This window comes from Corvus hawaiiensis, chromosome 21, assembly GCF_020740725.1.
Source record: "Corvus hawaiiensis isolate bCorHaw1 chromosome 21, bCorHaw1.pri.cur, whole genome shotgun sequence".
NCBI lineage: Eukaryota > Metazoa > Chordata > Aves > Passeriformes > Corvidae > Corvus > Corvus hawaiiensis.
Window position 1 is genome coordinate 3,315,004 of NC_063233.1, and position 141,533 is coordinate 3,456,536.

Sequence of the window (141,533 nt, forward strand, 5' to 3'; positions counted from 1 at the left end):
AAGCCCTCAGCCACAGGCACCTTATTCTGGGCTCCCAGCACGGTGTATTTAGGACCATCCGTCCTGCCAAGGGGGGAAAACCCTCCCCAGCATCCCTCTCCACTCCCTCTGCTCTGTTCTTCCTCCAACTCGTGTTTTTGGTGGGGCACTGGAGACACCTGACGAGGGTGAAACAGGGAGGGGAAGGGGAATCGCTCCCTGGCTGGCCTCTGGCCACACGCTCCCTGGGGAATCCCATCCCATCCCATCCCATCCCATCCCATCCCATCCCATCCCATCCCATCCCACAGGGTGTGAACACATTCCTGGGACCCTAATCCCCAAAAACCTGCCCAGCTCCCCGCTGTCACACCGAGACTCAAGGAAAGGGTTGTGCAACAGCCAAGGTGCTTTTGGTGCTCCCAGGATCCCGGGCAGGACAGGGATGGTGCTGCCACATCCCCCACCCAGCTGGGCCCTCCCAGGCCTGCATCCAGGGGAGGGGGAGCCCTGTTCTTGCTTCACCACTAATTAACAGCTGCAATTAACCAGCCTGGCTGAGCACTCCCACTAATTGTTGCCTTGCAGTGTTGTGCAGAGCTGAAACAACAGGAGCGGCCTTGTGGGTGAGCCGAAACCCCGGAGTGGGGTCATGCTGGGATACACTGGGATATACTGGGGCAGTGCTGGGATATACTGGGATGCTGTGCTGAGAGCAGGGGTCCCAGCAAGCCCCCAGGAGCTGGGCAAGGGCAATGGGGAGTCCCTGGCAGCCTTAAAGCAAGCGCTGCAGCTGGCTCATGTCCACACGGGCACCTCTGGGGTGGGCAGCGATGCCCGGCCGCCCTCTGGGATGGCCACAAGGGCATTTCCTGTGCCACGGCCAGCGCGTTGTTCGGGGGGGATTCAGCTCAATCCCAAATCCTCAGCTCTGAAGGGGAAGGAGAAGGCTCTGTGCAGCCACGGGTGACTCACTCACGGGGCACGGCCGGGCCACCTCTCCCTCTGCAGAGTAACTACTGACACTACTAAGAATAGTTAGAAACCAAAAATAGAATTTTTTTCTTTTTTTTTTTTTTCTTTTTTTGGTTTTTTTTTTTTTTTTTTTTTTCTTCTTCTTCTCTTTTTCAAAAACTCCATCCTCTGAAAATAGCCCAGCTGCAATCCGAGTCCAACCACTCTCCTCGGCTCGGCCAAACCCCACTGCCCCGAGGGCCGGCACCGTCCTTATCCCCAGGGAAGCAGCGGGGACGGAGGGGGTGACGCCGTGGCTCATCCCAAACCTCATGGCACGGCGGGGGCAGGGGTTGGCAAAGCTCTCTCCGCTCCCACTTCTCTACAAGTAGCACAGGGAACCAGCGAGCAGGTCTGGAGATGCAGCAGTGACAGCGAACGGACAGGGGGTCAGGCGACGAGGAGGCCAGGACGGCGGGGTGTCCCCCGGATCAGACGGTGCCTCCGGCGCTGGGGGCAGCAGGGAGGGACGGGCTGGGGCGGAAGAAAGCGGAGGAAGGGCCCCGAGGGAGCCCGGCCGGGCGAGGGACTGACCCAGCAGAGTTCTCTCTAAGTCATTTGGTGCGGCGCTTCCAGCATTTCCATCAAGAAGGTGTCGATGGGCGTGTCGCCTATTAGCTTGAAGAAGAAGAGGTGCTCCAGGCATTTCAGGCCGATGGACCGAAGGGCTGGGAGGCGGAGCAGAAGCTTGGCAAACCTGGGGGATAAGAGAGGCGACAGGGTCAGACAGCCCCGGCTGCAGCCCTGCCTCTGTCCCCAGGGCTGGGGAGGGGTGGGAGGCAGACACAGCCTCTGCTACCAGCGAACCGTGGGGCTGCAGCCGCAGCTGTGCAGGGAAATCATTGATGATGGCCCAGCAAGAACGAGCTGGGAACTGAGCTGCAAGAGTGAAACGAGAAACGAAAGGTCAGCCCCGGACTGGGGAACACCCCGAGATGCTGGAGGGGTCCCCACGCTGCAGCCATCGAGAGGAGGCACCACGGGATCAGCCTTGGCACTGGCAGTGCTGCAAGCAGCTCCAGCAGCTCAAGTTTTGGTCAGGGAAAAGAGCAAACAGCCGGGAAGGGGCTGGAAGAGATGCTCAGTGGGGTGAGCTGGCACTTGGCTGGGCAATGCCCCTTTCCTGCAGGCTCTGTGCACCTCCTGAGCAGCTCCAGCAGCCCTCACTTGGGGTTCTGACCATCACCAGCTGAGCCCTGGGGCTGCTGGCGAGGCAGGAACCCGGCTGCCAGCCAGGGGTGAAGCCGAGGACTGTGACACAAGAGTTGGAAGGAGCACTGCAAACCACCTGGGACAGCGGGTGCTCCCTTCCCCTGGGCCCAGGGCTCTGAGGAGGGCAAACAAAACCCTTTCTCCACACCCTGCCCTGCCTGGAGTAGATGGTTTCAGGTCCTACAGGCAGGAGGGCTGGGGAGAGCTGGCAGCTCTGCAGGAGCCAGCCAGGATGGAGACAAGCCATCCACAGCTGGCTGTTGGGCTCCGAGGCTGGCAAGAGGCTGTGGAGCCAGGAGAAAGCCACCAGCTCCTGCAAGGCTGCTTTGGAACACCCCAGGTGCCAGTGGATGTCACCTCCTTGTGTGAGTGCTGCCAGCACAGGGAAAGAGCCCTGTAACAGCCACAGCAGGGTTATTTGCTTTTCCTGCTGCAAAATCAGGGCTTGAACATCATGAAAAGGGCCAGGCAGAAGGGGACCCTGCAGAAAACACACACACAGGCAGGCACAAGCACACAGATACTCTCTACATGCACACACAGTTCTCTCTCCCAATTTTTTTTTTAATTTTTTTTTTTTTTTTTCTGCTGAGCTGGCGAGAACGGCGGGAGCAGAGCCAGGAAAAACAAATCAGTCCTACCATCCCATTCAGGAAGTTTCACTTTAAACCGAACCAGATGATGGCTCCAGCCCTTGGATATGTTTAACTGTGAGATAACCAGCCTGGAGCACGCTGTGCCAGGGCTGGGAGGGGGGGGAAAAGAGCCCTGATCCCTGATTCCCTGTGGCTGCTGGGTGTCACGTAGGCACCCAGCCCTCCCTGCGGAGCAGCAGGGGCTGCACAGGGGGAGCAGGGCTGGGTTTTTCCTGGGAATGCCTCTCGGTGTGGAGAAATTCCCTTTTGGTGTTTGCAGGGTGCTCCCAAGCTCCTGCTGGATGGAGACTCAGAGGAAGCCCCGCACCCAAGGGCACCTGAAAAGGTGGGAATTCCAGAAATCCCACAGCACGGAGCAGGAAAAGGCACCAGGCTCCAGCAGGGCTTTGCTCAACCACAGGGAGAACTTGTTTGCAGCCCCAGCTGGTGATCACATCGTGCCACGAGGCCAGGGGGATGCAGAGAGTTTGGGAGAAGTTCGGGGAGCTCTTGTGCAACTCCCAGCCCACGAGTTCACCCTCCCGAGCCACCTGGGGTGGTGCCACCACTGCCCTGCACCACTGAGGGACGGAGGGAGGGCAGCAGGGCCCAGCCACGGCTCTCAGGACATCCCTGAGATGTCACCGAGTCACTCAGGTCACCAGGGATGGGTGTGAGCATCACACAAGAAGGTCCCCAGCCCACAGTCACTCAAAACCAGTGGGAGATTAAACTCCAGAGCCCCTGGCAGAGCTTTTGGACCTAAAACACTCCCTCAAACACCACTGAGCACTGAGGCAGAGCCCTGGGGAACTGGTGTGGACTGGTGGCTCAGACCGTGCTCAGGCATGGTGGTTTGGAGGGGGCTTGGGGCATGAAGAGAGGGAGGGACTTTCCCTGCGCCACCTCTTGCCCACTCCCAGTGTGTGCCAGGGCTGCAGATCCTGCACAATGTGCTCATCCCACCAAGGGAATAACCCAGGAGAGCTGCTGGTCACGATTCCCAAAGCAGCTCTCCTTGTGCCAGGAACAGCTCTGCTGCAACACCACGGCAGCCCAAATCCAGGCTCTGGCTCTGGATTTGCTCCAGAAATGCAATTTCTTAAAGCTTTCAGGAAGAGGAGGCAGCTTGAGAGCTGGCCTGGGGTGCACACAGACCCCCTGGGAGAGGAGAGGTGACAGGCCTGCTCCTTGCCCCGTGCTCATCCCTCAATTCCCCTGCTCCCCACAAACCAAGCACACCCCACAGCACCTCCACCCTCGCTCTCCCTGCCTCAAGCCAACCAGGAACATCCCAGGAACCCCTTAACAACACATCCTTCTTCATCTGCCAGCACTCTGGGACCCGAAGCGGGGGAAAAAACAAATCCAACTTCACTTCTGAGGGCACGCTCTGCGCTCACTGTTGTGAAAGCATCCTTGTCATTTACCATCTGCACACACGAGGCTGGGAACGCAGGTGAGATGCAAATCCCAGTTGCCTGGGCTGTTTTTGCCCAACATTCATGCACCAGTAGCAGCTTCCAGTGCTTTGCCTGGTTTCTCAAGAAGCTGTCAGGAACTGAAATGGCAGTTGCCAGCTCCAGGCTGTAACTGGGGAAATGCGCCCACTCAGCTCCGCAGCAGTCCAGGAACGCATTCCTAATTCCCCCTCCCATTCCCAGCTGGATTGGGGGAGGCAGGGAGGGGAGAAAAAGAGTATCAATTGAGGCTTTCACTTCCCAGCAGTGATGCTCCTCTGCCACCGAAAATTAACTCCATGTGAGTCCTGTTTTTGCTGCGGTTTCGCTCGCCGCGGTTTCCAGAAGGGAAATGATACCCCCTTCCCACATGGGCTCATCCCACTGCTGGGGCTGTGGGAGCTGGGCCTCCTCAGGTCTGCCCACCTGGCTGCATTTACTGGCAAGGGAATATCGAGCTCTGTGTGCTGCACAGGGGGGTGTTTTTAGGGATGCTCACAGCTGGGGCGGGTGGCAATGAGGGGTTTATCTGCAGGGAATGTCTGTGGGGATGGAGAGCCCAGAACAGAGGGACCCAAGGACACCCTGGGAGATGCAGCACCCATTGCAGGGGGTTTGCAGGGGGTGAGGGTACAGGAGGAGGGGCACAGGGAGCTCACCTGCCGGGCTGGTCGGGGTATTTGTGTTTGCAGTAAGCCTCTAGGGACGCGTACACCTTCTCCCGCAGCGCCTCCACCTCCGCCGGGTTCGAGAGGCCCTTCGAGTCTGAAAGGTCACACAAAAGCCATCAGCCAAACACCTCCAGGCTTTCCAGGCTGGCCAGAACCCCTCTGTGTGCTCCCTGCATCCCTCCCAGCCCCACCAAAGTGGGGATGCAGGCTCTGAGCTCTGGGGATTTGGGGAGCACTCAAAGGTTTGCCCTGTGACTACAGATTTTTCCCCACCTCACACCCCAACCCCAAATGTTTTGGCTCATTCCAGTGGTGCCAGACCCTCATTTAAAGGGTTTAATTCCTCCTCCAGCCCTGGGCTTGTGGGATTTCTCCCTCCAGCACTGTGGTGGGGCTGAGTGAGAAGCCCCTGCTCTGGCACAGCCCCCGGGACACAGCGAGGATCTGTTTTTAGTAGGGTGAAAGGGACAGTGCAGAAATCGATATCCCCAAGCACATGTGCCATGGGAACCTCTCCAGATTCCCCTTCTTTGACCATATACGGCTAATCCCAAATTACAGACAATAAATTACTGCTGATTACAAGGAGGGGGGGACTAAAAAAGAAGAAAAACAAACCCAAGAAAATGTAATAAACCCTGCTGGAACAGCCTGGCCAGGCTTTGGTGGGAAAACCCAGGGAAGGAGCTGTGCTTGGGCACAAACAGTGCTCTCTGAGGGCAGGGAGGGAAGGGGTTGGTGGTGGATGTGGAGGTTTGTTCTTGGCTGCCATCTGGTTTTGCTCTGGGCTGATCCACTTTAAAATAGAGATCCCCTCCAGAGAGCTGTGCAGGTATGAGCAGGCTGCCTCCTGCTGCACAGGGATTTGCTCCCTGGAATGCTGGAGAAAAGCCCTGGCACTGACCCTTCTTCTTCCCTCGAGCAGCTGGGGCCGAGGGGGAAAGGGGAGCAGCGTGAAGCCTCCCGGAGTCTGTGAAACCACAGTCAAAACCTGAAGTTTTTGTGTATTTTATGAGCACATTTCATGTCTTTCAGCCTCTCCAGGTCTGCAAAGGGCTATTCCAGAAATGCAGGTAATAAAAGCCCTCGGATGATGAGGTTGGGAAGCAGAGACAATCATATCCATGCTCTGGTGCTGCTCTAATCTGTATTTTTCTCTTTAAAAAAGATCTAGATTCCATTTTGTTCCAATTCAGGGACAACTCCCTCAAGCACCAGAACTTTCTCTTCACAGTCACTCTGAAAGGGGGAGAGCTGACAGGACAAGGGGGAATGGCTGTAAACTGAAAGAGCAGAGCGCAGGGTTAGATGGAATTTTGGGAAGAAATTCTTCCCTTTGAGGGTAGGGAGGTCCTGCACAGGTTGCCCAGAGAAGCTGTGGATGCCTGGCAGTGTCCAAGGCCAGGCTGGATGGGGCTTGGAGCAACCTGGAATAGGGGAAGGTGTCCCTGCCCATGGCAGGAGGTTTGGAACAAGATGAACTTTAAGATCCTTTCCAAACCAAACCATCTTCCACCCCTGACTCTCTTCTTTCCTGCCCTGCCCTCGGCATCTGGGTGCCCTCTGCTACTTCCAATGGGGCTCTTTAGGGAAGAAAAGGAGCCCAAAGGACAGAACAGCAGCCAAGAGGGGCCAGGAGGGCAGAGCCAGGCACGTACCGGGGTTGAAGAGGACAATGGCTCGCAGGCAGCCCAGCTCTGTCTTGTCCATCAGCATGTCCCTCATTTTGGACACCAGTTCTGTCAGTACTCTGCAAAAGGACACAGAAAGCACAGAGTCAGCACGAAAAAAAACCCCAGGAATGAAAAGCCCCAGGTGTCAGAGCTGGAGTGAGAAGCTCCGGTCACGTTTAACGAAGTCGGGGATGGCGCTGGCTTGTACCAGCTGAGGATGTGGCCTCATTTTCCTCCTCCATCGAAAATAGCTCATTAGGAACATCAATAGTTCCTGTGAGATACAACAGGGACCATAAAAACCGCCTCCATCCATTCACTGAGAGGCTCTGGCATCTGAGAAAGCTGCCTAAAAATAAAAAATAACAATAAAAATCCACCCCAACAGGTATCTAAAAGTAATTTCCTCTGCCGGTAATTTTTATTGCTCCCTTTGCTCTTACTGCAGGTGTCGGTCTTGAAATATTTTCCACTGATTGCCCAGTTTTTCATGTTAGATCCTGCAGCAAAGTCATGATCTTGCACTTATGACCTCACAGGAACAAATGATGTCACCCAGGTCCGAAGAACAATTTCCTCACAGAGCAGAGCAGCAAAGGTGATTTGGTTTCGACTCAAGATGAGTCTCGGGGAGAGAAATCAGCATTTCAGCAGCGTCTGGAGTCACGCTGTGGGTCAAACACCCGGCAAGCCTGGCTTTAAAACACTTTCCCAAAGCCTGAGATTAAAGAGCCCCCGGAACACGCCTGTGGAACCCGCTGAGTACTGCTGGGGCCTTTCCATTGTGCAAATAAAATCGCGTCTTGGTCCAATTAAAGATGAAAAGGAGCGAAGGAGTGGCCTCCTCGTAACATTAGAAGGCATCTGGACCCCATGAAAGGGGCTTTGATTTGCACCGGGCAGCCTCCTCCCCGTTTGGGGCTGTTGGGTTTTGCAGGTTTGAGAGGAGGGATTTGACGCTGTGTTTTCAGGGACATCACGGGGTGGGACACCCTCATCCCGGGCTCCTCCAGCAGGAATGGAGGCAGCTTGAGGTGCAGACAGGGATGGGGATGTCCAGGCAAGGCGGTTTAGGATGCAATCCCATCCCTCCATCCCTCCAGCCCAGCCCACCTGTCGAAGATGGCCCCGACGCCGGCGCTGTGGGCGCTGTTCCGGTGCACGTGCAGCCCCGTGGCCAGGAGGATCCCGTCCTTCACGGCTATGGAGCGGTGGGAGAAGGAGGCAATTAGGAGCTCGTTCCAGCCTGGGGAGGAGAAAAACGACCGAGGCTGCAGGTTAGAGCCATGGGATCCTCAGGAAGTTTGGGAATCGGCGACGTCACCGGAGGAGGAATCCGCCTCTGCTGAGGGAACGTGGCTGGATATGGGGAAGGAGGGGGGAGCCAGCTTTTCCTTGGCTGTCAGGGAAGGGAAAAACCATCTAGAACCCGATGCACTAAAAATAAAGCTAATAAGGGGAGCAGTTTCCTCTGTAAACCGCGCAGACACCGAGCAAACAGCTCTGCCTGAACACCCCGGGGGTGTGGAGCCCCGAGCTCCCCTCTGCCCTCAGCTGCTGCCTCCCAGCACTTCCAGCCCTATCAGCACGGGCTATCAGTTCACCAGGCCCCTCCTCAGGCCACGGAAGTTCCTTCACCATCCCTGAGCCCTGTGAAAGGGCCCGTGGAATCTCTGGCTTTGTGGGTTTGTTGCTTCTGCCATGAAAATACTGGGAGAGGTTGGGTCTGCTCTCTGCACAGTCCCACGTCCGTGACTGCTTCCACAGCTGCTTGGAAAACAGATTTTAGTCTTGTTAGCTGGACTGCTTTGGGATGTAGGAGGGACATCCTCTGAGCCCAGACCTACAGGGAAGGGAAGGGAGAGGCGACCTCCACGTCCTCCAGCTCCCCTTCCCAATCCAGCACCTTTTCAATTCCTAAATCCATCAAGGATTCCTGAAACAAAGCCCCAACGAGAGGAAACGCTGCCAAGTTTGAAGGGTGGAAATTCGGGTCACTTTCAACCAGGAGCAGCATCTTCAGTCAGGTAAGAAGGGTCTTCTGCAACACCCCTGTCCTGAACATGTTCTGGAGTTCTGCTCCAGAAACCTCAGGATATTTGGCTTTGGGGGTTTTTTCCCAGGCTGGAAAAGCAACACAACAATATCCTTCACCTCTCCTGCCACAGGAACACGTCTTGTCCCGCTGCCTGCAACAAACACAAGGCCCATGTGTGCTGTATTTACCTCCCGCTGCAGCCGTGGGCTGTGCCATTAGAAATGTTGACAAGGAATAAAGTTCACTCTTTCCTAAGTGGCCACAGGATGTTTCCACCCCAGCCACGGGAACATTTCTTTGGCTATTTACTGGGTGAGGCCTGGCACTTTCACAGGGATTGCAACACCATGAAACCCAAGGAGGATGGAGGAGAAGACGTGGGACTGCAGCAGGAGCCTGCAGAAACCCTGCTCCCAGCAGGAAGAGGAATTCCCAGAGCCAGATCCATGGGAAGCTGTCACACACAGCAGCTCCACCAACAGAAGCCCGAGCTGGCTCTCAACACCCACTCCAAGCTGGGCTTATTCCAGCGAAGGAGCGCTGGATCCATCAGCATCCTTCACCTGGATTATTCCCATGCAGAGCTGGGATGCTTCAGCTGAAATGGGGAAGATTTTCCTACCTTGGCTTTCACCAGAACATCCCCAAAGAGCCTCCAAGACAGAGGCAAGCAGGGAAAATTCAGTATAACCACAGGCAGCAAATGGGAATTAAGAGACCAAACAAGCCTGTCCCGAGAGTTCTGCATTTCAGCCCAAGCTCTGGGGTGGCAGAGCAGAATTCTGTGACTCCTGTGACTCCTTTCTCACCACACAGGGTGGCTCTGGCTCCTCTGGGATAGGGAAGGCACTCTGGCAGCACAGTGGCCCTCGTGTCAATCCACCTCCCTGCCAAGTTTCCCCAGCAGCCCTACAAAAGCAGCTGCAGGGATGTAACGCTCAGCATCCTCTGCCAAGCTGAGAAAACACCAGGTTATTCCTGTCTCAGCTTGGAAACCAGAAAACCCGTGGAAAACAGGCTTAAAAAGTCAGGTTTCCTTCCCTTCCAAACAGCTCAGAGAGGGAATATTTTTAAATGATTCAGGATTTGAGGAAAGCTGCGGCCAGCCCAGCCAGCACTGCTCCTCCAGAGCTGTGTGCTCCACTTGTTTTGCCTCCCAGGATGCCCGACTGAGGCTCTTAGCTGGATTTTAGTACTTCAATATTTCATGGGCAGCTGTTCTCAGCAGGCCACTCAATAATACATAGAGCCACTGGTTAGAGGACTTGGGGAAGGTTATCTGAGGCTCTGGCAGAGATGCTTGGAGTAGGGAGCTCCAGGGAGCTGCTCCAGGTGGCTCAGCAGTCTCAGGGTTGGAGCCACCGCGAAATTTGGGGTCTGCAGCCCCTCTCCTGCTGTCCATGGAGTGAGTCACAAGCAGGGAACACAGGTCAGGAAATCTCCAGGTCCAGTTTTAATCAGCTGCCTGCTAAATAGAGAGAGGAAAACCTGGAACTGCCGTGGTGGGTTTGGGTTCCACTTCCCGAAAGGAAAAGGCTTTGTCTGAATCCAGCTCTTTGCAGGAAGCCCTCAAAGATCCCTACAGAGAGGCTTCCCCTGCTCATCCACTCTCACAAGAGGCTCTAGAAATCCTCTTCAAATCCACACTTTGCATGCTCCAAAGGGCCCAGAGCCAGCTCTGGCAAAATCCACGGAAAAGGCAGAGGAGCCTCTTCACCAAAGCGCTGCAGGAAGGGCGCAGGACCTGGACAAAAGCGAATTTTGGGGAAACAAAAGAAACTTTACCAAGCACTTCAAAGTGCCTGGCTTACAAAGAGCTTCATGCCTCAAACACATCCTCCCCGAGCTCTGCTCTGATTTCTTGCCCTCCACGATCTTTGTACAGCAGCAGGAGCTTGAATTCACTCAACAGGGGAAGACCCTTCCTGCAGCCAAGGGCTTTCACCTCCCAAACCCTGCTCCTGCAGCCCCCCTGTGGCACAAGGAAATTTAAAATAAGCCCTGAGAGTTCTATTTTCATCTTGGTGGGTGGGAGAAGAAGTGAGATGTGTTTTTCTCCCCTTTCTGCTTTCAATTATGATCAAACATTTCAGTCTGATGAAATTTCACAGGGGCCTGAGCCCACTTGGTCTTTCACACCTCAGTTTGGGAGGAAGGCAGAGTTTAATTCCTTGGGTTTAAGTCACCCAGCACCCATCTCTGAGTTCCTCATGGATCAGAAACGAAGCCAGGCCATTTTTCAGCTGATTTGCCACATTCTGGATCCCATTCAGCAACACATCCCATGGGGCTTTTAAAATCCTATTTAAAAACGGAATGATCAGAGTCTGCTACTCAGAATCAAACATTTTCAAGCTGCCAGGACCTAAATCTGAGGGTACAACCCATCCCAGGGACTTGCAGATGGGGACAGATGCCACTCACCTGCTCTGAGCAAGATGACCTGGTCATCCAGAGGCAGCTCGGAGAAGTGGGGGATCCTCTTGGCCCACTCCACCAGGGTGAAGAGCTGTTTGTCTGCTGCCTGGCAGATGTTCGTCACCGGGTCATTGGGCTGCCAAAAAAAAGATGGAAAAGCTTGGAAAAGGCAAAGCAAGGGAAAGAGAGGCTGGAGGAGCAGCCTGCCTGCCACCCCCGAGGTGGATGTTACCAGTCACAGGCAGAGGAAGTGATTTGGCTGCTCCACCACGAGGGTTGTAATAGTTTTTAGCAAGCCCCAAAATGGGAACTGGGAGTTCTGAGACTCCAAATCCATCACCCTGACTGATGAATCCAAGCAGCTCCGGCCCGGGGAAGGGCAGACTCCAGCATCTCCCAGCTCGATAAACCAGCACCAGAGGGGGCATTACAGGAAAAAAAAAAAAGAGAAAACCCCTTTCCTTTGAAATATTATCCAGTAACAAAAACCATCTGCTCTCAAGGAGGACAGTCAGCCTAAACACACCAAATCCCTGTTTAAAGGACCTGCTCACAGCTCAAGTGGATTTGTGATTAGGAACTGGAAGAGCCAGTCTAAGCCTGGTCCAAGTGTGTTTGTAGGGTTTACCTCCCTGGACAGGGATGTAGGGGCCCTTCCCATCTCCTGCTGTAATCCCTGCTGATATCCAGCAGCTTGGATTGTACAATCAGCTTCTTTCCATGTCCTTAAAAGAGCAGTTTCCAAACTGGAGCAGGAGTGTTTACTTCACCCCTGGCTGGCAGGAGGAAGGGGGTTGAATTCAGAGGAAGAGCAGACACGAATGTCAGTGTAACCTGTGGCAAAGCCCCCTCCCAGGCTGGGCACACCAGGACCACGCTGCCAAGTCACCCTCGTGCCCCTCAGAGCTGTGCCCCACACCCCTGCCCAGTCCCCTGGCAGCAAACCCAAGGCTCTGTGCCTCAGTGGCCAACATCTCCCATTCTCCAGGCTTAAAATAACCGGGATTTGGCAAGCTCAGGGCACCTGCCTCAGAAGTATTTCCACCTGTCGCGTGCAGAGATGGATGGGCATGGGCTGGCACCGGGCACCGCCACAGGGATGTGCCCCCCTTGCCCAGCCCCTCTCCAGCAGCTCCCCCAGGGGTGCAAGGGCAGGGCAGTCTCACTCCCAGGGAGCTGGGGCTCTTCCCTGAGGAAGGAGATGTGAGCAGGGACTGGGCTTTTCTCCTGGGAGAAGAAGAACAGATGGGATTTCCCCCGGACAACGGGAAAGCCCCAAACCGTGTGTGAGGAGGAGCTTTGCAGGGTTCAGCGTTTCACTGGAAGCACAGGGAATGCTGGCACTCAGAGGCAGGAAGGGGGAGAAGGGACACCAGAGGCCCTGAACATCCCCATCCTCGAGTTATCCCAGTCTGCTCGGCCAGGTGGAGAATCCTGCCATCCCGGCGAGGTGGGATAGGGATGGAGCCCTCCAGGCCCCACCACGACTTATGGGAGACCCCCTGCTCCAGCAGAACCCAACCCTTGCAGCAACAAGAGCCTGCAGAGCCCCACAAAAGGCATAATTTAGGTAAATTAGATGTTTTTGGCAAAGCTTTCCTCAGGGCTGGCTCCTGGGAAGGTTGTCAGCACGTGCTGGGCTCCAGGCGCCCCAGCCCTGGCTGTCCCTGCGTGGGCAGCACAAGCTGTACCCAACCTCTGGTGCTCCAAAGCCTCAGTGAGGGGCCCAGCAGAAGCTAATCCTTGCAGCAACAAGAGCCTGCAGAGCCTCACAAAAGGCATAATTTAGGTAAATTAGATGTTTTTGGCAATGCTTTCATCAGGGCTGGCTCCTGGGAAGGTTGTCACCACATGCTGGGCTCCAGGTGCCCCAGCCCTGGCTGTCCCTGCGTGGGCAGCACAAGCTGTACCCAACCTCTGGTGCTCCAAAGCCTCAGCTCCAGTTCCACCTCAGATGGCAATTCCTGGAACCACCACGGCTCTTCCTGGCAGAACTTGATCACCAGAGCGTGAGAAGCAGCGGGAAGTGTCCAGAGGGCCCTGCCTGGCTGCGGGAGGGGGGTGGCAGGGCTGGAAACCCTCCCTGTGCAAGGAAAGCAAATCCCCTCCTGCAGTAAATAGCAAGGGCACAGTGCCGGGGTGTGACAGAGCCAAAGGGCACCCGATCCCCCTGGAAAAGGGGAGCTTGAAAGTATCTTTCAGAAAATGGTGACTTGAAACCAGACGTTCAAAGGCCAATTAAGAGCTACTGGGGAGGACAGCTCTCAGTTACACGCGCTGCCTTTCAGGGGCCAGGAGCCCATCCCAGGTGGTGCTTACAGGGCAGGAGCCCGAATTCCCAAGGTATGGGGCAGAGGCAAAGCCACCCCACTGCCCAGGGACAGGGACATGGCACAAGGTGACAGCCACAGACACGAGAGAGTGGAGTGACAGGACAAGGGGGAATGGATTTGAGCTAAAAGACAGTGGGGTTAGATCAGGTACTAGGGAGAAATTTTTCCTGTGAGGGTGGGGAGGCCCTGGCACAGGGTGCCCAGAGAAGCTGCGGCTGCTCCTGGATCCTTGGAAGTGTCCAAGGCCAGGTTGGATGGGGCTTGGAGCAACCTGGGACAGTGGAAAGTGCCCATGGAAGAGAGTTGGAATTCAATCATCTTTGGAGATCCCTTCCAAGCCAAACCATTCTGTGAGTCTCTGAATGTATGACTCTATTTCTCCACCCAGGCTGGGCCTGGAATGCCACCCCTTGGATCTTCTGAGCAACCTGGGCTAGTGGAAGGTGCCCCTGCCTGTGCAAGTAGATGGTTTTAAGGTCCCTCCCAACCCAACCCATTCTATGTGGGAGACAAGGGTGTTTATTCCTGAATCACCCTGCCACCTCCACCCCAGCCTGCCAAGGCCAGCTGGAAATGTCCCTGCAGGTCACCAGCAGTGCTCAGTGCAGCTGGACTGAGGTGCAGAGGCACAAATCAAAGCACACAGCACACGAGGCCAACAGCAAACAGCTCCTGTTATCCCTCCGTGTTTATCAGGGCCTCAATTTGCTGCCTTTCCATCACCTGGGCTCTGAGGGAGGGCCGGGAGGGCCGCAGCTCCTCCATCTCCCCTCTCCTCATCCGGTGGCCTCGTCACTGGGAGCTGCTGATCTCATCCATCTGCTAAACCTGCTACAAATGTCACCTCATTGTCGGCAGAAACCGCTTGACAATAACAGGGCATTCCAACAAGCCTCCTGCTTCTATTTAGATGCAACACACATCCTTGTTCACAGTAATGCGTGTTGAATTATGCAGGAACCGGCTTTCAATTTGCTACAAGAGGCTGAGGAGACACGGTGCCAGACGAAGCCATTTATTTCAGCTCGCTCTCTGGGGTTTGTTTTCAAGTCAGCACAACGCTGGCTCCAGCTCCCCTGAAGGATTTTTAATCCTGAGAGCAGGCAGAGCCTCTCTGAGCCCCTCACTAACTCCTCCAGAAAAGCCCTTTCCAGCCTCACGGTGATGGGATCCTCCTCTCAAATGCAGGTGAGCATCTGTACCTGTTTCTGTACCTGATTCTGGAGAGTTTCACTGAGGGATTGGCTCTGCCCATACCAGGAAGCCTTGAATGTCCCAGACCCACCTAAGGAATCCTGGGAAAAGCTGGTAAAGGCCAAAAAGAGCATCCGAAACCACCACTTAGACTTGTCCTGATCCCCAGATCGCTCACAGAACTTTGTTGGAAGTGACCCTAAAGATGATCTATTTCCAACCCCCTGACATGGGAAGGCACTTCTGACTCAAACCCTCCAAGGCTCATATAAAGAGAGAGATAAAGCATTGTTGTAACAGGAAATAAATACTGCAGAGCCCTCTCACTTGCTCGGAGCAGCTGCATTTCATCAGCTCAGCCTCATAGCTGCCCAGCAGGAATTGCACAGGGATATTTCAGTGGATGAGCCTGCTCTCCTGGAGCAGCCAGCCCAAACCTGGCAGAGCTCAACCTCAGTGTCCCTCAAAGGACTGTGTGGCCACCAGGAGATGCTCCCCACTCCAGCCTCAGCTGCTGTTTTTCTGAGGAATTCCTCTATTCCCACTGATTTCACGGGAAAAGGGGCTATTGAGGAGTGGGGACTGCACCCTAAATACTGCCTGAACTGCACCCTAAATACTGCCTAGGCTGCAGAGGGCCTGTCCTAGAAATGGAATTGCAGAGGATGGTTTGGCTGTCACATTAACTGCTTTGCAGGGAGATTCCTCCCTGTTGGTAAGGGAATCTCATAGCGAAGGGCCTGAAACACTTTCCCTCACTCTCCATAGAATCCCAGACTGGTTTGGGTTGGAAGGGACCTCAAGACCACCTCAGTCCAACGCCCTGCCACGGGCAGGGACACCTTCCACCAGCCCAGGTTGCTCCAAGCCCCGTCCCATTTCCCTGTCATGCCTCTCTTGTGCACACACCATCCTGGCACAGCCCAGATGCTCCAAGCAGGCCCAGTTGTAACACAAGTTTCTAAGTGGGAAAAGAACTTGAAAGCCAACTTCTAGGTAAATTTCTCCAAGTCTTCTCTCCTCAGAGGCAAGCAGCTGCATAATTCTCCATCTGAGAAGTCACACCCTCACTGCACAGCTCTTATCCCTCTGCACTTCAGCCACACAGGTCTGTCTATTGCCTCAGCTGGACTCCGAGCTCTTAAGAGCATGGAGTGTCTTCCTTCCCTTCAGCACCCAGGGCTGTTAATTACAATAAAATCTTCTCTGTGAGCCCTTTTCATTATTCCTTACAGCATCCCCTCCTTCCCTGTGGCTGTGGGACAGAAGACACCAAGCGCTGGTGGGTTGCTGGCTCTGCTTTCCTGGTGCTGAGCTGACACACGGAGCCAACAGCAGAGCCAGGAACTGCATTTCTGAGCTGGTTTTAATCACACAGAACAACCCCTCTCTGCCCCAGCTGTCCTCATGGTCACTCCTGATGTCCCACAGCCATCCCTTCTGTCCCAAACGCAGGGCTGGGGATGGGACAGAGCTGCCTCACCGAGCTGGGTGTCAGGCCCATGTTTGCCTCGATGTACGTCTCTGTCTTTGGCTCCACAGCGAGTTCAGCTTCCAGGATCTTTTCCACAGGCATGTCCTCATTGGCGCTGCTTGTGGACTCCACCTCGTTCTCGTTGCGGTCCTTCCCCCGCTGCCTCTCCTCCTGCACGGCTGCGAGTGACACAGAAGGGACAGTGTCAGTGTCAGTGCCACCCCCAGGCTCCACAGGTGGCCACAAAACCCCAAGGCATCCTGCAGGATCAGCCTGCTCCGGTGTCTGCTGTGGTCAGACTGGGATATCCCAGGGAATGGGAGGTCTGGGGAAGGCACCGAGCAGCCCCAGCCTGGGAGATGGGCTCTGTGTGTGCTCCCTCAGGAGCAGGGAGAGGGATGATCCTGCCTGGACAGGGCCTCTGCTGGGAAAGGCCCTTCTCTGCAGAGGCACAGATCCTGGAAACAAAAAGGCTACAGACAAATGATGAAAGGAAGCAACACTTTGGGTCACTGCGGGTGAGGGAAAGTGACGGGTGAAGTGAAAGAATCAGGGAATCGCAAAGAAAGAGAAACAGCTCAGTTTAAAGCAGAAATCCAGAGTTCAGCCACCTTTGAGGCTGGCAGGGCTGAATTTCCCTGGAGGCCATGTCGTGCCCCTCTCCAGTTCCCTGGCCCAGCTCCCGTGGGACAGCAGCTCCATGCAAACCTCCATCCTGCCTCGGGCTCGGGGCAAGCCCCAAACAGACAGGAGAGACCTGTCCCAAATCCTGTGGGGTGGGGATGATCTCGCCAGCAGCCTGTCACATGCTGCTGAGTTATGTCTGAGCAGCTCAGAGATGAAAAACACTTATTAGATGCTAATAACATTACTATTATTATTACTATTATTACTATTATTATTATTATTATTAACCTCCCTTGGAAACCTGCACACGCTTTTCCTACACCTGGAAAGCAGCTTTGTGCAGCTGCAGTAGGAACTCTCTCCATCACCTTGTCACAGACCCTAAATCCCACACTTTTCTGCACACCACTGTTTCCCCACAGCACATTTTAGCCCACTCTGCTTGAGAACAGCCCCAAGCATCTCTGGCCATGAGAGACAATGCTCTGAACTCACCCAGCTCTTTGCTGAGGACTGAATGAGGCACTCCAGTACTGTAAAAACCCTGCTACTTATTGCCAATTACCCCAGCACTCCCTCCCTGCTGCATTTGAAGCTGGTTATGGGATGTTCAGGCAGAGCAGCAGGGGCACAGGTTTGGGAGCTGCCTGTGGCACAAGGAGGCTTTTCAGACCATCAGTGGGACCAGCTCTATGCCAAGTGCAAAACCAAACCCTACAATATGAAACTCCAGGTAAACTCAGATTTGTGTCGTGGCTTTTGTCCATCTGGTGCGGATTCTTCCTCTTTTTCAAGCCATCATAAAAACCCCTGCTTTAATTTCACCCCCTAACCCCACTGCTGCTTTTCCAATCATCAGAAAAGGAGAAGTTTTTGCTTAATGCCAACCCTTCTTCAGCAGCACAGATGCACCAGGATTCCTCTGGGCACACTAGGAGAGATGAAACACCTACTAAATAACACGAAAGCCTGAGAGAAAGGCAAACCCTCAACAAACAGGATCTTATAAAAAGACTTAAATGCCAAAGTGCTGATGCAGAGCTGCAGCAGCTCTTGAGGACGAAGGCGCAAAGTTGGGATCACTGGGGTCACTCCACCAGGGTGTCAGCCCCAAAAACACATCCCCATGCTGGACACTGGGATTCGTGGAAAAGCACTGCAGAGGTCTGGGCAGGCAGGGGCTACTTAAAGCCTTCAATCTGCACATCTCAACCTCATCAGTGCCACACTCCTGGCCTGAAGAATCTGACACACTCCAGGGGTTGTAGGAGAGAGGATCCTACAGGGCACCTCGACAGCCCCTGCCTGTGATCAGGCTGAACTCAGCTGACACAAACCATACAAAAAGAGACAGCTGGGCAGAGATTACACACGTAAGGAGTTATTTCTATTGATCCGAGCTCGGAGCTGCAGCACCAGAAAATCGGTGCTGCAGCTCCCTGCAGAGCTGGTCAGGGGACAGCTGACTCATCCCAGCTCAGCCCCACGAACGCCTGGCCCTCGCCCCGGCCCAGCTGCTGCCGGCAGCAGTGACACCCCGGGCAGAGCAGATGGCACAGTCCCACCCAGCAGCCAAAGATAAACCAGCCCTCTCTGGGGAGTGTTATCTGCTCTGCTACACCCGTGCTCCCAAGCCCAGGCAGCCTCCTCCAATGGCAGGACAAGCATGGAATCCCTTTGCCATCACCCCCATCCATCCATCCCTCCATCCATCCCTCCATCCATCCCATTCCCTGCAGGAAAGCAGTTTCCCAGTGCTGAGCTGGAGACCCCATTTTCCTCCCTTCCCTCTGGGATGATGCCTCATGCACAGGTCTTCCCCAAGGAGTGCACCTGCAGGAGCAGGTGAAGCTCAGCTGCTCCTTGCTCTCTCCACACCACCAGGAGTTTGTGAACACAACCCATCCCTCCCTTGGGATGATGCAGGACACCTGCCCAGCCCTGGTGGATGGATGCAGCTTTTGGGGATGCCTGCCAGGCTGTTGACTCAGTTGCTGATCCTATTTTCTCTCCCTCCAGGCAGCTCCCGGAATGAGGTGGGAACAGCTTCACTCCTCATGTGCGCAACAGAACTGCTCCTGCAGCAGCTCTGGGCCTGGCCTGGGGCACACAAGAAATCCCCTCCCAAAATCATCTCGATGTCACCTCCTTCTTCCAGGTGTGGCACTCCCTAAGCCCCTCTTCAGGATCCAGAGGTTGAGTTCCAACCTTGTCTCTCCACTTTCCTAATTCCAGGTTCACCCTGAGAGCCCCAGGGCTGGAGAGCCCCACACGCTGTCCTGAAAGCTGCAGGGATTTGCAGCCAGCACTCCAGACTCATGGATCCTGTGGGCTCCAAGATTTGGAGTTCCCTGCAGGTGCTGCCATCCTGGCTTCAGAAGCTCAGCAGAGCTGAGAGGACATCCAAGGAGCAGCCGAAAGTGTCTCAGAGCTGTCACCCACAGTCACACGTTTTTAGGAGAGTCCTCCATGTCCCCAATCTCCACAGGCACAAGCCCAGTGGAAAATGTCTGGATTTCCTGCCACCAGCATAACCTTGGAGCTGCTGAGGACTGGCCAAGCTGCTGCTCCTTCTTAGCAGAGATGCTGAGGGACACACCACCATCCCAGGAAAAGAATGGGAACTGTGTTCCTTGAGATGTAGGAAAAAACAGCACGTGGGATAGAGGGAAGGAAGGAAGGACAAGTGGGTTTTTACCCATGAAATCTGGCCAAGTCTCCAGCAGTGAGCAGACCCCTCACCACACAGACCCAGGACCTCACCTCTGGAGTCCACTCCCCACTTCCACTGGGGATTAGTCAAATAAACCATGGTGGAGATGACAAAAATACATTTTTCAAGTGGATCTGGTCCGGGAACTGGGTTTCCTTTACAGGTTTGGTTTTTATTTATGTTTTTAAGAAGAGGAACACAAAGGTGGCAGCTGCACAGCAGCTCGTCTGGTGACACCAAAATGGGAATAACCTTGTTCTTCTCAGCTTCCCAACAACGCCAGTATTTCTGGTCCTGAGGGTGGCACAGCTTTTGATCAACCACGTGGGTCCATCCACCTCAAACGCAGCAGCTGAGCCAGGAATTCAGCTTGCTGCATCCCAGAAAAGCCTCTCCTGCCAGGCAGAGCACTCCCAAACCGTGGCCACCCCGTGTTTCCAGAGCTGAGCTTCCCAGCCCTCTCCTCCGTGCTGACAGCTGTGCCAATGCTTTTATTTTTCATCAAGGAGCTTTGGACGGCTGAGAGCTCTTCCAGGCTGATTTTTCTAAACATAAGGGAAGCATTTGAACCTTGCAGTCCACTTGAGGAGAAAAAAAGATGCAGTCAGGGAGCTTGGAGAGGCAGCCCCACCTCCTCCAGCTATGTCTGAGCCGAGCCAAGGACAGAAGCCTGTGTTTTCCATGGCACCTGATGAAGAGCCTCTCCTGTTATTCTGCCTGATTTGGTCTGTGCTTGCCTCAGGCCAGTTGCTGTCATGTTTCATCTTGAGCTTCTCCAGCCCATCTGCACTTCCCCAGGCCATGGTACAGCAAGACATGGAGCCCCATGTGTCCAAACCACTCCTTGGTGACCTCTCGCATCTTTAAAATCCAAAACGTCCTGTGGGCTGCAGATGAGCCTCAGCTACCCAAGTCCGAGGGCTGATGAGCCAAAATGCCGGATCCGTCCTCTGCAGGTGTCCATGTCACACTGGACACCTTGGCTGTGCTCGTGGGGCAGCATCTGATGGCTAAAAAAGCAGCTTTGAGTCCATTGCAAAGTGCCACCCAAGCCAGTTCAGGTGCCCAAACCAACCCCTGTGGGAGGCCACGCTCATGGGCACTGCACTTCTGTGCCAAAGGAATGCCAGGGAAGGGAGGGAGAGGCCCAAAGGAAAAGATTTTCCACAGGGAAATGGTGCTTCTGAGAGGGCAGGAGCAGCACAGGTTTGTTTATTAGCTGGGAGAGACCTGGAGGCTCCAGGAGCTCCAGTGACACTCACCTGGTGTCAATACAGAGCTTTTTGGGATGAAAATCCATCCCTCTAGGAGCAACAGGGTGGGATTGTGACTTTTCACGGGGAAAGGATAATTCACTGCCCCCAAAAATGGGGTTTTCTCAGAGGGACAGACCACGTGCCCTGCAAGCACAGGGGGAAGGCACCAAGAGAGCCCCAAACCCGCTCAGTTTTGGTTTTCCCCCAACCTGCAGGTGGGTGGCTCGTTATTTATGAGGTGCTGGGTGGGGGTTATTGGGGATTTCCGTTTCTCTCACGCTGGAATTTACTGGGCTCTGCTGCCTTTCATGAAGCCAAGTCTTTGCTGTGTATCACCAGCATCTTGAAGCGTTTATGCCCCAGGTACCTGTTTATATCCAAAATGCCAAGACAGCTGAGGAAATGAATTCAGACAGTGTTTCTTCTGCTTTGCTTTCGTGTGTCACCTTTTTATTTCCTCTTTCAGAGGTGCAGCTTTCTGCTACTGTAAACAACCTCAAAAGCTGTGACACATGAAATAAATGGTGGGGTGTTATTTTTTTTTTCCTCCAACATTTTCAACCGAACGCCGTAATTTGTTTAAGGAATGCAAAATACCACGGTGGTAATTAAAAAGTGTAACTTCAGAGTGTTAAAAAGTGGATTGAAACCTTGGAACAGCTCCAGAAAACAACAGCAAAAAACCCCTGGCTCACTTCACTCTCTGGACACTGAAGTATAAGCAAACAGCAGCTAAAGGAGAGAAAACCAGAAGCCAAACCTATTTTCTCAACCTAAGAGCATCCTTAAAAACAAAAAAAAAAAACCCCAAACCCAGCATCATTTAACCAGCTGGTTTAAAGAGCAGCACTTTAAAAGGATATAAGAAACAAGCTCATTAAGCTGGGAGACATTTTCCATTCCAAAATCACTCCTAAAAATAACTGTGCTCTTGACCTCTGCCCCTTCACTAGGCTGTGGCCACTTGCCTGCTTTCACATTCACTTGGACGCTGGGTTGGAAACCTGAATTCCTGCTCTTTCTCCCCAGACTCTTCATGCTCCTGAGGGATGGCTCCAGCTCCAGGGGCATGCACAGCCATGGCAGGGGATCAGGCACAAGTCACTCCATGTGGGAATCTTCAGTCCCTCTGGACTAAGTGATGGAGCAGCTCCCCGGAGCAGCTCCCTGGAGACATAGGAAGGTCTCTGGGCTGTGCAGATGCTGCAAGTCCAACCCTTCCTAGGTTAAACCCCTCAGCTCGGCAAGTGAGAGGGGGAAAACCAACCCACAAATACGAGAGGAGGAAGAATTAACTCGGGCTGTGAAGTTTAACGAAGTTCGGAAATCAGAGACCAGGCATGCAGCTGGATAGATGTCCTGGATGCTCCGAGCAGGGCTCTGGACCTCGGCACAGCAGCTGCAGCCACGCCGTACCTGCACCTGGATTTAGGAACGACTTTGGGATCAGCTCCGCAGCCTGAGCTGCAGGTGCTGCAGGAGAGCTCTCTGCTCTCCAGATGGGCTCTGAGATGCACCAACACCCATCTCACGCAGCTGGCACCAAACCCCAGCCTGCAGCCCGAAACGTGAAGCGCTGCTCCCAACCTGGGCAGTCCAGCAGGTCCTGCGGAGCCAGCCTGGCTCTCCCCAGGAGCCCCTCACATCCGGGGGAAGGCTCCAGGAGCCGGTTCCCAACGGCTGCTCCCTGTGAGGCAGCCAAGGGAGCATGAGAAAGGGCTCCTCGCTGGTATTTCCTGCTCCCTGTGCGATCCCGAGGCGCTGCCAGCACTGCCGGAGCCGGCACCTCGTCACACGGGACAGCCGGCGCTGCACCGCGCCCCTGCCCGCCCTGTCACCTCTGCTGTCACCCCTCTGGCACACAAGAGCCCCCCATCCCAAGTCCCCTGGTGTTTACTCCCACCTCTTCACAAGACCTCTGCCTCCCTCGAGGCAGTTTCCACTTTTTCCCTTCCAAACACGAGGCTGCTGATGCACAGACACCTCAGACCCTAACGAGGAACAGACCGAGCAGGGAGAGCTCAGCTCCTGCACGCAAAGAGCCACCCCCACAACAATAACCCTTGCATTAGTCAAGATCCCTGATGGTAATCTTAATTTTGTTGACTATCCAGTATTTAGTGGGAGACAGAGTACAAAAAACCAAAGCCTTACACAGCTGGCAGAAATTCACAGGGGGAAAAACATTCCCAGTTGCTTGTTTATTATCCCAGAGAGCGTGAGGCTCATTCACCGTGAACATCGGCATCTCTCAGACGTGTTTTTAACGAGAACAGCCAGAAGAGATGCACACAGCAGGAGGAACCCTCTGCTCCTGCAGGCTTCCCCCACTTTAAGCCAAGGTTTGTGGCCCTGAAGGATCCCTGGCCCCCAGCAGGGCCAGCCTGGGTACGCTGCTGCTTCTGCCCTGGCTGGGCACAAGATCCATCCCTCCGGGTCTGCTCTTGGCATCTCCATCTCCACCTGGAGACCCCTCAGCTGTCAGGATCAAACCCTTCCAGACCTCCATCAGCTGCCCTGCTGATTTTCCTTCTCTAATCCAACTTCTCAGCTAAGTAAGAACCCCTTCCCTCTTACCCTCTGGCCCAGGTCTTTGGATACGATGGTGGCTCTCACTCCTCCTCCTCCCAGCAGCACTCCCCACCCCAGCCCTGCCTCTCACCACAGCTCCAGTGCTCACTTTAGAGCTTTTTGCTGTACTTCCACCACATCCCAGTACCTCTGGGCTACAGGAGAGATGCTTCCCAGCAGGAATCTGCTGTGCCTTCACGCAGCTATAAATTAGGTCTCCAGAGCAAGATGTTTTTTAGGGAAATGAGGCTCATTACCCTGGCTCTGTTACTTAAAAGATACAAGAGTTTATGCTAGAGGATAAAAAGGCAGCTAGGTTGTGAGTATTTAGGCAAAAGGAATTAGCAATGCAGGATTTAGCCCAAAACTCTTCCCCAAAATAGAGGTGGGAGCAGGAGTGGTGTAAGGACAATTCCTGGCAGCAGCAGCAGTCAGCTGGGACGGGTGCAGCAGGAAGAGACCTTTTTTTCTGACATATCAGGTGGATATCCCACGTGAAACTCCAGAGCTGCTCAAAACCAGAGCTCGGCAAGATCCAACTTCTGACTTCCAGCTTTAGGACAAATGAGACATTTCTGTGAGACCCTGCATTTTTAGATTTATAATGAGAGACAGGGGAGTTATTCCAGCTTTCTGTGCATGGGGATTAGGCCCAAATCATCTCATGATGAGTGTCAAATCACCAGTTCCTGCCCTTCCCCAGCACTGCCCTCACCAGATCCATCAGCACTGCCTGAGCGCACTCCTGAAGTTACCAAGATCCCATCTGTCACACTTTTAAATAATTGTCTGATCATTATGAATTCATTTGCTATTCATTGTGATAATGTTAATCAAGACGAATTAATAGAGTCCTCACACTGTACGTGCTCCCTGGGGACTTCCACCACCATTTAGAAATTAATTAATGGACCTGTAATTCTTAGCGGCGCTGCCCATGCAATCACCACTAATGGCAGGCACGGAGCAGGTACCTGCTCACAGGGTGGCAGGGCAGAGTTCCAGCATTCCTGCTGCTCCTCCCAGCCCTACACACCTTGTTCTGGGGGCTGAAAGGTAAAGGGGGCTCCAGCTGCGTGGGGAAGGCTCTGGAGGCAGTGCCAGGGGAAGGGGATGCTCTGTACTTCTCCTGCTGGACACATAGGAGAGTTCTTGGCTTCTTTTTAGTCACCCATGGCTCAAGTTTTGGCTCAGATTTTCCTCATCCCGCTGCACATCGCCCATGGGATCCAGTATTCCCCACTGCTCTGCATCCAAGGCAACGCCAGCCCCCACTCCTGCACTGCCCTGAATGCCTCAATCTCTCCAATTAACGCTACAGCTCTGCTGGGGCAGGAAGATTTGTTTTGAGCACCGAAGGGTTAAGCTCAGCAGGGCTAAGGAGGTCCCCTGGGTGCCCCAGCAGTCTCCCCACACCTCCAGCACAGACAGCTGTGACACTTGGTGACTTTGGTCCTTGGGTAACCCCCTAAACCGAGCGTGGCAGCGTTTGCCCAACACTCAGAGCAGCTCCAGCACTGCCCCGTTTAATCAACGCTCCAGACAGGGCTGAGTGCTCTTCAAAGGGTCCCAGGCTGGAGCTGCGGGCCAGGGCCAGAGCTGAGGTGGCTTTATCAGCCTGTCAGGGAGGCAAGTGTGGCTCTGAAGATGTAAGGGGAGAAAGCAGCACGGAGCCGGGGTCACTCTCACGTCATGTCTGCTAAAAGCCTGCTCTGCCGGCAGATCAGAGCAGACGCAGTCAGCGTTTAGAAAGATCATTTAAAAGAGGCACAGCCGGGGAAGTTTAGATCCTAAATTTAAATTCCACTAAGGGAAGAGCTATCTTAAGAGCCTGAATTTCTTTCTTCTGCCCAACGAGAAAAAAAATGCAGGATTGGATGAGGTGCTGAAGCTGTGGCACAGGATGCCCAGAGAAGCTGTGGCTGCCTCATCCCTGGAAGTGTCCAAGGCCAGGTTGGAGTGGAAAGTGTCCCTACCCACGGCCCATCCATCACTTGAGCACTGCTCTGGGACTCAGCGCTGCTCCAGAGCCCACAAGAGGCTCTGGCTGTGGCGCAGAAGCAAAATACAAACGAGATTTTTGTCACCGCCACGCAGACACCGCCTCTGGTGCCCACCACGCTTCCTCCTAGGGAAGAAAAGACCCCTGCAGCACCCATGGGTGCTCTGGCCAGGCCGGGCCTTACCTTCTCTCTTCATGCCCATGGCCAGACACTTCTGGTAGCGGCAGTACTGGCAGCGGTTGCGCTGGCGCTTGTCGATCAGGCAGTCCTTGTTGTCCCGGCACGTGTAGGTCAGGTCCTTCCGCACCGTGCGCTTGAAGAAGCCTTTGCAGCCCTCGCAGCTGTAAACCCCGTAATGTTTACCTGGGGGGGGGATAAAACTCGGGTTTAAAGCTGGCCCCAGCTCCCCTCTCTGCCACCAGCTCTCCCAGGGCCTCTCCCAGCTGTGTTTGCGGGGAGCAGAGGTTTCCTGGAGCTGGAGCTCCATAGAATCAGGATGCCCTCCGTGGGCCATATCCTGCCTTACATCCAGGGAAAGGCCATTTCTTGGTCATACAGCAGGGCTGGGTTAGTGCAGCAGTGGAACAGGGTGACCCCCTGTACCCCTCTGAGCTCTCTGAACCCCCCCACACCAGACACACGACCCCAGCCTGCTCTGTACCCTGTTCCCACCCTCCATTTCCAGCCTGGAGCACAGGAGGGGTCCCGAAGGACTCACAAACCAGGCAACCAGAGCTCTGCTGGAGCAGGAAGCTTTTAGAAAAGCAGGAGAATAAAGGGAATTAGCACATCTTTATCTCCCAGGAGTGAAGACACTCCGTGTCAGGAGCATCTTTTTATGTGGTGCTGTGTGACAGCACCAGTGTGCATCAAAGGATGGGGAGAGGGAGGACACCCCCGATGCCTTGTTCGCCAATAGGGTCAGGATGCAACCCCACTGCTGAACAGGGACCTGGCGTCTCCTGGCTCAGCCAGACCAGGACTCCATCCCCTGCCACATCCCGTCCCAAAGGAGAGCTCCCACCAGCACTCCCCGTGCTGCCAGGAGCAGGGAGCCAATGCCAACCCTCTGCCAGGGCACCCACACCCTGAGCCCGCTGCCCTGAGCCCCTCCTGGGGCGGGTGCCAGCCTCACCTGAAGATCTGTCCCCACAGATGGCACATATGTGCTTGGTGAAGGAGGCCATCGTTCCTGAGGGGTGTGCTGGCACTTTGAGGACTCCATTGAGCCCCAGGGGTGGCTTAATGTCTTCTGTGCTGGTGACGGAGTTCATGGGCGAGTTGAGCTGTGGAGGCACAAGCACAGGGCTCAGCTGGGACCAGTGACACGGGGACACGGGGGACAAGCTCCCAGTGGGGATCAGCAACTGCTCCAAACACCCACCACAAAGCTGAACCAAGAGGATTTGAGCACAAGGAGCACAAGCACTCATCTGCCCTGGCACAGGAGCCGGGGTGGCTCTGAGCTGGCAGCAGGGTGACAGAAGGACATGGCCGGTCCCCCAAGCACCACCAGCAGCCACGCAGGGCTGACCCTGCCCATCCAAGGAGGATGTTTTTCCATGATTTAAGTGGAAGGCAAGTTGCCCCAGCACAGCCCCCACAGCCAGGGATCAGCAGCCACCCCAGCTCCACCCCACCACAGGACACAGGGACAAAGATCTGCAGTGGTGGCTCGTGGGAGAGCTGCTGGCTGGGAGCGAGCCCCTGCATGGATGATGAAGGCCAGGACACTCTTGTTTAGCTCTGCAATTCACAGAGATCCTTTTAGTATTATCTGTCCAAAGGAAAGCTCCATGGCAAATAAACAGATTCCAGATGCAGCAGGGCCTGGCTTTCCAGAGCTGGTGTGGGTGGGACACGTCTCTGCCACTTCCAAATGCCTCTCCTTCCTTCCCTTGGCCCCCAACGAGCAGAGGATTGGGTGGAAGCTGGTGCTGGCACCGTGGCACTGGTGTGGAGTGAAGCATTCCTGGGCTGAAGCCTCCACTGGGCTGTTACACTCTTGTGTGCAAGGAGAAACTGAGGCCCAGAGCTGTAGGATCTGGGGACAAGCTCATCCCATCCAGGAGGGTCTGGGGGACCTGGATTTGGTCAGCTCTGCATGCAGAGCCAGCTGGGACCACTGTGGGTGTCCCCAAGGGAATCAGCCTGCCAGGGACTGTCACAGAGCCACCATCCCTGCCGACCTCCAAAGCCAGGCTGGACACACAGGACTGTGCCTCAGTTTGTTGCCTTCCTCTGCCCTAACAGAGATCCTCAGCGATTGCACTTGCCACAGATTAACCCAGGGAAGTCCCAGGGCTTGTGATCTGTCAATTAGAGCAGCGCAGCCGCTCCTCTGGCTTTCAAGTCCCCAGGCTGGTGGGGAATATTTGGCAGGCAGATGACTGACAGCCCCACAACAGAGCTGGATAAACCCACCCTGGAGAAAAGGGATGGATCTGCCTCCCTCTGCTGCCCTGACTGTGCCAGCTGATGAATCAAAGGCAGCTGGCACCTGGTGATGCACTCCTGGCTTTAGCTGCTGTTGGATAGAGCAGAGGAGGGGGGGACGAGCAGGTCCCCAAGCAGGAGCATCTCTTTTTGAGTCCCACATGGTCTCTGCGAGCAGGGGCTGCCAGTCAGGGTGACCTGCTCCAGGAATTCCTCCCCGAGCACTTTCTGGGAAGCAGAGCCAGTTCCAGGCGCAGCTGGTGGCGACGGCTCATGTCACACTGCATCCCTGGCTGTGGGACTGAGGCCAGAGGCCACGGCTGCCTGATGAAGATAAAGCCTTTCACCATCACTTCCCCCAGCCCCAGCGGCCCACAGAGCCCACCCTGAGAGCATCAGGGGGATGACAGGCAGAGCAAGTCCCACCCAGGAGGGTGGGGGTCCCGCCAACCTCCGCAGCCCAGAGCATCAGCTGCTCAGAGCTGGGTCAGCCCAGGCTGGGAAGGGGAAAGTCTTCGGTTCCTCTCCCAGCGCCGGCCCCAAACCTCAGCACAGGCACCCCGGGGTTCCCACACAGCCCTGGCGCCTGCCCCAGCCCTTCCCCTCCGGGAGCACGTGCAGGGAGGGGACAGAGGAGGGGACAGCAGCCCCTGGCCGTGACACAGCACTTCTGCTGTGGGACAGCACGGCTCCAGCTCAGCAGTGAGCCCAGGCACGGGGCGGGGAACCAGGGCTCTGCTCCCCCAGTGACGCCGGCACCTCTCGGCTCCTTCCCTTCCCTCTCCAGCTCATCGCACCCCGGACTGAATCCTGGCCCTTCTGGCAAGCAGAACTTTATTCCTCCTGTTCCCACCCCAAAAAACATCCCAGCCCTTCCCCAGTCCCCCAGGCGCCCTTACAAAGAGCACTGTGCCAAGGCAGGCGGCGGCTCTGCAAAAGCCTAATCCCACGTCTGATCTCTCCCCACTCGCCCCCGGGAGCCCCGAGCTGCTGCCAGCGATGCCTGGGGCTCCACACAGCCCTGCAAACTGCATGGAAAGTCCTTCCCTCGCAGCTCTCGCTGAAAATCCTGCACTTTTTTTCCTCTTTTCCCATCATTTTTAGGTAAGAGGGTTTAAGTAATCTGTTAAATCCCGGGGCTGCTGGGTGTAGCCCCCCCAGGCTGGCTGGGACCCTGCTCAGCACTGCCTCGCCCTGCCCCTCATCCCTGGGGCAGACCAGCACCAGCATCCCGTTCCCATGGATGCTGGGATGCCATGGCAGGATCCCTGCCACATTCCCTGATTTTGGGGCTGTGTTTGCAAACCACACAAGATCCTGGGAAGCTCCCAGAGCTGCAGGGAGAGCGCTGGGAGCACCTCGAGCATCCTCCAGGACTATCACTGAGGGCTGCTGGGGTCCTCCCCTCTGCAGAACCACACAGGGTAGGGCCCCCTGTTTTTTGGGATCCTGGCAGCTCCTTCCCCCCCTGGCGGAGGGGACCCACCCTCGGGACCTCGCACACCGCGTGCTCTTCTGCTCTGCTGCCTCTCCGGAGGCGACGAGGCGTGGCCTGATGGCAAGTGGCATCTGCCATCTGATGCAAACCACCTTCCATCAGTGCCATCCCTGCCCGGCGACGGGGGCCACACGCCTCATTACCCCGGCGCTCTGCCAGCCGGGGCAGGGGGGCTGTGCTCCCCACCAAGCACTGGCCTTGCTGCGCCCCTCCTCCTCCTCCTCATCCTCATCGTCCTCCTCGTCCTCCCCCCACGCTCTGCTGGCCCAGGTAGGCGCCTCTGCCCGCTGCAGGGACAGGGACAGGGACCTAATGTGGCCAGACAGGGAACAGATGGCAGGAGCCATTAGGCTGAAGCCCTCCCAAGTGTCACCTTGAGGAAAACCACTTAGGACAAGTCCCTGAACAAAGGACGGGCACTCTGAAGGCGGAAGCCACCAGGATGGAGCCACTGAGGGCTGGAACCACCAGGATGGAGCCACCAGGATGGAGCCACCAGGATGGAGCCATTGAGGGCTGGAACCACCAGGATGGAGCCACCAGGATGGAGCCACCAGGGATGGGGCCACCAGGGATGGGGCCACCAGGGATGGAGCCACCGAGGGCAGGAGCCACCAGGGCTGAAGCCAGCTCGCTCCCACCACCATGCCACCACACTCTCACTTCCCCTTCTGCCCTGGAGCTCTGCCTCGTTTCGGTTCCCCCACTGGCCGCTCCCGAACTGCACCTTACAATCGCCCTTTCCCCACCACCTCCCTGGCTTGTGGCTCCCCTCAAGGTTGCCTCATATCCCCCTTCCCACTCCTTCCCCACCATTTTGGCGCCGGGGCAGCTAATTTTGCTCCGGCTGCCCGTTCCCAGGCGCAGTTTCAGTTCCTCTTCCCTTGGCCCTGGGAGGGGAGGGGACGTGTCCCCCCCGCTGGTGTCCCGCAGAGGGGAGCGGGGTGTGCAGGTCCCTGCACATCTGAGGGGGTCACAGGTTGAATCCTGCACGGGATTCAAGCTCATCCAAAGGCAAATCTTCTTCCTCTCTGCCCAGCACAGGGATGCTGGATCCTGGGGGTCCCCAGGGCTGGCAGTCAGCACAGCCCCATGTAGTAAAAGGACCTGTTATCTCTGGGAATAAATCAGGCCAATATTTAAAAATAAAGGTGCTGGCAGGTGCTTGACTCCCAGAGAGGGCCTGGAATAAATAAACCCACAGCGAGTGGCAGGTGGTGGCCAATTCCTTAATCTGCCCTTTTACTAAACATATCCCGTGCGAGGAGCCAGCAACAGGTGGCAGGGGCTGGCCAGCACTCCGATCTGGCTATTTTTAAAAAGAGCTTATCTCGCCCTGCTTGGAGGGGTTTTTACATAATCTTCAGCCACTGAAGGCCAGGCCTTGCCCTGTGAGGAGAAAGGGGCAGCGGGCAGAGGACCCCTGGGGTTGTACGAGTGACGGGACAAGGGGAAAGGGCCTCGAGTTGAGACTGGCTGTTAGGGGTAATTTCTTCATGGAAAGGGTTGTCAGGCTTTGGAACAGGCTTCAGGGAGGTGGTGGAATCACCACTGGAAGTGTCAAAGGTGCGTGGATGTGGCACTTGGGGACATGGGTTTGTGGCGGGCTTGGATGATCCTAGAGGGCTTTTCCAACCAGAACAACTCCATGATCCTACGGGGACCACGTGCTGGCCCTGCAGGGGCTGTGCTGCTTCCCAGGAAGGAGCAGAATCCCAGACAGTCCTAGGGTGGCTCTGGCTCCTGCCACAGCTACAGTAGCCCCCAGGTGACCCCAAGATGGTCACTACTCCCCTTCCACCCCATCCTGGGGACAACAGGCAATGGATGGCCACATTCCAGCTGCGCTGGTCCCTCCTAGCCCATCCTTCAGCCCCCAAAGGAGCAGGACGCCTCCAGCTTCGTTTCCCCCTCGAGTTCCTGCTTTGTGCCTCCCCTTGGCGCTTGTCTGGATGAGGAACCCCCCGAGGTGGCTCCTCCCTGCCCAAACAGGCAGCAGTGAGCCCTCACTGCCGTGCCCTTACCTGCGGGCTGCTGGTGCCGAATCCCAGGCTGGGCGTGGAGGGGACGGACATCGAGTGCGGGCCCATGGGGGAGCTGATGACGGAGAATGGGGGGCCCATGCCATTGATGGGCGAGCTCAGGGTGCTGATGGGCGAGTGCAGCTGGCCCGGCGAGCCCAGCGAGGAGCCGATGCCCGGCCCGATGGACGGGTGCAGGGAGGGGGTGGCCATGGGCCCCCGGCTCGTGGGGGAGTTCAGGGATGTGGAATTCACTTGGTTGGAGAAATCTGGAAGAGAAGGAGGAGAGGAACGGCATTGAGTCACCCACGTGGGACAGAGCCCTGAGCTGCAGCCCCCCTGCTACTCCCCCAAAATTCCCAGTGCAGCTCCATCTTCCCAAACCACCTTCTCCTGGAGTATCCAGGCAGGCATTAAGACACATGCTGAGAGCATTTCCACCTCGTTAAGAGCATTTCCACCTCAAGCCAGGCATCAGTGCCCTCCTCCACCACCTCCCTGACACAGCTCTAAGCTCTGCCAGGGGCTCAGCGTGGCTGCCCCAGCTGATTCCCTCCATGCCACAGGATAATTTGGATTTATCACCAGGCCAGGCCGTGCGTGGGGAACAGAGAGCAGCACCCACAGGCTGTGGAGGTGGCTCAGTCTGTGCATCACACACTTGGCTGGGGTGCGTGTCCCTCCAAAGGGAATGGAGGTTCAGAGGTTGGATTTGAAGATTTTGGAGGTCTTTTCCAACCTGAATGACTCCGTGATTCTGGAACACTCTGCTCTAGAGCGGGAGCAGCTCTGCAGGCAGCAGGACAGGCTGTGTGTGCCTGTCCCGGGGGAGCAGAGGAGGGGGGTGGGAAGGGGGGCTTATAAATAGCCTCCGATTCTCCCAAGAGGAGACATGGAGCCATTCCTGGCACATTTCCTCCTCATCCTGTCACGCTGCTTGCAAAACAATCCCCAGCGAGGAAGGGGCTGGCTCTGGCCCCGGGGAGGGGCGGGCGGAAGGCAGCAGGGATGGGGGGGCCCCCCCAAAACCCACCCGGACCCTCAGCTCACACCAGGGATCCAGAGAGGGGGAAGCACCAGCACGGCCACCTGGGTGCTCATGGTGGGTCTGCCTTTGGCTGCAGACCCCAAAGTGAAGTAAAGTCTGGAAAATTCCATCTTCGGTCGCCTGCATCCGTCAGGATCAGCTGTCTCCCCAGGATTTTGGAGCAATTAACACACAAATGTCACACGGAGGGAAACGCTGAACCCACAGCAGCCCAGCCCCACAGCAGCCTTCCCTGGAGATCCCTGACCCTGGTGGAGAAACCCCAGCAGGAGGAAGAGAAGGTTCAGCAAGGCAGCGATGCCGCTCTCGCAAAGATGTGGAACCAGCACCCCACTGCTGCTTCCAGAGTCCCATCACTGCTCCCAGCATCCCATCCCTGCCTCCAGAATCCCACTGCTGCCTCCAGAATCCCACTGCTGCATGCAGAATCCCATTGCTGCATCCAGAGTCCTACTGCTGCCTCCAGAATCCCACCACTGCCCCCAGCATCCCCAGAATCCCACCTCTGCCCCCAGCATCCCTCAGGCACCCCTGGGCCGTGGCAGAGAGGAGCCCCCCTGTCCCTGGGGCCAGGCCTGGCCGGGCTCTCACAGGATGTTGACACAAACCGAGCGCCGGCCACCCCGTTGTCACCCACGGCTGAGTGACATGAGGGAGGCACAACAGGAACGCCAGGAAATTCCTTGAGGATTCCAGGGCTGCTCCTGGCGTTTGGCACAGCGCTTCCCAAGGCTGGTTTTGGGGTCTTTATAGAGCAGCAGGGCTCTGGAGAGCCCCCAGTGCCGTCCAGGAGCTCGTTCTGGAGCAGGACCCCACAAACACCCAGGAGGTGATGGAGGGACACCTGCAAAGGATGCAGAGGGTCCCTGGCCAGGGGAAACAGGCCCATGAGCTGTGCAAAGGGAAGGCAGCAGAGCACAGTCCTTCCTTTGAAAAGACCCAGAATATTTAAGGCAGGAGAGGTCACAGGCGGGTCACTGGCGACCGGCCCGCACGTGTGGGGCCGGCACCTCTCCCGAAATAATCCCAATCCCTGGGCACCTCAGGAGCTCCCTGCACATCCCACGTCACCACATCAGCTCCCCTCAGCCTATTCCCACACTGATGTGTTCCCCAGCACCCAGCAAGGAGCTGGGAGGGAATAATTCAGGAAATGACAAAAAGGAAAAGAGAGGAGAGGGATAATCACAGAATAGGGAAATATGGGCAGGCACGGCCACATTTGGGTGGGTTTGCACCCAAACCCCTCAGCCACACACTCAGAAATCTGAACCAGATCCAGATTTTTCAGGGCATCACAACTCAAAGCCTGGTTCAAAGCAACTTCTTGGACACTGGGAGGTTTCCACTCCTCATCCAAACACTCCCTGCTCCAAAACCCCGCTGGGAGAGCGGCAGCAATGGGAAACATTTACATCCAGCAAGCAAATGTGGGTTTTTAAACTTAGCAAAATCCAGAGTCCACTTGAGGCAACTCAGCCTGGATGCTGCCAGTCCCTGGCTCGAGGGAAGAGGAGTTTGGGGAAAATGTAACTCGAAGCGGAGAGATGGGCATCAAGAGTGGGATGTGAGGAGTCTGCCCTCTTCCCCCACTGCAAGTATCCTAAAGGACCTTGACTGCGAAAAGAATGCCACCAAAAAAAGAAAAAATTTAAAAAAGAAAAAGGCCTAGATTGAGGAAATATCCTTAACAGAAACAAATAAATTCCCAAACTGATGAGCACCACTTGGACTGCAGCAAACAGAGGAGGCATTTTCCCAACGGCATTTTCAGCTCAAGCACTGTGAGAGTGTTCCTTCTCCTCGAGGAGTTTTGCCATTTAAAGCTGCTGTGTGTGTGACTATCTCTTGACCAAAATAAACTCCGTGCCTGTTTCTAAATTAAAAAAAATTTGAAAAAATAAAAGTTCTGAAAGCATTTCCCCTCTGTCACACCCATCAAGTGCAGCTATTTTCTCTGTGTGTCCTTTGTTTAAGCACAACGACCTCTGTCTATCCCCGAAGATGCCCCATGGCAGTTGGGAGATCAGAAACCAGAGCTCGTCAGCAGCTGAAGAATTTGCAGTGAAGCTCTTTTTCTTCCTCCAAACTACGAGCCCGCCAGCCACAGAGTTTGGACGGGGATTTTTCCCAAGGAATATGACATTTAGGGCAGGGCCACATGATCCATGTGCAAGGGATGTGCCCTGTGAGCGCTCCCAGCTCTGCTCCACGGCACAGAATCATCCCATGGACGCCAAAGCCAGCAGGGCAGCCTGACTTTTGTTTTTCTGGTGCTCATCCCTGCCTTTCCAAGATCTCTTTGGGAGGGATTCCCACCTCACAGAGCAGCAGCAGCCTCAAAACCAGACACTGATGGCACAGGGAGGGCACAGACTGATGTCACCTCCACCGAAGTCACACAAGACATTGAAAGCAAGGCTGGGAACAGATCCTGGCAATTCCACAATGCAGGGTAGCATCTCAACTGCTGGATCACCCTTCCCTCAGACAGAACTCTCCTGGCATTATCATTATTATAATAACAATTCGAACAAGAATATTATCAAAAACCTTCTATAATGGGGAAAAAAACCCACCTTCAGGAAACATTTGTACCCAACGTCCCTGGGCAGCTCCACTGCTATTTTCCATCCCCTTGGCATTCAGCACAAACCTCCAGCTCGGACCAGCCAACATCCACGGCTGGATGCCTCCCAGACGGGCAGGTCAGACCCTCCAGGAACACCCAGAATGCCACCAGCCCTGGCCACCCTTGCCTGTGGCATTTTGTCACCCAGTGCCACTCCAAGTGCTGCTGCCTGGCCAGCGCACGTCTGCAGCAGCTGCAGCAGCTTTTGCTGATCCGGCACTATCACAGAGGGCTGTGATTTTAACATTTCTAGACCACAAAATGTCCCAGAGCAGAAACAATTCCAACAGTGCAGAGGCGCTTTTTTTTCCCAGGATAGCTCATTTGTACCGGAATAAAGTGTACCAGCAAAAGCTTTCGCCAGAATAATCTTCATTTATGCCTAAGAGGCTTTGCCAGTAAAACTACATTGACCCAGCTCTGCTGGAAAACCTTTTCTAGCGTATCCTGGGAGTTTACTCAGCAGCTCGGTGGCTCCGCACTCGGCTTCTGAGAGAGGGGAAGTTAAAAAAAAAAACCAAGTTATTTCAAGGCACAAACAGACTCTCTGAGCTGTGTTTTTCTGCAGCTGAGGAGAGCTGCACACACAGCTCATTTCAGGATCCACAAGATACAATTCATTGGGATCAGAGGGGTTTGCAGCACGCCAGGGCTCGAGGAGCTGTCACTGCAGGACCACCCCAAGAGCCTGCCCCTGGCACCGGCTGAGATTTGGAAAGTCACTCACAACCCCCTGCTTCCGCTTTCCTTTTTCTCCCCTCAGCACCTCTTCCTCCTTAATCAGAAAGCAAATCAATTCTGGGTATTAAACAGCAGGAAATTCTAAATTTGGGTTGCCACTCCCTTCCTTAAGTCAGCCCTTGGCGTTGGGGCTTTGCAACGCTGTGGGGCCACGCCAGGAGGGGATCAGGACCAGCAGCACACACCAGGATTCTGCAAACATCCTCCTCCTCCTCCTCCTCTGCTCTCCAGCATCCCTTTGGTGGTGCCCAGGTTCCAAACCCTCACCCCCGAATGCACGTGGATCAGGTAAAGGCAGCACCCCACGTTCCTGCGTCGGTGACTCTACACCAAAATGAACTCGGCAGTGAGAACCAGCATCCTTTTGCTTTCACTCCTCAAAAGCACTTCAAGAATCTCACGTGCTTTCCAGACAAGGAACCCCAAATGATGCAGGTTTCCCTTTCCCTTCCTCTCACCTTCCTCACAGCAAACCAGGGCATGAGGGGCGAACAGCAGGAGAATGCCAGGATCCGGGCGGGACACGAGGGCTTGCCCGTGGTTTTCATGTGAGAATCGCCACGGTAATGCTGTGACCACAAGAGGTCAGGTCCTCGCTTTTGTCCTGATCACAAACTCAGGGATGGATTTAAATAGCCCCTGGCCTAGAATCTTGAGTAAGTTTGCTCTCAATTTACAGCAGCACAGCTGAGAACCGAAGGGAGGATGGAGCAAGAGCTGCCTCTTCCCGTTCCAGCGGTAGCTGCTGCCATGGACCCAGCAGTGCCCGACCTGGGCACACTCAGAGGGGTGACCTGAGTGTGCAGTGTGGTTGTTATCCCAAAAACTCATCCATGGATCCAAGGAATAAACAGCATCCTGTGGCAAATCCAAGCATATTAAGCTGCATTTAAAGCACTTTGCCCAGCGAGGACAGGCAACTGATCCTCTCAAACCACCTGGGTTACAAGCACACAGTCAGGGAATCCCTGGGAATGGGCACCCCAAGCTGTCAGAAGAAGCTGTCCATTATCCATAATTCCCTTCTGAGTATCTTTTCCACAGCCACAGGCAAAGGGATGTAGGACCATGGGAATGCAGCATGGACAAGTGCGCTGAGTGTTTCTGATTTCACCAAAAAGTAACTGGAGTTGTTTTTTCTTTTCACATTTCTGGACTCAAGTACAAAGACAAACCCAAGAACATCCCTCTGAGACCCCCCCAAACCCTGCACAAGGGGCAGCACACAGAAATCTGTCTTTTTGCAGGCATTCCAAAACCACCACAGGCAGTTTCTCTTCAGGAACCTGCTCCGAGATTTGGGAGAGTTTCTCCAGCCGCACTCAGAACCTTCCCCAGGTGACACCGTGGTGGTTCAAGCTGCTCAAGGACAGTGAGAAACTCAGTTTCAGCTGCAATCTGCACAGGGTGGGTTCCTCCTCCCAGCAGCTTTCACTTTGACCAAACTAAAACCTCAAAGCCACAGAGCTTCTCACCTCTGGCTCCGCGCTCCCCCCGAAACCTTCCCGCAGCACCACTCGGCACCTCCAGCAAACCCAGCCAGCAGCAGAGGTGCTTTTTGGGTTTTCATTGCAGCAGCAGGGGTTTTCCTTGGCTGGAGGAATTCCACAGCATCCCTCTGCGTGCTGCCAGGCGTTGGTGCTGCCTCCTGCCAGCATTTCACCTGACAGGTTGATGGGCCCTGGCGTGAGATTAAGGCACCCTCGAGCAGCTTTCCGCCCGCACTCCGCACGCCAGCCTCTCCCTCCCCAACCAGAATTCCCGCTGCACCACTCAGGAAACCTCTGCTCTCTTCCCACAAGGTGAAGTGCAAAAGCATCCCATTGCTGAGCCATGGGGGCTCCCCAAAGCGGGACCCACCCCAAACCTTGCAGCAGCACTCTGAGGAGGTGGCAGCATCCCTGTCCCACAGCTGGCTCACCTCTGTCCCTGCAGCTCCAACAGCTGTTCTCCCTCCCTATCCTATTTTCTCCTCTGGATTTTTCTGGAGAAAACCCCACTTTTTGGCAATCTGGCTCAAAGCACCACAGGGACACTTTTGGGAGACACTCACCCCTAACTCACCCCATCACCTGCTGGACCCAGTGTGCCCAGCGGTCTGGAGACCCCCCAGCACAGGATCCACACCAGAACTGGGATACCTGCTCCTGATGCTTCAGAGCTGCCATGGAGCAGGGGGCACACAGACCCTACCCCAGGGCTGACCAAGTGTGCTCAGCACCAGCACAGGGGCTTATTCTGGACTTCTTTCCCTTAAAAACCCCATTCCACCCTCTCAGGAGGCCGCTAAAATCACACCCAGCTCCTGGAGCAGTGGCAGAACTGGAAGCCTGCAGGGCCTACCCCATCCCCAAGGGGGAAGGACTGAAAAGGGGAATTTTCCAGAAGCTGCTGTCCCTGCAAGCTGCCCTGTCACTGGAGGAAACGCCTCTTCCTCCTGCACTCCCGGCTTCCTGCCCCGCATGGACCCCATCCCAAACCACCTCCCCATCCCAAACCACCTCCCCATCCCATGGAGGACCCCCACCCATGTCCCAAGCAGACAGAACAGCCTCCAAACCGCTCCAGCAGGACCTGGAGGGGCAGGCAGAGAAGGGCAAAGCAGGAAGGGTGAGGAGCAGGACATATGGGAAGTGTGAGGAGAGCGGGGAAGCCCAGGGGGAGAGGAGAGGGCAGCTCTCCCCCACCCTGGCAGCGCTGGGCGGAGGGGGAGGGTGCACCCAGGCAAACAAGGATTCTGCTGATAAAGCAAATGTGACTCAATCACACGCTTGTGCAAAGATGTCACAACAGTGCTGAGAAATTACAGGCTCCTATTTCATCCCTCGAGGGCCGGCGCTGGCCCCGCTCTCACAATGCTCTCTGTTCTGCTGTCAGTGGCGCAGCGAGTGCCCCTAATTTACTGGCTGGGAACCCGCTGCAGGGCCAGCCCATAATAGGGGCAGTGTAGTGCTGCTGCCAGGGCTCCTGGGCTGCCAGGGGGTGGCTGATAAAGGGCTCGACGTGGCAGCTCTGCCAGCAGCAGCAGAAGAGGCTCAGAGCAGGGCTGTCCCCTCCCGGCACTTACAGGGTGTGGGAGAGGGGATTGATGGCCCCAGCCCCAAATCTGGCAGAGCTGGGATTTCCCAGGCAAACTTTGCTTGGAGTTGTATCTCTCCAACTTCTTGGGTGTGCTCATGCACCCTAAAAGGGAGGTTTGGGGGACCCCAGTGCCAAGGAACAAGGGCTCAGCCACCACCCCTGCCGCCGACCTTCCCCAAGCACAGCCTGGAGCAGGCCGTGCTGAGAGGGGACTGGACCTGCTGGCTCCTTTCCAGCTTCTGAACAGCACCAATGAAGCCAAAAGCAGCAGGAAAAGATGCCAGCAAAGGGGAAGATGCTCCCTCTGCTCTGCAAAAACGGAGGGCTGCTCACGGGGGTCCTTCCCTGATGGGCGTCACCAGCGTGGGGATGTGGTGAAGGTGGCATCCAGGCACTTCCCAAAGTCTGTCCATGCTGCCCAGGGAGCTCTGCTCGGAGCTGCTCATCCTCCCTGCAGCTGCTGACCTTCACAGCCTCTGGCTCCATCCCGTTCCCCGAAAAGAGCACGGTGAGAGCTGAAGCACAGTGGTCCCGCAGGTTGCTGGAGCTCATTACGGCCTTTTAATTACATTCAATTGCAGTTTTATGGGCTTACGGGCAAATTGGAAGTGATCTAATCGCCCTTGAGGGGGTGCTGGGCTCTGAGCTATGAAAATTCAAGCAGGATCCAGCGAGATGCAGGGGGAGCTCAGAAGCCTTAGGCTCATTCCAGCAGAAAGAGAAGCTTCCACTCACGCTGGAGATCCCCCAGGACATCCCAGTAAGGAGCCACACACGTGGCACGTGCCAGGCCCACTGGAGAACCTGGATCAGGCGCTGCCCCACTGCCCCAGCTCATCCCAACCACTGTCCCCAACACCTGGGGACATCCCCACGCTGGGCTCCAGGGAGGAGGGATGTGGAGAGGAGACGGGGCTCAGACCTGCAGCCAAGCTCTCTGCTCCTGGGGATCCTGCTCCCTTGAGCCCCAAAATGTCCCTCTGCAAAGCAGGCAGGGCAAGAAGCAGCCAAAAGGATGCTGAGTGCTCTGGGGAACAGGAGCTCCAAAGCCCCAGCTTCCCATATTCTCCCTCCAGCAGATCCGGGATGAGCCAAATCCTAAAGATCACGAGCAGGAGCAGCCCAGCAGCTCTCCCAGCCACTGGCTTTGAGATCCATGAGCTAAAACATGTTCCTCATTCATTAATGAGTCCTGGAGGTGCAGGATGTGCTGCATCCACCCTTGTTCTGCTGATCTGGGGATGGGCAGGAGGGACAGCACCTCCCCATTGCCTCCTGCTCCCATCTGTGGTCAGCACGGAGAGCAACCATCGGCCCACATGACTTGTAGAGATCCTACAGGATGGGCCAAGCTCCATGCTCGGGGGCTGAGACAGCAGCAGGAGGTGAGAGGAGGAGGAGGAGGAAGACACAGCCGTGAATTTCCTCCGTCTGGCTCCCAGAAACAACGGCCCACAAAGCACCGGGCAGACGGATTATATTACGGTGCTGTGCGTGCACATTAATCCAGATTTGAGATAATTACAGTCATTCACTTGGCATAATGGGCTTTAATTGATCCAACGGGGCCGGGGCTGGTGCTCGCCGCCAGTGTGCAGCTGGCAGCCCAAGACGCCAAAGCTGCGCCACCACTGACCAGCAAAACCAACGCTGCTTCCTGGTTTCCCAGAAAACCAGTTTCCCAGAAAATCAGTTGTGGTGGCTCGCCTTAGGGGATGCTGGAGGATCCATGAGGCAAGGCCACATGGACTTTTCCTTCTCTCAGTTGAGACTCAGCAAGGCTGGCATGGGCACCGAGGTGTCACCTGGTCAGGAGACATCTCGTGAGCATCCAAGTGGGATGAGCCACCCCTCCAGACGGCTTCGCTGCTGGGAACTGGGCAAGGGCAGCCCATGGGAATGCTGGTTTCCAAGTCTCCTTGGAGAAATGCCCACCTCTCAGAACCATGCCTGGTGGGAAGTTGGTCAACAGATCCCTGAAGGCCCCTTCCCAGCAGTGTTTTTGTGCTTTAATGGTCACAGAGCTGGAAACACAGATGGGCAAAGGAACTCAGAGTCCCAAAACAGCCACCCCTTCCCACCTCAGCTCCTCTTCCACATCTCCACCGATGCCTGGAGAACGCTCCGGAGTGAGCCAGTTCCCTCAGGGACAAACCCCCCCACTTTGTGCCCCTCAGCTGCAGGTCCAGGAGGAAGAAGGAGCCTGAGGACTGGGTGCCTACACAGCAAAGTGTGTGACGAGACAGGGAAGGCAGAGCCAGGTTCCCTTCCGTAAAAGCAAGTTCCCTCTGGAAAGCAGATGCCATGCACTTTTATCCAAGAGAAAGAAACTCTCCTCAAGTCTTACATGACGTGTTGGGGTTCAGTGTCCCACTCAGGGCAGGAGGGAAGGTTTAAGCCCCCTCAACTCTGGCTGTGTGGCTGGAGGGATGGGCAGGCAGGCTGGGTGGGTTGTTCTCCCTTCCCAGGCCAGAGAGGAGGCTTGGCAAAGCTTTTCCCTCCCTCAGGCAGGCAGCAGCAAGGGATGGGCTGCCTGAAAGCTGCCTTTGGGTTTAAGTTTCTGGTTCGAGTCCAAAGCTAATTAGGCTGCGCCAAGTCCAATCAGATAGCCTCGGCTAATTGAGCTCGGCACAGACGGGTCAATGTCCAGCGGGGCTCGGCGTTCCAGAAGTTCTGGCAGCCCACAGATAACTGCCCGGGCCTGGGAAGGGGAAGGACCCCTCACAAAAATGTTCCCTTCATGTACAGGCAGCGTTCTCTGCCAGAGCTGAGCACAGCCTGGGTTAACCCCTCAGACACCGCCAGCGTTGTCTCCCAACCCCAATGGATGAGGAGGCCCCAAAGGCAACGCTGGGCAGGGATAAAAGGGAGCGAGTGAGGCATGAAATTGGGTGACTTCACCATGCTCTGGTGTCACCTCTCCTGGTGTCACCCCAAGAACAGGCTTGGTGAGCCATGGCACAGACCACACACCACAGAGCAGAACCCCCACAGCACCCAGCAAGGGCAAACCACGTCAACTCCAGCCACACAACTCCTGGAAATGTGACACTAAGGACCCTGGAGCTGGCTGCTCCATGCTCTCCACACAGCTCCTCCAAAGCTGGGGTAGATGTGTCTGCAGCAGACTGCAGCCTCCAGGCTAGGAGAGAGGGGTTTGTCCGAGCTCTGGGAGCCAGCAGGGCTGTGGGACGGGGTCAGCAGCACTACCCAGACGTGCCTGGGCATTGCAGCCAAGCACTGGGACCAGGGAGAGCATAAGGAAGATGAGGGGCTCTGAGGAAGGCTCTGAGGAAGCCCTTCCGCGGGTGGTTCTCAGCCCCGCTGAGCAGCTCCCCCAGCTCCTGACTTCTAGATTCCAGCCAGGAAAACGAAAACATCCAGCTTCCCAGAAACCACAAACTTCCTTTTTGCCTCTAATCCTGCCCGTACTTCCAGGCTGAGCACCATCCAGCCGGGCAGAGAGATGGCAGCCTCGATCCCTGCGCCGGGAACACCGAGAGAATCCCCACATCCGCTCCCTCCACCCCCGGCTGCTGGGAAAGGCTGCTCCTCTTCAGCTGACAAATGGATGAGACGTTTCATTAATAAACCCCAGCTTCTCCTCACACTTCTGATTACAATCTCTCTGTTTGGATCTGTGCTCATGTTACACGTTCGTCTCAATTATATATTCCCTTCTCCTTAAATCCCCACTTATCTCCTTTACCACGTAAATCACAGAGTGGGCTCTGGTTTGGGGCTTTTTTTTTTTTGTTGTTTTTTTTTTCCTTTGCAAAACTTTCCCTGCTCCAGCAGCACTTAGAAAATAAACAGGAATTTAAACTGCAGCATGTCCTGGTAGACTCTGAGCTCATCTTCCAGCAAGGAGGGTGACACTGGTCCTGCTCGCCACCACTTGCTTCCAGCCCCACCGTGTTCACAAAGCACTTTTATTTATTTTTTACTCAGCCATATCCTTACTGGGGCATCCCTAGGAATATCTTCCCCCCACAAATCCCTCGTTCCAGCTGGAGCAGAACGTGAGACACCGACCAAAGCAGCAGCGCAGGGCCAGCCCAGCCTGGCTCCCCCCGCACTGCCCCACATCCCTCTGGCAATTAAGGCAATTGCTTGCATGGAAACCTAATTATATTAGGGAAGTATTTAGTAATTTTTAACTGTTGGGCTGGTGGCTTGGCTCCCTCCCCCTCCCACATTCCAGCAGCGCCAGGCAGGAGTTGCAGCACTGGATTCTCCCCCTCTGCCACCGCTGCTTTGAAGATGAAGAGTGAGGAAGAGGAGCAAGGTGGTGTGATGGGCTCGGGTGGTGGATGAGCTGGAGAGTCCCCAGCAGTTTGCCTGCAAGGTTTGCATGGGATGGCCGGGAATGCCCAGCCCTGGCACGTGGTGGCCTCTTGATGCCACCATGAGAAAGATGCTCCAAGGTCCCCTCACAGGGCTCAGCCCTGTGTGCGATGCCCATCTCTGTTGAAAATTCAACACTCCAGCCACAAGGTTTTGGGTGCCCTGGTTGTGTCTCCATCCTCCTCCACTCTTGTACACAAAACTTGGGTGGGTGAGAGCAGAGCAGAGGCCCCACTGCACCGAGCCCCACCAGGCACCCAAAAATAACACTCCTGGCCCTGTTTGTCCACAGGCAGCAGAGCAGGAGCCCACCACGGATTGAGTTCCACCACGGATTGAGTGCACCATGGGGAGCTGTGCACCATGGAGAGCATCACAGGGGCTTCATGCTGGATCATCTCCATGGGCCACCCACTCTCAGCCCCAGCAGGACCACGAGGCTCCCCCAGCCCAGCCCTGACTCCCCCAATTCCCCATTCCCAGCCCTGGAAAGGCCGGCGGTGCCTTTAAGAGGCCGGAGGGGAACGTGATGGTCGCTTTTCCGAAGGCCCATTAATTTGCCAGCGTCACATGCTCCGCAGCTGCAGCCTGGCAGTGATTTATCCTCTTCTGAAGTTCATCAGAGGGAAAAGTACTTCCCAGGCTCAGCCTATCCCCCTTCCCCTCTCTCTGCTCCTCTCTCCGGTGCAAGCTGCCCGTGTCCAGAGCCCGGCGAAAATCCCGCTGCCCCATCCATCACCCCGAGTGTCACCCCCTGCCCTCGCCACCCAGCCCAGGCACTCTCCTTCTCCCCGGCATCTGCCAGCAAAAGAAAACTTCCTCTGCCTTCCTCGCCTCAGTGACCCACCGACGAGAAAGTCATTAATTAATAAGGGGCAGCACTGCTCTGGCTCCTCTGCGGCCTGCAGAGCCCCCTCCTCCCCATCCCCAGGCCCTGTAGCCAAAATAAACGTCAGGGAGGAGGCGGGCGTCCCCTCCTCCTGCCGCCACCCCCCTGCACGCCGCCGTCCTCCGGGGAGGTTCAAAAGTTCAAGATTTTCACATTTCCCTAACGTTATTTCAGGAAATTGCTGGAGAAAGGAAAGCCGGCGCTGCCGAAAAAGCGATCCGCGGGTGGATCCAATAACACACAGCATCCAGAGGCAGGGCCGGCTGTGCGCCAGGCGTGGCTCAGAGGGAGCCCCATCCCCAGCCCGCTGTTTATTTTTTGGAGCATCTTTGCACACCGCTGGCTTTTCCTAAAGCAAACCCACAGCCACTCCAAAGCAGCCCCGGAGGTGGCAGACACCAGGATAAGCTGCCACAAAGTCCTTGGGTCACTCCCCAGAGCTCAGAGCACCAGCACTTACCAAATTCTAGCAGCTGGTTTGGGGTGATGCTGCCCAGTTGGTTCAGAGCATTCCCAAGAACATCCCTCGGAGCAGAGAATGTGGGTGCCACGGTCCTGCGTGCCCAAGGAACGATGGCTTGGCCCCAGATGTGTGCAGGGCTCCCTGCAAACACCGCCCTGACGCGTGTTTGGGTTCCCTCCTTCCTTCCTTCCTCTCGAAACCCTTCAGATTTCACATTTGCACAAACCTCAAAAGCGACCCGAGCCGCGCCTGGGTTTGCATTAAACCAGGCTCAGCGACAGCCTTCGCTGCAGGTTCGTGGGAAAGGTTCGTGAAACTACTGAAACTCCTGGCAAACCTGAATTTGGGGTTACAATGAAACATGAAACTCGGCTGCTTTCATGTGGTTTGGGGTTTTTTGTTGCAAAACATTCGGTGCAGCAGCTCCGGGCAAGAGCGTGACAGCCGAGCGCACGGCAGCGTGTCCACAGGAGCGAGGAATTCGGATACACCCCGGCAGCAGCGTTCCCTGGCAAATGATTAACCGGGATTGGGAGCCACCTCATCAGCCTGGGGGCTGGATCAGCACCACCAGCACGGGGCAGAGCTCTTGGCACTGGCAGGGACCCAAGCTCCGATGGATCCGTGGTCATGGAAGAGCCTGGACGTGCCATAGCATGTGGAATTGTGCCCCAGGCAGGTGCTGGCAGCTCCCTGTGGGAGCAAGAGATTCCAACCACAGTGCTCCTGAGGGCCTCTCATCCCAGCAGGGCACTGCACACCTTCTCCTTGCCCAGGGCAAGCCCAGCTGATGGCAAAGAGGGGGTGGGAATCCTTCATTCCCCAGTGTTGCTTCACTCCATCCAGGCAGTGAGGGGGTGGGATTGGTTTGCTCCGGGGTTTTTTAAGTTTGAGGAGCTCTTGGGGTGTTTGGAGTTGGATCTTCTGCTTTGAGCCCACTTTGTCCACGCTGGCCCCACTAATTCCAACTGGAAAGTGGTGATGGAGACAATGCCTTGAAAATGAGCAGTGTGAGTATCCCAGATCACTGATTTCCTTGGAGGAACAGGAGTTCTTCCCAAGTATCCATCACTCTCAGCCTCCATTAACCCCTTGCTCTCCAACAGCTCCTCAAGGTCTGGGTGTCACCCAGGCCACCACAGGCAGGGAAGAACCACATTGGATCAGGATCTGCATTTTCCCACCCATCCCTGAGGCTCTCCATGGCCCTGTGGCCAGCAGGGAGCTGGGACAGGGCAGGCACAGAGCCAGGCTGTGACAGAGCTCCAGGCACCGGGCACTGCCTCCGAGAGAAACCACATCCCAAAGGAGAGAACAGGACACCCAGCCAGGTCAACCGGAATCCAGGGCTGATTAAGGAAGTTTATATTAATTAGAGAAATGTGTTAACACCCTGGGAAAGCCACCAAGCCTGAAACGCTGTGCAGACACCTCCTGCTCCCCTGGAACAGCTCAGGATCACCCCCCCTCACTCCTGCCTCTTATTTACACCCCTGGGCCACTTCTCCCCCTCTCTCACACATTTTAAAGCTGCCCACCTTAAAGCAAATTCCCAAGACATCCCAAATTAGGTTTATGGCTGCACAGAACCCAGGTGACACCAGGGCCAAGAAGCAGCGCTGGGATGTTGGGTCACTTTCCGAACCCAGCCCAGGCTAGGAAGGGATTAAGCTCATTCATGTCTCCACTATAAATAATAATAATCATAATAATGTCATTTTTGCAGTGTGGTTCTTTCAATAGGGGATGATGAATGGATTTGTAACGAGCGGCGGTAAAGATTTTCAAGCCATCGAATTAGGCGGCCGTTTCCTGTCCAGACATGCCCAAGTCCCTTTGGAAAAGGAAATGTGGCCTCCAATGCTCTCCCTCTCTGCTGTGGGAATGCCACTCTGGATCCTGAAGATTAACCAGAAACTCAACTTCCCCGGGGGGCACTCTTTGGAATTCCCGATTTCCGATATCCCGGAGCTGCCTCGCGCTGGAGGAGCACCCAGAGGGAGCGGGAATCCCATAAGCTCTGCTCCAAGAGGAACCAAAAACCCCAGGGAGGTGCTGGTGTGCAGAGCCATCCTGGCTGCCCACTGTGGATGGTGCCAGGGAGACTCAAACACGATGGGGTGGAGAAAGGGGCAGTGCAAGGGACGGGAAAGCGCCTGCCACCCGTGCTGATGTATTTTTCCGTTTGTGCCCGGCATTCCCAGAAAACACTAACTTCATTATTGATTTCTGCTCGTTTGTCATTTTTATAACCTGGCCAGCACTTCTCCTGAGGGCTGTGACTAATTCCACTTCCCCAGGCTGCAAGGGGCGAGAGCCTTTAACTCTTTCGGGATGGGCTCCGGCAGAGCACCCACAGAAATCCCAAATGTTCAGTACTTCATCCATGGCAGTGGGGACACCTGCCCTCCCCAGCTGAGCCACCAGCCTGGGAAAACCCCCAGTGCTGGGAAGGTTGATGGAATCAGCAAGCCTTCCCTCCTTCCAGGCACTTCCCAGCAAAGCCTCGGGATGGAACTCCCAGAGGAGAAGGTCCATCGAGTTAAACGCAGCAGATGCCGCTTCCAAGGGGTGGGATACGGGGAGCACCGACCACGATATCTGCAATTATGGAAAGCCAGATAAAGAAAATCAAATCTCATGCTTCAGGGCATGGGCTGATGAGTCCAAGGGTCAGGAAGGAATTTCTCTCCCCTTACACAGCAGTGCACAATTGGGTCAGTGCATTAGCGGGTGCCACAAGTCCGGGATTGGTTTTCCCTCTCCTTTTGGAAGCCCTTGGCACAGGAGCTGTGTCTGAGGGAGACGATGCCTCTCCCATCACCCACATTCCTACAGCTCAGAATTCCTATTCCCAGGTGAAAGATGCACAAGGACCTTGTTCCAGGCCATCCCTCTGCTCTGTGGTGCTCCCTGCCCCTCTCAGCCTTAATTATTTCTACCCTAATCACCTAAATTAGCACAAAACCCCACCCCCGAGAAAGGTCCTTTTCTTCCCCGGTGTGTGAAAAACGCTGTGTACACCTCGGGTGCTATTCAAACAATGAGAAGGAATAATAAAAGCAGCAATGTTGGCTTAGGAAATAATGCACTAGAAAAGGGGATGAATGGAGAGGATGGAGCAAAAATCCCCGGATGGTTTTGTTCCCAGGGGTTGGGAAGTGTTTGTGGTAACAGTGGTTGCTCTCACTTCACGCCTCATCCAGCATCCTTTCCCTTCCTTGAGCAACTTCCCTGTGCTAAAACTCGCTCAGCTGGGAGGATCTAACCACAGGGGAGAGGGTTCAGTTTCAAATTAAAACAAAGCGAGCAAACAAACACAAATCTGGTCTGGAGCACGTGTCCATCTGCATCGGCCCTTGCTAAGCCAGGCTTTGCCAAGCCACACGCTTCCTAATCCTGACGAACAGTTGTTGGCCTTTCCCACTGCCAAGCAGCTCTCCAGCGGCCATTCCCTGTCACACAGGGTGGCATTTCCCAACGTGATCCACACTGGGCACACTCCACACCTGCCAGAGCCAGCAGCTCTCCCCAGACCCCGTGAAACCACCCTTCACAAATCCTGTCCAAGGGGGTTGCTTGGGATTTTATCAAACACGACCTGTGATCAGTGCAATCTGAAGCATGAAATTAATGCACCCAACTGCCCTCGCTGTGACCAGCTACCCAGCAGGGAATTTGGGGAGTCTGCAGCTCCAGGCTGGGGCATGGCATTCCTGCCCTCCTGCTGGCAGGAACCCACAGATGAGCCCGAGCCCCCTGGCCAGCATCACCTGCCTGACTCTGCTGCCTCGCTGTCAAGCTCACTTTGGAATTCAGTGCAAGATGAGCCGTGCCAGAAAGGTGTAAATCAGCCAGAGGGTGGGTGTCGAGCTCCAAACCCACCCCAACTCACAAACCTCACAGCACCACGTGGGCACATCCACGGGCAGCGAGTCACGTCTGCACAGGAAAGGTTGGAAAGCTGGAATTAAAGGTATGAAATGGGACTGAACGGGATTTGGCGTGCCCAGACTTGGTCCCTACAACCCAGAGACACGAAAGCAGAAGCAGAAGGTTGGGATGGGGCAATGGGAGTGGGAGAACAGTTTGCAAGGGAATGTCTGAAGGAGCCTGTGGTAGCTTGCTTGGGGAAAGGGAAAAAAAATAAAAGAGGAATGAAACAAAAGAAAGAAAAGGAGAGAAAAGCAGCTGTGGAAGGGGCTGGGGCCAGGCTCTGTGAGGGCTGCGTGTGGCAGCATCTCCAGCAGCACGGAGAGCGTTCCCTCCCCGCTGGGCAGGGCTGGAAAACCAAACCAAAGGAAGCAGCGGACGGTGCCAGGAGCCAGCAGCAGGGAAGGATCAGTGCAGAACGACAGCACAGAGCTGGGGACAGCCCTGCGGCCAAGGGGAGAGGAGGGGGCTGCGCTGGGAGCTGGGCTCTGTCCTTGGCATCATCTGGTGCCCTCAGGTCTGGTATTTCAGTGTCCAGTGGGCTTCCCGAGGTGATGGAGACATGAAGCCTCACCTGCCTGCATCCACCTCCCCATCCCGTGACTCGGCAAAGCTCCAGGAATGCCCAAAACCCCCAACTCACAGCAAGCCAGGAAATTTTGGCCACCATGGAGACATCCTCCCCCAAAACCATCGTGTTCCAGAGCCCCTGTGAGAGCAGGGAGGAGGAAACATCCCTTCCCCTCCAGCCCCATCCAGCAGAACAGCTTGGAGCAAGCTGAGAACATCACCCGTGCTGGGAACAAAGCAGTGCTTGTGTCCTGGGCACTGGGAGAGCTGGGAGGGGAGTTTCTTTTTTTAAGTAGAAAGGCTTGGGGGGGGTTGTTTTTTCCTTTTTTTTTTTTTTTTTTTTTTCTTGTTGTGGGTTTGGTTTTTTTTCCATGTTAAGCAAAAATGTCAATGAAATCAGGACTGTTCCCAGAAAAAGGACTTACACAGACAAATTAATTTCATGTTTGGGGGAAGTAACAATGGAGATGCTCAAAAGATCCCATGTCGACAGCTGGTTTTTTTAAAAAAACCCCCAAGTTTTGTATTGAAACAATTTCTTGTTTCTGCTCCTTTGCAGAGATGTGAAATTCTGCAAAGGCTGAAATCAAACCAAACAGAAAGATTGGGAACGAATCCTGAGAGAACTTCACTAAACCCACACAACATCTTCCCAAACACTCTCGGGCCTGGGTTCCCAAGAAGGGTTTGTTCAATAGGACAGGAATTGGACAGGGATGAGGTGACACTTCCCCATGTCCCAGCAAGGCCACCCCAGGGCAGGACCCGGCTCTAGGACCCCAAATCCAAGTGAGCCCGAAGCACCAAAAGGTAACACTGGATTTCTGAGCTCCAGAACATTAAAAACACCCCCCAAAAGAGAAGGAAGAAGCAGAGGCTGAGCCATGAGTCAGGGCTGCAGCACCGTGAGGAGGTGCCCAGGGTCGGCCTGGAAGGACTGGGCTCCGGGGCTCCACCCAGCATCGCAGGAATGGTGTTTTCCTTCATTCCCCAGCACCTCTCCTCCTCCATCCCGGGTCCTGCAGGAACCCTCAGCTCTGCCATTTGCCTCAATCTGCTTCAAATTACTCACAACAATGCTGGGCCCCGAGTGGACACGTAAAGTGTCTCAAATTTATTGTAATTTTAAGCTGTCCCTAAAACTGCCCAGACATTGCTGGAATATTTCCTCCTCCTTTAAGACCCTCCAACGACTCTGCAAGCAGCGAGAGGGACCCGAGGACAGGCAGCAGGAGATGAGTGGAGCCAGCTGGCCGTGCTGGGGGCATGGGAAGGGAGCACTGGGGGTCCCCGAGGTGATGCTGAGCCCGGGGCAATGTCCCCTGGGCCGGGCAGGGACAGACGGGGCCGAGCGGCCGCTGAACCCACGCTCGGCTCCTGCTCCGGCGAGGGAACAGCCCAGGCCAGAGGGGCTTTGGCTGGGGCAGGACCACCCTGCACGGCTGAAAGCCCACCAAGGGCAGCCCCTCGCTGTCCCTGAGCTTCCTACACGGAGCTGGCTTTTCCCAGGGCAGGAACTGGGATGTGTGGGGTGGCTGTGCCGGCAGGGTGACATCGCTGCCACCAGCATCTGCTGCCTTCCACATCACAGAATCTGGTTTGGGTTGGGAGGGAACCTTAAGCTCATCCAGTTCCACCTCCTCCATGGGTAAGGAACACCTTCTACTACCGCAGGTTGCTCCAAGCCTCATCCAACCTGGCCTTGGACACTACCAGGGATGGGGCAGCCACAGCTTCTCTGGGCAACCTGTGCCCAAACTCTGAGTAAAGAATTCCTTCCCAATATCTCCTCTAAATCTCCTCTCCTCCAGCTTCTCTGGACACCCTGTGCCCATCCTCTGAGTAAAGAATTCCTTCCCAATATCTCCTCTAAATCTCTTCTCCTCCAGCTTCGAGCCATCCCTGCCAGTATCCCTGCTGGCAGCACCCGCTGCTCCCTGCATCCCTGCTGGCATCCCTGCAGCCAGGCAGGCACTGAGCCTCTGCCTGCAGCCAGCCTAATGTTGTCACACAAATTGCACCTGGGAAACTGTTACAAGAATTAATTGATCATATAAGTACAGTAATTGGAACTTGCAAAGCATAGATAATTACCTTTTATTAGTTCCTGTAGATAATCCATTATGCACTGATTAGGCCTAAGTAAGGATCTCACAGCCCTGGTTTGATTAATGGCAGATTATGGATATTAAACTCAAGCAGGAATAGATAACTTACTGTTTTCCTTCTTGCCTTAGGAGTACATCACCCTAGGAGTTACGGCCAGGAGTTTTTTGAGGTGCTGGGGAAGTCAGGCATGTCTGAAATTCCCACCTGACCTGACCGTGGTCCCTCTCCTATGGTGGGTACCCAGTGCCTCAAGATCCCCCAGCCCACATTTATCAGCCTGCTTCCCTCTAACAGCCACGTGTCCTGCAAGGCCTGACCAGCTCCAAACCTGGAGAAACAACTGCCATCATTTTTTAACCCAAACCTCTCCCCTCATCTCAGATGCTCTCATCTCCATGGATGCTTCAGCCATATATTTATTTTCCACAATCCTCTGCCCAGGACAATATTGATCTGCATTTCCTGCCTACAACTGCTGCCTGAGGTCCTTCCTGCCCCACTGCCACATTCAGTGGGGCCGTCCCCACATTGAAACCACCGTTTTCCCTGAGAGGGATCCTCAGTGGGATCTCCTGTAGGACCGGGGTTCTGCTGCGAGGACCATCACTCCCTGTTTGCAGAGTGAAGAGCACAGGATGGGGGGGGAAACCAGACAAAATCTGCCTGCAGGCTACAGGAGGCTTTATTTAAGAGGAATAAATAAAAAATAAGGCTGTGATTATCTCAGGCCACTCTCCAGCTGCCACCCAGAGACAGAACGGGGCGGGGGGGGGAGCGTTTTTCAAATGAATAAACAAACGCGAGCGGATGTGACATGCCGAGGCACAGGGACGGATTCCTCCTCTCTTCCTGGCCAGATAACCCCGCTAGCAGCATGGTGGAGGGGATTAGGAGAGAGGAGGAAGGGAGGAAAACAGCAAATCTGGGCAAAAAGGGGGAAAAAACACCCCTTGGAGAAGCCACAGGAGCGAGGAGGCTGTGTCCAGCGCCAGCTTATTCATCCCGCACGCTCCACGCTGCCAGGGCTGGGGATGAATGGGATTTACTGCCCATTAAAATAAAGCCCTTTCTGTAGTTTATAAACAATGTCGCTGCTCGGTGGGAGGTTGGACATTTTAGTTCATTAAGCAGCAAATAATCTCTGTCACTTTTATTTTTAAGTTTATTTACATGGAGGGTTGGGCTTTTTTATCCCTTCCTCCTCCTCCTCCTTCTCTTCCCCTCAGCCAGGAGCCGAAATCTTCTCCAGACCCTGAGCTTGCTCCTCCTGTGGCCGCTGGCCAAGCCACGGAAATAATCCTGCTTATGTATCAAAAATGTTCCTTACAGGAAAAAGAAATTTGTATCTGCCTAAACCCCAGGCGTGGGTGAGCGGGGTGCCGGGGCAGCGCTGCCGGGCACAGAGGGAGGCTCAGCAGCCATCCCGGGAATAGAACTGAGCCCTGGGGGAAAGCCAGAGACATCAGCAGCGACTGCCAGGTCCCAGCGTGGCCTGGGACACCGGCAGGGACAGGGACACTGTGATCAGAGCCCATTGTGCCAGGCAGGAGAGCGAGCAGCCCCTTCCCTTGGCATTACAGTAACACTGCGTGTCTGCCTGGAAATGCCACCCTGTCTGGGAGCCTTCCCTTGTGCAGGGGGACACCTTGCAGGGAGGGGAGGGTGACAGGGTGACACAGCTCCAGCGAATCCTTCGTGGCACCTCCAGCTGCGTGTGCCTGCGAGCACTGGCCCTTTTCCAGAGGCTGGCGGAGGCAGCAGGAGCTGCTCTCGGCCAGGACTCCCCAGCCCCTGGCTCCACACCAAGGCTCTGCCAGCAAACTCCTCCAGCAGCAGAGGGAAACCTGCAGGACGCTGAGGATGCTGCCACCAACTGTTCCTCGAGCCTACGGATGTCCTACCCTAAAAACAGCCCTGGCATGGCACCATGGTGCAGCCAGGAGCTGGCTGAGGATCCGTGGTGCCCTCTCCACCTCCAGCACAAGGCACAACTCCGAGGGAACAGGGACATGCAGGAGGGGCAACACCCGGTTTAGCCTCCAGCAGCCGTAAGGATGCTCTGATGGATTTTTGCACGGGGTGTGAGCTCCCTGCCCAGCCTGAGTCAGGGATGCCCTCCTGAACCGTGTTCCCACCACGCTGCTAAGTGCCTCCCGCATCCTTCCCTGCTTCCTCTGTCGGGCACCGCCGTGCTCGGCTGATCCCCCCCAGCGACTCAGCCCCGCTCCCTGATGGGCAGAAGGAATCCCTGCTCGTGTTATCTCGGTCCTAAAGCACTTGAGCAGACGGCAACCGCGCGAGCCATTATATCATTCACGCGCTATCAAAAGCTCACACAGTGGCACTTAATTACAGCCCCGGAAGCACAGGCTTCCTTAATAAATCAAAGAAATAAAGTCAGAGATGATGCGCTGAACAGAGGGGGTGGGGTGGGGGGAATAAAGAGCTTACAGTTTCCCACTGTGTGTCCCCTTTAGATAACAGATGCTCTCTTCTTAACCTCTCACTTCATCAGATCAGCTCCAGCTGTGTTTGGATCAAGTGCGAGGCCTGGCCCGCGTCCAGCCTGCCTGCTTCCCTGCTCCAATGCCAGCTCCATCCCTCCGGCTCCAGGGCTGGCTGCACCGGGGTGGCAGAAGGACGGGAGCCCCGCCGAGCCAGGCCCTGTTTCATTAAGCACATTTGACTCCGTTCCTGCTTTCAGCCACCCAACTCCTTCACCAGAGCATCCCTGGGACTCAGGGAGGGCCGAACGCCAGCCCCAGCAGCATCCTGAGGGTGTCCCTGGCCGGGCTCCCGGGAAGGGTGTGGGCAGCCTGGGAGCCGCTCGTGTCACCGCAGCGACGCTCGGGTGATGTTTGTCCTTGCAGCCCCCACGCCAGTGTGACAGCCAGCGGGCAGCACTGTCAGCAAACAGCTCCCAGAGGCCATAAATCACGGGAGAAGCCCCCCGGGATGCCCTCTGCTCCTGCCCCAGAGCGCACCACCCACCTCCCTGTTTATTTGGAAGCGTCACCTCCTCGCTCCGCTGGCGCGCAGCCGGGAGCGCCGTGATGGATGGGGCTGCCCTGGCACTCGCAGGAGATCCCTCCCGGCACAGCCCCTGCACCAGAAGCCCCCCCGTGCCGGGCTCCCCATGCCTGCAGCCCTGGGAATGGGAATGCCTTAGTGCCGGGAATGCCCGGGTGCTCTTACCCCGCCTGCAAACGTGCGGTGCAGCCCAGGAGCCGAGCGGAGATAAAGCCGCTGAGAAATCCCGCTGCTCCTAATCCCCCAATAGCACAAAAATAACAGAGAATTATCTCATCAGGCTTTAACCCACTAATTACCCTGGGGATGGCTTAATAAGGAAGGGACACCCACCTGCCAGAGGCAGCCTGAGCTTGCCTGCTGGCCAGTTACACAACAGCATGCTGGGCATCCTTCAGCCCTCCTGGACCAACCCACGCAGGGACAGGGAAGCAGGAACAGCCCTGTTCCCAACCTGGGGGATGTCTGAGGGAGCTCAAATTCCCAAATGACACCGCTGCTTCCCCAGAGCACAACATGTCACTGCCCCGAACATCCTTGTGGACCAAGAGGGGAGGAGGCAAGGAAAAGCTGTCTGCTCCCAAACTCCCCAAAACAGCCCCAAAATCTCAGTGGCTTGGTGGAGGGAAGGACCTGCTCGCAGGCTCTCCACCCCACTCTCCCCTCTCCAGCTCAGCTGATGAGAGATCATCCCACATTCTCCTTGCCAGCCCTTCGGGGCACATCCCGATGCTTCAAAGGACAGTGTGGGAGCAGGCTCTCAGATGGGTTTAAACCCTGTCAAGCTGCCAGCTTGACCTGCAGGTGCCAGGGGCTGTTCCCAACCCCCCCTGCAAGAGCAACATCTCCTCACCACAAGAGCCCAAATCACGAGCAGCTTCAGCAAATCTTAGCCAGGGCTCCCCATGAGCCCACGTGTCCCGCTCGGTGAGCGGAGCTGGAGCGTGAAAAGCGAGCTGGGTGGAGGGGAGCGCTTGGGTTACAGCCGGGAGCAGCCACGGCGGGGCTGGAGAGGGCTCTGACAGCTCCTGGCTGCTCCCTGGGCAGCGATATCTCCAGATCTCTTACAAATAAATATCTTTGCTCATTATCTCGGCATTAAAGTTACATGCTGGGCGAGATGGGCACTGAGCTTTCTCTTGCTAATCTAAAACGGATGCCAGCGCTTCCATTATTAATCTCCCAGGTCCCTGCTGCTCCACCGCTGCCAGCTCTGCCACAGCCACCCCAGCTCCCCACAGGACAGGGGACAGTGGAGCAGCTCGACAGCCTCTCTGTTCACACGTGGCCCGGCAGCTTCACACCCCGGCTCCTGGGAGGGGTAAAGCCTCCTCCAGTGCCAGGGCTGGGAGTTTTCTGAGGTTTGGCTTTGCTGAACCCGTTTCCATGTGCCAAAGATGAGCAAGGCGCAGTGGGGACAGTGGAGGTTCCCCACTCCACGGCAGCATAGGGTGCAAGGACCCACAAGAGCATCCAGGAGAGTTCTCCTCAAACCTTCACCTCGACAAGGCTGGTGGCTGCAGACCTGCTAAGCGAGGGCAGGGAAGATCCCTGCAAAAAAACCTCCTGGCACAAGCAAAACCAAGACCAAAACCCCTTGGTGGTTGTGTTCACCCCAAGAGCAGCACCCCGGTGAGCCACAGACCAGATCACGAGCTGGGAGCACATGCCTTGCAAGGCACCGAGCGGGTTTGACGCCCACATCCTGCCGCATCCCGGGCTCCTGCTCCAGCCTGGCACGGAGCTGAGCAGCTGCAGGATGTGGCAGGGCACTGCCCCGCTGCCCACACACATCAGAGTGGCAGCAGCCACTTCCTGCGACGCCAGAGGACCGTGAGTCACTGGCACGGAGCTGCACAACTCGTCCTGGCCCTCTCTGCAGCTGCAGGGGCACAGCTGCAACACAGAGCCCAGCAGCAGCTCCAGGGCAGGTGTGGGTGGCACAGCCACGGGAGATGGGCTTGTCCCTGCTGCTGACAGCACACGGCAGCCCCCATGCCCAGAGAGATCACACCAGACTGCTAAATATTGGTCTTATATAGAGAGAATCACCCAAAGTCCCAATACAGAAAGTTTCCCTTCCCCTGACCACCCACAGGTGGACCAGGGGAGAACCAGAAGCAGCTTTTCCCATTTCCCTAGGGCTAGTGCTTCAGGCATCCCCCCAGTTGCTGCTCCCAGCACCATGAAATCACGCACCAGAGCCCCGAGACACAGTGAGGTGACAGCACCCATCGCCCTGGCTGCTCCCTTCCCTCCATTTCTCCTTTTTAAGAGAACAATTAAACTTCAGCCCTTTTATTATTTATACCCGACTCTGACCTAGCATTCTCCTGGCTTCTGATCCTTCCCGTCACACCTCACCAGCCCCCAGCCATGCTCCCACCATCCCCACGGGGTGAGGGTTCCTTGTGCCAAGCTCTCTCTTGCCAAGGGGGATGTTTCCTGCCTGCCCTGACGTCAGGCAGCCGCGTCAGGGAAATGAATGTGGATTTCAACATCCTTTGGTTCATCAGCTGCTCCTTTCGACATCCCTACGGTAAACCCCCAAAAAAAGCACACCCTGTCACTCCCCCGCATTCCTCCTTCTGCTCACTTGGCTTCATCCAGGAGAGTGCTTGTCACCTCCAAATAAATATTTATTAACCAAGCTGCAGGTGTCTGGGGCTTCCCACCTCCTTTGCTCTCAGCTGTGCTGACACCGGAGCTGTGCCGAGCTCCCAGATGTCAGCTGCGAGCAGCTCTGGGAGTGTTCCCGCCGCCTGCTCGAGCCCAGGATCCAAAGAGCTGCTCCAATCTTCCCACTAAGCCCAGCAGAAAACACTCTGGATACCTGGCAGCACCAGTGGATCCAGGGGATGATGGATGAAAAGGTGGTGGTGGCGAGAGGGAGCTTCCTCGGGCTTTTGCTCTTGGTAAAGCCACGGATAGAGCAAAGGGACACAAAGTCCAACGGCAAGGGTCACTCCTGCAGGACTGACCCTCCCGAGCTCTGCTACTGCAAATGTGGGATAAAGACTTCCAGAGCAACAGAGGAATGGGAGGAAAAAGAGGGAAAAAGAGGAGAGAGTCCCAAGCAGACTGCCTGCAGCACAGGGTGGTTCTGCTGTGGGAATGGAAACCTTCCCAAACCACATCCCTGGGCACCCCTGATCCCCAGCCAAGGGACAGCGGGAGCCATGACAGAAAGGGAAAGCAGGAACCCGAGATTTAGTGGTCCACCACAACGGGGAAGATACTTATGCCAAGGACGGCGTGTAGAAGGGACACAGGGGTCCCTGTCCCCTCTGGGGACAGCCCAAGGCCACCACGCCGCCCTTGACGCACAAAGCAAAGGGATTTGGGCACCTCCAGTGCCCTTGGGGACACCGCTGGGCTCCTGTCCAGCACAGCCTCCCGCCCAGGGGGATGATAAATCCGAGATTGGGAAAGGCTCAGACGCTGCCACAGACACGGGGAGCATTTTCACAGTCTGGCCTCTCCCCCTCCATCCCCTGTCACCGCATCCCCTTGCTCCCTCCCACCCCTTTCGAATTAGCAGCCATCGACCTCCTCTCCCTTTGGAGCTGACATTAATCCGGCGATGTTTGTTTAACAACAGTTCCCATTGATCTGTAGCCTGATCCTCCAAGTCAATACAGGCTTTTGCCAGGGTCTGGAGGGCAGGATCTGGCTCTGGAGTGGCCCGGCAAGAGCAAGGCTGTGCAGGCTGATAGGATCAGATGCTGTCAGTGCTGCTCTGGGACCCATTAGCTTTAATTAGCTGATGATGCTGTAGAGGCCACATAAAACAATGAAGGGGATTGATCCCTCGTGTAACACTATTGACAGTGGAGCTGCATCTGGGATCAGTTTGGTGCCGGATGCATCTGTAGGGTCCGTAAAACCAAGGCCTGTTTTCTTTTTCTGGTTTTGGTTGGGGTTTGTTTTTTATTTAGTTCAGCTTTAAATTTAAAATCCCATCATGGTAGGGCTGCCAGGTTAAAAGCAAGAGAGGGAAAAAAAAAAAAAGGGAAAAAAGCCAGGGAGCAGGGGAGCCCGGTCTGGTTAGGGCACATCTAAGCACTTCCACCTCCCTCCCTGCCAAAGACCCTCCTGTGGATTGCACGTGCCGGTCATTAGGTCATTAAAGCACTGCTTCCAGGTCACTGTCATTATCCCACTTGGAAAACAAGCCATCAGCTCTCCGTGTCCTTTGCTCTGGAGGGCACATCAGTCCCTGAACCACCTGCGTTCTGCAAAGCCCTTCCCTCTGTGCAGTGTCACCCATCACACCTGCAAAGCTCCAAAGCTCTCCAGTGTCACCCATCACACCTGCAGAGCCCTTCCCAATCCAGTGTTACCCACACCTGCAGCAAGGAACCAGGGTGCCCCAAGGAGCACAGAGGGAACCCCAAAACACCAGGATGTTGCAGGGAGCTCTTTCATTTTCAACTGCCCTGCTGCAGTCAGAGACACTGAGGTTGGAAAAGACCTGAAGATCATCCAGCTGGGCATCTCCACGTGCCCACACCACGTGGGGATTTCTCCTGGGGGGCTGAGATGCTGGCAGGCAAATGTCTTTATGCCCCAGGTACTACCTTACAAACGAAGAAATCCCAGTGGGATGAGCCCACAGGCATTACCAGCAAGCAGAATGCAGTGAGAACCTCCCCAGACACCTCCCAGAGCACTGGGGAATCACAGAGGTTTCACCTCCCACAAACTCCATCCTCGAGCCTCCAGCATCGGGCAGATGCAGCAGCACATCCCTGCTGAGCTACAGCTCAGGGATGCCAGTCCAGAAACAGATCCAGAACACGAAAACTCCCCTGAGCAGGTGGTGAGTTTTCCAAAAGGGTGCCAAGAGGATAATTTGCACAGGGAGCACAGGAGTACCACAGCAGAGCTGAGGACCACAGGAAAGCATCCCTGACCACAGCAGAGCATCCCTGATTGCAACAGAGCATCCCTGGCCACAGCAGAGCATCCCTGGCCACAGGAAAACATCCCTGACCACAGGAAAGCATCCCTGATGACAGGAAAGCATCCCTGACCACAACACAGCATCCCTGCAGAGGTCAATCCCTGAGGGTCCCTGGAGCCCTCTCTCCCCACAGCAGCTACAAAAACTCCCTCAAAACTCTCCAAAAAGGGGAGGCAGAGAAAGCTCAGCCCCTCAGCCTCCTGGGGCAGGCAGTTTGAAGGCTGAGTGCAATGTCAGGGCATGGGATATCCAGGCAGGCAAGGCACGGAGCGGGCAGGGAGGCGGGCAGGGTGTTGGGGCCAGCGTGCCGTGCCGCGGGGAGCGCATGCCAGCCCTGCCGGCCCTGCCGGCTGACACCCCGGCCTAACACTTTCCAGATGTGGCTGCAGGAAGACAGAAGCAGAGCTGTTCCCTGCTGAGGAAGCTGGAAACGCTCGGAGATAATGTGGAATTCCTGAATGGGAGCCAGCGCCGGGCCGGGGCTGGGGCGCAGGGACAGCCAGGGAGAGGCAGCGCGCCGGGGCCGGCACAGAACTCCTCTCTCCTTTGTGTGTGTGTGTGTGTGTGTGTGTGTGTTTTATTTCGGGAACTGTGCATGTAAAAGCCCTTAATTTATACGCCGTGTGGGCTGCCGGCTGTACCCAACAAATGGAACATTTTCTCCATCCCCTTGTGAGTGTGATAAACAGCCGCTACGCACAGAGGGAACAGAGCCTTTTTCTTCCCCATGATAAATAGGCTCCCAGCTTCTTGGCTTGCAGATTATTATTTTTTCCTCTTCTCCAAAAGGGAGGCCTCGGCCCCCTCGCCAGGTAGCCGGCCCAGCAGCAGGCAGGACAGCAGTGGGTGCAGCTGGGCCCTGCCTGGCTCACTCTGTGACCTCTTCCTCCCTGAGCAGGGATGGAGGTGGCACAATCCTGTGAGCAAACCCCGCCACCAGACACCTACAGGGACCAGTCCCTGTCACACACCGGGCACAGATGGGCACCCAGCCACTCCTTTCCCACTGTAGTTCCCTCTCTAGGATGCTAGAGACACTGAGGTTGGAAAAGACCTGAACGTCATGCAGCTGGGCATCTCCACATGCCCACACCACGTGGGGATTTCTCCTGGGGGGCTGAGATGCTGGCACAGTGGCACCCACAGCCCCAGCAAGCACTTCCTTCAGGAGCACCCATTTTGTGCCCAAACTCTGCCCAGTTCCTGGCTGAAAGAAACTTCAAACAGCTGAAGCCCAGGATGAATAAACTTTCATCCAAAATCAGGGGTTTTTTCCCATTTCTGGCCCAGGCAGATATCTTGGACAAACAGCATGTCCTGTGGTATTTCAACACTTTTTTCACACCAATCTTTTCTCAGAGAGAGCAATCTCAAAAGGCTTCCAGGGACATGGATGGGCTTTGGAGCAGGCCCCAGAGGAGAACAACCACAGGGAACCAGGAAGGTCTCTTGGAGCATTACTCAGGTTCAGCTTAGCTGGCATGAGGGGCCAAAACGGGGCTGGCACAGGCACGGGTGACACGGGGCAGGGACAGGGACCATGCAGCAAAGCACTGATGAATTCAGCCAGGAGCCCTACACATCTCCACGTTGGCAGCCCGTGGAAATTGGGGTACTCAAGTGGAGTGATGGCTCTTCTCATTTGTAATCCAGTGGATGGGGAGCTCAGCCCATCGTTCTGGCAGCTTGGTTTGTTAAATGTTTCCAAAAAAAGGGGGGATGTTGCTTGAGGTAACTTTGGGGGCAGCACTGGGGAGATCTTGGCACTGTGGTTTTGCCACCCGTTTCCTTATGGCATTCCCTGGGCATCAGTGGGAACAGGATGGCTCAAGGACCATGTAGAGGATGGGGCAAGGTCAGCTCAAGGGATGCGCCGGGGTCCTCCACACAGGCAGCTGGTGATGTCTTGGTCCGAAACTCCTCTTGTGACCTTGGGTGACAGCTCAGGGATCTCCTGTGCACTCTGAGAAAACATTTCTGAGTGCTTCCCCCAGCCTGTCTCCCAGTGTGGCAGGAAGTCATGACAGAATAGGCTAAAGAAGGCAATTTCCCCCAAACAGTCCCTTGATGACCATGAAGGGGCTTCAGTCAGTAACACCCAAACACCCCCAGGAGCCCTCTGGAGAGCTGGAGCCGAACAGGGAGACCCTGAGAAGCAGTCTGGGAACAGGGACCATCCCTTGCCCTCCCCACCTGTGCATCCAGGGATCTTTACACCGACACCTACATGGATCCTGTCCCCATCACCCCAAGGCTGAGCAGCACCCACTGCCCAGACCTCCCCAGCTTCTCCGGGGATGCCTATTCCATATAGATTTTCCCACCACTTACATCCTTATTTCCTCCAGGGACAGGCCATGGGGAACGGCTGCTCCTCAGCTGTGCCTCCCACCCTCCCCTTGGCCATGTGGGTGGGCAGGGGCGAGGGGAGGCCAACGAGCAGCACCACAGCAGAGGTTCCCATTAACGATTTTCCCGACAGATCCCATGGCTCCCCTTTTAACCTCTGCTAGCGAGCCAAAGTCCTTGAATTATCCACCCCAGAGCACCCCCACCTCCCTGCAGCTCTGCCAAGCCCCCAGAGCCCCCACGGGAACGGCTGCACAGCCCCCCAGCCCAGCCCTGCCAGCATCCCTGGACGTGGACAGGCAGCAGAGCTGATGCTGATGGGCATGAATGTCAGCAGACAGGGAAGGTCAGCTCCAGCAGCGCCCTGTGGGCAGCAGCGCCCGCTCCCTGCCCTGCCCGCACCGCCGTGGCCCTTCCCAGACCCATCCCGGGGGGCTGGCAGGGCACAGCTCAAATAAAACCCTTGGAAACGCATGGCTGGGGGAACGGGAGAGGAAAGCGCAGCCCCGGCTGTGCTCACCCAGAGCAGCACTGCTGGTGCCTCGCTCCCTCCCCTGCTGTCACTGCCACGGCGAAAGCCAAACGGGTTGGTTGGCAGCTGCTCTCCCACCGCTCTCCAGAGATAGTCTGAGTCTCTGGCAAGCTCTGGGAGCAATGGGATGACCCAGGATCCTGTTTGCCGCTGCAGGGCGTGATTCACAATGATTTGGTGCATCCAGCACAGGCGGTGACCTCCCAGCCAGCTACAGCTGTCCCATTCCGTACTTCCCCCATTCACTGCTGAGGGAAACCGAGGCACGGAATGACCCTACCAGGGCTAAAAACCAACTGGACAACAACCCACGTTACCACACTGCCCAAAACCCCCACAGCAATCCCACCCCAAGCGGCTGCACCCCCCTCAGCAGCATGAGCCCAGCGAGACGAGCCATGTCCCCAGCGCTGTCCCCGACCACTGCAGACCCCCAGAGCTGTGCCCAAGTGTCTCCTGTGCTCTCCCCCGTGTTCCTGTCAGTGCAGAGAGGGTGCCAGGCTCAGGAGTGCCACACAGTCCCCATCCCTGCCTGCCTGGCTGCACGTGGGCACGCACGCGTGCAAAAAAGCCGCCCGTAATCCCCCTCACATCTGCTCTTCCCCGCACAGGAGCCATCCCGGCATCCACCGAACACGGAAATCCCTCAGTTCCTCACACAGCAAAGGTTGGGATGGCATGAACTCCTTCCCAGCTCAGCTCCAGGATTCCCAGCACCCGAAGAAGGAGACACAACGGCACAGCTGGACTTGGCTGGATGGAGGAGAGGAAAGCCACATATCCACGGACACAGAGCTGGGAAGGAGCCTGCATCCAAGTGGGATGAAAATCCCCACCTTGCTGCTCTAGCCTTCCATCTCCCCACTTTTAAAGGTGGGTTCAGCCACTCCCCTGTCTCTGGAAACAAAACATAGCCCTGAGGAGAAGCACAAAGCCACCACATGTCCCATCCCTGCTCTGACACCTCCTCCAGCCAGTGTGTGAGCGATGGGGGCTCCAGCCCAGGCTGTCGCTTGTGATTTGTGGTGTTAATATTCCAGGGGAGGGACACGAAGGGGTGACAACGGCAAGGGAGAGTCAGCTCTCGGAGGGTCATAGCTGAAGGCAAAGCAGTAACACTGATGGATCCCAGGATCCGGGGTGGCAGAAGGTGGAGGAGGAGGAGAGGAGAGAAGAAAGCAGGCGAGGAAGGGTGGCTAACAGCAGAAATGCAAAATTCTGCCTTTACATGAGCTTGTTACAGTTTAGGGATGAAGCATCAGCATCCCAGAGAGGAACCAGGATCCAGGATGGCAGGAGAGCTCCTGAAGGATTGCTTACAACGCTGGGAGCATCTCCCTGGCAGCAGCCACCAAAGCTGCACTGATCCAGCCCCAGCCACAGGCATCACCTGCTGAGCCTGTCCCGGCTGCCCCACTGCTCCCACCCCGTAATGCCCCGCCAGCCCAGCCCGAGCCGAGCCGACTCGACAGCCGGAACCCTTTTTAAGACCTGCAGCCCTTGAGAGGCTTAAGGACAAGAATATCTCGATTATCCGCGCCCACAGCCCTCGAGCAGCTCCAGCTTAAAGGCTGGGAATTACCGGCGGGGCCACCAAGGACCCCTCGGTGGCATCCCCCACCAGGGCCGGCTGGGCCTCTGCTTCCAGGGGATGACAAATCCCCACAAACCCCGCCACTAATCACCGCCCCATCTCCTCCCCGGCACTTTTCACACCTCCCATCAGCAGCCAGGCATGTGCGGCTGGCAGCGAGCCACAGCCCCGGCCCGCCGCGGAGCCGAGACAGGAACGTTTTGCTGGGAAAAGGGCAATTTAATTATCCTGTTCTTCTGTTTCATGACAACACAGGAACATGCTGCTCAGACACGGAAAGTGCCATGCAGGCAAACAGCAATCCTGCCTGGAGCTTCCCGGAGACGGCTCCTGGCTTCCCGCTGGAAAAGAACGACCAGCAAAGGCAAGCAATGATGGAGTTAAAATAAAGCCCCAAACCTCCAGGTTTTTCAAGAGTCCAAAGAAGCAGGGAAAAATGCTTTTGTTGTCCAGCTGCAGCGCTTCTTCCGAGCTCAAAGCGAGCTCTGAGTGTCATCTGGGGGCTGTTTGGCCACGCTGGTCTATTTTTACAGGGGAAAATGGTATTTTGAAGGGGAAGGTTGAGCAGAAGAGGAAGAGGTATTAAAAATACTGCAGCCCTCTGTGGGGAGATCAAACGTCACTGAATTCAGCCAGACTTCACAAACCATGTCTGACCTTCCAAAGCACCACTTAGCAGAAAATTTACTACTAAAATATATGAAATAATAGAAAATATATTCAAAACCACCCCTTAAACTCAGCCTTAGCCATGGACAAGGGGTGAAGGCAGGAGTCTGGTGTCTGTCCTGGTGGGGGGGTGCAGTTGGGGCCGTGCAGAGAGGCAGTGCTGGCCCTGCTCTGTCCCCCACGAGGCACACAGGGACAGAGAATGCTGCCAGGACCAGCTCCTGTCCCACGGTGTGGGCAGCAGAATCCCGGGATCCTGGCTGGGCTGGGTGAGGAGCAGCACTTGCGCCTGGTGTTTGTTGTGACAGCAGCTCCATTAGCACCCAGGAGCCAAGCAGCCTTCCCAAGGACACGGCACAGACACTCTAATTAGTACTTTAACCCTAATTAGTACGTTAATGAAACTCGTTGGCTGGGAGAGAGCAGGTGTGAGAGGATGGAGGGGGAGCTGCAGCATCCTCTGGCTGAGCCAGCTCTGTCCCAGCTCCCCAGGTGCCTCTGCCACAAGAGCTGCAGGGACAGCAAATCAGTGGGAGAAGGAATAAAGGGACTTCCCACGTGGAAAAGTCACATAAGGAGGGAGAAGGAGAAAACAAATTGGTGTGGGGCACATGAATGTGCCAGCTCAATCCCTACAGCCGCCCAAAAGCCTGGCACTAGGAAGTTCCCACGCCCCGGTGAAACTCGGTGACAATCCCAGCGATGAGCTGGCATGTCCTGGGCACAAGAAATTACCTGGCAGCCTGGCTCACAAACAGGTGACAAACAACGAGCTCTCTGCCCACCCAGGAGGGCTGGCAGTGGCACTTTGGGGACACCAGCCAGCGGGCTGTGCCGCAGAGCCGTAGCCCCGCAGGGGAGCCCCGGGAGCTTCCCCCCAGGGTCCCCTCAAGCAGCAATTTGCACCCTCACGGGTCCTCTGGTTTTATCTTCCCTCCCTTTCCCCCCTCCAGGAGCAGAAGGCTCAGAAGCTGCCAGCCCTGCAGGTCAGGAGCGATGTCAGACAGCGGAGCCACTCCGGCAGCAGCCGATGTGACAGAGGACGCCCCGTGGCCAACGCCTGACACCAGGCTGGGTGACAAAAGGCATTTCTCTGCTCGGAGAAATCTGTCCCCCCGCGCCTGTTGGGGAGCAGCCAGAGCTCTGCTGTTTGCAGGGCCAGCCAGCCGCGCTTCATCAGCTCCATCCACCCTCTCCTCTCTCTCCTCCTGCTGCCGGGGAAGGATGGGTTAAGCTGCCCCTGTGCTGCCCCGGCCCCAGGCAGGGGCTCATCGGGGCAGCCACGGTCAGCCCCTGGTGCCTCGAGGCCTGGGACGGCTGGTGCGCGGCTCAACCAGCTCTGATGGACGCTCAGGACAGCTCTGATGGACGCTCAGGACAGCCACAGCAGGGAATGCCCTGCCTGGGCACACCTGCCCTCGCTGTGACAGCGGGGGTCCACATGGGGACAGGCCCTGTGACCGCCAGCTGACCCCCCTGCGCTGGCTCGGGGTCAGAGTGACCCCACACCTGAGCTGGTGGCCAGGGGCGCCGCCAGTGCAGCTCCACCTGCTCCCTGCCCTGCATCCACACGGGCCCTTCCCGACCCCAGCGTTATTGGGGCCACCCCCACGCACAGGCTGAAGCAAAACCACTCCAAAGTGCACCTCCCACCCCTCCACCTCCTCTCCCTCAGCGTTTGCAGATGGGCTTTAACCATCCCCCAGCCCGGAGCTGCCTCCAGCTCTGCTGTACGACCCACGGCCACGCTCGTCCCTACGAGTGTCTGAATGGGAAACGAGCAACAGGAGTCCAGACTTCAAGGCTGTCGGCTTTAGATGTCATTTGGGTTGTTTTTTCTTAATCAGATCCATTGTCAACCCACAAAAATGTGCCTCTGACACCCTGGGGATGCGTATTCCTGACGCTGTCTCGGGAGCAGCACAACTGCAGATGATTCAGCTCCAAAATTATCGGCAGTGGGATGCAAGCCTGCAAGCAGATCCCTGGCTATTCCTGGGCAAAAGCTCAAAGCCGCCCTTGCTTCTCTCTCCTCCTCCTGAAATCAGCAGAGAATATATTCCACAGTCCCTTATTTTTCGCTGTGAACACACTCTTGTCTCTCCCAGCCCTGCGGGAAGGGAATGGAGCTGGAGCTCCTGGGGTGGCTGCCCCGCTCCTGGGCCATGGCTTTGCTGGCTGGCATCCTGGTGTGCCAGCAGTGTCAGGAAGGACAAACACGACCCCATTGGCCTTTCCCATCTGCCAGGAGCGTTTGTCCCGACTCCTGCCGGGCTCGGGCGGCGGCGCGGTGCTGCCGCTGCTATTTTCTCCTTGTTTTCCTAGACATTGACACTTCCTCCCTGCACCCACAGGATGGTTTCCAGGCTTCAATTCTCTTCCCTATGGCAACAAAAACCCAGCCAGGAAACCTCAACCCACTCGCCCAACTCTCTGGCAGGGGAGGGAGGTGGGGGAGGCTCCAGCCCCTCCAGGCTGGTCACTCCAGCTCCACACGAAACCATTGGAAAGCAAAACTTTGGTGACAATTACAAAGCAAGCTCGCTACAGGCGTGGCTCACCTGGGTGCAAGGTGCCCAGGAGTGTCACCAGACCCCAGGTGAGCAGGGGGACACCAGAAGGATGGGATTTGAAGAAATCCCTGTTGCATCTCCACCCCAGCCCAGCTGGGGCTGGATCCTCTTGGATACTGGGCTGGAGCACTGGACTGATCCAACCTGCAGCTCCCCTGCTCCAGCAGCATCCCAGGGATGCTGCTCCATGCACACAATGCTCCTAAAATACCCAATTTGTTCGTCAGGGAAAGGCCAGAGCAAGGAGTGGGTGTTGAAGAGGAAACAGGGAGGAAAGATGAGCGAGCAAACAAATCATATCAGCTCAAATCAAAGCAGGCCACGGAAATGATTACGCTTAAGCTTTTCACGCCTGGTTAATTTTTTTATTATTCAAACAAATTCCTGTTTTTGTTTTGCCTCCTTGAAGGAAGAAGCAGAGGGGAGAGAGCTCCTTCAGCAATCCCAGATAATAACCACTGGGAAAAAAAGGCTTCCTGATCAAACAGTGGGAGACAATTAGCATGAGCCAAGGTGCAGGAGCATCTTTAACCTACCCTGCCTTGTCAAAACAAGACCAGAAACACTTTGTGGGGAAGAGGGCTGAAATGAGGGATTTATATGGGGTGGGAAGGCTGCACACCCCGGCACTGCATCGTGCACTTAGCTGCCACAGCAAAAGACATTGTGGGATTCCCGGGGAAAACTGGGCCAGGGATGGGATCCAAGGATGCCCAGTGAGTCTGAGCAATGAGGACACCCTGCAGCAGGCAGGATGTGACCCTGAGGAGGCCGCTGGGCTCACAACCCCGTTCCCATCTCTATTTTCAGTTGTGTCTCTGCTCAGGACTTTACTGTCTTTGCTTTTTCCCAGCGCTCACACAAAGCCACCCACCAGCCTTAGAAGGATTTTCTCCCTCCAGGACAATTCTCCAAGGCCAACAGAAGGATGAAGCCCTTCCAAACCCACCAAGCAGCAGCAAAGACGTTTCTCCAGCTGCTCAGCCTGAGGAGGAGCAGCCTCTCCCCCTCTCCAGCCGCTGCTCCTTTAACTGCGCTGTCAGAGAAAACACCCGCGCTGCAAATCCAACTGTGCGTCATTCAGCTCTCATTTTGATTGTTAAAAATTCATTAATGAGAGCAGATTGGTATTATATCGCTGCCTTAATTAAAGAGGGCTACGGAACAGCATTTTAAATAGCAATGTCATTTTCTAATTGACACAGCTACATTATAAAGAAAAATACTTAAACAGAACTTGAAACCGAGCCGGTTTCTTCTGATGGCAGAGCTCATTTTGGCTTCAATTTTTAATCTGCTCATAAAATATTTACGGGCAAGGGAAGGGATAATGTTTCTCCAGGTGTACAGTTCCCCTCCTCCGGCCCAGGCCCCCGCGAGGCAGGCAAGGGAGGAAGGCTCCAGCGTCCAGGGAAGCTGCTGCTCCATCCTCCTCATGCAGGATCCCATGGCTGCATCCCTTCCTAAGCCCCAGGAGATTGGGAGACCCCAAGCCCCACTCAAGTCACTGTTCCACCTGCATCCTTGCAGCTAAATCCCACTGGATACGAGTGGAAAATGTGCTTTTTTTGCTGCTTTTCTTGGGCCGAGCATTTCTTCCCCACCAAGGGCAGAGGGATGACAGGGACAAGCACATCTGCGCCTGAGGCAGGTTCCAGAACTGGCTGGGTCCCTGTAGGCTTGGTGGGGAGGCACAGGGGTGTGGGATGGGGATGCAGGACAGCTCAGGCCAAAAGCATCCCGTGTCAGGCCACGTCCAGACACCGGATCTCCCCCTCTCCCACGCAGACACTCAACACCTTCCCCCCCTTTTTAATGTGTTTCATACACAAACTTCCTATGGCCAACAGCTAATTCCACGCATTTAGGAGCACAGATTCCTCCTGTTTTCCATTTAGGAAAAAATCTGGTCACCACTTCAAGCAAATCAGGGAAGAAAGCAGCTCCGTACGCCTGGACACGAATTCCTTCGTGAGGCGGTGCGCCCCCCTCTCCCCACCCCGCACGCAGCAGTCTGGGAAAGCAGCCCCTGCTCACGCCAGCGGGAGATTTTTCCACCAGCATTAGTGGAAATTAGTGGCATTAGTCCACGCCTGCGTTTCGCCAGCCAGCCAGAGTGAACTCATCGCAAAGCCGCCCGCACGCCAAGTCCATTGAAACCGGTAGCACTGCGCTTTGGCCACCGCGCTCAGAACAAGCACGAGGGCAGGGTGAGCCAGAGGACAGGTTGCTCAGAGGCTTAAACTTTGGATCTAACTCTCACTAGCATTCCAGATGACCTTCCAGATCCTAGAGCCACCCTCCGCCCTGCCTCAGTTTCCCTTCTTGCCCGCTCCCATTTTCCAGGCGCTTTTACGGCATCCCGGGCCTGAGGGGTGCAGGGACTGGGGGGATGCTCCACCCAGCCCCGGGGGTTTGGAGCATCCCTCACACTCTGCCTGTTCACAACAACTTCCAAAAGCAAAACATCAGCAGCCCACAGGGTGCCTTGGGCATGGCTGTGCTGTTTTTCAAAGGGGAAAAGATTTGGAAAATCAACAAGAGGGGAAACATCAACTTCTTGGTGCTTCCTTCTCGGAGGGCTGCTCACCTCCATACCCCATCCATGCCCATGGGGAAGCAAAAAGCAGGAGCTGGCACCACACAGGAGTTGCCCAGAAAGGTGGCAACACACCCACCCCGCTGCTGGAGGCCAGCCCAACCCTTTTCCCACCCAAGCATCCCACTGCCACTGTCCTTCCCATGTGCCCAGCTCCCGTGGCTTCCCCTCCTGTCGCGAGAGGGTGAGGCTGTCCAGCTGGCTCGTGGAGGATCTGGCCAGGCTGTTTAATCAGGGAGAGCGATTCGGCCGCAATTTCTTCTGATAAAGTATTACAGATGCTACATTTCGAGCCATCTGGCAGCAGCCCGCGCTTCCTGCCTCTGCTTCTCGCGCTCTCCGGAGGAGAGGGGAGAGAGGGATCAAGAATGAAAGGCAGGATGGCAGGGAGGGCTGTACAGGGGTGGGAAGGGGAGCAGGGCAGGAATTCCCAACTCCCATCCCTCCCAAAGCCACACTGCCCATCCCACAGGTCCTGCTCAGCAAAGGATGGGACAAGTGAGGAGCACATCAATGTCCCCAGAAAGAGCAGGGCAAGTGGGGCTGGAGCTGCTAAAAGCCAGGGCAAGGACAGAGCCCTCAGACCATCCTCCTCAGCTGGAAAACCCTCCTGGAAGGGTGAAACCCCCTTCTCCCTGCCTGCCCCATGCTTCAGCCCCAGCACAGGCAGCGATGAGGATCCCCAAACCCTTGACTCCAGTGACAACATCAGGAAAATCATCCACATCCGCGCTCACCAGAGCAAGGCAAGCCCAAAACCAAACAGATCTGAGTCCATCCAGCCTCACACCAGTGAGTAATTTACCCTGAGCCAAGCAATCCGGCGGCACAGGGGGAGGCTCTGCAAACAAGAGGCAGCTCCTTCGGATTTAGCCGAGCCTGAGCAGAACCGCATTAAAAATAACTGAAGGGAAGGGCTCGCACTTCATTACTCGCGACAGAACTGGGTCTTGGTCACACCAAGGATCTGCTGGAGAGCCCTCACAGCCCTGCCTGGCACTGCTCAGGTGTGAAGCCAAAGTGGTGGGAGCAGGGGGATGCAGGGGGCTTTATTTCCCACTTCTCCCCGAGCTGCTGTTGCAAACTGCACAAACCCCTTGTGCCCAGCATTCCCTGCATCCCTGCTCCCAGCAGCGCATCTCTCCACCGGCACCCCGGGGAGATGGGGATGGCGCTCCAGGAGGGCTGGGCAGCACCCGTGAGGCAGCAGAGATGCTCCTGGCTTGCAAAAACACAGGAGATGCTTTGGCAGAGGGCTCCTGGGATGTGTGGGATCAAACCCCTGAAGTTTCTTTGCGAACCACAGAGAGTTAAAGGCTGGCCAAGGCCCCGCAGCACGAGCTTTATGCATATGTAGCCAACGTAATACAATTACACATTAATCTGTAACTAACAGCCACGGTAATACAACATTACAGTAGGTAGATTATCCCATCTCCTGTCATTTATTATTGTTATTTGTAATCCATTAGTGTCCAGAGCTGGACTGGGGTCAGAGTGCAGTGTCCTGGCACGCTTTCGCTCGTCCTGGCAGGAGCAGAAGGATGGAAGACCCTCTTGCTATGGGGCCAAATCCTGCCCCACAATGAGTCCTGGGCAGAGATCTGCCTCCCTGTTGGCACCAGGACAGTTTTCAGAGCTTGAGTTCCCAATGGGATACATCCACCAACACCAGATAAAGCCAGCATGGCTTTGCCCACCATTCCCTGCCCCGAAACGCTGGGGCCAAACGGGATGAGGCGCTCAGCAGCTATCTGGGAGGGGAATCTAGCAGCCCTGGGGCCAGACCACTGCTACACCATCACCACAGAGCCACTCCAGTTGCCTTTGAGGAGAGGGAACAAACCCCAACTGGTTCTGTGCAGCCACCAATTAATCTTGATCGACACCACCCTCCGGAGTGAGTCACCCACCCCAAGTCAATTTACATTTTTATTAAATCACACAGGGAAATTAGGAGCGTTACTACTTCGATCCAACACGGGTTCTGTGTTCCCCCACCACTCACCGTGTGGGAAAACATCCCAGCATCTCCGGTTCAACCGTTTCTTCCCGGCGCTCCCCATCCCAAAGCAGTCCTTTTTGCATAGCCTGGAACTAAATCAGGCTGGTCTTTGCGGGAGGGAAACCGGATCCCTCGAGGGAAACTGACAGCTGGAAATGCTGCTGCCCAGGGAGGGAGGACTGGGTGCATTGCTGGACACCCCATGCGTGCCACAGGCAGTGATCCAGACCCTTGAGAGACCTCCTGGATTCGACCAGCTCTGTTTGTGTCACTCTTGCCACCGCCACAGCCCCAGCAGGGAGCTGGATCCACCCCAGGAAGTTCCCTGGGAGGGAAAGGCAGCTCCATGTGCACCGCAGCAGCCGGGGGATCAATGCGCATTTCCATCCCTCCTTAAACCCACCCCATGCTGCCGTGTCTGCTGCGCACAGGATTATATCATCCTGCAACACAGGCAGCTAAATTCAACTGCCACTTATTTATGGTTCCCACATGATGCAAGCGGATCTGCGGGAGAGCAGGGAACGGCTCTTCAGAGAAGGGATAAAACCCAGCGTGCGCTCAAGCCAGACCAAAGGGCTTCCCCCGGAGCAGCACGTGAATGCTGTGGCTGCTCAGCGGGCTAAAACAAGAGGAAGGGTCTCCTGACACTGCCTGAATTAATATTTGCTTGAAGAGAAAGCCCAAAAGCTCCCACTGGGATCACGACTCCGTCCTGCTGGGGACTGGGATGGAGAGTGCTTGCTCAGAAGAGCACTTAAGGGGACTGCATCAGAAAATTATTTCCCAAGGATGAATGCTCCCACGATGGAAGTATTTCCCAAGGATGAATGCTGATTGTTTGCGAAGTCTGATCAATTTGGGCCATATTTCCTGCAGAAGGAGCAAGAGGAAGGAGGTGAATTTCCATCTTGTGATTAAATTCCAAAAAATCCTGTCTTTTTCTCCCAAACCAGCACAAAAGCATGGCTTGAAATCTCTGCGCTTCCTGCCAGCAGGGAAGACTCCAAGTTTCAACCACACTCTTTGCAATTCAATTAGCTGCATCCCAGTCAAGGGCTGAAATCCCAAAATCCGAGAAATGTGCTCAGGGATACTCATGGCACAGGGACGTCATGACACAGGGATGTGATGGCACAGGGATGTTGCAGGACAGGGATGTTACACCATAGGGATGTGATGGCACAGGGATGTCACAGCACAGGGATCTCATGGCACAGGGATCTCATGGCACAAGGATGTGATGGTACAGGAATGTCATGCCACAGGGCTGTCACACCACATGGATCTCAAGGCACAGGGATCTCACGGCACAGGGATCTCACGGCACAGGGATGTCACAGCACAGGGATCTCACGGCACAGGGATCTCATGGCACAGGGATCTCATGGCACAGAGATGCTCACGACAGAGGGATGCTCGTGGCACAGGGATGTCACACCACAGGGATGTCACGGCACAGGGATCTCACGCCACAGGGATCTCATGGCACAGGGATGCTCACGACAGAGGGATGCTTGTGGCACAGGGATGCTCCGAGCCAGCAGAGCCCTCTGGGAGCACGCTGCTGCCGAGCCCCAAATGCCCATTCCGTCACCTCCGCAGGATCTGCTGGCTCAGCACGGCAGTGCCTGCCCCCACCCCACGGCTGAGGGAGCAGCTACGAGCAGAGAGAGACAGGAGAGGGAATCCCCTCTCCAGCGCCGTGCTGAGCCCGCCGCATCCCCCTCCCATTCCCGGCAGGCGCACTCCTCCTCGGGGGGCAGCCACGATGCAACTTCGGATTTCCCAGGCTGCCTGCAAAGGGCCTTTCACGCATTCCTGCCGTGCCTGCAGCGCTTCTGAAGTCCTGTTTTTCCACTCCAGCAGCCCCCCCTTCCTTGTTTTCCTTCTCCGGCTGCTGACCCAGATTTCATAATGAATGAATCCATGCAGCGCTCTTCAGACTTTAATTATTTTTTCACTTTTTCTCATCATACATTATGCATCAATAATAAAAAAAGAAAACCAACAAAAACCCCACAAAAACCAACCCACCCCAGCACAATTAATGTAAGGATGAATGGTTCACTCCTGCCTAATCGCAAACGGGCCTGGAAATTGCAGCGCTTATTTTAGACCTTGTGTTAATGTCAGAATGAAAACAAACAGGTTTTAGGAGGCTGCGGTGCCTCAGACAGCAATGCCAACTCATGGATTTCTTCAGAAAAGAACCAGCCATAAAAAACCAACCACAAAAGTTGGGGGTTTAGGGTATTTATAGTGAGAACTGGCCACGTAGCTGCCCCTTCTTCCCCTGCTCCTGTCCACAAGTGAGAACTGCACGGTTCGAGCATGAGGGCAGTGGATGCAGGAGGGAAATGGGAACCAGGAGGGCAGTGGGATGCAGGAGAGGAAAGAGATGCAGGATGCCAATGAGATGAACAATTGGCAATGGGATGAAGGATGGCAGTGGGATGCAGGAAGGAAATGGGATGCAGGACAGGAATGGGGGCCAGGATGGCAATGAGATGCAGGAGGTAAAAGGGATGCGGGAGGGCAATGGGATGAAGGATGGCAGTGGGACACAGGATGGCAATGGGACGAACAATGACAACGGGATGCAGGAGGGCAAGAGGATGATAGGTGGCAATGCCATGCTGAAGGGGAATGGGATGCAGGAGGGCAGTGGGATGAAGGATGGCAATGGGATGCAGGATGGCAGTGGGACAAGGAGGGCAGTGGGACAAGGAGGGCAGTGGGATGCAGGAAAGCAATGGGATTTAGCACACTGCCCAACGGGGCAGGCTCAGCCCCACAGCCGCAGCCCCACTAGGCCCAGCTCCCACAGGTGCCATTCCTATGGGCCACGCTCCCAGGGCAGGGAATGCCAGGCAGGGAATGCCCCCGCACCACACCTGCCTCCCCAGCCTGAGCACTCTGCAAACACCCGGAACAAACGCTGTGCTCCAGAGGCTGGGGAAGGTTTTATCCTTCCTAGGCAGGGCTGAGCAGCACAGAGACCTCTCCCTCTCCACTCTCAGCTCAGCCCTGGTGCTTCCCAAAGGGTGTCACGAAATGGAGCATCCCCCACAGCTGTGGGGATGCTCCTGTCCTGCAGACACAGAGCTGATTAACACCCCAATACCACAACAGCCGATTTTTGGCACAAACACAGCGATCTCCTCTCAGCAAAGAGGTGCCAGTGGATGAGGTGCTTAAGCACAAACCTAATTCCTGCCCTCCTCCCTGCTCCTCATGCCTGCTGCCAGCGAAAGGCTGGATTTCCCTGTGCCTCCTCTCTGCTCCTGGCTGTTCCTGCCGGCCCAGAGCGCAGCCAGAGCGGTGCTGCCTCCAGTGAGCAGCTGCCATGGGGACCAGGAGCTGGAAATGACACCAAAGGCTGGAAAACCGAGGGGATGACACGAAACAGGACCTGCTGGAAGAGGCAGAGAGGAGCACAGAGCAGGGCAGCCACAGCACAAGCAGGACCAAAGGAAGCTTCCATGGGATCCCACCTGGAGCTTGGGTGACACTGCGTGAGGGAGCACCCCACCAGCTCTTCCCAGCAGAGCTGGGCAATGGGGTGGCAGGAACAAAGCTCCCCCATTCCCCAGGACCTCAGGGACTTAGGTGGAAGCCTCCCAGCTCACAACCAGCAGGATGAAGTTGCTTTTTCCAAGGGATAAAATTTTAATCTCTCCACCTCCCAGGCCTCAGGGAAGTCCCTGAGCCAACCCCGGGGTGGGCTTGGGGGAAACACTCAGAGGCTCTGCCAGCCGCACCCACACCTCTCCCTGGCTGAAGACCAACTCTGGACCAATTTTGACCTTTCCAGCTGAAATTCCAGCCCTGCCACAGGCACAGGCAGCGCTGTCCTGATTTACGGATGGTCGGGATCTGCCCATCTTATGTGCCAAGCTCTTCCTGCAGCCCTGCCTACGCAAGTCCCTTCAGAAAAAAAAAAACCCAAAAAACAACACAGGCGAACACAAAAGGCCCTAATTTGATCATATTCCTCTGAACTAAAAGCACCTTTGACCTAAATTTCCACCGCGGGTTGGAATTCACCCTCAGCTGGCAGTGGATTATGGGAGAACAGAGCCCTGTGTGCACGGAGAGATCCAGGACCCTGCTGCCAGCCAGCCCCGGGGCTCTGCCTCCTTTCCCAGCAGAGGGGAAGGAGGGCAGGAACCTCCAGCGCGCCCTACCCAGGCCTAAAAGCGCCTGGGTGTCTCAATTTATGTAAAGTGGAGCTAATTTCACATTATCATATGATATTAGAGCAGCCTACCTCTCTCCTGCAGCCCATGTGCAAAATCGCTATGAGGAGCATATGGAAAAACATCTCCAAGCACAAACATCCACCTACGGCGTGAGCTGTCGAAAGTCACAGAGCCATCCAAGAGAGGGGGATCACAAAAGAGCTTTCAACCAAAAGCAAACAGTCTTGTGTATGTTTTTTTCCTCCCCAAAACACCCAGAGACTGAAGCTTTCCCTAAACACATGCCTTGCATTTTTGCTCCTTCTGGCAGTTTAAAGGCAGCTCACGGCGTTTGATGGTTTTGTTATCAAGGTAACAGCCAGAATTATTCCTGCTCTGTCATTAGGAGCAGCTTTCCATCCCCTCTGAGCCAGCCAGGCTCCCAGAGGCGAGGAGAGGCTCTGACAGAGGCAGGAGGGCTTGGTGGGTGCTCGGGGAGCCTGAGCTGACCACAAGCTGCCCCTGCATCCTCTGACTTTGTCAACACCTTTGCAAGAAATTTCCTGGAGAGGAGGGAGAAAGGAGATTACAGAGTGCTGACAAGCTCATGGGATGTTTCTGAGATGCCCTGCAAGCTGTCAGGCTCTGATGAGCCTCCTCCAGAGGCTGCACGGAGAGCAGGGATCCCATGGCACAGTCCCTGCTGGGCTGCGGGGATGAGACCGTCAGGTCACGCTGGACTGAGTCACCTGAACCTACCCGTTCTCATCAATCATTCTGGCACGAGGAACAAGTAATCCTCGGGGAAAGCTGGTTTTTGGAGGCTGCTGAATTGTTCTTGGCACTGCTTGGGAGAGCTTCGATTCGCTAGAAAACCCCAAGCATTTTAGTATCACCAGAATATTTGCTCACAGGATGACGAGTCCCGCCACGAAATGGGATCCAGCCTCTGTGTCGCCCCTTCCCAGGAACACTTCCCTTCTGCCTTTGCCATGTCGAGGGGGAAGGATTCTGAGAGCAGCCAGGCCACCTCCTGCACAGGGTGACGTGGCCATGGGGGCTGGGGACACAAGACCCACCTTGCCTGGCCAGGAACTCCATCAGGAGCTGGACCAGCCCTGAGCCATCAGGGTGGGATGAGCAACCACGCTGTGGGTCCCCAGCCTGCCCAAGCACCACCATATCCAGGTGCCATCACACCAGGGGGTTAATCCTCACCTTGTCCCCACGCCACTCTGCTGTGCCCTTTCCAGGTGCCAGCCAGGGGCAGCTCCAGCCACCTCCCAAAGTGTTGACCTTGGCTGTGGGCAGCCACATCTCTTCCTTGGGGCCACCTCAGAGCCTGTTTTTCCTTGGCCCAGGGAAAAACGCCTAATTATTGCTTTTTTTTTGCCTTTCCTTTCTTCTATTTTAAGATCACAGGCCTAAAATTAGCTCTGCTCGCACAATGGGGCTCTGAGATTTAATCCCTTCCCCAAAAGCTGACAAAATAAGTTGGTTTGAGTCATTCCTACAAACTCCTCAGCTGCCAAAAGAAGTAAAAAAACAAACAAACAGAAAGTGCATGGGGGCCAAACCACTGTGTCCAGAGGGATTTAAAAGCAGCTGCACCTGCACCAAACCATCTCCTGCACCCAGCCAGGAGCTGGAGCACTCGGAGGGCTCCTCTCCCTCTGCAAACCCTCCACTGTGCTGTGGGTGCCACAGACGCTGCTCAAACACTGCTGCAGCTTCTGGGGAGCACAGTGAAGAGCCAGCAGACACAAGACTGCCTGCGTGGGTGGTGGTTACCAGGAACATTGTGGCTACGGCTGCCTCCCCCTAAAACGCTCATGGGGATGGAGCAGGCAGAGAGATGCTCAGGGCTCAAAGTCTGTGGGGTGCAGAGAGCTTACACAAAAAAACCAGAGAGGGATGTACAGTGGGATCTGACCCTGCTGTGCCTGAAGCCCCTGGTGAGTGTTCACCACATCATCAGGAGCAGAATTAGCCCTGGCTCGAGTCACAGCCCTGGTACTGATGCACCTCAAGTGCGGGTGTGAGGCTCCTCCACACCTCAGGCTGTGAGGTGGGGTAATCGCACAGACCGCGCTCACAGCAAAACAATTAGTTAATATCTGTAAAGTGCCCTGGAGTTAATTAATTGCCATTAACTCATTAGCCAGATTTTGACCTCCTAAGCCCAGCTTTAAGCCCTGCCCCGCTACGCAGGGGCTGGTGCGCTCAGCCAGCTCTGTGTGTGCCCAAGTGGCTGCCCCGGTGCCCAGGCAGTGCTACCTGTGCCCCTCGGGGTGCTCCTGCACGGCTGCACGAGGCCATCCAGCTGTGCCATCCTGCTCACCCTCCCAGGGGTGGCTTTGGGGCTGTCCCTGCAGGGATGCAGCCACCACGCTGAGCGCTGTGCGTGCCGGAGCTGCACCGGCCCACCGGGGGCTGGAGCAACAGAAGCAAATTCCCATCTGGCACTGGATTACCTGCCATATGCTTCCCATGGGAACGTGCCTGCCTGCAGCTCGGCACGAGGGGGGAGCTCACCTTCCCTTGCACCCCAGCCCTCCCTGCCCATCCCCGCTGTGCTGGTACCTGCCCGAAAGCAGCAGGGTAAAAAACAACACAGTGACATCCATGTCCCCTCCCTGTGTGTGCAGACCCCTGGGCATGTCCCCCTCCCCAGTAAGTGATGCCCCTCCCAGCATCACCTGAGGCTGCACGAACACTGCTGGGTGGATGCAACACCCAAGGGCTGCAGCTGCGTCCCTTCCACGTCCCCTTCTCCATCCTCAGGACGACACTGGATCAAAGCACTGCGTGGGAGTTGGGAGCCACAGCTGCTCCCCCAGAGCCCACAGCCCCTGTCCATTCTGCCAGATCCTGTGGCACTTCCAGGGCTCAGACGCCAAAGGTCTTTCAGGGATGCTGCAGGCAACAGCCAGCATGTGATGCTGGTCCCTGCTGGAAAATCACCTGCCAACCCTCTGCAGGAAACCCCAGCATTTGATTTCACGCCAAAGAGATCCCTGCTGTGCCAGCAGCAAGAGTCCCACAAGCAGCAAAAACCCTTCCCTTCACAAAAACACCCCGCTCACTGTCACGCACAGCCACCCTTCCCAAGTGGCTTTCCAGGGACGATCCCAGATTGGCCATGGAGCAAAACCCACAGCAGCAAGGTGTGCAGAGCCCAGGCCTGACCACCCCACAACAACTCCCCAAGACACCCACAGTGGGCAGAGCCCAGCTCTGGCCACCCCACGCCAACTCCCCAAGACACTCATGATGGACAGAGCCCAGCTCTGGCCACCCCACACCAGCTCTCCAGGCCGCCCGCTGCGGGCCGGCAGCAGCCCCGGCACGCGAGACCGCGGCCTCGGGAGCAGCCAACAACAACAAACTCGTTTGTGAGCCACAAAGGGAAAAACTCGGTGAGGAAACAATATTCAGCTCGACTCTTCCCGAGCCCGTACTGTAAATAACGCCACGCATGGGTTTGTTTTATTTGTTTTAATTATGAAAACACAGCCCGGATTGTCCTGCTGGCTTGGGCAGGCTCCGTCCCCGAGCAGGGGAAGCGAGTGACACCCCGCAGAGCCTCTGTGGCCGGCAACCCTACAATAAACAACGGGCCCACCGCGCCTCGGCCCTGCCCTGCAGAGCTCTGAGCCGAGCACAGCCTCAGCAGAACCTTATCATCCTGCCAGGCTGAGCCCAGCCTGTGGCCAGGGGCCAGCCCAGGTGGCACGCAGAGGCCAGCGGTGCCAGAGTCCTGTGACAGCTCCACAGCTGGGAGGGAGGGAAACGAGCCCCCAGAGAAAGGAATATTGCACAGTTCAATGGCTGTTTCCAAGGCAATGGTGTCTGGGTCAGTCCTGCATGTTGGGGCTACAGGCCTTCCCAAGATATTCATCCCTTCCTTATTTTCCACAACTATCTCAACAGCAGATTGTCTCGCCCGTGTTTCCACCGCTGCTGCCATTGTCCTGACACACCATTGCCATTGCCCCACACTCCTGCTGGGCGACTGGGCCAAGCAGGAGGCAGCTTCTGAAATGGTTTTCTTTGCGTCACAACAAACCTTTCCTTCTCTTGCTTCCTCCTCCTGGTCCAGTCTGGGATGGAGGGTCCAGCCCTCACCTCCCGTCACATCCATCTCAGTGCATGGCCGGGCCAGGAGAAAGCCAAGCAACCCGAAGCCGAGACAAGCTTCAGACACAACCAAGTTAAAAATACATATTTTTCAGACTAAAGTTCAGTCCCCAAATGGTAAGAGAATCCAGGAAAAATGCGGCAGGCCCGGCTGGTGGCCGGCTTCCAGCACGAGCACCTCCCTTCGGAGGAATCCAGCGAGGAGTCTCGACTAATCCACCCAGGACACACCAGCATTTCTTCCTCATATTATTGGGTTGGGTGGTTTTTTTTTTCCTCTTTTTCGTTTTTTCCGTCAGCTCAGCAGATTTGGCATTTGCTGGGAAGGCGCCACAGCCACAGGGAAGGAGCTGGGGTGTCGTGTCGAGGGGGATGGAGGGACCCTCTGGAACGCTGCGTGCTCAGCCCAGGGACTGCAGGTAGGACTGGCTGGAAAAGAAGGGACCGGTGCAAGAGTCGGGAGCACGGCGCACGCGCTCGGCACTCACACTGAACAAACACACAACGTTATCCCCGTGCCTCAGTTTCCCTGCCCTCACAGATGTGCTGGGGGGCAACACAGGCACTTCAGGGGAATGAGGCCATCGAGGTGACACTGCCAGCACCCAGTAGGACGGGTGCCCAGGCACCTCCTCCAACCCCAGTGAGGACTCAGGTCTCCCCCTGAGACCATCCTACCCCACCGCTGCCTCCACAACCTGCTCTGCCCCCGCTCCCTTGCAATTCCCAAACTGCACCCCAAACCCGCCCTCACCTCACTCTCTACCCCTGCCTCTTCCCAGCTCTTCCCCTGATAAGGTCCCACATGTTTCCCAGGAGGATTTTTGCCCAGGGCAGATCCACCACCCCACTGAAGGCACATTCCCGCAGCTCCACACGGGGGGTTCCCTTGTGCTGACTGCAGCAGCAGGATGGGGACAGGACACACAAGGCCTTGCCCTCCATATCAGTTCCTTACTGCTGGGAAGGAGAGGAGCTGGGGGCTTACACCTCATCCTCGGGGGCTCAGCACCAGCCTCTCCCCAGCCCCTGACCCAGGAGGAGCCGCCGCTTTCGGGTCAGCAGCAAGCGCTGCTCTCCCTCCCGGTGAGATGCCCCCTGAGGAATTTGCACCTCATTCCTTGACACCCGTTTTAATTATAGGTATCAATTTGGCTTCTGTCTTTCACAAGAGCCTTGAGCTAATTTCCTGCTCCCCTTTCTCTGCGAGGGGTTTGTGAGACACTGGATCCCTCCCCACACAAGCAGAGGGCAGTGGGCTCCGCCAAAGCCCTCCCCAAGGGCCGAGGCAGAAACTCCCAGCACTGAAACTGTCCACTGGGACATCCCAGGATGATCTTCAGAATTTCAGCCCTGGTTCCCCGCTGCCACCCAGAAGAGTCTACAGGCAGGAGTGACACTGAGATATGACAGGTGTTATCTCTAAAGCCATGTGTGGCTCGAGCTCCCTGCACACAAGGATGCTCCATGCTCGCCCACCAGCCAGCACAAGCTCCTCCAACAGCAAAATGCTGCTGATGTCTCCAAAATCCTCCTCCAACAGCACATCCCAATGCTGCAGCATCCCGCCAGGCTCTGCAGGGAGCAGGTACACCCCCAATGCCAGCTTGGTTTTCCTCCCCAGCTGCTCCATCACACCACTGCCCCATCCACCCATCCCTTCCCGATGGAGTTCCCTTTGCAGGGTTGTGGGTTTGAGTGTTGCTGTTGTTGTATTTTGGAACATAAACGCATTAATTTCAGCCTAATGAGGACTTTATTGGCTGGGGATTATCATTATTCAGCTCAAGGAGATACAATAAACATTCACGAGCTCTGCAGTCTGTGAAAGGATCCTGATCCTACTGATGGCTCCCACCCCAGCACACACCTCTCCATCCCCTCCTGGCCAGACAGGTCATCCCACTGCCATCCACCTTTACCCTCCCATTCCTAGATTTCCCTGTCCCCAGCCCACGGGCTGGGAACCCCACAGGGCTCAGGGAAGGGACCCTGGGCTCACAGCAGCCACACCACACCATTCTGTTTGCTTTAATTTTTAATCAAGTCACGAGATGGGGCGGATGCTGCTGGAAATAAATCATCAACCACAACAGCAATAAAAGCACCCCAGCAGCCTCAGCTCGGACGTGGCGAGCACAGGACCAGCGGCCAAGCCACCACTGTCCCATCACTGACAGGGTGACAGAGCAGCTCCTGTGCCAAGCAGGTTGTCACCGAGGAAACAGTGACAGGGCTGCACCAGGAAAGGAAAGGCAGAAGCTGCTGCAGCCAGTCAGGCCAACTGCTCAGCCCCGCATCACCGGGAAAAGGGATCCAGGATTGCGGCAGTCCCTGCGATCCCTGCCCTGGGGACACACATCCCTCCTCGCTCAGGGCTGCATCTCCCCTTTCCAGCCTCCTCCCGTCCCAGAGCCGAGGGGAAAAGGGGAGAGAAAATCTGTGCAAGTCTCTCCCACGCAGGGTGCCAGCAGAGCTCCTCTGCAGGGATTGAGCAACGTGGGGATGAGCCAGCAGCATCTCCCCTCACACCACTCACTGCCCTCACCCTGCACCACGGCACTCAGCCCCCCGCAGCTCCTGCAAGCCCATCCAAGTGGATCCCAGGAAATAAAACTCCTCCCTGCCCCTGCCCAGAGGATTCCTCTGCAGCAGGCAGGATCTTGCCAGGCTGGAGCCCCGAGTCATTGCCTCCACACCAGGGTCCCTCCAGCCCCCGCCCAGCTCGCAGCAGAGGGATGTTCTCCCTTTCTTCTCCAGCAGGATTAGACACACTTCTTTTCTCTCATTGCTTTTCAAAAGAGAGCCTTTTTATCACTGCTGATCCCTCGGGGAAATCTTTCTTTCTCTCTCTCTCTTTCTCTCTCTCATGCTTTTATAGCTGGGACAGTGGGAAAGGAAGTTTTCCTTCATCTCAATCTCCGTGCTGACAGGCACGGGCACAGCGCAGCCCCCCGGGACCCCGTGTGCCCCCAGTTAAAAATCCCCGGCAGCTCCCGGCACCACGGGCCCGGAGAACGCCCAGCAAAAACCCTCTCTGAGCCATTTCGAAACCCGCACTTGCGAAATCCTCATAAAAACCCCAGGCAGAACCCAGCAGCAAACCCAGCTCAAGGCAGCTACAGGTGCTCTGCCCTCTCCTACCTGCTCCCAGCTCTCTGGAGGCTCCCATTACATTTTCCAGCGTTTCTTAAATGGATTTTTTTTCTTTTTTCCCCCTCCCTCCTCCCTCTTCCTGACTGCTGCAGAACAGATCGAGCCAAGGAGAGGAAACCAAAGCCGGGAGCTGGCAGGGCTTTAGACACGCACGGCGCTTTTAATGGAGCGCTCGCATGCGGACGGGGAGAACGTGCCCGAGTGTGCGTGGGATCACGGCATGAGCAGCTCGACACAGAAACAAGTAAAGCCAGCGATTCCTGAAGTGCTGTCAAAAGCTCCAAGAACCCAAAAAGTGAACTCGTGTTTTTTTCCACCCTCTGAGCTCTCTCCGTTACCAAAATCAGGGCCCGGGCCGGTCGCAGACGGGGTGTTTTTTTAATTATTGACCATGTTGCAATGTTTTCTCTTTTATTTTTAGGAGGCCCTCTAAAACTATAGAGGAAATTATCCAAAAGAAGTTTGTTCAAACGGCCTGTCAGTTTGAGGAAGTGAAATTAAACCAGAAAAAAAAAAAAGAAACCCCAGCCCTGAATCCTAATAAATCACACATCCACACACACAGAATTGGAGAACTCTGGGCATGCCTCCAAAGCCAAGTAAATGGATGACAAACAAAACAAACCTAGTTCTGCCCGGTAATAAAGGCTTCCACAGTGGGAATTTCTCACCCGGGAATCACTTCCACCTAGGGCGCAGCTGGTGGCACATGAGGAGCTTCCCCACTCTCCCACTGAGCTGTGCCTGCAGGGGCAGCCAGCGATGCCATCCCACGCTGAGCTGCTCTCCACGGACACAAATCCCACCCTGCATGAATTTCCCTCTGTAAATCCCTCTCCAGGGGAGCACGCCCTGGCCCCGTCCCCACTGAGGACGGGTCGATCGCCCCATGACACAGAGAGGTGGCTGCTTGGTTGTGCTGCTGTCACCAGCACAGACACCACTCCAGCACTGGGCTGGCAGTGGGGACCTGCTCAGGGCTCACAGACCCAGCCAGAGCAAACACGACTCACGCCTTGGAGGGGGGAAAAAATCTGCAAAACAAAAGCAAGGGAAAGGGCAAATGGAAGAAGGATGAAGATGCTGAAATAAATCCCACCAGGCACTCAGGAGGCTAAAGCAAGAGGCAAAATCAGAGTGTGGGACAGGAAAAACAGCAGTGCCAAGGCCCCTTTCAACCTCCAGATGCAGCTTCCCATAGGTGAAGATGTTGCAGAGTGATGCTCATCCCTCCCCACCCACGGGGTTCATCCTTTGAGGCCACACAGCATGAGAGACAGCAGGGCAGGGACACTGGCTGTGTCCTGAGGAGGACAGTCCAGGGACCCAGCACAGCCCCTACATGCCCAAAGCAGCATTTTGGGGGGCCACAGCTGGACAAAGAGCCGAGGGTATGACAGCAAAGCCGGTGGAGGGGTGGGCACGTGCAGTGATGACCCCAGGACCAGCTGGCACGGTCCTCATGACCACCCTGGCACGGCCACCAGTGAGCCCTCGCTGCAGGGAGCTGACCCCAGGTGGGCAGCCCACACTCTCCCCCTTTCTCTCTTTACCTTCCAGCAGACATTGCCACGAAACAGTTAAAGGTTTCTAAGCTGGGCTCTCCAGAGGACTCCAGTTAAAAGTCCACCGGGCATTTTCCCATGGTGGACTTTACCCTGGCGCGCGGCCGCGATAACGCACCCGGAGGTGCCAGCCTGAGAGAGACCAGCCACCAGCCCTGGCACAGCAGGGCGGGGTGGCACCAAGGCTGGCGACCCCTGAGAAACCCTCAGGACCCTGCACAGGACAGAAATCTGCAAACCAGAGCAGCATTTTAGGGTTTGGCAGTGTGAGGAGCATTCCAGGAGCAGTGCTGTGCTACGAGGCTCTGTGTTCCTGACACAAGGGCTCACACACCTCCTGCAGGAATGATGTGCCTGCCCCCAAGGAGCCCATTCCAGCATCTCCAGCCCAGAACACGCTCAAATTCCCCCCTGGCAGAGCCCAGGGATGTCTCCCCCCATTCCTGAGGGAGAGGCAGAGACAAGTGGCACTGCTGTCCCTGCTGGGAACAGCCACCTGGCTCTCCTCTCCAAGGTCTGCAATCCTCTCTCACCAGGACAGCATATACCATTTTTTAAAAGCTGGATGATGTAACCAACTCGTATTTATAATGCTGAAAACATCCCAAAGCTCCATCTCTTCCAGTTCCCAAGCACACAGTGTTCTCTTAATAAAATAATTGCAATGATGAATAGCTCCTTATAATGTTCTTCTTCTGCAGCTACTGACTGGGCCAAGAGCTGCGATGGAAAGTCCTTCTCCTCAATGAACCCTCAAGGTACATTCAGGATTTTACCTCCTCAAAGCAAAAAGGGCTGAAAAATTGGGGAAGTGCTGCCAGTGCTGTTCCACGCCATCCCACCAGGCAGAGAACACCGAAATCCCTCTCCTCCAGCTCAGCCCCATTATTGTCTTAATAACAAAGTCAGCAAATCACTGCAGGTCAATCCCAGTCCTTGGTTAGGCTGACGCAATCTTGAGCCCGCTCGATGCAATCAATGCCGAGCTCCAGATCCTGCCACAGGGTCCACAAAACCCACCCTGACAAAAGCTCCTCTGCCCAAGGGTCCGTGGGAGCCCCAAAACCAGCGCTGGGAGCTCGTTCCCTGCGCTTTGGAAATCAGGCTGCGGATTTAATCCCTCGCTGCAAGTCCTCATGTGCCCGTGATTTCCACACTGACAATTACAGGGCAGCTCAATGCACTGGGGTTGGCTTTTTTTCTCTCTGGCAGAGTCACTTCTACCTTACTAATTTGTAAAGGTGCTTTGATTCAGGAGCGCACTGGCTCTGCCTTCCCTTCCCACGCAAAGCTGGCTTTTACTCCCAGCCAGGGCCAGGCTCTCTGGGTGTTTTCCCAGAGTTTGTGCTCCCAAAGACTCACAACTGAGCAGCCAAGGAAGAGCCCTGGGAGTCAGTGGCAGAGAGGGACCTGGGATCAGCCCTCATCCAGCAGCTCGGGGGACTTCCCATAGCCTGGGAGAACTGGCAGGACCGGCTGCTCCCACCCTGCAGGCACATCCCTACACCCAGCTCCAGGCTCACCCCTTCCTACCCAGCACTTTTCCACCCCAATGTGTTCTGTCCTCCTCCCACAGGGCTGGTTTGGGGTCCCCACATTTTGGGCAGGACTAGAGCATCCCTCTGCTCTCAGGAATGAGCCAGCATAAGCTTCACCCCCCATGGTACTGCTTCCCAGGCTGTATCCTAAGGTTTGCCTGCTTGTACACGCCTGAGAAGAGCTTTGGGGCTCCCCCAACACCATTCCTGGGGTGCTGCTGAGCTCCAGCAAGCTGTCCCCAGGGCAGGCTGCACCTTCCTGCACCTTCCAGCATCCAGGGGCAAATGCAACTGCTCCAGGAAAGAGACCTGGAGGATTCCTGGACCAGCCCCACATCCCCTGCGCTGCCCCAGGTTCTGGGAAGGCGCCAGGAGAGGAGGAGCCTCCCCGTGTGTGCGTGGGTGGGGGCTCCAGATGGGCACCTTGCTGTTTGTTACCTGCCACCCAGGGCCTGCTGCAAGAAATCCCTGCCCTGCAACATTTCCTGCACACACCTAGAGGCCGTGAAACCTCGCCAGTCGTGGTTTTCCTCGCCTGCCCAGCCTCACCTCCCATGGCTCAACACTGGGACAACCGAAGGAGTGCCTGGGTGCCCGCAGGGAGCGGCGCCCAGCACCCCTCAGCCATCCCAGGCGGGAAAACGCGGTGGGAAAAGCAAGCGCCCGAGCCCAGCAAAGCCCCATGGCCTCTGATTTCCACAGACCAAACCTGCCCCATGGGTGAGGCCCAAAAAGGGAGCAACCTGCCGGAAGGGAATTGCTGGTTTTCCCCCTCGGAGAGGAGGGTGACACCCCAAGGCAGAGCTACACCGGGGCTCCAAGGCACGGCAGCACCGCTACCAAAACACAGCTCCAAACACTGCCAAAAACCTCTTAGCCAACAAAATCTGTGTCTCCCAACCCTACAAACAGCAGAGGAGCGTGCTGGCAGGGTGTAATTCAGGGTGCCAGCATCAGCCACCCCAAATTGCCATCTGGGGGCCTGCTCCCAGTAAGCCCCAGCTCGGAACCGCTGTTTGAAGTCTCCCACATTTGCACACTACAGGTACCCGCTGGCCTGGGGCCAGGCTATCTCCAGCTGGGATCAGCTAAGCCTTCCTAAGTGCTTAAATAGGGGCCTGCAGGTAATTGTCCCAGGAGCCTTAACTCTTCCTGGAGCCCCTCTGATGTTCTGGGCCCTGATGAGGAAAGAAAGAAAAAAAACAGCGTAGAAAACCAGCAAGGATAGCAACGGTAGAGGATGCGGATTTAGGGCAGCACAGGTCGCTGCATCCTGCCCTTCAAGTCCTATTCCCAACTGCTTCCCGGGATCTGCCAGAGTATCCTATAAATAAATACCACGGCAGGGGCTGGGGAGAGCAGGCTGTAAAGCACGAGGCATTAGCACCCAGGCTGGCACGGCTGGCTCACAGCGTGCCCAAGCAGCCAACCACGATTTGCTTAGGGGTGCAGAAAGTTTTGCATTGCCCCGGCAGGAAGGGAGCCTGGGTGGCCTCTGTAGGTACAGGAAACCCCTTTCTATCACGCACATCACTCTGCTTCCTCTGGATTTCTTTAACCTTTCACTCTTGGCCTGATTTATGCTTTCACACTGATTTTTGCACACGTGCATTTCCCTCCTCTTCGCCGCTCTGGTGCTGTGGCTCCACACCAGCAAAAAAGCTGGCAGGCCTTTGGCATCCGGCTGCCCAGAGCCAGAATAATCCCTGCAGGGAAACCTCCTGCTCTGCCTCACTCCAGAGGAGCTGGGGTTTTTGCAGGAGGAGGGGAAAATGCTGTGTCCTGCGTTGTTGTGCTCCGGGGCTGAGCAGCCAACACGCAGCTCCAGCCCGCCCATGGGATCCATGCTGGGCTGCGTGTGATGGGGAGGCACTGGAGCAGCTAATCTGGGACCCCAGGGACACATCCCAGCAAAGCAGAGATGAAGATTCTGCTGCAGAGGCGTTGGGTGGTGAGCCCCAGGCTCCAGCACAGCCCAGGGCTGATTTTTCCTGGCAGACAAGGAAAAGAATCCATGACCAGCTCAGTCCTGAGCCCTCCAAAGCATCCAGGCAGGATGCAGCAGGCAGCACCCCATCCACAAAGGGCATCCCCAGCACCACAAGCACGTGGAGCAGTGCCCAGTGATGCCATCAGAGGCAGGAGGACATGAGGACAACAGGGACACAGCCTTAATATCACCTAAAGGGCCTCTTGGGTGGGAAGAGGAGCTGCTTGTTCCCAGTCTCCACAGGGATCCTGGCACAAAATGAGCAAAACATTGGACTGTGTTGGGAAATGCATCGGCTTCCTGGGAGTGGAGGGGGAAGCTGAGGCCAACAACTCCAAGGCACTGTCGGAGCAGGGACAGCAGCACAGAGCCCAGGGGAAAGCCTGGGGAGGAATCTCAGCTGAAGCCAATTCTCCAGGCCCAAACTGGGGGCATTTTAATCCATTCAGCTGGATAAATACGGAGTGTGGGAGCAGGTGGCCCTGGTGTCACCAGCCATCACCAGGGAGGAGGGATGACAGAGCCAGTGCACCAACCTGGTTTTCCATCCCTGCTGTGCTGTCCTAAACCCCACAAAACAGCCTGCTCAATTGCATCCTTACAGGAAAAATGGGAAAACTCCGAAGTGGGAGCAAGCCAGGAAAGCATCTCTTCACTCCATCTGCATGGGACAGAGGCCACCCTGAGAGCCACCAGCTCGCAGGGCTCCCCCAGCCTGGCACGGCCACCAAAAAGGAAATGAAGTCGCAAAGGTTATCGCTTTGGTGTTTGACTGAGCATAAAAATCCCGCTCTGAAAACAAAAACAAGGAAGAGGAGGACAGGGAGAGCAGCAAGGGAGGAGAAGGGCAGCGATGCACAGCCCCAGAAAAATGGGAGAGGCGGGTGCAGGGGCTCACCCCACACCAACACACATCTCCACGGCAGGAGAGTTTCCCAGGAAAATAAATGCAAAGTCTGTTATAAAAGTTTATCAGCGAGGAAGAGCGAGCGCGCCTGACTACAGGATAGAGATGTCATTATTTTCATGCATCTGCCTTACCCAATTTTATTTAGTTGCTTTCTGCACCATTTCATGCTCATTCTGCTGCTGAGCTAGACAATTGCTTTGTAACTCTAGGGTGCAATTTCACTGTCTGTGAGCCACACGCATGCACGCGGGGGCTGCGCCGGGATGGAGCGGGGAGCTGCACCTCCCTCCCTTCTCCCCACACCCTGAGGTTTGGGAGCTCGCCTGGAGAGGAGTTTTCTTCATAAATTTGAGGGGAAAAAAAATTAAATTAAAATGCTAAGCTGCTATCTTTAATATATTCTGGGAGTGTGGGGGGGGAGCAGCCCCAGTAAGCAGCGGCTCCCCATTAAGGCTGAGCAGGATGAACTGGAGGGCAATCTGCTCTCTCACGCTACGTGAATGCAGAGAGACGGAGCCCGGCAGGCTGCAGGGCAGGAACGCTGTGAATCACACTGGATTTTTATGATCAATTGAAAGTCACACTTGAACAAGTGCAGGTCAGCAGGGAGGGTTGGTCATGCAGGTGCAGAGCTCCGAGACAGCGGCTTTCAACTCGCTCGAGTCACCTGGTCCCTCACAGGCCTTGGGTACCCTCCTTGGTACTCCTATTTCCTGATCCCCCACTAAACATCCCCCTCAGGGCTGCTGTAGGGTGTGAGGGGTCTCCAGAAGCAGCCCCAGCAGTGTTGGGAAGCAGCGTGGGATCATGGATTTCCCCACCACAACACGCACGAGCATCCCCAGCATGAGCCAGTACCTGCTCCACGCTGTCAGACACCACGGCTCCTCCACACCAGGCAGAGCCACGGCTCCCCAGGCCTGATAAAATCACTCATCTCACACAAATGGGGCAGTAAAAAGAAGAGGTGGGGGCAGAAGGGGAGTCCAGTTTAGTCTGGTAAGGATGACCAGTGCAGAAAGGGCGTTTCTTATTCTTTGATCTCCCTTTTCCCAGAGCTCCCACCTGCACACAGGTCTTTGGGAGCAGGGCAGGGAAGCTGCAGCACTGGCAAACCACCCTCACCCATCCCTCACATCCCCAGGAGCAGCCAAACAGCTCTTCCAGCTTGATCTGATGCCCCTGGCTCTGCTGCTGCCTCTCTGATCCAATTCTTCTCTGCCACCACTCACCCGCCCAGCTCCTGCATCCCATCCCGTGCCACCTCTGTGTCTCAAGGTGAATTTTGGCTGGAAGCTCACCCCCTCTCCTGCCACCTCCATGCCTCAGGCTGGGTTTTGGCTGGAAGCTCACCCCCTCTTGCACTTCTCCTTCCGCTCTTGCCTCACCACTGCCATTGCCTCACTGCGACTCCGGAATGGGCACGTAGGAGACGCGCTGCCCACAACAAAATCGTCTCGCAGCAGCCCACAGAGTTCACAGCAAATAAAAAAAAAAGAAAAGAAAAAGAAAAAAAAAAATAGAAAGAAAGAAAACAACTCTCCTCCAGCGCTCACTTGTCAGCCAGAAATGGAAAAACAATAATCTAATGTTTCTGCCTTCCCGCCCAGCTGAAATGAGATGGGGCATCCCTCCCTAATCCGCTCCTGGCAGCACAAAGGATCTGCTCCAGGAGCTGAGGGGGCTGTAAATCTCAGGGGGCTCCTTCAGCTCCCCCTCCCTGGATTTTTTTCCTTTCTTTCCCAGGTCTGTAAAGCTGAAGAAAGCCAAAACTCCACAAAAGAGGAGCCCATGAAAAGTAACAACCAGCTGGGAATCCCATTAACATTTTATTGGTCCCCAATACCGCTATTGCCCCTTTTATCTCTTGGCTCTGCAGTGATCCTGCAGCTGATGGGATCCAGGGAAAGGCTCAGGGCTCGGACAAGACCCAAACCCAACTACACCACCAACCTCCACTCATGGCCCATCCAAGATAACAAATCTTCGACCAAAAAATCAAATCCCCCAGGCTTTGGAAGAAGGAGCAATGACCACAGCACGAGGGATTATCTCCTGATAGAGCAGAAGGGGATGCCAGCCCTCATCCTGCTGCTTAATTAACCGAATCTTTAGGATGTTTCTTCCTTGCCCTGTGCTTTGGGAGCACCTGGCTCGCCCACAAACCCCACCTGGGAGCTTTTCTTTGCTCTTGGGGCCAAAAAGCAGCTTGTGGGGAGGGGGGTTTTGGACCCTGCAAAGCCCAGGAGAGCTCAGTGGAGCTGTGATCCCAGACAGATCAGCTCTGCGGGGCTGGAAGCCGCCGGCCCAGCCGAGGTTTCACAACCACCCCACGCCCTCGCTCCGGGCCCCGTTCCCAGCTCAGACGCTCCCGCGTGCCTCAGTTTCCCACCCTGTATCTGTCTCATCTGGGCAGACGAGGAGTTTTGAAGGCAAGATCCATCCCCTCCTGATGTGCAGAGGCAGGAGCTGGCACGGGCACGGCTGCAACCAGAATTACAGCCCCAAGGTGCAACCTTGGAACTTTTACTGTGGATCGCAGTAAGAGAAAAGGGAAACAAGAGGGGGGAGGAAAAAGAAGCCCAAGCGTTTCGTGCTTACAAATGGTCTGTTTGAACAGGATTATTTTTTAACTCCACGTTAAACAAAATTTCAAAGGAGAGGAGCTGCATTTGGGCTTAATTTGAGCCCTTTCTTCCCTTTCTTGCAAGGGAATTGTTCCCTGTTTATCTCGGAAAACACCCTCCATTTTGTAAAGCTCCCTCTCCTCTAAATAAAAACTCAGGTTGTTTCCTTGACTTTGCTTTGCTTTTTCGAAGCCAAACCTTGTCAGAAAAGGCAAGTTCTCACAGCCAGTTTCCATCTCAACAATAGAGCATTTTCCCAGGCTAAATTGCTTCTGTCTGAAAATCTTCTGGCAGTTTGAGCTGGCTGGCATGTGTGGGGATCCTTCTGTAGGGTTTTTTAAATCCTTATTTGCAATATTATTTCATCTGCTTTGCGCTGCCTTGATGTTCGAGCAGCCTTTGGAGAGACACAACCGCTCCTCCCTCCTCCTCCTCCTCTGTCCTCCCTCCAGGCACACGCTTCCCTTTGAGGAGGAGGAGAGGGGAGAAATAAAATAAAAGACAAGCAAAGAGGAAAATGTCAGAAAGCTGCTTTTTGTGTGCGTGTCAAACGTTCAAAGTTATTCCAGAGTCTAGTCTTTAAATGTAATAAAATACAGCAACTCCTGACAAAATCAATTGAAATAAAACCACCCAGGCTGCCTCCCCTATTGCTTTGTAGCTCGACTGACTTGGAGAGCCCACCTGGGCCTTTTAGGAAGCAATTAGGGAAGTGCTGGGATGGATCCCACGCCTGCTGCGTGCGTGTTCCACCGAGCATCCCTGCACGGTGCTGGGCATCCCTGACACTTCTGAGCACCCCTCCACAGTGCCCAGATCCTTCCACACCCCCAGCACCCCTCCACACCACAGGTCAGAGCGAGGAGAGCCCCAGTTCCTTCCCCCACCGCGAGAGGTGACAACGGCTCTGGCACGGGGATCAAAGCCAGAGAAGGATTAATTAGAGCCCAATTAGGTTGCCCAGCTCGAAGGAAAGGTCCCTGCATCACTTGGCCAGCAGGGGTTTGAGGGATCCCAGGTTTTGGCTCAGTGGAGGAGCCCAGCTGGGGCACAGGGATCCCTCCGTGTCCCCACACTGTCACCCATTAAGCCCCTTGCCAAGGGCCACCACCTCTTGCTGTCTCACTCCCAGGATATTTATAGCAGGAATGATTCGGGGATTTCAGGCAGCTTGGGAGCCTTAGGGAATACTCTGAGCACACACAACCCCCGGGAAAAGGCACCAGGATGCTCACAGGAACACGCAGCCTGTGGATGAGGCAGGACCAAAGCACACCCCAAAGCCCTGGAGCACCCACAGCTCCTCTGTTTGTTTCTTTCCTTAATCATCCTGCAAAAAACCCTAAAAAATCCAAAATCCAGCCGGGTGCCATATGGCAACCGACCCCTGCTCCCAGAAAACAATACTCAACAAAAAGGTTTTTAACCCATTTCTTAATAAATATTTCTTTTCGCCTCAAAGATGTGGGTGGGACGAAGCCAGGGTGTATTTTCCAGTGAAATGTTTTGATTCCCCCCTTGTTGTTTTTTTTTTTTTCCCCTCAACAGGAGCAAAACGCCAATAATAATATTTGCAATGAATAACTCAAATTCTGCGGCTTTCTCCCCCACTCTCTTTTAAATAAATAAAATGCCCTAAATTTGAGAAACACAAACGCTCCTTCCAACACAGCAGGACGATGTGGAATAAACTCGGGGACGCTCCGAGGATTTATTTCACTGTCACAGCCCGGATTCTGGAAAAGGCAAAAATTCCTTCCTGGCTTGTTTTGCATATGTCAGCGAGGAGAGGTCGAGCCCTCCACGAGGCTCCAGCAAGAGACACCAGGACACACCAGGACACAACCAGACTTTACCTCCTGCTCCTACCAGCCCCTGCTCCAGCCCAGCAGCGCCACGGAGCCAACCAGATGTGGGGCAGAGGATTCCCCCTTCCTCACCGGGATGCTCCGATGCTTCCTACATCTCTCAGAAGTTCTCCTCCCTGCGGAATTTCACATCAGCTGTGAATTTCTGAGGGGATAAAGAGCAGAACTGAGCATCTCAACCCACACAGAGGCTCCCACCGAGGAGTTCTGTGCAGCATCCAGGCTCATCCCGGCCACACGCCCAGGGGATGCAGGATGGACGTGCCTGATGGATGCTCACAGTCCCACACGGAGCAGCCCCCAAGGCCCTGGGCTGTCCCTGCTGGACACGGTGGGTTGTTTTGCTGTTTTCCTCGGAGGCGTTCCCACTCCGGCCCCGGCAGGGCCGAGCACGGCACGGACAGTCCTCACCCCACATCCTGAGCAGCTGCAGCCGGCCCTGGCACGGCTGCAGGGTGGGAAGAGGGACTCGCCGAGGTTACAACCTGCTGGAGTGACCTCCGGAGAGAAGCGCCGGCCTCGGACACCCATTAACTGTTTCTTCCCCCACAAAGCTGAGCCTCGAGGGAGAGCTCCCCGAGCCCACCACCCCTCTTTTCCTCCCCAGAGATACCCAGGGAATGGGCAAAGGGAAAACAAAGCACTAAGAGGATTGTTAAAGTCAGAGAACAAGCAGCCACCTGAAGAACCGAGTCCTTGGTTTGCACATCAGTGCCCCGTGAAAGCCTGACCTCGGCCCATGCACCCCACCAGAGGTGATCCCCACAGCCTCAAAAGCACTTGCAGCACAGATTTTTCTACATTTTTCCTCCTCTTGGAGACCCAACATAACAGAGAGGAACAAAAGCAGGACAGCCCTGAGCAAGCTAAGCCTAGTAAAGGCAGGACTCTAACTCCAGATGGCTCTAAGGCAGCATCTGCTGGACCCTGAGGTGTTTTAAGCCTCAGCAGGGCTGTGAAGGTACCCGTGCCCACAGCTCCCGTGCCAGGCTGCAGGTTGTCCTGGCAGTGGGATGGCAGACGGGTGACAGCAGCCAGCCTGGGAGATGCCCAGGGACGTGCTGTCCTCACGGAGAGCCTCTGGCTGGCATCTGCCAGCAGCTCTCCAGAGAAGCAGGAAAATGAGATACTACTATTAAAAGTGCCCAGTGCTGGCCACGCTTCCAGCCATGACATCAGTGGGGTTATCTGAGTCTAACCATGGGCAGGACTTGGCCAGGAACCACCACCAGGTTGGCCTTGCTGGGCCAAACTGAGCTGAGATTTTGATGGGGATGCAGGAACGGAGTCGGATTTTGGCCGTGTTTCTGCTGTTCCCCAGCTCAGGCCTGTACTGGTGTGCAGGGAAACAAACCCCGCAAGCTGGGCTGTTTTTGTCCCCTTGGTTTGCCAACACCAGCTCCCAAAAATGACATGGAATAGGGTTGGTGAAACACCCTGGGACTCTGCAAAGTCAGGACCTGGTGGGCTTTGGACCATTCCACCTCTAAAGAGTGGCTCTTCCAGCTCTGCTCTGGTTTCACTGGGAAGGTCTCAGTTCACATTCTCCTCAATCCTACAAACTGCTCACAAGCTTTTAGACACAACCTGCCTACACTGCCCAGAGCAGGACCACAATCTATCCCTCCAAAACCTGCAACACCCTTTGCAGCCAAAGGGATTTTTCCCAATAATCCATGACCAAAGACCAGCGGATAAAGTTTAGGAGTCTCTCCTGCAGCAGCACAATCCCAGACCACACACCCCAAACAGCTCCCACAAGCAGATGGATTTTCTCCTGAGACGAGGATGAGAAGTTTTAACCTCCCCCAGCGTGGCTGTCCTGGGGGCTGCCCTGTTTTCCCTGGGGATGCTCCTGGCATGCTGCACACATTTCTAGATGAGCAGATAGATCAGTTGTTTTCCACTTGCACCAGCATGAAAACCCTTCCCCGAGCCAGCAGTGACACAGACTCTTCCCCTCCTACCCCCTCAAACCAACCTGACTAATAACACAACGGATTTTTTCGCATTTACAGCACAACAGGAGAGCTCAGGACTGACAGAAAATACAGTTAACGTATGCAGAGGCCTGAGCCTGCCCAGATCAAGAGGCTTGGACTGTCTTCCACAGGAGCATCCAAGGAAATGTGAATCCCCCAAACAGCGGCCCCTAAGGTTAAACCACCCCAGTGTGGCCAGAGAGGCACCTTCTACTGGGATGAGCCCCAACAGCTGCACTGCATCCAACCAAAAGGAGCTGGTTTGATTCAGAATCAGGGCCTGCTCTGGGACACACTGCAGGTGAGATGCTTTTGGCCCCAGCAGCATCTCCCACCTCCCAGCCCAGCCACTGCGGGCACTGTGAAATTGTGATTTTTGAGGGCACAGAGATGCCACCTACTGCTCTGCCAGCCCACAGGGCCAGGGTCTCCCTGCCAAAGTCCCCAGACCTCCACAGCCCTGGAAACCCTCTCAGCAGGCTGGGCTTGCTGGAGATCCTGGGATGGTTGTATTTATTCTGCTCGTTGAAAGGAACAACTGAAACTGCAATCCGTAAACAAAACAAGCAAAAAAACATACTAAAAAAAAAAAAAAAAAGAGAGAGAAAGAACGAAACAAAACACACCACCGAAGGCTGGAGAGGCTGAGCAGAGATTTAAAGCCCTGAGAAGGGATGGTCTCGCTGGCCATGGCTCGCTCGGCCGGAGGCTGGGAGCCACGGGGCTGAGCGGGGACAGGGATAGCAGCATTCGCCCCTCTTCCCCCTCGCCCGGACTTGGCGGCAGGCGACTTCGCTCAAACTTTTCTTCCCCCCACCCCGAGCACTGAGCTCTGCAATATCACTTCTCCTGGAAGCGAGACGCAGGAGGCATTCGCCCTTACAAGCCAGGACTTGACTCAGTCACCGAAACGATGGCAAACTCCGGCTGGAAATAGGTTTTAAAACGCAGCTAAAAGGAAGAGGGGGTGGGGAGGGGGGGGGGAAATAAGAACAAAAAGGCAGGAGGGTCCCAACCGCGGCGGGTCTGGGAGCCGGCGATGCGAGCGGAGAGGCCGGCGCGGGGTCCCCGCGGGCGCTGCCTCCCCGTGCCCGGCTGCGCGCCCCGGATGCCGCGGGGAGAGAGGAAAAAAAGGAGAAAAGTCAAAAATTAAAGAACAAAATAAACCGAGGGGAAAGGCAAGAGGGGGAAGCACAGGCTGCGCGCTGCCGAGCCCCGAGCAGAGCCGGCCCCGGGCGGGGATGGGGCTCTCCCGGCTGCCGCTGCCCCGTTCGAAAGCGCCGCTGGGGCCGCTGCCCGACCGGCCCGGCGGGGCTCGGTCCGGCCCAGCCCGGCTCGGTTCGGCTCCCCGCCCGGGGCCCGCCGTTCCCCCGGCTGCGCCACGAAAAAAACAACAGCAAACCAAAACAAAAATACCAACTCAAAGGCAGGGGCCGGGGACAGGGGCAGGGGCCGGGGCCGGCCCGCCCGCCCCGCGCTCGCCGCGGCGCTCCCCGGGGAAGGAGCGAGCGCATCCCCCGCCCGCCGCCCCCCGGTGCGCGCTGCTGGAAGGGGCAGCGGAGCCGGAGGGGGGGGCGGCAGGACAGGCGCTGATTTTATCGTCCTGAAGCACCCCCCACCCCCCGCGGTAGGAACGGAGAATCTCTCGGAACAGAACTCACCCAGCGGCAGGAAGTGTTTGGTGTCCATGGCTGGTGCTTAACTCATGCCAAGGGGCTCGGCGAGAGCGGCGGCGAAAACACACAGGCAGGGCGGGCGGAGGGGAGGGAAATCAGCGCGGGGGGAGAGGGGAGGAGGGGAGAAAAAAAAAAAAAAAAAAAAAACACCCACGGGGAGGAGGAGGAGGAGGAGGAGGAGGGAGGAAGGGAGAAGGAGGAGGAGGCAGCGGGGAGGCTGCAGCCCCGCAGCGGCCCCGCAGCGGCGGCCCCGCGCAGCCGAGGCCGCGGAGTTGTGGCAAACTCCAACAATGTAACTCCGCCGCTCGGCTCCGCCGGGCGCGCCCGGCTCCGCGCCGGGGCCCGCGCAGGGGGGAGCGGGAGCGCCGCGCCCGCCCCGCAGCGCCCGCCCGAGCCGTGCCGAGTGAGCCGAGCCGAGCCGAGCGGAGCCCGAGCGCAGCCCGAGCCGTACCGAGCCCGCCCGAGCCGAGCCGAGCCGAGCAGCGCCGCCCCGCGCCCGCCCCGCCGGCCCGCGGAGAGCGCTGCGCTGGTGGTTGGTGGTGGGGTGGTGTTTGATGGTTTGTTGTGTGTTTTTTTCGGTGGTGTTTTTTTCTTAAAGTGATGAGGAAAGGGGAGGAAAATAGAGTGGGGAGAGAGGAGGAAAAAGAAAAAAAAAAAAAAAAGGAAAAGCAAAAGGGAGGAGGAGAAGAGGAGAAAGAAAAGAGGGGGGGAAAAAGAGGTGGCGAGGAGGGGAAATTGGAGATGGGGAGGAAGGGGAGAAGATGAGGAAAGGAGAGGGGGAAGAGGGAAAGGGGAAAAGGAGAGGGAAAAGAGAGAAGGAAAGGAGAGGGGAAAGAGAAGGAAAGAAGAGGGGAAAGAGAAGAAAAAGAGGAGAGGAGAAAGAGACGGAAAAGGAGAGGCAAAAAGATGGGGAAAGAGGGGAATAAGAGCAGGAAGGGGAAAGAGGTGAGGAAAGAAGGGGTGGGGGGGGGGGGGGAAGAAGGAGGCGCGTAGCGCTGCAGTGGCAGCCTCGGGAGGGGGAGAAGAGGGGGTTCCTCGAGTGATGCTGAGCAATGTCAGCTGTGCCCAGCCCCGGAGCAGCCAGCGAGCCCCTGAGCCCTGTTGCCTGTCCCCGGGGTGTGTCACACGGTGGGCAGCGCTCAAAGCACGATTTATTTCATTTCCCATCCGTGAGGCACAACAAACAACTCTCTGTGAATTTTTGTGTGTGTGTGCGCGCGGCTCCTCTGCAAACTCTCACCTCCTCAGCACCGCCGGTACCACCCTGGCAGCACCACTGGCTGCCTCCCAGAGCCCCGGCCCCCCTTGCCCGGCAGGCCTCCAGGTTTAATAAATGATACTCAGCCCTGTAAGAATGTGTATTAGTGGCTTGATGGACCAGAGCGACTCCACTATGCATGAAGCATATTAAACATCGTATCGACCCTTGCTTTCCACGGCCGTAACATGCATAACAAACAGGCTGGGGCCACGCTGCAGCTGCTCACACACGCTGGGGAGCAACGCTGGGCACTGAGCGAGGCTGGAGTGACACCAGGGACAGCTGCTGGGGGGGTTCTGCTGGCACAGGTAGCTCCCAGCGCAGAGCCCAGCTCTCCTGCAGTGAATGGGGTTGGGGGAAGTTGTAGCTGGGACGATCAGGGTTGTCCCAGACACTCTGCCATCACCTCCCTGTGTGGCAGATCCGTGGAACGCTCCCCGGCCTTATCTGCCCTGATTTATTCTTTAATTGGCAAAGTGTCTCATGCCATAAATATTAGCGAGCGAGCGGCTCCTCCTATAAAAGTGAGGCCTCTTATCTGCCATCGCCGTATCCCTGCGTGCCCTTATCGCTCCATCTTGTGCCTGTCACTGTAGGATCTCAAGCCACACAAGAGAGGCTCTGGAAAGGCCCCAACCCCTGGATTTCTCCTACATCTCTTCTGTTGTAGGAGAACAGAGGACCCTGCCCTTCCTCTGGGGCAGACCCACATGGGGATGGTTGGATGAGGGGTACACAGCTGGCAACACCCCGCAATCCCAGCGTGGACCAGTTTGGGACCTTTTCACCACATGCATCACAGTCCATCTGCTTTAGAATAAAACATCCAAATCCATTGCAATCCAGCCGAAGAATAAAAACACCAAAAGGACCCATCTTGTGTCAGACAAGCGGCTGCAAACTGACACTCAGGTGGAGCTGCAGAAGGTAAAACAAAATAAAGCGTCTTGGATCCTTTTAATCCTCTGCTCCTGTAATTTCAGCATGTCCAAACAGATTTTGGTGTGTGTTTATAACTGGTAACTTCATTTGCTTGTGGGCTGGGACCTTAAATGCCAAGTTTCATCTCCAAGTCCGTTTTTAAGAGTGAGTTACATCAGCTCCTGGGAGAGAAGAGGAGAAAAGGAAATACGCAAGGATATAAAAGAAAGTTGGGGGTTGTCAGAAAAAGCAGGTTCAAAGTGTTCAAAGAGTGCAAAAATCACGGATTTTGTGGATACCTGTGTACAGACTGACAGCTCAAAGGTAGAAATCAGTTTCCTGAAACACAAACTAAAGCTCATCTGTCTGATGAGGGCAAACACAGCTTGGGACAGAGCTGGGCTCTCACCTGCCCGTCACCCCCAGTGGGTTCCCGAACATCCCAAGGCCTTCAGGGCTTTGAGTGTGTCCATCACCAACACACAGGGTGGGGATGTGGCCCCAAACCCCCAACCCAAAGAGCACTCAGCTCCATGGCTGCAGCAGATCCCGGGGTTATGTGAGCCAGGGCTGCAAATCCACCTTTGCAGACTCCAACACGTGAAATTACCATAACCAAGACATTTCACGCTCCTCTCCCATCAAGCTGTTTAGAGCAAATTAAATTTCTCCCTAACCAGACTGTAACAGTTCATGTTAGATGTGGATCTAAATGTTAATTGCAGTGACAATAACAGGTCTGATCCTGCAATCCTTATTTGGGTAAAACCTCCCACAGAAGCCAAAAGAATTTTGCCCCAGAGAAGGCAGCTGGATGCAGTCCCACATTTCCAGTCTCTTGAAGATGCCAGAAGGTAAGCCAGGATATTTCTGTGATGTTACAAACCTTCTCTTTCCCCTCCCTTCCACCTCCCTTGAGTTCTTTAATGCACTATTAATTTAATAAGCTGCCTAATGCTGTGCTCACCTTCAGCCTCGCACTTCCCAGGAAGGACTTCAATCATCGTGGGGGGGCACAGTCAGATGATTTTGGCAGCTCATTGCCTAGTACATCTGGTTGGCACAGGGATGCTTGAAGGTCCTGTGCTGGCTAGGAGAGCTGCCTTGGGAAACTGCTGCTCTTGTCCTCGGCACCCTTGGGTGATGCAAACACCTTCTAGCCTGGGATCCTGAAGAAGGCAGGCTGATGAAACAGGGTAATTTGGGAGTGCCTGGCCCCATCTGGGCAGCTCTCAGTCCCAGCACTCAATTCTGGCTGAATTTGGCAGAGAGAGACGCTATGTTCATCAGATAAAGTCAATTAGGCAAAGGCTTCTCCTTCCATCTCCACACTCGCACCCCGTTGCCGTCCCTTTGGGGCAAAGGGATCTAGGTGCATGTGGGCCTCAGCAGGAGACAGGCAGTGAGAGGTTTTGGGAGCTGAGACTGCATTCAGAACTGGGCACTTGGGCCCAGTGAGTGGATTTGGAAATCACAAGCCTCTACAATTTTTTTCTAAAAAAAATTAGAAATTCCAGTTTATCTTGTCTCTAACCCAGAATTATCTGACGGGACACAAAAGCAAAACCTGCTGTGCTTCCCCTACTGTTTAATGCCCTCCTGCACAGTTAGAAAAAAAACTTAAATCTATTTTTCCTGCCTGGCTGCATTTTGTTACAAATTAAAGAAAGAATAAATGCAAAATCTGAGTGAGAAAGAGCAGAAGAAGCTCGTGGGCTGTGGCCGGGCTCCATCTCCACCTGCACATTGAGGCTGTGACAGGCTCCCAGAAGTGCCATGATGTGGGAGCAAGGGTGGCTGTGGCCACTGGCCTGGGGCTTGTGGCCACAGACTCCCCCCTGAGCAGGCAATGTGGGACTCCAGGGATCCGAGAACCAAATCCAGCCAAGAAAAGACACCTTCCACTCATGCAGAATTTGTGGGGCTTTCCCAGGCTTGTCCTCACCGCCAGTAACCTGCTGTCCCCGAAGTCACTGCAGGTTCCAGCACCAGGATCTGTATTCCCCGTGTCTCCCAGCATAATCACAGGAGAAAAGTCCCTCCACTGTGCAGCTTCCTGCCTGGGTCTGTAGGTCTTCAGGACAGCACCTACCTCATGTTCTGAGGGGCAAGAGGAGCTCACAGGTTGCTTTTCTTCCCACTAGGAAGGAGAGGGAGACACAACAAGATTTTTGGGGACAGGTCAGAGACTCTGGAGCCTGAAAGTGGAGTTAGTCCCTGAACAGAGCCTTGCCAGGGCTCTCAGCATCCCTCAGACACATCCAAACCCATCCAGCTGCTGAGCAGGGTTCCTGCTCCTCAGCAAGACACTGCACACACAAACCGGCCGAGCTCCAGGACAAGGCATTTCTGTCAGTGCTGCAGATTCAGACAGCCTTGTTTTGTTTCCCAGCAGCATTTAACAGGCTGATGATGTTTGTTTATGAAGTGAGATGCACATGATTTATTTGATCTGCTGGAGAGCCTCATTCCCACGCCGAGGACAGGCAGGGATGCTGCACTCTCCCCTCTTTTGGGGACTGCTCGGATCAAATCCTCTCTCGCACAGGAAGAGCTGCACTCTCAGCTGCTTCAGAACTGGACATTAAACGCTTATTAGAGACCTCCAAACTCCCAGCCATGAAGCTGCATTTGTTCTTGTCTGTCTCTGCATGTAGAACAAGCGTTAATAGAGCATTCAGGCTCTTAAAACAGGTTTGGGGAAAAGGTCTTGAATAATCCTAAGGGAGGTTTCATCCTCTCCTCGTGCTCTCCTGGTGGATTGGGTTTGGCATGTCTCACCTGGCTTGCAGGGACAGTGGTTTAATGAACTGCTTTGCAAAATGACTTTACAAATGGAGAGTCTACTCCTGCCTTTTTTAACACCTGGAGATCTCTTTATTCCAGCTCATCACCCAGACCAGGGCCCGGCTGCCAAAGAAGCCAGCAAAGAAAGCATTAAGGGATGGAAGATGAAACGCAGCACATGAGCCGTGAGATTTACAGCTCTTGGAGGAAAGCACGTGGAGCATCGCCCATCCTGCCAGTGGGACAGGAGCCAAACCCTCACCTGATGGGAGCCAGCAGCAGCACAGGAAGCCGGGCAGTGCCTGGGCAGCAGCTGAAGCTCATCCCACACTGCTCAGACCCCACCTGATTTACACCAGGGCTCAAGGATGTGACTCAGTCACTCCGAGCCCCTCTGCTGGCCTTCCCCTGGTCCCTGCATATAAACCACTTTGCAAATGAAGTGTGAAGATAATATGCTTTATCATGGGCATTTATTACCCATGATTGTTGTATAAATCTCCCTCCATTCACATACATATACATAAGGTGTATATAAATATGCAGTATCCGGCAGTACCCAGAGCCTTTTTGATGATGTCAATGTAGCCCCCATAAAGATAGTGGGAAATGATTCATAATATTTATATGACAGACATGATATGAACTGTAATAGCCTGTTGGGATCGAGAATGTCCATAGGTCTCTGTCAGCCACAAATGTGATTTAAATATTATATATGTGGCAACTGTAGCATTAGTAATATGATAGCTGTTATTGATAGTGGTCATAAAATGCAGTAGTTTTGCACTGAAGAATGTGAAAAATAATCTAGTGGTTTTCCTAATGGTCTTCCCAGCAACGCACTGAAAGGAAGTGTACTTTCAATGCCTCCTTTTTTCAATGCCTCCTCCTCTCCTCCCCCCACCCCAAATTACCATCACATTCTCTCAGATTACTGCCAGGGCCATATTTTACTCTGCTGATGTCAGGTTGTGGCATCTCATCCCCCTGGGGCTGTCTGGGGAGGGCAAAGGGTCCCTGCAGAGCCCCGGGGCTGTTGTCGAGGCTGCGTGTGCTGGTGCTTCCTCTGAGAACACGGAGCAGGAGGAGGGCAAGGAGCAGCAGGAGAGGGGCTCAGGGGAGTGGTGCCACTCTGGGTGTGAAGTCTGGACCATAGCAAAGGGTCCTCAGCCAGAATAAATCAGCACAGCCCTGCAAAAACAATGCAGCCCCACTGATTTATGCTCACTGGGCTTCCCGAGGGGGGTTCTGGCCCTCAGAAGTGGGAGTGGAGCATCTGAATCCGCTTCCTTCCCCTTCCTGGCTTTCCACACCCAAAGCCTGCCCCAGCCAGGGGTCTGCTGGAGGACTGGAACAGCAGCAGGAGGGTGGATAAAGGCACCTTGAACCTTCCATGTGTACCAGCATTTACTGGGCTGGAGCACAGGAAAGCTGGGACAACTGGGGGTGACACCACTGACCCCAAGGGATTCACTCTTCAGCCACCACACACCTCCTCAAAAAGCTCCTCAGGGCACAGCACAGGGGCTGGTGTGAGCTGAGGGACCCCGGCCACAAAACCACCCCCAACATCCTTCCATTGCTTCCAAAGCAGCAAAGGTCCCTTCCCTGCTGGCTTCCAGGCTGCCTTTATCCCCCCAGTCTCTGTCCCAAGAGCAAATGAGAGGGGAAAACCCCTTAAATCCATGATAAACCAGTGGCTGCCACAGCCATAAATTACACCAGCCCCTGGATTTTCCCCATCAGCAGAACCAAGTGAGGGTGACACTTGCCAGGGTGGGCAGCTCAGCTCAGGGTCCCTTGGATGCCACAGCCTGGTCTCACCCAGTGGGGTTTTGGAGGGGGAATTCAGGAACCCAAATCACATCCAGAAATGATGCCTGGTGTCCATCCAGGGAGCTGCTTTTAAAGGAAGCCTCTAAGAGGGATCAGGTGTTGCTCAAAGGAGTGAACTCAGGGTGCTGCACCTGCTCGTGTCAAGGGGCAGGAGCAGCCTGGGAGGCAGGTATTGGGATGCTGGCTCCTTCCTTCCACATCACAGGGAATAAATCAAGGCAGTGATATGTGCTCCAAACACAGCAGACCTGAGGGCGAAGCATTGATCAGCTCCCTCGTGTGTAGCCTTAAAAAATAAATTAATTAGAGTTCCGTTAGCAGGGCTTTGCAGAGGGCCCCGCGGGTGCTCGGCACTGACGAGGGGTACAGAGCTGCAGGCTGCCCTCTCCCACCCCTCTCCGAAGGGATTTCATTCCCCAGGATTACATTTAAATATTTTAAAGCTAACAGGATGCACACATTTCCATTTAATCCAAAGCACTCATCTCTCCACGGACAGAGCTGGGAGCAAGGGAGAGTTTGTGCACAAATGGGTGAAGCTGGGGCTGATTTTCCCCAAAAAAGTAGAGGGGAACAGCAACCCACCCTCACCATCAACCACATGTCCAGCCCTCCCTTCCAGATGATCTCTTCCCATACATTTATAACTCTGGCAACACATTTCATAAAAGAAAACAGAAGTCTGTTTGAAAGTGAGTCCAGGTGGAATTTAATGACAGTTTTCTCCATCGTTTGCGTTGCAAGGGACCTGATCTTCCTCTTCCCCACCCCGGTGGGAGCCAGGCATTGCTCCAGGGAAAACCGTGGGCCTATTTCTGCTGTCGTTTCCACGAACATAAATCAGGAGTTTACTCAGTTGAAATAAGTGGAGCTGCACCAGTGTAAAACCAGTGTGAGCTCAGAGTTACAGTGCTATAAAAGCAGTGTGAGGTTAGAATCAGCCTCGGTATTTATGGAGATGGTTTGAGGAAAGCCTGGGGAAATTAGTAAAATTGGGAACGAACAAAGAGAGAAAAAAAAAAAACAAAGGCATGTGATTTCCTGATGATTTGGAACATTAAATCCTCAAGGCCAGCACTCATATTCCTTCCTCCACTGCGATGCCTGTTCTGCTGAGCACTCCTGCCAGAAGAGTCTTTCTGTATTATTCCTCTTCTGGGTGACGCAGCTGCGAGATGCTCGCTATGGAAATGCCATATAAAAATAAATTGAATCGAATTAGGGAAACAACTAAAGTAATTTCTTCTCTGTCCTCACATTAATCCATTTAGGTTGATTCTCCGGGTGCTCCAAAGGGGATTTGCATTACTATCCTGTCAGCAGCCACAGTCCCTTCCTCTCCGCTCAAACAAGCCTCGGCACCTCCTAATTCGATGTCTTTTTATTATTCTCCCCCTCTGCCTGCCCCTGCATGGAGACTTCAAGGAGATTTTTTCCAGGGTGATTGGCTTCCCTGGCAGGTTGGATTAAGGCACGATTTGCTCTCAATTGCAATGTTTTAATGAGATTCATTTTTTGGGGAGTGGAGGGGATGCGAATTAAGAGAAGGGCAAAAAAACCCATCTTGTAAATGAAATCATGATGTGTGAGGCCTGAGATCTAATGAGAAGCATATCAGTGGCAATCAGAGTTGTTAATGGAGCCCGTGCATTGGTAGCTGCTCCGAGGCAGCCGCGGCAATTCCGGCGTCACGGACACAGCGGAGGCTGGGACAACATTCCCATCCAGCACGGATTTCTGCTGCCCTAAAATTACACGTTGTGTTTCCGAGAGGATGGATTCCAGAAAGTCCCAGGGCCCGGGCTGTAAGTAGGTCAGGCGAGATGTTCATCGCCACGGTCTCATATGGCCTCTCAGTCTCCGTGCCCTGCGGCGAGGATGCAGAGCAAGCAGTAAATAGCACAGGGCCGGGGGAAAAGGGCTCCATGCTCCTGCCAGGCTCGGCATGGGGACCTGGGAATGGCCATGGGGACACCCCAGGGCTCCTCCCTGTGCTGTCCCACACGCTGGTGTGGCACTCGCCCCGTATGTCCCACATGAGGGACATTCTGGAGGTGGCTCTGGTCCATCCCTGCTTTGTTCCCGCTGAGTCTGTCAAGGTGCACTGGGGTATTCCCACAAGGAAGCAAAGGAGCTGTCTCTGCAAAATCTTCCCTGCATTATCCCAGGAAAATCACCGGCACTGCCACAAGGTGTAAGTAACTCACCCCTCGATGGTGGTGAGGAGCCCTGCTCGTCTGAGCTCAGGGACAGCCCCGCAGCACAGCCACCCCTCACCTCAGCTGCAGGGAGAGGCTGGGGGCAATGCTGGCTTTTTCCCTCTTCTCAGTCGATAAAAAAACCCCAGGATTTACCATGAAAAGATGGGAAACCCCAGAATCACCCTCAAACTGGGATAGTCCCTAAGGTAGGAGGTCTTGAACTTGGCTCTCTCCCACTGCCCCAAGCCCTGACCTCCGCACTGCACAATCCCCCATTTCCTCCTCCTCCAGAGCCCAGGAGGGTTTCTCCGCTCTGTTATTTCAGCCCTTTGGAATTTCCCTGCAAAAATGAAAGTCCACCAGAAAAATTCCCTCTTGGCTGTGTCACACACCAGGAGGTGCAGGCACGGGGGGCTGTGTTTGCCCAGGATGCTGTGGGCGGCTCTGGGGGCACAATCCCTGCTCCATTCTCCTCTCATCCTGCCTGGACAGCCCAAAATCCTGTAACACCTCCAAAAGCGCCACAATTTGCTTTGGAAAAGCAATGCCTGGATCATTCCTCTCCACAGCTCTCATGCCTCCCTCTCCCAGCACCAGGAATTAGGGGTCCTGCCAGGATGCATCCCAGAGTCCAGACTGCCAGCTGCTGACACCGCATGTTTCGGGGAGAGAGAGACAGCGCAGGGATTTCCAGTGTAAATCATGGGACAATCCAACGTAAATATTTCGAAAGAGATGGCAGGAGGGGGGATGGAGAGCAGCCTGGGGGGGGGGGGGGAGGGGGCAGATTCTGCTGCCATTTACACGATGGGAAGCCGGACGTCACTTCCCAGCCTGGAGTGACCTTGGCTGATTCCCCCAGTTTTACTCAGATTTTGTGGCAGTGTCACTGAGAGCTGGATCTGACCCCTGAGGTCTTGCTTAGCGAGCAAGGTTGGACTTCCAAGAGAGCCTTTTCCTGAAATATCTTGAAATCTCTTGGTTTCCTCCCCCAGCCCCCAGCACCAAGCTCAGCTCCCAGGGGTTTGTCCCCCCTGGCACAACTCTGCTCCACAAACACCATAAATCCAAGCTCAGGCTCAGCCTCAGAGTGCTTGGCACAGCCTGGATCTGAAATGCCCTGGCCGGGGATGGGCAAGGCAGGTAACAATTCCCGTGGCTCTTTGGGAACATCCGGGTTTGCTGCTGCTCCAAGCAGTTTCTGATCCTGCTCTTGGGTGCTTCATCAAAACACAGTTTGTGGTCCACCGTGCTCTAGGGAGGATGGTCATCCTAAAGGAATTCCAAAAATAAATCCCAGAGGTGCACGGAGGGTTCTTCTACCTGGCAGAACAGGAATCCCACTTCCAGACCCCAATTCAGCATCAGCCACAGGAGAGGGGCTCGAGGCAGGAACGATTGGCCTGTCCTGGCTTCTGCCACGGAGATTTTTCAGCATCGATGGAGAAAATCGAAAGCAAGGAGCAGGACAGTTTTATTTCCCGTGACTGCTTTTTCTCAAGGATCAATGATTCCAGGGGTTTCTGCCAGATGAACCCTGGTTAAGTGTATCTTGGCTTTGAAAGGCTCACTCAAGGCTGAGGACTGGCTCACGCTCGGCGTCTCAGCAGGCACTGAGTTTGAAGCTGGGTTAGATGTGGTTCTGGGCTTTGTATCCCTCTTGAGTGGGCTGGGCTTAAAAACTTAGTTTTGGCCTTCAGAGTGTGTGATCACTCCCTAACTCAGCTTAAATCCCTTCCCTGTGTGGAAAGCAAGGCTCAGCAGGGTGCCAGTCCCAGGGGCACCAGTCCCATGGGTGCCAGTCCCAGAGTGCTGCGTGCCCTGTTCTGGGCAGGGATCCATCCCCCAGCACTGCCAGATGTGCTGCCTTTGATGCCAGGCAAGCACAGTCCTGCTGCTCCCAAATAATCCCTGGTTCTGCACCCGCAGCTCAGTTTTATCCAGAATTTTGTTGGTGCTCAGGTTTCTCCATCGAGTGCTGCAGCATCAGCAGGGATGTGGCAGAAACCATCAAAGCCTGTGGAGAAAAATGTGGAGAAAGGTGTCCAGGCCTGTGTGGACAAGGGGTTGTCATGTCCCTGTCCCTGTCCCTGTCCTGCTGCCCACACCATCAGCCCTTCCAGACCCTCCCTGGGGCAATTAACAGAGCTCAGATCTCCTCATTACAACAGTGGGTACCTTCCCCGTTATCACTGTGGCTCCACAACATTTAAACCTCTTTAGTTTTCAGTCCTGACAGGGGTTTTTAATAACCTGATGAGGAGGCAGCCGGACTTTGACATAGCCAAGGCATGGTAATCAGAGATTCTGGGTTTGCCATGGAAGCAAAATGCAAAATAAAACATTAATACAAATAATAAACAAACACAACAGTGTTTGTGAGCTGCACGATGCAGGAGCTCAGCCTTGGGGTTGTTGCTTCGTTCCAGAGCGCTCTCCCTGCTAAATCTTTTCTGATATTAAAGCTGGTTCGATAGGGTCCTGATCCCTGGTTGAAACATCAATATTCCTAATAAATAGAAATAACAAGTGAGGTAAAGGGCCAGACCAGCCTGACCTGCTTTATGAATTAATGCAGTGAAAATGGGCCCTTTTCCTCCAGCCTTTATATGCTGCAGGCACATACATGGACATTGGACATCAGAGCTTTGGAATACAGCTGGAGCCACGCTGTAACCTAATTCCTGCCTCAACACAGTGTGCCAGGGAAAAAGTGGGAAAGGCCCATTGCACAGCCCCCTTTGGCTTTCAGGATGGCTGTGAATGAAATCACCTCCCCTGGCCAGGATTTCTTCTCCAGGGTGGATCCCCGAGGGGTTTCTGTGGCATCTGGGGCTCCTGATTCACAGGGATTTCAGCTGGAGCTTGTGGGCCTCGTGGCAAGGACATGTTTGGTTGGGAGCTGGGGCTTTTGGGGGATGGCTGCCAACAGGAGCTGGGCAACCTGACCCCTCCACCCCGTGCATGTGCTGGTGGCTATATATATCCATATACCCATGTATCCCTGGCTATATATATATCCATATACCCATGTATCCCTGGCTATATATACATCCATATATCCGTTTATCCCTGGCTATATATACCCATATACACGGGGACAGAGGTGCTGGGCACTGCTCTGCTCCCCTGTAACTCTGCCCTGGGATTCCTGCACGCTGGGGGATGATTGTGGGGAGGTGTGAGGCAGACGTGACCGTGCTTTGGGGATGTGAGCTGATCCTATGGTCCCAGCAATGTTCTATCCCAGATCTGGCTCCCAGGAATGCCAGCACGGCTTTACACCACGGAGCAGCAATCTGGGGCCTGGCTCCCAGACACAGACACCGCGTGGTGTCCATAATTTATAAGCTATTCAAAATTTATCACTGAGAACAAACTCCGGCTCCGGAAGGGTTTTAAAGCCTTGTTAAGTATTAAAGTGGAAATATCCGTGCTGGTGGGGATGGGGATGGGGATGAGGAGCATCCTCCCTGCCTGCCCACCAGCTCAGCCTGCCCCATGCAGACCTGGGAGGGCTCAGGTTATCTCTCGACCCCTTTATTTGTCCTTTTCCCCCCCTGTTTCTCCCTTTGTGCTGCCCCTCCATCGCCGCATTTCTCCAGCCACAGCAGCCCCCGGGTCAGGGGTAGGTCGGGGCTGGCCATGCCCCCCTCCACTGCCCCCAGCCCCCTCTCTGGGGGGACCCTTGGCTTTGCTGCAGGGGGCCCAGGCCACGCTGGCGAGGGGCTGACAGAGCCATACAAGCACTTGTCACCCCAGCGGTGACGAATCGGCCTCGGCTGACAAGAACGGATGGAGCTGTTCCCGGGGCTGATGGGGGGCGAGAGCGGGGCTGGGGATGCTCTGGGGGGATGCAGGAGAGGTGCTGGAGGTGGGAGGTGAGGTGGGACTCAGGTGGCTGAGCTGGGGCAGCCCCACGCTGGGGATGGGGTTTGGGGTCTGGGCTGGGGCAAATTTAATAAGTCCTACAGTGGCCTCCTCCCAGAGCCCGGCTTAATGGGATGCCAGAGACGACAGGGTTGCCTCGATCTGCTCATTCCCTGGGCCTGGGGAACCATCCATCTTGTTCTAACCCTATTTTAAAAAAATATAAAAGGAAAGAAAAGGAGGGGGTGGGGGAGAAAGAAAAATGATAAATCTGTTCAGGGCTTTTGTTTGCCTGCGATTCCTGTAAAGGACAAAAAAATGAAATAAAAGCCAGGCCCATTTTTCCCTGCTTGGTGTTGCCATGGGATAGAAAAAAACCCCGTTCTCAAGAGTGCAGTGCCTTTGGGGAGGGGAAAACCCCTCGTTAACGTTATGAGTTGCATCTGTTCCCTGGGTCCGGGTCACTTCCAGCTCTCCAGCTCTCCCTTGCCTGCCTTCCCCACCCCCTCCCATTGCTAATTTATTTGGCTATCCATGCCCTCAGAAATCAAAGGGGAGATCCTGGCTCCCAGCTTGGGCTCTGAGACAATGACCGCCACCATGCTGAGAGCATCCCGGCCCTGAGAGCATCCCAGATCTAAGAGCATCCCGGCTCAGGGAGCATCCCAGCTCCAGAAGCTCTCAGCCAGCCACAAGAGGCAGAGGACAGAGCAGGGTCTTGGAGCAGGATGCCTGCTCATCCCTCTGGAAAACAGAAATAATAATCCTGCAGGAGGCAGGAGAGGGAATTCTGCCTCGGACAGTGCTGTGGGCAGGAAGGGCTTGGGGCAGCACTGCAGGATATTGATCCTCCACTCTTCCTTCTGCTGGAGCCTCTGACCTGCCAGGCCTGAGCCCTTGAGGAACCAAATGAACAAACCTCCTTTCCCTGCTCCTGCTCGGCTCTCCAGCTCCTTCCCTGCTCAGGGAATGCATGTGATCAGGACCCAGCGCTATTTACCACATCTAGGAGGGTGAGGAGGCGTAAAAAAAGATCTTTGATGTAACACACTGGCATAAAAACATGTCTGTACAGCAGAGCAGAGGCTCTGCAGGACTTTGCAGGATGAGGGAATGGGACGGATATTTCCAATGGCATGTGGTAAGGAAGGCACCCGTGGTGGAGCTCTGAGGTGAAGCACAGGAGCCGGCGCAGGGCTGGGAGCCATAAAGCAAAGAGCTTCACAGTGAGAGACAAAACAGCCAGAACCAGTGCAGGGAGAGGAGGATTTTCTTACCCAGCCGTGGCTCCTATCTGCTCGGATCCCATTTCCAGGCTATTTATAACCCAGGTGCCAGCAGAAGGCTGGTGGCTGTGAGCACTGAGCCCCCAGCACCCTGCACTTTCCTGCGCCACGTTGCCAAATGTGCCCGGCTCTCCGGAGATCTGGCTCCAAGAGCCGAGGGGATCAGCAGCCCTGGGTCTGCTCTGCAGCAGGCAACATCCAGAGGGAGTTTGGGTGGCTGCAGACAGCAGGGTGGGGCTGCAGAGAGGGAAGAAGTGGTGATTTCAGCTGGTGTAAAACAGGGGTTTGGTCAGGGCACCAAAATACGGCTGTGCAGGGGGCTCCAGGTGGGAACATGTCCTGAAAGGGATGAGCAGAAGGGCTGTGCCATGCCATGCCATGAGGAGCCATGCCAAGCCATGCTGTGCCAACTGCACCGTGCCATGCCACGCCATGCCACCCTGGCTGGGGATCCCATGCTCATGGATCCCAGGCTGGCATCACGGCTTGGCAGAGGCTCACAACCAGGCAGAGGCACCTTCACAGCGCTCCTGGCGCTGGCCAAAGCCTGGCATCGCTGGCAGGAAGCGTGGCAGTTGTGCCTGGAAGCCAAGGAGAAGCACAGAATCTGTCTGCACGCTCTCAGGATCCTCGGGTAACTCACAGGTATCGCTTTGCTGGATTGTGTGTAAAAGGCTCCACAGTCCTTATTACAAACACCATAAATAGGTTTGTGGTTCTTCTTTGAGCTTAGGAACAAAAGGCTGTTTCATTATCATTAAACTTGCGTTTGAGGTGCTCTGTGACTGAGTGTCTGGCCTTTTATTGCAAGCCAGGGCTTTCAAAAGCTCCTTAAATGTTAATGTCACCTTTAAAACAACAGTGGCGAGGCCTTTGATCAGCAGTGCCGGTCACTTGGTGCAGCTGAAGTCAGAACCAGCCACTGACTGATCTTGAGGTTTTAATATTTCCCTCTTCCCCCTGCCTGGCACCAGGAGAGCAGCCAGGCTTTGATCAGATGTGGTTTTTAGCCAGCTCAAAGACCTCCTGCTCAAAGGAGATGTTCAGCACTGGGTTTCCATGGCTCAGTGCAGTGGAGGAGAGCAGGGAATGGCCAGGTTGGTCCTGTAAGAGTGACCCAGCCACACTGCCCCTGCCTGGCTTTGGGGACAGGAGAGAGGCCTTTCTCCATGCTTTGCCATGGATCTATGGGATTGCCCATGTTTTGGGGTCACCAGCTGCACCCCCTTGTCTTTGCCACCGGTGCATCCTTGCAATTTGGAGGCTGGCAGGGAACAGGATCATCTCAAAGCCTTCCCCTTCTCCTGGCACCAGCTCTGCCCTTCACCAGAACCTCCCAGCAAGACCACACTCCCACAATTTATGTCCATGCTCAGTCACTGTCCATCCCACACACATGCCCAAGCACACGGTCGGCGGAGCGGGGACAGGGTGACACTCGCCCTCCCTGAGCAAGCAGCAGCCAAACGCCGCAGGAAAGCACATTTCAGGTCCAATTAATGCCATCCACGGCTGTGCCGGTGCTGGGCTGGGTACAAGGATATGTTTGCAGAGATAAGTGTGAGTGTAACCTGATGACACAAGTTGCCTGCTTCCAAATGTCAGGCAAAGTTCACCCAACCCATGTGAAACGAGTTAAAATTTAACAGAAATCTGCAAAGTGTTGCGTTGTAATTGAATCCATGATGTGGACGGGAAGCATGTTCAGACACATCCCAAATTTGCCTGAACCATAATATTCTTCTGGGGAAAAAAAAAAAAAGGTCGATTTAAAGGAGGCGGCTGCTGCTAAATATGCACGCGCCCCCTCCTTCCCCTGCTGCAGGGAGAAAGTTCTGTCTGAAAACTTCTGAGTCATCCTGCATCAGTTTTGATGTGTCAAAATTGGTTTAAAAATTCACAGCTGAAGCAGCAGTGGGGAGAGCTGAGCTCAAGCACAGGCAGATGAATGCAAAGTGCTGCAGAGCTGAACCGCATCGGCTCCGCATCCGCAACAGGAGTTGGTGAGGCCGGACCCCGGCATTAAGGAGGAAAAAGGCTTTTTGGCTTCTTGACACTGTGATGTGGCTTTGTGTTGTTTTTCTCTTTGCTGGCTGCTAATTCTCCCTTTGTCCCGGCATGGTAGGGTGCAAACCCCTTCAAGCTTTAGAAATGGAAAGTTGTTTTGTTGGTTTTGTGCTCCGTTTCTATAGCGAGTTCAGCCCCCAAGGCCTCCCTACCGTGGTCTTTGGGCAGCAGTGGCCAGATGTGACCAGCACAGCCCATCACAGCCCCACGTGGGCTGGGACAACCTCTCCAAAGAGCCACTCCAGTGCCCTTTTTCCTTCCCTTTCCACATTCTCCCGGCCGAATCCTGCCCCAGGTCCTGCATCCCAAGCCTCAGCTGCCAAAAGAGCCGTGTCACAGTAAGGAGGAGGAAGCAGGAGAAATGAGCTCTGTGCTCTGGCTCACTCAGAGGTTTTTGTCTCTATCTTTTCCATTTAGGGAATTTATTACACTAAGTGATGGATGGAATGGATTAAAAAAAGAAGAGGATGGCCATCGCAGTTTGGACTAACTGAAGACAGCCCCTGCGTGGGCCGGCCCTACACACAGCATCCGCACAGATGGGTCTGGGGCTTGGCTCTGGTTTACCCCCTGCTCCTTGCCAGCAGATCAAACCTGTGATCCTAAAGGTCGGTGCTCCTGGCTGTCCCCCCAGGGCTGCTGCCCAGCCAGGCTCTCCCCTGGACACAGCAGGAGTGAAGGAAAACTGCGAGGGATGACTGAGACCCTTGTGTGCTTTTTACTCTGCAAGGGCTTTTCATAGGGGAGCTAAAAACAAATTTAGTACTTAATGCTCTGAAGAGTAAACACTTAAATACCCTATCATCTGCCCAAGTGCTTTGTTTATTATTCAGAGAAGCCAAACTGAAGCAGTTTTCCATGGAGATGTAGTACCTCCTTCAGATTAGCCAGCTTAATTAGATCCTGGTTGCAGTGCACGCTGCTCTGTGCTGATGAGGGAAAGTCAAACAGCCACTTCCAGAGGCCAAACCTTGGCTCCAGCTCCACCAGGCACAGGGCAGGATTTTGGGAAGAGAGTGGCAAAGCTGGACATCTCAAGTTCTGGTTCAAGGCTGATCAGCACAGGTGACAGGGACAAACCCAACACTGGTGCTGGAAGTGGAGAGGAGCCACCATTCGCTCCCAGTCACACCAGTCTGTCCCAGCTTCCGCCCCCAAATCCCAGCAGGGACAAACCTGACCTCTAGTAAGGACTGATAATCTTACACAATCTGATCTTAAAAGAAAGTTGGATGAAAATGCCAGTTTAGGTACAAAATACTGGCAAAGGCCACTCCTGGATAGTGGCTGCCACGAGTGGTACTCCCTGAAGCATAAAATCTCCAGTCTCCCATTTACAAGCTATTAAAGCTGTTACATCCCATAATGGAGTTCCTCAGGTGAAGAAGACAAACAAGGGAAAATGCTGAAACACCACCGCAAGGCCTGACACAATAACAGACACGGCACAAGAAGGATGTGACACGGGCAGACAAACAGGAGCAAAATTTATGTCACCGGAGATTACAAGGGCATCGTATATCAGCCATGGAGACGGGCTCTGAGCGGGGCTGGCCTAACCTTCCAGGGAAAAACCTCGGAGCAACAACCCCAGACGAGAGAAAAAGCAGAGCTGGGGCTCTCTGGCAGCATCCTGCGCTTGGAGAGAGCCGGGGGGTTTGGTGGGAAGGAGAGGGAGAGGGCAAAAATGACACAGTGGCCGCGTGGCCGATGTGAGAACTGAAGGTGTTGCTCAGTCACTAATGATAGGAGGCTGGAAAATGTTTGTATGCAGAGATAAGAGACACCTGGGCCACGGTGTGAGGGGTTTTTCCTGGGCCCAATGGCAGCACTTTGGGCATCAATGGCTAATCCTGTTGTTTGAGCTGGTGGGGCTGCTCTGATCCCCTCCTGAGCCCTGCCCATCACACCCCACCACCCCCCAAAGCAGCTTTTTGGCCTCTGGGATAAAGCCGTGGGGAAGGGGAAGCCAAAAGCTGAGTAGAGCCCAAAACCCAAAATCCCACAGCGTGGAGGGGAATTCTGCCCTTCCTGAGGCCAGAGATCAGGAGCAACCTTCTATCATGGGGAAGCCCCATTGTGAATGGATTTAATAACATCACTGAACCAGTCTGCAGGGGAAGGTTTTACCCACAGCTTATGGGATTTGGCCATTCCTGGATCAACTTTCTCATGTTCATCCAAAAACCTGTAAATAGCCATGAAAACTCAGGAACAGGAGAAGGGTGTTGCCCTTCGGTTGGATTTGGTGTAATGTGAGTACTTTGGACTTTGTTTAGCACTCAGATGGATTATTGGCTTCTCGTCCTCCAGCACAGAACTTTCTTTTCTTGCTTTGAGTGACTGTTTGCAAACATGTGATGTCTGCCCTGTCAGCACGCAGTCCTCACTCAGCACCTTGCAACCGCTCCTGGAAGTGTCAGGAATTATTAGGAGAGGCTGGATATGGCCACTGCTGTTTCACAGAGCATCTCAGGTTGGAAGGGATCCATAAAAATCATCCAGTCCAGCTCCAGGACTGATCCATATGACCAAGACCATCATCTGGATGCTCATTGAACTCTGACAGGCTTGGTGCTGTGACCACTTCCCTGTTCCAGTGACACATCATATGCTGGGAAAGGGAGAAATCCTAAACAATTTTTCCCATGGTGACAAAATCAACCTATGGTCACGCCGTGACCTGAATGTTGGGAATATCTGTGTCATTTCCAGCTGGTTTTGGTGTTGGAAATGCCACTGCCAGCCTGCCCCAGGTGCCAGGGTGCAAAGCAGAGATGCCTCCTGCTGCGCTGTGCCTGCCAGGCAGGATGAATCCAAGGTGGAAGAGGATTTAAGAATCCACCTAAGGGTGATGCTGCAGAAAGAGAGGGTCCTGCAGGACCTGGCTGCTCAGCTGTGAGTCTCCTGCAACTCCCAGCCCTCATTATTTCACTCCAAGTCAGTGCAGCAGCAGTCAGACTTTGGAGTAAAAACTGTCCTACTTTCCAATCGCTGAATGCAGCCCGTGCCTCGGATTCCCGTTGCCGTGATCACGCTGCCAGTGGCATGGGCCTCTCAGATCTGGATGTTCCCTTCCATCCTTGGGTTACGTGAGCTGAAATCGGGGTTGATCTGGTGCAGTAAATCGCCCTGCTGCCTCAGCTGGCAGCGACGTGGGGGCAAGATGACTTCAGAGCCGGATGAACTCATCACAGGAGCATTCCAGCTGCTCGCTCGGCGCTCCCCTTCACGGAGCATGTCTGTCACAGGCTCTGCAGGGATCACACACCCTCGACCTCCGCCTCGCAAATAAAAAATGCCTTTTCTTCTCCAGCCTCACAAAGCAGCGGCTCTGCTTGGAGCCCGGAGGCAGCGGCAGAGCCCCCTTCCCTTCCCTTCCCTTCCTCCTTCCCCCTCTCACACGGAGATATTGCATTCATTCATCTCGGGGGCTGCGCCGAGCTCGCAGCCTGACAATGCATTATGGTGATGTAGGTCTTCATTTCGTGCTGTCAGCGACTACAACAACTGTATCCATTAGCCACGAGGCCAAACAGGGCCGTTCCCCAGCTCTTCCACCTCTGGGGATGTCCCCTGCCCGTGTCCCACCCGTGAGGCTCCGGGAAGAGGGCAATGCCCGGTGCTCTGGGTGTGGGATGGGGAAAGGGCGAGCTGGGAGATCGATGGCCCCGAGTGCTGCGAACACAATGAGATAATTCCACCCAGCAGAGCCTCATCAATCCCCCGGCTCCGGCGCGGCGTCCCCACGGCCACGGATTGCCGGGGCCATAGCCCAGGTGTGTGGCTGTCATGGAGATAAAAGAGGCTTAATTAAGACCCAATAAGCTAAGTGATTTGTTATCTCGGCACAATATATTACTCCAGCCTATCGATCCCAGGGAAGCACACGTGTCCGAGAGCTACCGACCAGGCTGGATCCCTCCCTGGTGAATATCCGCCGTGGAATTCCCACTGGAGCACCCCTTCCTGCTGCTGGCCGCTGGCAGAGGCCAGAAACCAGCCCCTAAGATATCCCCGCTGCTGGGCATACCCACAAAAATATCAGGACTTGCTTCCCGCAAGGGAAAAACACAGTGAAATCTGGGAAAAGGCAGTTTCCATAAACCTGCATGAGCTCAGCTGGGGAATGGGAAGCCCAGAGGCCTGTCCCAAGCAGGGCTGGACATTCCCGAGCAGGAGCCAGGTCCTGGACACACATGCCATGACCTTGGTGCTCCAGCCCAGCCAGCACCACGGATCCCCAGAGCTGCTGAAACATTCCCTTCCCAGCTAAGATCAAACCATTTATTTTTCAAAACTTGAAGGAGGGGTGAAGGGGAGAGGGAGGGGAACCCGATTCCTTTAACATTCGAAATGTTAAACTGTTCAAGAAGTTCTTTGATCTTTTGAGGTTTTGCTGCAAAGGGAACACCCTTTCCCCATTGGTTTACTGAGTCACGCTTATTACTTCAATGCAGAAATATCCTTTATGTCAAGTGTATAAATATCCAGCTCGAAGCTTCAGAAGCCTTTTCCTTTTTTCTTTTTTTTTTTTTTTCTGTCTGCCTTTTTTTTAAAGTTTTTTTTTTCCGGAGGAGCGTGTTTCACGCTCTCCCGGAGCCGCCTGCGTTCTCCCTCGCAATCACAGTGGCTTCCCAGCAGGAAAATCGGGTGCTCTGCATGGGTGCCTTGCAGGGAGCACCCAGGGCCACCCCTTTCTGCATCCTCCCCACATTTCTTGTGGGGAATTCCACAAAAAGCAGGAGGGGGGAAGAGAGTAGAACACCCAGCCTGGAACTGCAGCTGCGTTAGGATCCCAGGACGCCCCCATTGCCAGGAGGTGCCTCTCCAAAAAGAGCACGGGCTGGGGAGCGGCTGCGCGCCTGGCCGGCTCTCCCACGTTTTCCGCCGCATCTCTGGCATCTCCGGGCTGAGGCCGGAGTTCAAAGTGCCCGCAGGTGCGGAGGAAAGGCCCCGGGCTGGCCCCGGCTGGCAGAGAGCGGCTGGCACACGGTGCCGGCGGCACCCACGCGCCCGCCCGGACCTCCCGCAGCAGCGGCTGCAGCCGGGCCCGGCTGCTCCTTCCCGCCTGCCCCGCGACTTGGCCCCGAGCTACGTCTGCGATTGGGCTTGTTTGAACAGTATTGATGGCAGGCAAGCCGCAGCTTGAGCAGCGGGAGCCCCGGGAGCGTTCGCTTCCATGGGGAGGGAGGCGGAGATCCCCCTGCGCCCCGTCTCGGCTGCGGGATGAGGAGTTCGGGACCCCTCGGCTTTGTTTCAGCTTCCGAGCAGGATGTCACCTCCAGGACAGGCCATCCGGGTGCCATGGGTGTGCCAGGTGATGCAAAGCATGTTTTAAACTATGGCACAGCTCACCAGCTCTGGATTTTCTTCTTCTTCAAGGAAAGACCCCGCAGTGTTCAGCAAGCCAGGAGCCTCGCCCAGACCTGGGCACGCTTAGCCAGGCAAAGGGAGGCATTCCCGACAGCCTCCCCAAAATGGGGCAGCTTCCCCACTCCTGCCAGCCTTGGCTGAGAGGGCTCGAAGCTTTTAGGACCCACATCCCCGTTCAATTCTTGCTGCGAGCTGAGATGGATGCTCAGAACTACGTCAGGTCATCACCTCTGATGGCCACCAAGCAGACTCCTGAGCAGCTCTCTGTCCTGTGTCCCCAAATCAGGAACTGCATCTGGAATGACAGCCTGGCGAGCTGGGGCAACGACCAGAGACCTCATCTGACAGAGGGATCGGGGCTTGTGCTGTGTCAGAGCTTGCTCAGGGATCTGTGCCTGCCCTGTGTCCCCCCTTCCTCCGCAGCACAGCACAGCAGGGATGCACCAACATCACCCCTCATGTCCCTCAGGGTCTCAGAAGTGACACATCCGGGAATGCTGCTCTGGTACCCACTGTGCTGGGTGGACCCTGATCCATCCCTGGCCATCCCAGGAGCTGGGTGTGGGAGCCCCTCTGGCCCCAGCTGTGCCCAGGCTGATGGAGCTCCTGGCTAACACCAATCGCTGTTCTCCCTCTTCGTCCCAGCATGGAAGGGGGTCTGTGCTTTCCTTCTTCTTCCCTTTTTCTCCCTTGTTGGAGGTCACACCCCCCTGTTACATAACCAGCAGCCAGCTCTGGGCAGAGCAAGAAAACCCGACACTCACATAACCTGCCAGGCTCTCTCCAGCAGGGATTATTAAGTCATTAGAGTCTGTTAGCAAATTTTCCCGAATGCTTTTTGCCTCTTCCCAGGGGCACCTTGATGGTTAATGACCCCAAACTACAGGCTGGGCTTAAATTCACCCACTCCAGTCAAACAACCTCCAGTGATCCTCAGGGTGTGGGAGAGATGTGGAGGGAGGGGTCAGGAGAAAATTCCCTGAAAAGGATGCTCCTGTTGAGTGGCAGAGGGAGGGAAGGGTTGGCAGAGGGGAAGGGGAGAGGTGCCCACCCCAGGGAGGGGTGAGGGGGTGATCCCCATCCTCCCTCAGTAACACACACCCGCTTTTCTCCTCGGCTGAGCTGGCAGCCCAGGGCGATATTTCTAACAGGCAACTGTATTGCCTAACTGGAGACAGAATAAAAAGTAATCATAAAAAAACCAGTCAGGCAGGCCAGTTGAGTCGAGAGGAGATCGGTTTCACCCACCTGCAGCTGACTTGTCCTCACGTTCTCAGGCTGAGCAGTGTGCACATCAACACCCGAGGATCTGAGGCTGGTGACAGGGGACACCCCCGGGCCCCAAACCCCCACCCAGGAGCAGCATCAATTCGAAATCCACCCTTTTATCAAGGTGCCCCTCACATTTTTGTTCTTGTTGAGAAGCAAAGTCTGGAGGAAGGGCTACAGCTGCCACCCAAGGCGTAGCTAAAGGGGAAACCCCACACAGACTCCTCTTATTTTAGACCCATGCCTTTTAAAAAGAAAATTATACACTTAAAAGGATTTCTGATCCATCTGGCATTTAGAGAAGCTGTCATAATTTTTATGGATATCAGAAAGACTAGCAATAATAATGAACTGATGGCTACCAAAGTGTGCCTCCAGGTAACTCTGAATAATTTCCACTCGGATAAGCAGTACAGCTCTCTGATCCCCATGACCCCACAGCCTTGAAAGCCCTTTAAAAGACCAGAGGAGGCCGTGATTTCCATCCCAAGCCCTTTTGGGTTAATATCTGTGAGGAAGTCACCTGGGTATATCCAACATGAGGTTCAGCACTGGCATGGGGCTGCAGAAAATGCCCTGATTTCCCAGGCAAGTGGTGTCAGCAGACACTGGAGCCCCCCAGGCATCCATCCCACAGCTCCCAGGACAGGGGATGGAGCCTTGCAATGGATCCCCCTGGCAGGGACCAGAGATTCCTCAGTGTCACCAACCCCTTCCCCACTGGGCAGAGACCAGGGAACCAGCGAGTCAAAAATTCACCTTCCTTCCAAAGTTGCTCGTGGAAGGAGATTTGTCACAGGAGCCTGTTTGCTCCAGAAATAAATCTCCCTTTAAGGCAGGTAAATCTCAGGCAGAATCTGTAAGATACCCTAATGTGGCATTAAGCTGAAGTTAAGGTTATATTCCTCCAGGGATGCCAGATGGGATTTGCTTTCCTTGAAGACAGGACACATATTTTAACTTTAATGGGTTGATGGAGCCCCTTTTATCTTGTAAATATGAATGAAGAAGGGGGAGCTGTTAAATAAATGGAGGGGTTTTACCTGAACCTTTTTCCCTGTCATTGGCTTGGACTGTGCTAAAGACCTTTGTTTTCTCAGCGGGAAACTCACTCAATCATTCAGAAAGGGAACTAAATGCCTTTGGAGAACATAACCTTTATTTTCCAGATAAATGGTTCACTCAGAGCAATTTGCATGTGGGAAGCTGGTATATGGCACAGGGAAAAAAAATTATATTTAAAACCCAATAGCGATGTAGGTCATGATACAAACATCTACTGCTGGGATGACTTCTCTGGGGTTGGAGAGTTAGGGAGCTCAAGGCAATGTAAAAGGATGGGGAGGGTTTGTGCAGCAGCTGTGCTCGGGGCTGAGTGGGCAGATGGAGGAGTGAACTAATCCATAGTGGTCCAGATAAAAGGGGTTGGGCCCTGGGAAGATGCAGGCAACCAGATGAGGAACTCTGCAAACGGGTCCCACCACCCAAGGCCCGCTCCGCAGCCTTGTCCCCAAGGCTGGCTTTGCAAACCCATCCCAGCCCCTCTCTCTTTCCAGAGTTGATACCACCAGAGGTGTCCCAGTCTCCGGCAGCTGTCACACCAACCCCAGTGACGCTTGGCTGAAGAGGGGACCCTGCCCAAGCACAATTCCCACAGCAAAGCCAACCGAGGGAGCTGCTGCTGCCACACCAACAGGGAGGGACAAACCAGCATTCGAACCATTGAGTTCTGATGGCTCACCTTGCTCCAGCAGCGGGTTTCCCTAAAGTTCTCCAAATCAGTGCACCCCAAAACTTCTCATGCCCCTGTCTAAGCTGCTGAGAACGGACCCACTGATCCAAATCACCTGATCCAGCCCAGAAACAGCCCCCAGACTTCCAGCCCTTAGGCTGGGAACCACAGCCATGCTCTCTAAAGTGACAAAGGACCCTACAAGGCATCGACCCCGCTCCAGGTTGTGCCCTGCGATGGCGTGGAGGAGGCAGAGCCTGGGAAAGGCGCCGGGAGCAGCTGCAGCGGAGCCTGGTGCCAAGCCCAGCTGCTCGTTAATTAGGGTAACATGTTGTCTCTTGTACACACCTCCAAAGACGCTGCATTAGCTTGATAAGTATTTAACACTTGGCACAGGGGGAAATTTCCACTTAGCATCCAGCAGCGCTGAGCGGCAGGGAGGGAAAGGTGGCACAGGCAGGGCAGGAGGCGGCACAGCCCTGGGCATCCAGCCTTGCCCTCTGGGACAACACCAGGCAGCAGCAGGGGGGTTTATGGGCTCTGGCATCACACTGGGAGCTTCCCAGGACAAAGCCCCAGCTCTGCTATGGGTTTAATCCACCCTTCTCCTGGGGGTTGTGGCTGCTCGTGCCTCTCTTTGAGAGGCTTTTGGAGCGAGCTGGCCGTGACGGGCCTGCTGTGCCGCGCTCATTGTGCCGGGGTGCAGGTACCGTGCAAACACACTGCCAGGGCCAATGTGCTGCTGCCTGCGAGACATCTTCATCCCCACAGCTGCCTTCCTGCATGGGGCTGCGGGAAAAAAGGGCCACACTCAGCTCCTGGGACAGTGGGATATCCCCAGAGCTGAGGGAAACCGAGCTGGGATCTATCGAGCCTGCAGGAAAATGGTCATTGCTGCAAAACTCACCTTTTGCAAGCACAATTCCCTCCAGAGTGTGCAGAGATCAGGGTGATCAGACTCTCTCCAGCTTTGGGGACTCATCCCAGCCACACATAAATTGGGGGAGCTGGTCCCAGTCCATCGGGCATTCCCCAAGCCTTACACAGGGCCAGGCAGCAGCCCAGCCTCTTTCCACCACCAGGTTACATTAGTAATTTCCATATGTTTCAATGCAGATAAATCTTTTGTCTGAATCGAAATCAGTAATTATGAGTCAGTGTTAGCACACAGCGAGTGAGTCAGGCACAGAGGCATTTTTGCCTCGTACCCTCAAGGTCTAAGACACTTCACTCTCCTGAGCCTCCCGTGTGTGGTCTTTGTTCAGGGCTTTCACAAACTTCATGGGCAATCCATCAGCGAGTTCAGCAGCAACCCCCCAGCCAAAGCTGCCACCTTCTCCTCAAATCCTCGGGGTGGGAAAGCACCTTCAGCACCTGGGAAATGCACAGGTGGTCCCTGCTCACTCCATGCCCTGTTTGCTTGTCTTCAGCTCTGGCAGGACGTGGGTTGTTAGAGGGGATGTTTTATTGATGGGTGTGGCTGGTTGGAGATGTGTCTCCCCACTCCCTTTGATCTCCCCAACTCATCTCCTTACCCCATCTCCTCTCCTTACACCCCCGTGGAGCTCAGCCCCATCCTTCCCCCCACTGTGGCACTTCATCCTCCCACATACCAGGCTCGGGCGACAGAAAAATGATCAAACCCTGAGAGGAATCGTGGGCTGGAGGTTGGTTTGGTCACCTAGGTGCAAGGAAGGAGCTCCAACCCCACAGCCACCCTGGAGAGCCCATCCCAACGTGGATCCGACTGCTGAGCCACATCTTAAAGACGTGTGGGCAGAGCAGTAATGGCCTAAATCCTGCATCTCTGCAAGGGCCACGTTGTTAATGTCACCAGGGTGAGACTCTTACCACAGTTCTTCTGCTCCCTGGAAAATGTGAGTGGAGCTTCTTTAGGGGCTTTGTCCTAAAAAGACAGGAGGCTCATGGCTCCAAAGGTTATTAGCAGGGAGAACACAGTCCAAGATATCCACACATCCAGCATGATCATCTAAACTCCATTTAATTCAGAAGTGCCACAAAATAGTAGCAACACCCTGACAAGTGCCGCGAGCCAGCACAGCACACACACGGGAGGGAAAACATCCGAACATCCCCACGCTCCTTGTTTGAGCCACAGCAGAGATAAAAATCCCACTGGTGTGACCCAGGAAGGAGCTGTCAGCCCCCAGCTCTGAGCAGAGGAGATTAGCCCAGCGAGCCTGTGTTTGCTTTCTTTGCCTTAAAGCACGCAAAACCCAACAAAACAGACTTTGTTTACTGCCCGTCCTAAACCGCTTAGGCAGGGGGAGATGAGCTGAAAGCTTAGACACGCTGCAGAGCTCCAGCCAGATGTGGTTTCCAATGGCCGAGTTAGGCACCTCTGAAACCTGAGGTTTATTAATGAAGGTGCCTGCTGAACCATAACGAGCTGTTGTAATTACCTCGGCCACAGCATCCCCGCGGCCGGACAGCACCGCCACGAGTGCCCGGCCGAGTGACCACAGCATCCTGGGGAGGTGAGGAAATAGGTGAAGGTCATTCCCCACGCTGACAGGCTCTGGTGGATGGCTGAGGAGAGATAACAAACCATCGGGGTCACCCCCGATAAGGGATGAAAAAGCTCCAGAGGCGAGGAATAATTACGTGTGAAGGGCAATGTTTTCCTCCCAATGACAAGCTCCTCATCAGAGCCCTCCAGAGCCCAGGATGCTGCACTGAGGGACCAACCACGGCTGGGCAGCACTGGGTTGTGTCTCTGCGGGGTGAGAGCTGGGCGGGAGAATCCTTCCCTGCAGCCCAGATGGTCCCTTCCCAGTTCAAACCAGTGCAAGGAGCAGAAAGGAGGGGCGTTCTCCTTATGGCAATTCCATAGGTTGATCCCAGCCCCACTGGTCACCTGTGGATGAGCTCTGGGATGCTCAGGAGGCGATGCTGGGCTGTGCTCAGGTGGGAACAGCTTGAAATGCAGTCAGCCCAAAGCCCCCAGCAGAGGAAATGGAAAAGCCACCGTGGCTCAGGACCAGAGAAGCGTCTACACCAAACCACCAGGTTGATGGAGACCAGAAAGACAAATCACAGTATCCAGGAGGTGACAAAGCAGGGGGACCAGGTGACCCTCCCCAGTGGGGGCACAGACCTGTCCCCCTCCTCTGTTCCCCAAAGCACAGCCCTGCTGACGGAAGTCAGCACCTCGCCGAGGAAACACTCGCTGGAAGCTTTTCACACCTGGTTTAGCCTTTTGAAGTTTCACACCAGTGAAGAGCTGTGACCTCAGGAGGGGAGGGTATCAGCTATATTTCCCAAATATCAGCAAATTGTGTGAGAGAAAGAGATATGCTAAGGGGGCAGGCTGCTCAAACCATTACCATCCTTCTTAGTACCACTTAGCTGAACCGTTAAAAAGATCCAGGGCTCCCAAAGACAATTAAGCTCAAGGGAAGCCATAAATCTCAATAAACATCAAGCCAAGTTTTCTTCACTGCTTGAAACAACAGATATAATTTCATTGGTTACTGAGCTCATTCTCCCAAAGGGATTTCAGATAAAAAGCCACTTATTCAAAACACCAAACCCAGGCTTCTCCTGTCTCTCAGGCTACCGAGGGGTCAGATTTCCCAGCATGGGAACAAGTGCCCCGCGGTCTGCAGAGGTGGAGCCTGGCTGCAGCAAACCTTTGCAGATTTATGATGTCTGTGGCACGGCGCTGTGACCTGCCACCAAGGTCAGGCACCTGCCTGGGGAGGTGGCCCATCCCAACGGGAGGCAGCCATGGGGCAGGAGGGGACCTGGATGCTGGACACAGCCCTCCATCCTCTGCTGAGCTTGGCAGGACACAGAGCTGGTGGAGTTGGACTCCTGCTCTAGGAGCCCAGGGACCAAGGTCACGCATGGCCAAGGTTGGGGGGAGCGTTTTCTGTATCTCCAAGCTGGCTGGCACCCCTGCCTCATTATCTCTGGAGTACTTGAGGAGCCCAAATGGGCAGCACAGAGCACATCAGCTCTGCTGGCTGCCCCAGGAGCCTCCTGGCACTTTGCCCTTGCGCCGCTTATCCAGCTCACAACCAGCCTCTCTCATCCATGTGCTTTCCACTGTGGAGATCAGAGTGAAAGCCATGCCAAGGCAGCACATGCCAGCCTCAAGTCCTCACTCCAGGGTTTTTTCCTGGCAGGTTCTGTGCTCAGCGGGGCTGGGGCCATGGTTTTGACAGCTCTCTGCAAGGTCGTTCCATTCGCCAAGCACTGCTTCCCTGCGCTTTGATTTAAGTTCTGGCATGCTTCTTGTATTGATTTCTCTCAGATGTATTTTATGGGGAATAAGCACTCAAACCAGGAGGCCAAGACCTCCTGCATTGTGCTCAGCATAGTAACGGATGAGCTCCTTCTCACACTCCCTCCCTCTCCTTGTCCCCAGTTCTCTCGCCTTTTATTTAATCCACTCACAAATGCACCGGGGTGAAGAATGGCAAATGCACAAACACGTGAGGTGTCCCTGCTTTGGATGCTTCCCTGGGTGAGCCAAGCAGGGATGGCTTTGGGATGAGAGCAGAAAGACTTCTCCCAGTTTTTATCAGGAGTTTCAGCTGCAGAAGCATTTCCGGGGTTGAGACTGTCTGCAGGGTCTCTGTGACCACTGGGCAGTGGTCGAAAGCCTCAGGAAGAATAAAGAATTCAGCCTTGTCATTATTTAGCACCTAAAAGCTGCAGGTGGTAGAACCAACTCAAACCTCAACTTTTCTCCCCAGGAGAAACCATCTTTACAACCAGAAATGCCTCGAGCAAGAGTGTCCTCATATCTGCTCTGTTGTCTGTGCAGTTCATCCAGGGCCAGACGTATCCAAATTTCCCAGGGAAGGCTTTTCTGCCAGCTGAAAACCTCCTGACTTCAGCAGAGGTGGAGACACATGGGGTCCTGAGGGACAGCCTGAGCAATCCAGGTTTCCAGCCCAGTGGTTTATCAGCATCCAAGATGTGCGCTCTGGGTTTGCTGCATCCAGCACTGCTGGAGGTGACCTTGGCAGTGCTGGTGTCCTGGTTAAACCCCAGCCTTCGGAGAGACCTAAAAATCACCACCAGAAACAGCAGAACATTTCAAGGGACAAACCCTCAGCAGACTCAAGGGATGGGTTTTCCCCGTTTTAGTACACCAGCTGTCTGCCATCCCTGTGGCCAGCATCAGGTTTCCCAAAATCCTGAATCCAGGCTGCTGAAATGACGACACTGCTGTAAAAATGAGGACTCCAAAACTCCCATTCAATATATTTTCCTCTGATAACACAAACCCAAGGAGTCAGGATTTGGAAGGCAGCCCTCATTCTGTCCACGGGAGGAATAAAAACATGGTTATTGTTTTTCTCAGTGAACTGCAAAGCCTGTTTTTAAGTGAAACCTGAGCTTCCCATCTCATCACGTGCTTCCAGGAGCTCGAGCTTTCGGAAGACCAAATACTTCGAAACTCTGGATAAGACCATTAGAGTTGCTTAATTTCCTTTATGCCCATCTGTTTCAGTTCAGCTCAGTTGCTTCTGTCCCAGACAAGACATTTGGCTCTTCTAAATAAATCTTATAGTCCATTTGGATTAAAGACTTTCTGATGCAGCCTCTGAATATAATCCCTCTGATTTGCATCTCAAAGAAATCGAGTTAAAACCGAATAAGAACCATACACGGAGTGCTTGGAATTGCTGGAGTATGCGAAGCCCTCACGAGGTCCCATATGGATAATGGTGCTTTTGTTTGGAATTTATCATGAACTCCTGCGTTGCCCTGGCTGTGGTCGCACCAGGCACGCTCCAGGGCTTTCGAGGCAGACAGAGTGAAAACATAATTGCCTGGTTTTGCTGTTGTCCAGGGCTCGAAGTCTTACACCCCAGAAACCGAGAACGCTGCGGGGAAAGTGCGAGACGCACTCAGAGAGTCTGGGGCGACAGACGGGGACGGCGGAGGATGAATGAATGAATGAATGAATGAACGAACGGCAAATCACACCCGAGCTCCAGCAGCTCCGGTGTTATCCCGCTCAGTAGCTCCTAAAAGGTGCTTTTCACATCGAGGGAGAGCTGAGAGCCTTTGCCCCGTGCTAGGGCACGTTGCTCACCGCAGAGGCAGCGCTCGCAGGGGTCCGTGCGCTGCTGTCCCGCTGTCCCCAGGCTGCTCAGCTGGCACTGGCAGCGTTATCTCATTTTTGAGCAGCAGAGCTGGGTCACGGGACGCCGGGGTGCTATTCCTGGCGGTGACGCAGCCGCCTTCCTGCCCAGGCAAATGCTTTTCCCCTTTCCATGTCCCAGGGTACCTGTCTGTGACACATGCCTTGCGAAACGGCTCCAGCGCGCTCCGAGATTGCCCAGATAAGAGGCTCCGTTCGAGGCTTGCTGCTGGCGTAATTTTGGCAGCAGCCCAAGCGCTCGCTCACTGCTGTCCCATTGATCCCTCTCAGGAGCGTTTTAAGGCTCGAGGTGTTTGTGCCGCTGAGGCGTGGGAACAGCTGCTTCCCTCTTTCTAACCTTCAGAGCGGTAAAATCCTGGGGAAAAAAATAAAAAAAGGAAAACTTGCATAACCCTAAAAAAAATTAAGCAAAGCCCTGCTCCACCATCAGTGCTGCCCACGGCAAAGCCGTGCTCTAAATGGATTCAAGAGAGGGATTCAAGACCCTGACACAGCTTCCTTCAGGGACATAATTATAAGAGGAATGGACGTGGTTGCATTGACAAACTCCAAACCTCCTCCCAAAGATCCCAAGATTATCAACTCCTCTGTACAGTGGGGAACTGAGTCACAGAGCAGGGAGGTGGTTTGGGTATCAGCCCTCCAGGGTTACTGCAGAGGATCAGATCCACAGTGGGATACAGGCAGGAATCCCTTTGCCAGGGCAAAGCAGACGCCCACGCTGCTAATAATGATAATAATTAATTACAAGGACACAGCAGAACTGCCCCAGCCTGAACCCTTACCCAGAAAAACCTCATTTTCTCTGGATGAGAAAAGCCTCAGTTGTTTACCACAGAGGAACAGGGGAGAGAGCCAAGCTGAACCCAGCACAGACCATCACCGCCTCCCCTCTGCCACGACTCCAGAGCCATCACAGGGCCATTAAAAGCCAAATTCATTTCCACAGCTAAAACCAACTGCCCGTAATACAGAATCTGCTGCAGCTGTGGTTCAGCGTGGCACCTGAGAGCTGGGAGGTTAATGACACAGGGCTGTCAGCAGCCTTAATTATATTCCCATTTTTCCAGCCCCTGATTAGCTTTAGAGCTCATCTGGTGTCAGAAATTTGGTGCCTAAGCTTTGACAAAAGTGTTTCATTATTACTTAATAAACGGGCAGAGAGGGAGGGCACGTCTTTAAGCTCTGGCTTGTAAAAGCTTCCTCTTTATTTCAGCTTTTTTTTTTTATTTAATCCCCCAAAAGCTCCCTTACCTCAGCCATTTGGGCTGACCCTATTCTCAGTGCCCAGCCAAGAGCCCCCCACATTGCTGGGACCCCCAAACCTGTCTCAAATTCCCCAATAAATGTGCTCTGTTCAGCTGGGAGCCTGCTGCTCTCTGGCTGCTGATGGCCAATTAATAAGAATCATTTATTACTGTTCTATCACCCCTAAAATGAGCCAGGTGTTTGGAGGGAAAAATAATAAAATAAGAGGAGATTTAAAAACAATAATAATAAAAGCTCAAGCTTCGAATCAAAAGATCCAAAGGGCTTAAAATCTAAAGCAGAGCTTAGGTTCTTCTTGAGATTCAATTTCCTCCAGCTCTCAGGGAAGTCAATTAGCTTGAATATTAATAGAAGTGGTGAGAAGGAGCCTGGTATCTTTTAGCTCCTTCTCTAAAAACACAGTGAGCTCCATCACAAACCTCTCTGGGACCAACAGCCCCCAGCAGCTCCCTGTCCTTGCTCAGACACCCCCAAAGGCAGCTTGGTACACAATTCCCTGTGATTTCCACCCAAATTTTTGCACCCCTCAATGTTTCTTTTCTTTTTCAGGAAATTCCTGGAGTGGAATTTTGGGCAGGTAATCACAAATATTGGACTTGTGCTGGGGACTGAAATCCCTGGTGCTGTCTGGGTGGCTGGAGGAAGTTTTTAAAGCCAAGGGTGGCTCTTCAGCATCACGAGCTGGATGTTCCCTCCCACCTGGCCTGACAGTCAATGCCCTAAATCCCTCCTGTGTTTGGGAACATCCATAAGAACATTTTCCCTGCTTCTGTGAGGATGAGAGGGGCCTGCCCAGAGGAGCAGCCACGTGGGGCAGCGTTTATGGTGCAGGTTGTTGCTGGTCTCTCTCTGGGCTTGGCCACGTTCATGGCAGTTGCTTGAGATGAAGGACGCTCTCAATGACTTTATCCTTGACCTCTGATCAGTCAGAAACCACGGAAGTTTCCAGCACCTCCAACCACTTAATGTTTAACTTCTGCTGTAGCTTCTGGAGACTGATACAATTTTGGCTTTGCAAAGGCAACTGGGGCTGGAAGGAGCCAACTGCAAATCATTAGCAGGACTGTTCTCACCCTGGTTCTTGGCTTTTTAATTGCCAGGCAGAGCAACAGGAGCCATTCACTGCAAAAAGCTGCAACCACGTGAAATTCGCCTTGTTAGAGGTTTGGTTCCAGCAGAGCAGCAAGTGATAGAGGCCAGGTTGATACCAACAGAGTCACTTCCAGTGTCTCCAGTGGTGACAGCACTGGAGTTTGGCTCAGAAGCTTTCCAGAGGCTGGAGATGGGCAAGGAGCACCAACAGCATGTAGTGAATGGCCTCAGCTCAGCACAAAGCAGGTGTGGGATATTTTTGGCACAGTCCCACCACTGTGCCTGGTGCTCTGGGTGCTTCTGCCAGGTTTGGGTCCTGTCTCTTGAGTAGTTAAAACAGGCCCCATCAGAAAGGGGACCCAGAGGAGGGTTGTGACTTCTGCATCTCCAGCTTGTAAATTATTCCCGTGTCCAGGAATACCTGAAACTATTGGAAAGAATCCTTCTCCTTCTCTTTCCCCTCCACTTGAAAAAATATCATTTGTTTTTGGGGGAAAATCAGCTGGAACAGGAATGGTTTTCCATCAGTGAGGAAAGCTGAGTTTGGTGTCTCGTGATGGCCGAGGTGGCCGAGCCCATGGACATTCCCTCTGAATGGAGAAGGAGTTTTGTCCAGCTGCCTCCCAGCACGGCCCCAGTAGCACCAGTAACACCAGCCCTGCAGCCTGTCCCTGTGCCATTTCCAGGGCTGGTAACGAAGGGCAAACACCAAACACTCCTTGCACAGAACCCACCCAGGCTAATAACAGTATTAATTACAGCACACAGCCCCTTCTTCCCACTGTAAATCTCTATTAGCAATAAACTGGAAGGGTCATAAAAGGGAGTTTACAATGAACCCACCAGGCAATATGTGCCTGAATCCTTGGCTTTGTTGCAGCTGGCAATAAAGCCGTCTTTTATTAGAGCACATACCCTGCCCTGGAGATAACGTACAGGGCCCAGGACTCCTCGAAGAAATGATGCAAAGCTGTTTTGTTGCACTTTGATTTGCTGCAGAGCCATGTGGAGGTGGGAAAAGCCGAGGGATCCGGGTAACAGGCTCTGCTTCCCTCACTCCCGGCCTGACACTGAATCAGCGAGCGGGAACAGGGTAATTCTACATCGTAAATGTTCCCCCTGCCCTGTGGGGGTGGGGGGGGGGGAAGACTCGAGGAAACAGGGGAAAAAAATAGAGGAAAACAGTAAAAAAAAAGAGTTGGAGGTAAATGAAGAAATACGAGGAAATCTCTCGTGTGAGAAGAGTAGCAAACGGTTGTGGTGGTGTCATGGGCAGGGGTTAATGTTTAAGCTTCTGTTTTTGTTTATAAAAGTTGGGAGCAGATAGTGCTGAATATCTTAGAAATAGGCACAGATCCATCCAGGGGCACAAGGGCCAGGCATGGAAGAGATTTGTTGGCTTCAAAGTCCTAGGCAGGCTGGTTCCAAAAGAGGAAAAAAATTCAAAAAGAAGAAAAAAAAAAACAAATAAGCAAAGGTTCATATTTGCAACTTGTGGGACATGAGAGAAGCAGCCAGGGCAGCACACAGGTCCCAAAAAAGATGTCCCTCTGTCTGCTCGCCTCCCCAGCACCCACAGAACTGGACTTTGATGCTCCTTGTGGGTCCCTTCCAACTCAGGCTATTCTGTGATTTGGGGAAGGTTTGCTTTGCTGAAGGACAAACACCACTACTGACAGGATCACTGCCCCTCTGCCCCACTCCTGTCCCAGCATGGGGTGCCTTCCAGCCCTAAAAAGGGGACCTGGATCCTCTGGGCTTGCAAGACCCTTTAGGAGGCTCCAACACTCATTCATTTAAGCTCAGTCAAAGGCTGCCGTAGACACCAGTGTGAAATCACCAGTTTTATTTCGCCTGCTGCTTAGGTAGGATTGTTCTGAAGTGCAGTTCAGCCCTGTTCTCTTGTATATCTTGCAGTCTTAAAAGTAACAATTCTGTCACCTCTGGAGCCATTTCTCTGTTGTTTGTAGCCTTGCTGGAGTCTCAGTGTTTAGCTGGAGGGCTTCATCTCCTCCAGACAGCCACCTGTCAATTATCCATCCCCTCCATAAATAAAATAAATGGCTGGTGGCTTTTGTTGTACTCATAAAAAGTCGTTCTGCCTCTGTGTTTGCACTAAAGCTGGTGGCACTGTGCTAGGAGAAGGCAAACAGATTTTTCCAGGGAGTTTAATACCTGGCTCTGGCACTGTGGTTTGGACTTTCTTTCAAGCTGAAATCCAACCAGAGCCCTTCACACTGCTGCCTTTATGCTGCTCTGAGGTGTGTTTCCATTCTTGTGAACACTCACAGTTTGGGGCTGCTCTTGGACAAGTTATTGGCCAGAGAAGCTGTGGCTGCCCCATCCCTGGGAGTGTCCAAGGCCAGGTTGGACTGGGCTTGGAGCACCCTGGGATAGTGGAAGGTGTTCCTGCTCATGGCAGGGGGTGGAATGGGATGAGCTTTAAAGTCTCTTCCAACCCAAACCATTCTGGGATTTTCTGTCTGCTGCCCTGGGCAATGGTGAGACCCCATCGTGGTTGTCAAATGAAAAGGACAAGTGCTCTCCTCAGTGTGGCCTTTTTAAAATTCTCCTCTCCTTTTTCCACCCACTCCAGACCTGTCATCCTCAGGGAAAACTCCCATCCCACTTCTCCTGCACTCTTCCCTTCCCATGTTAGAGCTTTTCCCGGCTGGGTTTGCAGGCCAGACACACTCTCAGAGTCAAGAGGAGAAAAATAACATGCTGGAAGCGCTGGAGCCCTGGGCCTGGCTTTTTAAAGATGAATATTCCGCAGAGAAATTACTCATTGTTTTTTGTGGCTCTTTTACAGAGACAGAGAAAGAAAAGAAACTGATGTAATAGGAGATATTAGCCAAGACATCTGACTAAGGCACCTCACTCCCCATCCACGACATCCAGCCCACTTGGAACTTCTGCTGCCAGCCCCAGCCTGGAGCACAGATAGGGCTGGACCCCAGCATGAAGGGGTCTGCAAGAGACACCCCGAAATCAGCCTCTGAACCCACCCCACAGCGGAGCCAGAGGAAGCTGGAGAGCACCACCAGCCTGCAGCCAGGCTTGGAAGGGACCTTGGCTCTCTGCTGGGCCCTTTGCCACCAGCCTGTCCTTCCCCGTGCTACCGAGAGTGCCCAGTAGCCAGCAAGGCCACAGCTCCTGAGTCATCCCCACGCAGCTCTCCCCTGCTCCAGCTCCCATCCATCCCCATGACGCACATGTGGGAGGGGACATTTTATATATATATATATATATGTATCTTCTCTGCAGCCAGTGGCCCTGTTCCTGAGCACAGAGGAATTATTACCCGCTGCTTTCATGGTATAATAAAGAGCATGTGTTGTAGCCTGCATAAATTTAGCTTCTCAGCTGATGAACGAGGAGATTTTTCCCCTTCTCTGCCCCGGACTGTGCAGATGAGTGCTCGCATTTATCCAGCACAGGAGTGGGAAGGGATGGCTGGGTGAGAAGCGGGAACGAGGCACACGTGTGCACACACCAGGACACATGGCCCTGTGCATACTGAGCCAGAAAAACGCCGGAGCTCTCTAAATCTACCCAGCAATCCCACGCTAATCTGCTCAGTGGCAGTCCCAAATATAACTCGAGGACAATAAATAAACTAACAGGAGTTAAATAAGTTCAACTTCTTAACCTTTGCACGGATCAATCCCTGTGTTATTTCATTTTTCCCTTGTTTCTCTCCATCCCCCATGTTTTGTTCCCTGCTTCTCCCTCCCTGTTGGCTCCAGGGACAGTGGGGCACAGCAGCTGGGTGAGCAGGTAACTGGAAGCAGAGGAGGAAGCCCAGATCTGTGAAAAAAATAAATGGCCAACCACTTCCTTTCTGAAACCTGGGGTTGTCACTTCCTGCCCTGCATCCCAGATCTCAGGAGGTCCCATCTCCAGGAGGACTGACACCTTCAGGGTGCAGGAGTTTAAAAATCCTGGGTTAAAAACTCTGCCTGTGGCTCCTGCTTGTAAATTCCACTCTGCCAGTTGGGAGTGAGATGGGCCATGGATTTGGGATCTGTAAAATCCCTGGTCCAGCATGTGCTGGAAGAGAGTTTACTATGTCTTGCTGCCCCTCACCATGACTCATGTGCTGCTGTGACACACTCATGGGGAAAGTATGATGCTGGTACCCAGCAGACGCCACGCTGGGAGGGGACAGTCCTAGCTGCACTGCTCAGCACATCCTCCTGCTTTATTACCCATCCTAGTAGGAATAAGTCTTTCCTCCCAGCTGGACTCGCTGTTCTCTCAAGAATGATGCCTTGCTGCCATCTGCACAGGCCACAGTTTTTTAGGTCTTTCTCGAGGTGGTCAGTACAGCCACCATCCTGCTTTGCCAAAATCCCAGGAGGATTTTTTTACTCTGAGCTGGGAAAAAGAAGCTGTTCTCCAGACTCCCGCCCTCGGAGGATGAGTCGGAGGAAATTAGCAATGATGCACAACTGAAAAAATCAAATTGTTCGAGCGAGTTCAAAGCTGAGCCAGTCTGGAGACATCTGCACACCACATGCCAGGAGCAGTGGAACACCAATAAAGCCTTGCAGGATGGCACCGAGGGAAGAAAGCTCGAGCACTGCTCAACCCAACTGGGGAAGCTCCCAGTGCTTCTGTTCTGAGGTGCCTGAAGGGACTCAGTGAAAAGGAGAGAGAGTTGAAGGAAGTGAGGGAAGTGAGTGAAAAATAACAATTTGGGGGGAAAATGTTGAGCTACCCAAGTTCATAGAATCACAGAATGGTTCAGGTGGGAAGGGACCTCAAAGATCTCATTCCATCCCCCTGCCACGGGCAGGGACACCTTTCACTAGCCCAGATTGCTCCAAGCCCTGTCCAGCTTGACCCTGGACACCGCCAGGGATCCAGGGGCAGTCCCAGCTTCTCTGGGCACCCTGTGCCAGGGCCTCACCAGAGTTACCTTCATTTTGGATGTGGTTATTGCTCCAGTTTCCAGAATGTGGTGACCGCTGAAGTCTATTTTCTGATTGAAACCCAAAATCATTAGGCCAAATCTAATGAAAACCTTTCTAAAATTGGAAGGCAGCCATGAATTAAAATGGCAGAGAAAAATGGAGGCGAGAGGCCAATTTTATTGCTGGAGTAAGGGCTGGGTTTAAAACAAAAACAAAAGAACCTTGCAAGGTGAAAAATGTCCATCCCCTTTCCCAGAGATCAATAACTCCACAGGATCAGTCGCTCAGGCTGGCTGATCTGTGGCTGTTTGCAAAAGGCTTTCACTCTGCCCGTGGAGCTCAGAGTAAAAAACTTTACAGTATTCAAAGAAAAGTGAGTAAACAACCCAAAATCAAAGGTCCAGGAGCTTCTCATCCAAATGGCCTCAAGATCGTGCACGGTGCAGGAGGAGGTGCCAACCCAAGTGGGAAAATCCCACCAGACCTGAGCAAAACAGGAGCTTTGCCATCAACTCCAACAGAGGCAGGAATTATTCACTGTGTTTTTCTGAACTTCTGTGTCATCCTCAACTCCATCCCACTGCATTTTGTGGTTGAGGAAATGCCAGGCCTGGAGCAGGGCAGTTGTAGGAAAACTTTAGGTCCACATTTAGTAAGCACAAATATCCCCTTGTGAAAATACTGGCACATGTCAGTGTGATGGGTGGATTCCTCCACCTTCAAGACATTCTCCAAGCTGGGATGACAGGAATGCTGTGGATGGGTTACCTTGCTGGGAATTCCCACAAAAACAGGTGCCACACTCCATCCCCAGTGTTCACAAACTGGGGGAAGCCCCATCTCCCCTCCCAGCCCCAGTAGTTCCATGGTCCCACAGCAGACATTGCCTTCTCCAAGGAAAAATTAGGGTCAGGCATAGTTTGAACGCCATGACCAGCCCCATGGTGCTTATAAATGAAAAGGGCTCCTGCTCTTCAGGCACAGAAATTCAAATAGATCAAAATCAGCGTCTGAAATATCCATCAGTTGTGGAGACAGGAGACAGAGGGAAGGAGCAGGGTTAGGGCTGGCCCACAGCAGCGGAACAGAGACGTGAGAACGGAGCCTGGTGCCTGCCTTTCCTCTGAGAGAGGAGTTTCACACAGAGCTGAAACCAGATTGTCAGAGCAGGGACTTTGCAGAAGCACTTCAGCGTGGGGGGACTCCCATGGGGATGCTCGAGACCAGACTTTCCTGAAGTGCTCACCTGATGTGCTGTGCTTTTTGGAAAGTCTGACACACAGAGCAGATAGCTCTAGACACTGCTGTCTCATATAGGTATGGCTGACTCAGATAAATATAAAAATATATGTGTGAGTGGCTTAACACACTTCCCTTTCTTCCTCTTCTCTCCCCCCAAGTTTTGCATGTCTGAAGCTGTTTCAGATAAAAGATTCTCAAAAATGAAAATGCATTCGGGATGTCTGGGAACTGACAAAGTCAGACTGCGAGAAAACCAGACAGGGTTAAGAGCCCAAAAATCCCTGTCTCCTGCCAGGAATCTCAACCCACTGCTGACTGCAGGTTGTGAGGCTCCGTGTGCTCGGCAGCAGCCAGGGCTCTTTCCAAAGTGTATTCCATCAGCAGTAATGGGTCTTTCCTCATAAGCTCTGTTTTCATAGTAAATCTTCAGTCTTACATTGCATTACAGAGTTCAGCTGCCGCTAATCCTTAAAAACAATTCATTTCCAACTGCAAAGTGCAATAAAGAAAGGATAATCACTATTAATATTAGTTATTGTTATTGATTTCAGCTTTAAAGAATTGATTTTCAGTCCTGGCTGCATTTATGAGTCTCTTTGCTGAAGATGCATATACAGGGCCCACCACTATTTTTAGATCCTTGCCCCAGCTCCTGCTGAAGATCTGGGAGGAAGAGGACAGAGAAGGCAAGGGAGAGACCTCGTGGGGAAGATCCTGGTGGGTGAGGGAGGGCATCTCTGTATGGCTTCACATGCACACGTGGAGGAAAATATGGAGATTAAAAGGAAAATCATCAGTGCTTTTTTCCAGCGAGTCCCTGCAGTACCAGCGAGTCCTCCCAGTCCTTTGTGAGCCATAAATTCAGCTTTACCCCCTGCCAGTGAGTCTTGCTTTGCCTGGAGTTCTCCTGCCTGACGCCTCTCCCCACTCCACCTACAGTTTTCTTGCTAAATATAACATTAAAATAGAAATAAAATGGTTTTAGTGGAGGTGACCCTATCCTGTGCAGGGCTCGACCCTATCCTGTGCAGGGCTCAACCCTCTGGGGGAGCTCAGCATCCTCCTCTGTGCAAATCTGAGCAAAGGCCTCCAAACAGGCAATGATCCCAGGAGGGGATGGGATTTCTGGGAGGATAATCTGGACAGGAGCTCAGGGAAGGGATGAGGATGGGCAGGTGAGAAATATTTTGCCACTTGTGGTCGAAGCAGATGCCCAAGAAGGGATGCTGAGAAGAGAGAGTGAAGTTTCACTTCGTTGTTTTTAAGGCAAAAAGGGGGTTGGGTTTTCTGAATCAACGTCTTGCTTCAAAAAGTCACTAAAGTTCTGTCTCAAGGGCATAAAAATATTGAGAACCTCAAAAGCAGAAGGAAGGGGGTTGGTTTTTTAGGCCACCAAAATGTTTCAGTGGGCTTGGAGTGAAAAAGTTTCCAACATATTGCTTGGGAAGAAATTTTGGAAATTTTTCTGCGATTCCAGTCACCCTGCAGCAAACGCTTCTTTTTCCCCAGTTGTTTGGAAATGGCAGTATACATAAAAAATTCCATATATAGCTCTATATTCCCTGAGCTTTAAAAGCTCTCCCTCTAGATAGTTTGAATATAATCTGGTGAGGATGTGAGAATGAAACTGGGATAAAAACCCTTAGCCAAGCCTGCAAAATAATTAAATGAGCATTTAACCAAGATCATTATTTTCCACAGTTTTATTTATATGCAAGATTGGATACAATGGTCTGGAATATTGTTCCACACTATTACTGTGCTATAAATTATTCGAGCAAAGCACAGCAAGGCATCATAATGCAATATATTTTTATAGTGCCATAAAGTAATTACGCACCAGACAACAAAATCCTACAGAAGTGACATATTTTATGCTTAAATTATAATTACATTAAAAGCGTCTCTTCCATTTGATGTTTATGGAGCGCACACAACGGCTGTCGGGAGGCCTGGGAACAAAGGGGATCTCTCACAGAAAGCTGGGCTGGGCCAGGGAGATGCACCTGGGGAATATTCCTTGGATTTTGGCGTTTTCCGAGTATTTCTGAGAATTTTGGCTGCGTCTCAGCAGCCAAGCTCAGAGTAACACAAGTGTTCCTTGGGTTAGGCTTACGGATACAGGCCCACCTAGGAAAATCAATGCAATCTAATGGTGCTCCAAGAATTGAGCTGGGTTTTTTTTCCTTTGTTTCACCTCCCCTGGACATGAGGGAAGAGTGAATTACCCAAATTAACATTTGTACCACCACAGATCTCAGCTACAAGGAAATGCAACAACCTCCCTCAAAAGCGGCCTCAAACCATCTTCTTCCAACACCATTTTTCTACAAGTCTTGTGATGCTCTGGGGATAAATTCAGTCCAGAAGTGGGAACAACACCCTAAAAATTGCACTTAGAGCAAAGGGTAGGAAGAGCCTGGAAAAATAAAGAGTTCTTTGGTGGGAAGAGCGTGGAGCAGTGGATTTTTTTGCCTCAGAGAGGTTGTGGCCTGCAGGAAACCACTCCAAATGGGGCCCAGATTTTTCCTAGTGGATGGCGCCTGGTTTGGGTTAAAACCAACCAAAAATATTGGGTCAGGGATGCAGAGAGGGGTTGTTAATCCAGGGAAGCTGCAGGAACCATGAGGCAGAGATGGTCCCATGGTCGTCCTCAAGCCAGGAGCTGATTTTGGGAGCAGCCCAGAGGGTGGGAAAGGGTCAGCTCTGCTGTGGGGACGTGTGGGAGCAAATCTGCCCCTCAGGAGGGCTCAGCATGTGCAAAGCAGTTGTTTGTGGCAGGGGAATAATGGCTCGAGCCTGCAAGGAAATGGCTTCTGCGGTTGCAGCCCAGCTTTTCCTGGAAAGTGCCTGGCTCCCACCTCGCAGCTCTCGGCTCTTCCTGCGTGACTCACGCCATGCAGGCTCACGAAGGTGGGCGTTTGACACCCTTCAGAGGCGGTGACATCTTCCTAGAAGTGTGACAGAGACGGTAACCGGCGAGACAGCAAGGGGCAGCAGTCAGGGGAGAGGATGGAGGACTGGGCCCCTGGCTCTGCCAGGCCTGGGTTTGCTTCCCACGTGTCCTGCCACCTGCAGAAGATGCTTTGATGCTGCGTGCCTCAGTTTCCCCATCCGTGTGGGAGCTGTGCGTAAAGGGAAGGAGGACGGGAGCAGTTGTGAGCCAATAACACTGTGCAAACACTGCCACACTCAGGAGCGGGGTGAAGATACACAGAGTCCCCTTCCAGAGGCACCTAAACCTACAAACCTGTGCTATAAACAGGGCAGCTAAAGATCCTGGGAAGGCTGCATTGGTCTGTCTCTATTTCTGTGTCTACCCCCCACATCGATACACTCACTAACTAAATAACCAACCAACCTATCCGTTTATCTATCTACTCTATTTCTCTATCTATCCACCCCTGCATGTGGAATGGCCCCGCTCTTCCAGAGCTGACACCCTTCAGAACAAATCCATCCTATGAGAGTCGGTGTTTTGCTAGAGAAAGGTCACTTCAGCTGTTTGTGTGGGAGCTGAGGCCAACTCAATATCCTTCCCGTCCTGACATCCTTTTCCAGGCTGAAGCCCTTTCTGGAAGCACACAGAGCAAAAGCACAGAACAATATCTGCCTTTACTTCCCCCTCCTGGGCTATATCCTTCAGTGTCCCACTATCCAGGGGTTCTGCTCCATGCTGGAAGAAGGAATGGCTCTCAAATCATGTCTACACATGGCTGCTCTCCTGGTTTACCCAACAAACAGCGAGGTCTCCTGGTGTGTGGGAGCAGCCCTTAAATTCAGTGACCCAGAGATCTCAGAGCAGAGCAGGGATGGTTTGAAAGTCTTTCCTGGCTGCTGTGGTTTCTCTTCTCTTGGATCTTTGTTGTTACATGCCCAGACAAAGTGACAACACCTGCACAAACTCTGTCAGCCTCACTGTGCTCCCTCCAGCATCGAGCTCTTCTTGCGACCTTCCTCCAAGAGAAAGAGCAGCAGAGATGCTGCCAGCTCTGCTGGGAAAGGAGAGGGCAGGGGTTAAATTCAGGCCTTGGAGAGCTGAAATATTCCAAACATAAGGCGGATGTGGCACTTCCCAGACTGCATGTAAATCAGAGACACATGCTCCCTCTGCTATGGCAGCACATGTGCGCTGTTTATTTGGAGGACCCACATTGCCACTTATTTTTGTTTCCACCCAGTCAGGACTGGAAGGAGTTTGCTCCAGCCCTCCATGGCAAAATAACACACAGTCTCTCCTCCCCCAGGACTGAGGGCATGAGAGCTACCTTCAGTTTTTTGACCAAAAGAACTCAGCATTGCCCTTTCTAGATGAGCTCCAGATCGTCCACCAGCCCTGGAGATTTCTCTCCCTCTGAACCCAGCCAGGAGCAACTCAACATCAGGAAACCATTCCAGGGACTGTTCCACATTAGCCACAATCCAATTATTTTGCACAGCCTGGTGATGTCTTCCCACACCCCTTCCCTGGCCAGGGTGATGCCATTGGTGATGTTGGGCAGGTTGGGGGTGACCAGCCCAGGGAGAGTCTGGACAGTCCAGCCCAAGGACAGCCTGGACTGTGGCAGCACAGGAAGGGACACGGCAAGGTCTGACTGTTTGCACAAGCCCAGGTTTGCCCCAGTTGGCAGCAGCATCCTGGGGGTGAAGTCCAGTGCTACGCTGTCAGTGGGCAAAGGACATGGACACTGTGGAGACTTTTAAGCAGCCAGAGGATCAAAGGGGACAAATGTCCCTGGAGGACAGACTTACAGAGCCAGGGTGAGAAAGGGTTACATGTCCTGGGCACGGGCAGTGCCCTGAGAAACTCCCCAGTGCAGCAGTGCTCAGGGCTGGCTGCAAGGCTGCTCCAACTTCCCTCTTGGGTGTCTCTGCTGGGTATTTTGCAAGCAGAAACTCTTTTCTGGCTCAAACCAGCCCTGGCTTCAAGCCAGGACCTGTGGCTGTGGTGAAGGCAGGGCTGAGGCACCACTAACAAGCCCAGCTTGCTGTGCATCAGCCCTCACACAGCCCCGACTGCTCAGTGTGACTTTCGAGGCTTCACCTCCTCCTCCATGTCACCCTGGCTCCTTTTGTGCCCAATTCCCATCTATTTCTTGCTCCAATGTGCCCCTTTGCTCAGCGCCCAGCCCAGGCCAGGCCAGGCTCCCCGCAGGGATCACAACACGGATTACAGCGATCTGCAGATGGGATTTGGGGTCCTGGGAAACGTTCTCGCTGCCATCCCTCCTTGCCTCTTCAGTCTGAGCTCTGCATTGGTGCGGC

General features: G+C 54.6%; 1 protein-coding gene across 3 annotated transcripts; it reads right to left on the reverse strand.

The window, feature by feature from the left end:
• Positions 1 to 289: 289 nt before the first annotated feature.
• RXRA (retinoid X receptor alpha) lies at positions 290 to 97,135 on the reverse strand. 3 transcript variants are annotated; one of them, XM_048325307.1, is made up of 10 exons: positions 96,978 to 97,135; positions 31,230 to 31,495; positions 26,407 to 26,557; positions 25,455 to 25,634; positions 16,111 to 16,280; positions 11,107 to 11,236; positions 7,758 to 7,890; positions 6,630 to 6,721; positions 4,960 to 5,065; positions 290 to 1,690 (listed from the first exon to the last, which is right to left on the reverse strand). In XM_048325307.1, exons 1-10 carry the CDS (start codon positions 97,003 to 97,005, stop codon positions 1,543 to 1,545), a joined length of 1,404 nt encoding a protein of 467 aa, XP_048181264.1. In that variant the 5' UTR covers positions 97,006 to 97,135; the 3' UTR covers positions 290 to 1,542. The 3 variants fall into 3 exon arrangements, with proteins under 3 accessions (XP_048181264.1, XP_048181265.1, XP_048181262.1); XM_048325308.1 differs by lacking the exon at positions 96,978 to 97,135 and adding an exon at positions 54,235 to 54,254; XM_048325305.1 differs by lacking the exon at positions 96,978 to 97,135 and adding an exon at positions 34,854 to 34,877.
• Positions 97,136 to 141,533: the final 44,398 nt, after the last annotated feature.

Excerpts from the sequence above, each read along its gene's own strand:
- RXRA (XM_048325307.1), bottom strand. The coding sequence starts at position 97,005 with ATGGACACCAAACACTTCCTGCCGCTGG. Across the intron at positions 7,891-11,106 it reads GGTCATCTTGCTCAGAGCAG|GCTGGAACGAGCTCCTAATT; the intron begins GTGAGTGGCATC and ends TCTCCTCCCCAG. Across the intron at positions 6,722-7,757 it reads GTCGGGGCCATCTTCGACAG|AGTACTGACAGAACTGGTGT; the intron begins GTGGGCTGGGCT and ends GTCCTTTTGCAG.